The sequence below is a fragment of the Erpetoichthys calabaricus genome, chromosome 3, assembly GCF_900747795.2.
Source record: "Erpetoichthys calabaricus chromosome 3, fErpCal1.3, whole genome shotgun sequence".
Classification (NCBI taxonomy): domain Eukaryota; kingdom Metazoa; phylum Chordata; class Cladistia; order Polypteriformes; family Polypteridae; genus Erpetoichthys; species Erpetoichthys calabaricus.
Window position 1 is genome coordinate 211,902,175 of NC_041396.2, and position 144,179 is coordinate 212,046,353.

A 144,179-nucleotide genomic window follows, 5' to 3' on the forward strand; every position below is an offset into this window, starting at 1 on the left:
ACTCACTTGCTTATCAAATTCAGGATTACTGGTAAACTACTACGAAACCCAACAGCAACAAGCACAAGGTTGGAACTAGTCCTGGATGGCAACCCATCTTTGTCAGGGTATATCATGTTCAACGTTATAATGTCAAAATTAGACTACCCATCCATTGTCTTTATTCTCTTATTCAAATATTTCAATTCAGAGACAATCCTTGTTATAATAATAACAATAATAATAATATCCATCAACCCACCTATTTTGTATCATGTTATACTAGTGTGGGTCAAAATAATGTTATACATTTTTTCATAGATTCTACATTTTAACTAGAAGTCTAAGGTATTCCAAGGTTTCCTGAGGTTGTGAGCAGTATCAGGTAGTGCCTCACTTATCTGCACCTAGACTAGTCAAGTCCCTCAACCCAAACAAAGTGTCCTGATTGTCGAATCACACATTATTCAAGTGTCAGCTAATTCCCAAGAACAACCCAGGGCAGGGGACATGGAAGAAGCTAAGGTGTTAATTTAGAAAAACTCAAAAGAAGTTGCACCGCAATGTTTTCATACAATTTGGAAAACAAACTACACAGCCAGCTTCAATTTGACTCGGGAAAAGGAGAACATATGCAAAAAGAGAGATCTCATATTATGGATGGCGCAAGCCTTGAGTGAGGAGACCAGCTCAGGAAGACAGCTCATTTGCGATGTTTTCTTGGACATGGCAGACCTGATAATGTATTCAAATGCAAAAATAAATAGTAGGCTTTCTATGTGAACGTGGAAGGATGGCTAGATTGTGGTACTTCACCGTGAAAGTATCTTTCACAAAAAAAATATGATCTCACATGTGTTCAATCACATACACCATAATTTTAAAATTTTAGAACACCATCTGGATGCCATCCCTGCTCTCTCTACGAATTAAATTGATTTAATCTTTTTTTGAAATAATTAGATTTAGAAAATGGTTGAAATAAGACTGTTGGAATCTGGATTACATTCCACCCAGTAAGCATGCATTTTTTACATTTTGCATTATGCATGCCTGTTTATGTTTCAATATTTTTGTTTTGTGTTTATGCTGCATTTATTTTATTTATTCTATATCAGAAATTAATGTAATGTACAGGTATAGTGCTACACTAAATGTGTGTTCACCCTGCAATGGACTGGCAACATTGTTTAGGATTAAGCGGACTTAGAAAATGTTATAGTATGGTATGGTGCACAAGGATCTTTATTGGAATTGCACTTAATAAGAATATACTGAATTGAACTGAATTGATCGCAGGGACTAGCTGTCCATTTTCTGTTGTCTGTGAGTGTTTTTGATGGTTGTATGTAGCTTATATATTTAATTACCATTTTGTAAATACTGCACATCTTTAAGATGTACTGTACATCTCACTGTATCTGAAAATTAACATCTCCTGAAACCAACATAATCAAGCTGTCTATCTGCCTTTCCCTTAAGCCCAGACTTGAGAAATTCTGCACTGAATATTTATTTATGGAAAGATGACTGGATTAGATCTTTGAAAAAATTATTCATACATTTCCTTACTCTTGAACATCACTGTTTTTCTCAGTGTTGGTCTTCACTTAAATTAGTTCTGAAATTTGCTCTTCAACGTTACATTCTTTTGGTTGAATATAATCCAGCTCAACTTATTCTCTTAATGCACTGTTCATTAAGTGCAGGCTCAGACTGCTGGCACATACTGTATTTATGAATAAATGCAATTAGCAGAAAATTATTAAACCTTGCATTTTCATACTGTACATAAAATACATATTAAATTATTCACATAGGAAAACAAAAACGAATCCTAACAAATCACTTTCTACCTGAACTTGCTTATACTGTATCGAGTTAGTCAACTTGTCTTTGCCAGAATAAACATCATCAGAGGTGACTGTGTGCAGATCTATAAATACCTGGGAGTGCAGATGGATGATAAATTGGACTGGACTGCCAATACTGATGATCTGTACAAGAGAGGACAGAGCCGACTATACTTCCTTAGAAGGCTGGCGTCCTTCAACATCTGCAATAAGATGCTGCAGATGTTCTATCAGACAGTTGTGGCGAGCGCCCTCTTCTACGCGGTGATGTGCTGGGGAGGCAGCATTAAGAAGAGGGACACCTCACGCCTGGACAAACTGGTGAGGAAGGCAGGCTCCATTGTAGGCACGGAGCTGGACAGTTTGACATCTGTGGCAGAGCGACGGGCGCTGAGCAGGCTCCTGTCAATCATGCAGAATCCACTGCATCCACTAAACAGTATCATCTCCAGACAGAGGAGCAGCTTCAGCGACAGACTGCTGTCAATGTCCTGCTCCACTGACAGACTGAGGAGATCGTTCCTCCCTCACACCATGCGACTTTTCAGTTCCACCCGGGGAGGTAAATGTTAACATTATACAAAGTTATTGTCTGTTATACCTGCATTTTTATCACTCTTTAATTTAATATTGTTTTTATCAGTATGCTGCTGCTGGAGTATGTGAATTTCCCCTTGGGATTAATAAAGTATCTATCTATCTATTATTTGTAAGAGTGGAAATTGTAATGTTATAAGTATATGTAACACGCAAATTATTGGGGACACACATAACAAATGAGATCCTTTTGGCTTTTAAATTTTTCTCATTTGTTGTCTTTAAAATATAACTCCATCTATACTGCTCAAGCATTATCCTTCAAACTGCCTAATTAGTGAAAGACAGAGGAATGTAGATAAAACTGTAAGGGCTCGTTAATACTTCATGCTCAGAACGCGGACACGCACGTGTCATGGCTGCCATGCGTTCCCACCATTCATTTGATGCATCCTCTGAGCAGGTCCTCAGAAATTAACGTGATGCGTGCGCGAGTTGCAGTACCAGCAAAATGTCGGGGGACACAGTGTGATAAAAGTTGGAATGTGACATCAGAGTCTCTGTTTACTATCTACATGTATCCTCTATGCGGATCCTACAGGATCGATGTGCGCGCTTCGATGTTTGATGAATGGTTCGATGTGGTGAAGCAAAATGCTGTCATACAGATGCATTTGTGGTTCTTTGATATTCAAGCGTCGCATATTCCCCATCGTAATGACACAATACATTTTAAAAGCCTCACATAACATCTTCTGTGCTGTCTTCTTTTTCTGGGGCTTCCTCCTGACCTGACAGCAGTGGCAAACAGCAATAGATCACCACACAGAACACATTAAATGTATGATATTCCAACTCTCTGCATATTTAGAATCCTAATTTATACTTGATATCACTTTCATGATGAAATGCATTAAAGTATGTATGTTACATTTTACAGATAAGTCGTTAATTTCATTTAAATAATGAACACTGTTAATAATTACACACAAGGGGGTGACACGGTGGAGTAGCGGTAGCACTGCTGTCTCGCAGGGAGTCACGTCGCTGATGTTCTCTGCCTGGAGTTTACATGTTTTCCTGCTGGATTTCCAAAGTGTGCTCCGGTTTCCTTCCAAAGATATGCAGATTTTGTGACACTAAAATGACGCTAGGGTATGTGAGTGCTAGTATTCACCTTGCGATGAGCTGATGCCCCATCTAGGGTTTGTTTTTGCCTCGTGCCCAATGCTTGCTGGAATGGACACATTCCTGGACTGATGGATGTAATCATTAGATAGACAGACAGACAGACAGACAGACAGACAGACAGACAGACAGACAGATAGATAGATAGATAGATAGATAGATAGATAGATAGATAGATAGATAGATAGATAGATAGATAGATAGATAGATACTTTATTAATCCCAAGGGGAAATTCACATTAAACATCCTTTTCAGAGATACTGTGGCAAGGTGTCATCAGAATTAATGGCTGTTCCAGGCAATTCACAACACAGCGAAGCCGAACCTGTTCTCACAGCAATAATATCTCGCACTGCCACCTGGTGGATTCTTCCAGATTTATGTAAAGTACACTTGCAAGTATAAACAGTAAAATGCTTGCGTATAGCAGGAGCGTCCGCTGGAGCATGCGTCGTGTGAAGTATAAACCTAGCATAATAATTCATTTATTCAATGTTCATTATTGGTTTCCTTTTTATCCTGCAACGCTGACCCTGACTAGACCATAAGCAAATCCTCTCCATTGCCTTGTCACTCCACTAGGTTCCTGTACTGGGACATGGAAGGATAAACTCTCGTTTCTTTTTAATGATTCCGTTCTGCAGTAGCAAAAGTGTACCTTCAGAAGGATGCAGAAAGGAAAATGATGGTACTTTGCAAAAAATGGAGTGGAAGTAAACTCTGGCTCTTCTTTTGTTCTGTCACTTTAAAAGGTCCAGTAACTTGTTTTACCTATTATAGTTTTTAATTTGAGAAGTGCAGAGAATTAGCACTGTTCTTTAAATTTATAAAGAAGCTCATAATGGAAGAGTAGTTGTATACTGTACTTAACTCAAATAAGTTAGAAGTACAGAAAACATAAGGAAGCAATGTAAATGCAAATGTTTTAAATATTTGAAAAAGTGAGAGAATATGTTTTGCAGTTCAATCTACAGTTTCCCTCCTCTAATGATTCATAAAGGAATAACATTTAAGTTAAGATGTTCTGGGCACGTATGATTTGTTTTTAGCCAACAGTAGTAAATCAAAAGGTGAGTACAAAGCAGCAACTCCGATGGATCTACTGTCACCATTCATATTGTCTTTTTAAAATGATGGGATACTCTGAGCACCTACTGCATCTGTTTGACACGTTTAAAAGTCTTGAAAACATTAGAAACATAGATAAATATGAAAAAAGACATCTTTATTTATGTTGGACAACAGATTACTTCCAGTCTTTCATATGGTTCTGCTGCTGCACTAAACTTAGTTTTTTGGAATTCTTTCTTCCTTCCTTCAGTCAGTCTTTTTCTAATCTGCTTAGTTGTGAGCAGAGTTGTGCGGGTCTGCTGGAGCCTCTCCCAGATAGCACAGGGCACAAGGCAGGAACAAACTCTGGATAGGGCACCAGTCCATCACAGATTCTTCCTTCAGAGTTTTTAAAAATAAAAGTATATCAGTAGAAGGACTTTTAGATGATGCTTAAATGCCATTTCATTGACATTTTATTCTATCTTATTCCCATGCAAAAAAATTGCCTTTTTTGAAAATGAAAAAGCATACTGGAAGTAGAAAAAAAAAATACTGTGCACTGTTAATAGAAATGTTCTGGATCAAATGTGATTGAAAAAAGATAATGTGTTTTGTTCTGTAGATAAGATCACATTACTGAAATTTCTGAAAATGCCTTAAAAGCATGTATTCTTTCAGTATGCTCACAATAAATTTTGGTTCTATCCCAGGGTTGTGGCTATTTGTGGGTTTTAGCTTATTTTGGCATTTAGTTGCCTTCCATATACATTGAAATGCCCACCCTAAGGAGAAGGATCTAGCTGTAGACCTCTGGTGCTCTGCTGAACAGCCAATCAAAGTGCCTGTTTATGTCACTTGACTTGCACCGCAGCAACTCAGAGAAGAGTCTGGCTGTGGTTGGCACCACTACATGACAGTGTCGCTACCCAACAGACAGCCCTACCACATGACATGTCTACTACAAAACACACCTACTTAATAGTCGTCACTAATCATGAGTAAGGCAACCCTCCCACAATTCTAATCTTAATCTTAAGAGTTTTATGAGAATGACAAAAGAGGTACACCTTGAAATGGATGTGTTCAGAAAAACTCAATTGACTGGGCATATGGTGTAACATCACTGACGTACAATGCAAAGGCCACTAAATGTCATCAAATGTGTCTAATTTGATTGGCTTGTGAATGGAGTAGAGCTCTGGTGGTCTGCAGCTAGACTCTATTGACCTCAGGATGATATCCTAGTATCACTACTGGTTTACACCAGTTTTTTGAAAGGAATATTCTATAATGCAGGCTTAAAAAGGGAAATATTTAGCCAAAATCAAACATACAGATGCACCACTCAAAAGCTGTAATCAATGCTAAAATCTTTACTCCCTTCCATTGCAAACATTATAATATTATGAATTTTGCTATAATAATAATCAATTATTTCTCTTTTGTCCAACATCATGGTGCTTAGTCAAAACTGGCTTGTAACCTTCTAGATATTATTTTATTTCTTTTCATCATAATGCTTGGTTAAAACTACATATCTACTGTAAACTTCTAGATAGCAGCATTGCCATAAGTTTTTTTTTTTTTTAATTGAAAAGTGATATTATTACTTACTTATTTCTTGTGCCCTAACACAACTGCTTTAATCTGTGGCTTTTTAGATATGGAAGAAATTAATGCATTTGTCTATAATCTTTCATATACAACAGTAAAATAATGTAAGAGATTTTGATGATTCCTTAGAGGCAGTGGGGATATAATTGTTGGTTATAAAAGGTGTGCTTGACCTGTTTATTTTGTACTACATTTCAAATATACATGTACATAATCATAGGGCTGCACGATAACAGAAAAAATGATTATCACAATTATTTTGCTCAAAATTTTTATCACGATTAATAATGACGATTATTCCTTTGGTAAATGAAGTCTGTGACCAAAGCAGTGTAGCCTCGGCCAGTTATTCACAGATGCTGCCCTAATCATATTAGCTGCGTTGTCCGTTGTGATGCACACAAGTCTTTCCTCCACCAAGCCCCAAGCGGACATCGCTTCTTTGAGTCCCACTGCAATAAACTCCGCTGTATGGTCTTGTGGGAAAAACGAAGTTTGCAAAAGCTTGCTTTTCATCTCAAACTCGCTGTCAATAAAATGAACTGTCAAGCTCAAATACGGTTCCGCAGTTCTGCTTGACCATAAGTCGGTCGTGGCAGCAAAATATTCAAGGCTGAGCCTGAGAATTTCTCTTTCTATTTCTTTTTGGCATTTCGCATACAGCGAGGGCAGCGCAACATTGGAAAAATGGTTGCGTGAGGGAATGCTATATCTTTTATCAAGTGTTGCGATCATTTTGTTAAACCCCTCACTGCTCACGGTGGTTATTGGACACATATCCTTGGCTATATGGTACGTGATTGCCTGTTATTTCCCGGTGTCTTTGCGAGCTAGGCAGATATGGTATTGCGTTGAACAATGTCCCTGATATTGTTGTCTGTGTTGTGGATGGCTGGTAATTTTTTGTTGTTGCTGTTTGTGCCTTCAGTCGTTGAAATTCTTGATAGTGTACTTTGTGGTGGCTTTTAAGGTGGTTGATGAGGTTTGTTGTGTTACCTTGGGACGTTTGGACGGAACAGGAGCAACGTTTGCACAAGACTCGTACCTGATCAACATCACATTCCTCGAAATCGAAATAGTTCCAGACAACTGAGTATGACCCCTTTTTAGGAATTATCGATCGCACTTCTGCACCTTCCTCACGTTGCTCCGCCATCATATGTTTATTCTGACTGACTGTTATTGCTGCTATTGACTTCTACTGCTTCAGAAAGCGCTTGCAATCTAGACGCAGTAACGTCATAGTGACGCAGTCCAATCCATAAACTCAGCCCATAAAAAACAGTTTGGTCTTTATACTGTAAAATCGCGACGATATTTATTAACTGATTGTGGGTTATAAATATCGTTATCATGAGAAAAAAAAGATTAATCGTGCAGCCCTACATAATCATGAAGTAGAACAACTGGAAAAGGTACAGTTTATTAAGGCATTGACACATAACTGTGTGCCAGGCTCAGTGTACAATGGGTATTCACAATTTGTGGAGCACTTAATTTTGGGCAATGGGCCTTTAATGGGCGAGCACAGAGAAACCAAAAATACAACATCAAAAAACATAAGAAGTCACTGTAATAGCACAATCAGACAATGTTAGGATATTATCTTCAAAGATTATTGAAACTTTTAATGACAATTAAAGAAGTTTAAACCAGAACAATTTAAGTTCTTAATGTAATTAGAGGGTTAAAACAATTTGCTTAACATAAATTGTTGCTTAGCTTCTTTTAATATCCAAAAAGTAATATAAACAAAAGAAAATTTCATCTCTTTATTAATATTATGTGAAAAATAAACATAGTTACACAAAAAAGTGGCTACTCACGACCAAATTCTGACATAATAAAAGTATGAATTAGTAAATGTGTGCAGTCTGCTTCATAATAATAAATGTTAGTTAGCTCAACTAGCCACAAGTGACAACCAAGTAACTGACAAGTGTAAGTGGGAGTCAAAACCAACAGCACATGTGAGGTGTGACGAATAGGGCGAGGATGAGCCTGTCCAAGGGCACTGCAGATCCGGTCTTGTTATGGTAATTGAAACAAACTTTGTCATAATACAATTAGCTCAATGTTAAAAACTGATTCCCATTGTTTAAGACATATTCCCAATATTGATTACAATATTTGTTAAACATCAATAATAGCCATGGGTGATATTTGAATGTTGCATGCTATCAGTTATACAGTATGTACGAAACCTGAAAATGGCTTAAAAAAAAAAAAAGACTATCTTTGTGACATAAAAATTGCATCATACAACTAAAAAATATGATCTGCAAAATGACAAATCTTTGCCACTTAAAACATTTTCAAGAAATGTTTTCTGTTAAAGAGCGGAACTCAAAAAGGATGGAAATGTCCTTAATAAGAACAAAGTGCCAGTGTTAAAAACAAATAGAATTACTCTGTTGACTAAGGCAGTTTGAAAGAGGTGTTTTTCATTATTAAACAGATGTAAAAAAGTTATTATTTCACAGTTTACTTTATCCAATGTCTTTTTACATAAAGTTGTTATCAGTACTACTAGCATCCTTGAATTTTAAGTATATCATATAAAACTCTTCACGAATAATGAAAATGTACCAACTTGAGCATGGGAAAGTTGCTATATAAATAAAATGTAGTATTATTATTTTAAATAAGTTAATAAAATGCACATCATTATACAACAAAAAAAAAGATGCCTGTTCAACTGGTATGCACTTTTTTAACAGAAGGAAAAAAAATCTGGACAGAATTAAAGGCACCCTTCCCTAATACTTGATTGCATAATGTTTGGCAATGTTTACAAACTTCAAATGTTTCTTGTAGCAATCTATTGTATAAGCTTCTTTCTTCTCTAGGTTTCTTCCATTCTTGTAATTTGTTCTAGCTCCTGAACCTTTGTAGGATTCATTTTACCAACAGCAGATCTTACCTCTTCTCACAAGTACTCACTGCAGAACAGTTTAACATAGTCCATTTTTATTCCTTTCTAACCATTCTTTTGTATGTTTTGAGTCACTGTCCTGCTGGAGGACACATGATCTTCAACCTATAAACAGTTTTCTGACACTGGGTAGCATAATCTGCTCTAAAATGCAATGAATATCTTGAGATTTGATGATTCCCTTAATATGTTCAAGACCTCTAAGCACTACAGGCAGCAAAGTAGTAGCACATTATGGAACCATCTCCATATTTATCTCTGGGGAGGGTGTACTTTTCTTTATATGCTCCACTTTGTACCTTATAAATATTCACAATGCCAAAGAATTCCACTTTAGTTTAATTATTTCACAAAATGTTTTTATGGAAGGATTTTGTTTTTCTAGGTAGGTTTGGGGAAACATCATATGTGCCATTCTAGGTTTGTCTAGTTTGTCCTCTGTACCGTTCACCAAAAAAGCCATCTTGGTTCAGCTTGCAGTGTGGAGTACAGGTTAAAACTATCACCACAGATTGTTCCAGCTCAACTTTAAGCTCCTTGGATGTTTATGCCTTGAATTTATTTTGGCTAGGGGCCATTTTGTTTATTAGTCTGGTTTCTGGATTTTGCTTCATTCCTCAAGACAACAATTCTCTCTTGCCTTTAAACAATTTGTTTGCTGGCTTTTATTTGTCTGTCCTGGGACTGTTTATTCAAAATAATTCTGGCACAGGACTTTTTCTCTATTCCTAAGAAAATGTAAGAGGTCTAATCCCAGTTAATCCATATTCTATATACTACAATAATGAAAACAGTCACCAATTAGAACACTTATACGGTATCACATAAACTCACAATGGTACTTATTCATATAACTAAAGAATTCTCAGATTGTTTAGTCACACAATGAGTCAGCTGGAGAATTTGAAACTCAAATGTTAACATGTCAAGTTCTACATCATATTCTCTGTTGCATGGAATTACAAAATAAACCCCTAATGAACTATTAGGGAAGCAGCATGGTGAAGAGAATGGATTGTTTACCATGAGAAAATTCCAGATTCCAAAACAGTATGAACTTGATTTTTTTCATGTGATTAGGCCATTTCTACTGGACTCTAATTTACCACTTTCATAATTTTCAGCACTTCTTCATGTATCCTCTTAAGTGCCTGTTTGTTTAGGCTGTTAAGGTTCATCTCCTTCATTCTTTCCTTACAGCTCATACCCTGTAGTCTTGTAAATTATCTCCACTTGTAGATTTCCGGTTGTAGTGTTATATCATTTAATAATACTGAGACCTAAAGTGCATGTTACTTCAGATGCATCTTTACAATGCACCGTAAACAGTAACACTGTCCTGTCTAACTGCTCTTTGCACAATACTCCACATGCAAGGAGTATGATGAGCATTAGATTTTGCTTTTTAAATGATTATATACATATTCTGATACATACATGTTCTGAATATATTCATATTCTGATTCTGAATACAAAATACGGAAGGCAAAAACATACATATTGAAAATTCACTTCTATATATGTAAATATGCAGAGATTTATTCATTTTTGGCAATCTTTTGATCAGGTGAAGGTTGTAGATGAACAAGCTAAGACGCATAGACTAGGTATTTGTTCTCCTAGCTTGTCTCCCTAGTTTACTCTGGAGATTTGCAGGTCTTCCCAGGTCAGCTGAGAGAGGGAGAGTCTCTCTATCTGTCCCAAGTCTGTCATCTCTTCCTAGTGATCCATATTACACAACACATTTAACAGGGCATTCATACTTAATGGTCAAACTGCCTAAACTGGCTGCTCTTGCTAAAGTACGGAATTTGGACATTGTTGCCTAATGTCCCATGGACTAGCCATTTGAATCTCAGCCTAATCACTGTCCGTGCAAAGGCTGAATGTTCTCCACCTACATCCATCGCCAAAACCTGCATTTTTGTTTAATTGGTGTCTCTTAACTGCTCCCACTTGAGTAAATGTGGGTGTGTGCATGATCGTTGCCAGCTGACAGTTTTTTCTGACCAATTACTATTTTTCCTATAATCTTGATTTATTGGAAAAAAATAATATATTATTTAATTTATGTACTATACAGTACTAGGCTCTCAACCCTATAATGGTTATAAAACATTCAGAAAACATGGAGGTATAGCTGTGTGTATAAGTAGGGTATCCAATCCAGGTTAGATTCCTATCCTGCGCTTGATATTGTTTAGGGAAGTCTTATTTCCATTCAACCATGAAATAGAAAGAGTGTTCAATAAATTGAAGGACTTTGATTTCCTCCCACTTTCCAAACACATGCAGCCAGGTCAGTCTGTACCAGTGAACCAGTAATTGTCTGCTTCTGCACATATTGTGTACTGATTGATATACTGGCTGTTTTCATTCAAGCCTTGCTTCTTTTGTTGTAAGAGTGTCTCTAGCTCCACAGCATCTCAATCATAGATAGGCATATTCAGGAAAAAGTAGGGATTCCACTTGTTCCAAAATGAAACATTCAAATACAATCTATCATCTCCAAAGTTTTAATCAGTTTTTAAAATGAAACATTTTTAATAAAAAGTAAACCTGGTCTCAAATGAGACTGCTTATATGTTCTGACTAAGTGACAGGAAATTCTGTCCATAATGGCGAAGTTTTAGAATGGCTTGATCTGCCTTTTTACATGACAACATGTGATTTAGCATTTTCCTGTATAAACTTTTAACACTGAGCAGCATATAGAGAGAACAGCCTGCATTGTACAAGAACAGGTGCATGCTGAAGATCGGCTGTCAGTTTTATAGAATCGGTCGTAAATGACAAAATTATAATTACAGTGTATGGTACAAAACGCGGCTCTTGGTAGATGAATAAAATTTGTCATTCAGTAAGACGCACATATATAAAAAAAATACTTTACAAATATGTACATTTTCTGTGGTTGTGCAGAGCCTTTTTTCATGTTGCATCTGCAAAGATTTCTGCAATATTTAATTGCAGTTCAACATTGAAAATGTGTCATTCAATGCCTAGGGAGACGACAGGGGAACAGTCTTGTAATTGAGGTCCCTGATCATACAGTAGAAGTAAACACGGGTCATTTTTGAAGTCAAGTGTGGAGAAGACACACAAGGGGAGGTTCTTACATAGAATGAATTGTGTGGTGGTGACAGATTAAAAATATTTTATACACTGTTTTGATGATGTGTTTCCATTAGATTAAAAAATATCAGTATAAACTGATATTCTAATCTCCCCAGTAATCCATTTCAAGGTTATATTAATAATACTGATGAAAAATTTGATTTATATAGTGCCTTTCCTATGCACTGTATGAACCACCAATTTAATTTTCATTTCACATTTTTTAGTAAAATTAGAAATTACTGGGTTAAATGATCCCAGTTTTTTAAAAAGTAGAGGTAATAACATTCAAAAGACAGCAAAAACAGAAGCATAGTGCACTTGTAATTTTACTTTGCAAAAACCTGTAAATCAGCTGAGCAAAATGTTTCCTTGGTTTTCTGAATGTATTCATAATTAATTCATTAATTAATGAAAATAGACTGCATATGCATGTAGAGAGAGAACCTCATTACTTACTGTAAAAAAAATCTTATAAATTTGGTCATTAGACTTAAACCAACCCACAGTGTTGAAAGAAACAATCATTATTTCTGAGGTGTATCTCACAGCATTCACTCATCTACTGCACATTAATGAAACTCCCTTGAAGAAAAGGCTTGTCAATGGCTCACTAATAGCCTTGCTGCTAATAGTGTAGCACAAATCAGTGAGCACATTTTATTTCATTCTTCGACAAAAAGATACACTTTAATCTTACCTGCAGATATCTGATGTACCCTGGCGTTAGCCTTGGCAACCGAGAAAACATCTTCAATCACTTTATAAAGTAAAAAAGTGCAGGTCAAGAATTGTGCAAAATGTTTATCCCTGGAATAAAATTGAAAAGTTTTTATTAAAAAACAAAGTTTGTATTAAAAAATTGCTTCATATGAGCATGAATTCATTTCTGACCCCACAGCAAGCAATGCCAATGCAGTCCCCTCCCAACTGTCAATTTCTTTTCTGTGCTCTCTCTTCAGCAATGTCCTACAAGTTTTTAAAGCCTGGCTAAATTGTATAAGCCACTGCATGTGATCTGTCTGAGGAGATTACATTAGGAGCTGGCAGAATGCCCAAAACCATGCTGCCTAGAATAGACATTACATGGTAAGAATAAAGAGGTACAGGGCATTTTTTTTACCCCTTTTTCACGTTTAACATTTCTGAACAAAAGAATGAAAGGCTTTTCTATTATTCAATATAAATTAGGTAACATTACTATTATATAGAATTTTCTCATGGATAACTTTGACATGCTTACATGTATTAGGGTGTTGTACCATGTTAGCCATTATGAATGTAGAGAAAAGCCAAGCAAAAGGTGTCATTTTGCTTGGCTTTTCTCTACATGCTTACATGTAAATATAACCCAGTACCTTAAAAAACACAAAACCCTTTAGCATTTATATGCATATAAACATATATTTAAAAAAAGAGTTATGAATGAATAAAAAGATGTAAATACTTTGTATAGACTATTCAAAAAAGCAGGCATTTAAAACATGTAATTTTCGTAAAAGTGTGGTACTGCGCTGATGTCTCACTGTTCTGTAAGAATGGGTTTGAAACTCATCTTGGTCGTTGTCTAAGCTGATATGTTCCTCCTTTTCCCATGTGCATTTTTCTCTAGGCTCTCCAGTTTTCTTCCTAAATCCCAGTGAGCTGTGCACTTTGACTTGTACACTGAGTTGAACTCAATGTTGTGTTTTACTGTTAAAATAAATGCACAATTTTGATAACACCACATCTGTTAGCTTTATTTTCAAGTGGAGGGACAGTAGAAAGGCCCTCTCCTTTTACAATGCATTATGAACATATGTCAAGCTAAGAAGTTATTTTAAAATTAAAAGTTTGTAGGTTTTGAATTTTCAGCTATCTTAATTAAAGTAAAAAAAATTACAAATGCTATATAGTACAATAAAGCTCATGTATACAATATACCATACATTTACTTTGAATATATGTGTGTGTGTGTGTATATATATGTTACCAAATAAAATTGAGAACAATGATAAAAGAAAATAAAATAATATGTTCCCACCAACTTATTTCCTCAACTGAAACTATAATGTAAAACTCTGAACTCTGAGGTACATTAGTAAGCGACCCAAATCCGCCCACATTCCTAATATTTTACATAATTACATGAAACAAGTTTCTTTCAACTGCATGTTTAAAGAGGTTTGCCTGACTTACCACCTTCTAACAGAGCAAATATATACTCTAAAATCTGCAAAATTTGTATTACAAACAAAATTTGTTTTATTAAAATCTTGAATTTAAGTTATAAATTTATCAATTTATGAACTTAAAAAAATGTAGTAAATTTCAGCATTCCAAATGGAACAGACTTAGTAATGCTAATTAGTATACATTGTGAATATGTCAAAACAAGTATGACACTACAGTTTAATTATAAATTAAAGTTTATTATGTGGAAATGTATATTTTCAATGTGGGTATCTTTTTTGGAAGCCAGATAATGGAAATTTCCTGTAAATAAAAATACAAGAGATGAGAAAAGCCTAAAGGGTAAAAAAAAGTACAAAAAATATACAAGTTTAGCAAATCTGACCAAAAAATAAAATAAAAAAATCCTAACTAACTGAGTTAGGAGATATGCTGAGCAGCATTGTTTTTAATGCCAGTAGTGTCCATTTAGTCAGCTCTCAGTTTAGTTTTTATTTCCATTCAATTTTCGTTGCATATGGCACTATACAAATAAGTTGATTTGTTGAGTTGAAGTTACATTTTTTGTAATGTCTATTGTAGAAAATCAGATGTGATAATCTGAATTTAGGTAGGCAGGATGTCTTTCATCCAGTAATTAAAGAGGGAACAAACTGCAGTGGCCTCATCTGCAAAACAAGAAGAAAATGATGCAAGATGGGCATTATTACATCATTCTTTATAACACATACATTATATAGCCATCTTATACATTTTACAGTCTCTTGCAATCTTTGTAAAGCAATAGCCCTTAACTGAATTTTTACTCTAATAACTTTGAATTCAAGAATATTTTTATTACAGTAGGTTCCTCGTTATTTTCTATATGCTCAGCAATATTATTGTACAAAGAAAAAAGAAGATCAAGTAAACTATTAATGCTTTAACACAACCTCAAGAATATTACTTACAAACTTACTTTATTCTATATACAGTTTAACAAAGTAATAATAATGTGTTATCAACTCTTCCCACTTTCCAAAATATTTGTTGTATTTTACTTAATTACATTGTACTCAAAATTTAAAATGCAATTGTGAATTTGTGAATTTCCCCTTGGGATTAATAAAGTATCTATCTATCTATCTATCTATCTATCTATCTATCTATCTATCTATCTATCTATCTATCTATCTATCTATCTATCTATCTATCTATCTATCTATCTAAAAGTTAATAAAAACACTCAAGGCAATAAATAACTTAATGTAAATATTAATATTGATAGTTTGATCATTTTGTTACCTATTTTACTGTGTCTACACTCTTTTCAGATGTTCATTAAACTATTTAAAGAGTCAGGATTTTCAGTATGTTTCTACAAAGACAGGAGGAGAAGCAGGGCAATAATAAAATCGTATTCTAAAAAGTATGTTTCTGTTTTTGGTTATAGATCTACTGCAAGTACTAAATATTTGCATTTTTGACTGTGAATGAATTTTAAGGAAAAAATAAAGCAGAGGTTTCAGTTCCAATGAGGAATATATTCTTTTTGCATCCAGTATTGTGTTTTATAGCATAATTAGCTTAAATAATGCAGCTACTAAACGAATTTGGACATCTTTTAAGAAAATATTTTAAAAAGCCCTCAACACTACACTTTAAAGACTGACTTTAAAGCAGTTTCAGTTTAGGCAACGAAACTGACAATAAATACATTTTCAACTGCTCTCCGTTTGAAAAAATGACTCATGGAAATTTTTGCTTTGGTGGAAAATATAGCTTACAGCTAAAAATGGTGGAAATATAACAGAAGGTGAACAGGTACCAGGTGTGGCCCAGCAAAATAAAGGCAGTACCACTGGGGAGTGGTGAGGCATATGTCTATAGTAAGTGAATCAGAAGTTACATCTCTAGAGGTAGAGAAATAGGAACTGCTCAGTGGTGAATATTTAATAACCGAACAAGTGTCCCAGTCTGGTAGATGACAACAAGGACCATTCAATTATATTTGGCTCCCTGCTTGGTATTCAATGGGTAAGGTTACCTGCTGATTGCCTGGATTTTTAAAGGATCTCAAGCACTTCATGAAGCATCCATAAATAATGGAAAAATGTAATTGATTGGAGAAGTCATGCTTTATAGCAAAAGGTGGGCATTTCATGTTTATGTATGTTTATGTGAGGAAAATGTTCATATAATTTTCACAATTCCAGCAAGAATATTTTAAACACCACCTGAAGAGTAAAACACTGCATCAGCCATAACATAAAGAAGCCACTATCCAGATGCAAATGTTCAGTATGCTAAATTGAAAAAAACTCTCACACCCTCAGAGTGGCACCAAAAAGTAAATGCAACATTGATCCAGTACCTTGGGGCATACAATAAAATAAAATAATATGTTGTTGCCCAAGTGTCTGAAGAAGCCTACGCCAATTTATTTTGTTAGCCTAGATGAAGGCTAATCTGCTTACAGTGCATCCGGAAAGTATTCACAGCGCATCACTTTTTCCACGTTTCGTTATGTTACAGCCTTATTCCAAAATAGATTAAATTCATTTTTTTCCTCAGAATTCTACACACAACACCCCATAATAACAACGTGAAAAAAGTTTACTTGAGGCTTTTGCAAATTTATTAAAAATAAAAAAACTGAGGAATCACATGTACATAAGTATTCACAGCCTTTGCTCAATACTTTGTCGATGCACCTTTGACAGCAATTACAGCCTCAAGTCTTTTTGAATATGATGCCACAAGCTTGGCACACCTATCCTTGGCCAGTTTCGCCCATTCCTCTTTGCAGCAGCTCTCAAGCTCCATCAGGTTGGATGGGAAGCGTTGGTGCACAGCCATTTTAAGATCTCTCCAAAGATGTTCAATCAGATTCAAGTCTGGGCTCTGGCTGGGCCACTCAAGGACATTCACAGAGTTGTCCTGAAGCCACTCCTTTGATATCTTGGCTGTGTGCTTAGGGTCGTTGTCCTGCTGAAAGATGAACCGTCGCCCCAGTCTGAGGTGAAGAGCACTCTGGAGCAGGTTTTCATCCAGGATGTCTCTGTACATTGCAGCAGTCATCTTTCCCTTTATCCTGACTAGTCTTCCAGTTCCTGCCGCTGAAAAACATCCCCATAGCATGATGCTGCCACCACCATGCTTCACTGTAGGGATGGTATTGGCCTGGTGATGAGCAGTGCCTGGCTTCCTCCAAACATGACGCATGGCAGTCACACCAAAGAGTTCAATCTTTGTCTCATCAGACCAGAGAATTTTCTTTCTCATGGTCTGAGAGTCCTTCAGGTGCCTTTTGGCAAACTCCAGGTAGGCTGCCATGTGCCTTTTACTAAGGAGTGGCTTCCGTCTGGCCGCTCTACCATACAGGCCTGATTGGTGGATTGCTGCAGAGATGGTTGTCCTTCTGGAAGGTTCTCCTCTCTCCACAGAGGACCTCTGGAGCTCTGACAGAGTGACCATCGGGTTCTTGGTCACCTCCCTGACTAAGGGCCTTCTCTTCCGATCGCTCAGTTTAGATGGCTGGCCAGCTTTTCCACTTACGGATGATGGAGGCCACTGTGCTGATTGGGACCTTCAAAGCAGCAGAAATTTTTCTGTAACCTTCCCCAGATTTGTGCCTCGTGACAATCCCCTCTTGGAGGTCTACAGACAATTCCTTTGACTTCATGCTTGGTTTGTGCTCTGACATGAACTGTCAACTGTGGAACCTTATATAGACAGGTGTGTGCCTTTCCAAATCATGTCCAATCAATTTACCACAGGTGGACTCCAATTAAGCTGCAGAAACATCTCAAGGATGATCAGGGGAAACAGGATGCTCTTGAGCTCAATTTTGAGCTTCATGGCAAAGGCTGTGAATACTTATGTGCATGTGCTTTCTCAATTTTTTTATTTTTAATAAATTTGCAAAAACCTCAAGTAAACTTTTTCACGTTGTCATTATGGGGTGTTGTGTGTAAAATTCTGAGGAAAAAAATGAATTTAATCCATTTTGGAATAAGGCTGTAACATAACAAAATGTGGAAAAAGTGATGCGCTGTGAATACTTTCCGGATGCACTGTAAATGGGCAAATTTCTATACCTGCCTAAAACTGCAGCAGAAAAATTATATTCTTACATTTAAAATCTATAGAAAAGCATTACTTCAGTGTAATCTAACTGTAATTCCAGACTTGTGAAAAATAAATTGGACTGAAACCTAGTTGAATCAGTAGCAATTGAAAAAAATTACTTTTAAATGTGAACACTAATGTAGAGAGAAACAATAATAATTAAAGCAATTCATAATTCTTGGAAAGCAAGGGGTTTTCATCTTTCCTATCTGCACTGTGTTGCTTTTCATTCTTATTAGTGTTATTGTGTTTATTCTTCTAATAATACAGCACTTGAATCTGATTTACCTTAACATAACTGTCTTAAATCAATTATAAACCATTTGTTACAATTCAAAGACCCCAAAAAGCACTGTATTCATCAACAGTAAAAATACAAAAAATGCACTATACTAGTAATTGAACATAACTTTAGTGTTAAAAGCATCAAACTCCTACTAAGCAGGTAATATTACCAAAAGGGACATTGTATAGAAATTCATAAATCTCATAGAGTCTTCAATCATCATAATATAATACACTGCTCTTGTCATAACAGCCAGAAGAGTGACAAAATGCTACTGGAATAAACTCTGTGCAGTACAATGAACTGCCTAAATACACAAGACCTGCCATGTTTGAAAATATAGACATAATCCCAACTCTAAAAAAAGTAGACTGATCTTATTATAAGACTGATCTTATTATAAGATTGACTGCTGGCTTAAAGTAGTACTCTTACAGAGCAAACTGAATTACAATAGCTGAAGTATTTAGTCTCTATTGTGATTTGATGTGATAAAATAAGAAAAAAAAAAAAAACATCCAGCATATCAAGAGAGCAATGCAATCATTTTGAACTAAGAGAAACAGGCAGACAGGAAATGCACATACCAGGAGGCATCTTTGTATTAGTCTGAAAAGTATCCAGAGAATTCTTTAGATTTTCAATATCCTGTTGGAGGATGAAAGATTTCATTTGAAATAGCAGTGCCATATCTGAGGAGACAATGGCTCGAGTGGAAAGCTTTTCGAGAATGAGATGAAAAATTGAAGGAGAAACTATGGACTCCGGATTTTTAGTTGAACCTAGGTGAGAGTAAACATAACAATTAAAAGCAATGTCTGAAGTGAAAATAAAGCAATTGATTAATATCTGCCATTTACATTTACTAACAAATGAATATCATTCATAGTGAGTTCTTCTGTTGTTCAAAAAACAAATGCAGACATCACTTTTGGTTCAGAAAGGCTGGAAACATTAAGAATAGCACAGTACCTTTCACTGTTCTAATTATCTGCAATTGGCCTGATTTGCCTCACATATAATAAATGTCAGTGTTCGTTTTATGTATGTTTGAAGAGTAACCATTTAACTAGAGTTTCCAAACAATCATTTATAAACAGTCATTAAATACATATATTTATTCACATCCCTCACAAAAAATTTTTTATAAAGAGAACTTAAAATGGTATTTCAAAGGTGTGAAAATAGACATTCGGTTTTCCAGAAATGTAACATCAGAGACATCCTCCTTAAACAGCAGAAAGCTTGCTCTCACTGTGATAATACTGTTTATAGAATTCTTAAAATGGTTTACGAGGGTTGTTCAATAAAGCATAAAAAAAGGAATAACTCCAAGTCAACTCCAGGCAACTTCTGTACTTGCTGAACTTCCTTGTGTTTACACAGTGGATGAAGTAATAACACAGTTCTACAGCCAGACTGTATCTGGAATTCAAATGCACTAACAAAAATGAAGATCTGAAATTTTTTTTTCAAACTTTCATTAAAATTTTGTTTAAATTCTAATTTCTTCAGTTCACAATAATTGAATGTTCATTTCTATATAACTTTCAACTAAAGCGCAGAATGTTTAATTACAGGATGCTTTTCTAGTGACATTTGTGCTATGCAGTATCAATAATGTACGTTAAATTGAAAACTAAAAAGTAGGATTTCTTACAAAACCTAACACACAAATTTAGCAAACGCATAGAACAATGCAATACAACATACCCAAAGTGACATCTGAGATTTTATTTGATGACATCACTTTGACTATGTGAAAGAAAGTGCAAGCTATGAACGAACATTTTTAAACCAGCAGGTTAATAATAAAGGGAATTAAAACAAGTGATAGGAGCTGGGAAATGTACTGCATGTGCTTGTATGATTGTCAGCATCAACCATAATCTAGTATGTCTTTTCTCACAGTGCTGTCTTCACTTACTGAATCACCTATATACTCTGTATCAGCTTGTCATGAAAAGGTACTAACAGATGCCTTTGAATGAGGCCGCAAAAGTGAAAATAGCTGTTAAAATCTCTTCTAGGCAACGGGAGTATTAAATTCTTTCCTTTGGACAATATAAGACACCAGTAAATTTGCAACATCTGATAGATGAGACATTTACTACAGCCTTTCTGATTAACATTGTCTTATTGCAGCCTTGGCAAGAAAACATACAGCTAGTGGCTAGATTAGACATTTTAAAAGATGCTGGTTTATACCTCAGTCTCAACATCAGCTGCATTGGACAAACTAACGCCACATATTTGGATTATGTAGGGGGTGAGAGGGAAGAGCAGAGAGAAATGGAGGGACAGACAAAACCTAATGTTTTTCTCCTAACCTTTTGGTTCAGCAAAAATTTTATTTCACTATTTCAGGTTTTTTCTGTCATAGGATCCATCTTTTTGAAAAAGAAAAATAACGAGTTTGTCCAATCAAATTCTGCAAGAACCCGAAGCATAAGCCAGTATCTCTGGGTGCAAATTTGGGTAAAATACAACTCGATTGCAATGCACACTGTGGCACACAACAACTGTCACTTGTATCACACCATTAATAGTTAATTAACCAACCTGACAATGATTGGGTGATTAACTGAATCTGATCCTAGAACTATAAGCAAGAAAAGTTAAACACTGTCCTGTAACTATACAGTATATGACCAAATAAATTAATTTAATGGAAATAAGGCATAATAATAGACTAATTTAGCACAATGTAAAACACAGTAACAAACATTTGAAATGCAGTGGATTAAGGGACTACCCATTTTTGTGAGTTACAAAAAATAATTGAAATAAATTATTTGCTGGACACAAATCTACATTTTCAATATTCATAACAGAAATCACATTTAGCAAGTGAGGATAATACATATATCATGCTTAAGAATTCAAAAATGTGATCTCAAAATGTATTATTGTAGGTAGGGAGTGCACCGCTATAAAATTCTTCAGTGGAGGTGTATGCATAACAGTACATTGTGTTCTGGCCTTCCATTCTGGTGGTGGTAGTACCTTGTGAATGAGCACCCCTCTTTTGTCTATAAGCAATTTTAAACCCACAATTTTAGTGCTGAGTTAAAATCTGTGCATGGACACATGCCCATATAATTAAATATACCTTTGAATCAAAAGAGGTGAGGATTTTTGTATAATCAGAAGAGAATACGAGGAGATTAAAGGGCATTTTTACATCTATTTCAACTGTTCAGTGAACGCATGAACAAACTACGCTGTGGTGGATTGGAATCAAACTATAGTCTTGTACTCTTAAAATTGTAATGTGTCTCTTGAAACTGCTTTAAAATATTTTTTGATAGCTATTGCAAATATTTTTCCATAGAGGAACTCATATGATAATGCATCAATCCACCCTCAAATTCTTCAAATTGACTCAAGCTGTAATGAAAAATAGACAAGCAACTTTGACTCATGTGATTGTCAGTTGAACGTAACAATAAGAGTTTTGTCACAAAGTACATCAAGAACATTAGTTTGATTAAAAAAAATGTTTAGGATGTGCTATAACCTTTATTAGCCCCCAAAATCATTTTTGATAATTGAGTGGGGAAAGGAACATAAACAGTGGTTTACTGAATTAGAAAAAAAGGCATCTTTCTAAATCATCTTTCTCATTGTTCTGAACAATTCAACAAGTGCCTATGTAGCACACACAATAAAGAATCCAAAAATTAAGGGTTTTGGTGGATGTTATACTGTGATTTGCAGTTTTTCTGCTGTGGCTAACCTATCCCACTTCTGAGTTAATCCTGTGATAATGAATTTCTGTCCTTGTTGTAATGAAATTAATCTACATGACATAAGTGGTCAATCAATGGCTTGAGAAGCATGAAATGCATACACTACCACAATCTAAATCCCTTGAAATCAACCTAACTCAATCCATCAAATGCTAAAATACAACAGAACATCTGTAAAAGTGGCATCACTGCTACAAAAGCAGGTTTTGGTGTAATGAAAGGGAAAAAAGAAATGGCTTACAAAGAATATGTGCAGGTGATGATGTAAAAAGTTGTTAAAAGACTATTGAGAGAAAAAAGAAATTGCAAGAAGAAAACTGCCGTTATATTCATTTTGAATGCATTCTTAAAAAGAATAAACTTGGAAAAAAAAAAATAAATTCAGAGACTGTCTCTGTTTACCTGATTACATTTTTCATGCTGAAGCACAAACTGAGATAAAGATAACTAAAATAGGAATTTTTTTTTTTTGTATTAGTTAAAGTGTAGTAAAGGATAGAAATGAAGATTTGAAGTAACATATTATACTGTACTATAAGATGTATGATTAAATCAGACAACCTAAGAGGTTAAAATGGAATTCTATGCTTGTTATGGAGGTCTGATAGACTAAATAAAGTAAAATCACAAAGCGAAGTTTATGGGATAATAAATGACCTGTAATGTCAGGGACATATATACTGTATGTATATACATGTGTGTGTGCTTTTTATAAAGAGAGACCCCTTACGGAATGTCATCAGCAAACCACTACATGATAGAATTTATCATACAACAATGGGGTCATATCATAAAAGTACAGCTGGAGACACTTGCAGAACCTTTGTTAAGAAGTATGGATGTTATTCTAGCTCTGTGTTGTGGCCTTAGAATTATAACCATCATTGCAGAGGGTTTCTTTATTTTGAAAGTTACCAATAGATTAGAAAATAAAAAAATAACAAATCATACCTGCTGGGTAGCATGCTTTCTAAGGCTATTACCTCATAACCAGTGCAGGAATGGTTGAAACCTCAGTCTGATCACCTTCTATATGGAGCCTTCGTATTCTCTATGTGACTGTTTTCCCTGAATATCCAAAAGACATGAATTTGTACTTAAAATTTGGCCTAATATGACTGAATGTGGGGCAGCACAGTGGCGCAGTGGTAGCGCTGCTGCTTCGCAGTAAGGAGACCTGGGTTTTCTCCCCGGGTCCTTCCTGTGTGGAGTTTGCATGTTCTCCTCGTGTCTGCATGGGTTTCCTCCCACAGTCCAAAGACATGTAGGTTAGGTGCATTGGCGATCCTACATTGTCCCTAGTGTGTGGTTGGTGTGTGGGTGTGTGTGCCCTGCCCGGGATTTCTACCTGCCTTACGCCCTGTGTTGGCTGGGATTGGCTCCAGCAGTACCCCGTGAGCCTGTGTTAGGATAGAGTGTTGGTTGGTTAATGACTGACTGGATGTGTGTGTGAATAAGTGTGTCCTGCAGCAGACTTCTTTCTTGTTCCCTATGACCATGAAAGTGAATTAAGCAGACCAAAATTCTCCCACTAAATGGCAGAAAATATTATACTCCATTTTTTCACATGTGCATATTCATCATATGTGTTTAAACCATGTGTATTTTAGTTCTTTTATGAATTAAACCAATGTATTTAAGACTAAAGTCATAAACAATCATATATTATATTACAACTTTCACAGCATAAGGAACACAGCAAATTATTGCGCCAAATATTTTATATAAGATTCAGGGAATTTTGGAAGGCAAAAGAAATATTTGACTGTTAATTTAGCAATAAGGGTATATAAGAGAGAGCTTTTTATTTAAAAACATAATTTATTATTGATATTTTTTATAAAGTCTAACATTTTCATTAAAATTTGATAAGAGGCACTGCCAGTTAACTCACAGTCTGCAAAATACAACTCCAGTGTTGACTGAAAGAATTCCTGCAACTCTGCTATTTTCCCCTCACTCATTTTCTCATCGTCTGTTGCACTTTTTGTTTCCTTTGGTTGATAAGTAAACTCCACAGCAACAGACTTGCACAACATCCCTGCAGAATGAAGCTTTTCTTTGTGTCTCTTTTTTTTCAACTTTCGCTTTCTGTTCTTGCTGGTTTTTAAAGAACTCAAATCTGTGTCAGTAGTATTCTGAATAGTTTCACAGGCTGACAATTTTTTTATACCAGTCTTATTTCTTCTTCTCTTTCTTTTAGGTATATTTGTTTTAATGTTATCATCATCATCTAAAAAAAACAGTAAAAAGGGTCAATTAGAGTCACTGCAGGTTTTAACTAATTAGCAAAACTAGTTAGATCAAATAAACATATAAACTGTACATATCCATATGCAAAGCAATGCCTGCATTTACAGTAATGTTCTACTAAAATATGGAACTACTGGTTTAGATAATCTCTTAGGCTGGAGTTATACTTCATGCAACGCGATGCATGCTGCAGCGGACACTCCTGCTACGCAAGCGTTGAAGTGTTTATACTTGTGCGCATACTTTCCGTAAATCTGGAGGAATCCGCCAGGTGGCAGTGCTAGATATTGTCATGGTGAGAACATGTTTGGCTTCTCTGTGTTGTGAATTACCTTGAACACCCATTAAATTCCGATGACACCTTACCGCAATATCTCTGAAAAGGATGTTTATTGATTAAATCCAGGGATGTGTCCATTCCAGCAAGCATTGGGCACGAGTGAGAAACAATCCCTGGACGATGCCTCGGCTCATCGCAAGGTGAATACAAGCACACACATACACTAGCGTCATTTTAGTGGCACCAAATCCCCAAATCCGCATATCTTTGGAAGGAAACTGGAGCACACTGAGGAAACCCAGCAGGAAAACATGTAAACTCCAGGCAGGGAATATCAGCGACGTGACTGCCTGCAAGACAGCTGCGCTAACGCTCTGCCACTGTGTCACCCCATGTGTGTAATTAGTAATTATTAACAGTATTCATTATTTAAACGAAATTACCGATTTATCTGTAAAATGTAATATACATACTTTAATGCTTTTCATCATGAAAGCGATATCAAGTATAGATCTAAGGATTCTAAATGTGCAGAGAGTTGGAATATCATACATTTAATGTGCTCAGTGTGGCGATCTATTGCTAGCGATTCGCTGTTGTCAGGAGCAGAGGAAGCCCTAGAAAAAAAGATGGCACAAAAGACGGTATGTGAGAATTTTAAAACGTATCGTGTCATTACGATCAGGAATATGCGACGCTTGAATATAAAAGCACCATGAATACATCTGTATGTCGGCATTTTGCTTCACCACATCGAACCATTTATTAAATATCGAAGCGCGCACACCGATCTTGTAGGATCCGCAAAGTGGCTTTCTGTCACATGTAGATAGTAAACAGAGACTCTGACGTCACATTCCAACTTTTAGCACACTGCGCCCCCCGACTTTTGGCTGGTACTGCAACTCACGCACGCGTCACGTTAATTCCTGAGGACCTGCTCAGAGGACGCATCAAATGAACGCTCAGAACGCGTGGCGGCCATGATGCGGGCACGTACGCGTTCTGAGCGTGAAGTATAAATGAGCCCTTATACTTAAGCTGAAATTTAAAAAAAAATGTCTGTTTAAACAGAACATTTTGTGTTTATCCAGAAATTGTAAATTCAGATAGAACACAAGACACTTTACACACATAGACCTCAACAACACTGTCACTTTCAGTAATTTCCTATTCTCTAGTGTATTGTAGATGGTGTGTTTAGGAACAGTATTATTATTCAATGGCCTTGGGTCAACTTTTAATCTTTCACTTGATACTGCTTTAGACAATAACAATGTCAGTCATATTGAGTTTTGCATACTTTGTAAAGTACTTAAAACTGTCAACTGATTCTCTTTAATTTGCACTGACTGAGAGATGAAACAACAATGTCCAATAGTTGTCAATGCAAAATCACCTTTTCTGTAAAGTTTCTGAGCGCCCCTTATACTAAAGGATAGTGAAAAGTAGGTGAAGAATACATTTGAAGACAAAAGAGTTAGTTTTTTCAAGCTAAGGATTTCTTCTATCAACTGAGAAGTGCAAACAGAAAAAAGAATGCTGGAGCAGATCCCAAATCCATGGGCACCTGAACCTGACAGGACACCAGGCCCCACTTCCACAACCCGTTTCCAGCCAGAGCCAATATTTATTTTTATTTATAGAACATCAAACACAGTCCAAAATTTAATTATTCAAACTGAGTAGATAGTAAACAATACATTATTTACACAATAATAATTTGTGTTAGGATTTGCCTGCTTTACATGAAGACCTGTTAATTTGACAAAAATACAGTAGCCTACAAATGCCTTATATTCAATAATACAATACAAATACTGTACAGTAAAACTCCATGATAACAGTGCAGCAGTGAAGCAAAAAGGGAAATAATGTGATTATCATTTGGTCTTCGTATCCCTGAAGTGATCACAAAAATCACAGTCACTAGTTCACTCAAACTGAGACTGTCCACACTAAAGCCAAATGAATGGTGTACCACTGGATTTGATGCTAAGAAATGTACAGCTGTTGGGGCTCACAAACTGCACCCCAGACACCCAACACAGCAGCCAGGGTAACTGACTGTATTCTTTGAAATATTCTTTAAAGTAAACATCACGCTTTCGATTGCTCTAAAATCTAATCTTACAAAGGTTCTCTTAATTTAAACAATAATACTGCTAAAGCAGTAATTTAGAGCAAACAGCTAAAAACACCATACAAAATTTTAGTGGTCAATCAATCAACCTCGTTATTTATAATGAACAAAACCACAGAATAATTCACAACAGCATTTAACATTATGCTGATGTAAAAAATATTTGTGAACCGTTTGGAACTAGTTACCTTTCTGTATTAACTTCTTAGAAAATGTAACCTGATCTCCATTCAGCTAAGTCAAAATAATTGACAAACACAATCTGCTTAAACTAATACACAATAATTACACTTCTTCTGGTCAATACTGAACACATTATTTAAACTTTCACAGTCTTGGATGGAAAAGGAATGTGAATCTCTAGGCTATGGGTATCTCCCAAAGCTCTAATCGATGAGATAAGATTAAAGGTGTGGGTTAGAGAGGCACCATCTCTAACTGCACCAAAAAATAAGGGAGCAGTATATGTAGAATTGCAAAGTTTGAAATGACTGGATGAGTATGAAGTTAATCATCTAAGACAAATAAATGATTGGTCAACTAAATTCAAATTCTGCATAGGAGGAGATCAAAATATCATTTACAATGTGAGTTAAAACAGTTTCTGAGCAGTGACCAGGACAAAAGCTGATGTGTACTGTTTTCATGCAGTGGTATACTTGGGCAGTTGCACAAGAACAGAAGATACCAACAACTAGGTCTTTCTGGAGGCCAGAAGAAGAAAGAAGGATGCTAGCTAAGCTCCCTGTCATAAACAGTACCACCTACCATTTGTATGATACTCTTGTCAACCTGAAAATTAAATTTTGCACAACACTCATCGCACCATGGTGCCTCTGGGAGCAGTATTAGAGGCCTGTTTTACAAATTATAATTAGTTATTATACCACAGTCTCTGGCTAGACTGTGTTTTTTTGTTATTGTGTGATTAATTGAAAACCTATATGCGTGTACATATACAGTATACAGTGGTGTGAAATACTATTTGCCCCCTTCCTGATTTCTTATTCTTTTGCATGTTTGTCACACAAAATGTTTCTGATCATCAAACACATTTAACCATTAGTCAAATATAACACAAGTAAACACAAAATGCAGTTTGTAAATGGTGGTTTTTATTATTTAGGGAGAAAAAAAAAATCCAAACCTACATGGCCCTGTGTGAAAAAGTAATTGCCCCCTGAACCTAATAACTGGTTGGGCCACCTTTAGCAGCAATAACTGCAATCAAGCGTTTGCGATAACTTGCAATGAGTCTATTACAGTGCTCTGGAGGAATTTTGGCCCACTCATCTTTGCAAAATTGTTGTAATTCAGCTTTATTTGAGGGTTTTCTAGCATGAACCGCCTTTTTAAGGTCATGCCATAGCATCTCAATTGGATTCAGGTCAGGACTTTGACTAGGCCACTCCAAAGTCTTCATTTTGTTTTTCTTCAGCCATTCAGAGGTGGATTTGCTGGTGTGTTTTGGGTCATTGTCCTGTTGCAGCACCCAAGATCGCTTCAGCTTGAGTTGACGAACAGATGGCCGGACATTCTCCTTCAGGATTTTTTGGTAGACAGTAGAATTCATGGTTCCATCTATCACAGCAAGCCTTCCAGGTCCTGAAGCAGCAAAACAACCCCAGACCATCACACTACCACCACCATATTTTACTGTTGGTATGATGTTCTTTTTCTGAAATGCTGTGTTCCTTTTACGCCAGATGTAACAGGACATTTGCCTTCCAAAAAGTTCAACTTTTGACTCATCAGTCCACAAGGTATTTTCCCAAAAGTCTTGGCAATCATTGAGATGTTTCTTAGCAAAATTGAGATGAGCCCTAATGTTCTTTTTGCTTAACAGTGGTTTGCGTCTTGGAAATCTGCCATGCAGGCCGTTTTTGCCCAGTCTCTTTGTTATGGTGGAGTCGTGAACACTGACCTTAATTGAGGCAAGTGAGGCCTGCAGTTCTTTAGACGTTGTCCTGGGGTCTTTTGTGATCTCTCGGATGAGTCGTCTCTGCGCTCTTGGGGTAATTTTGGTCGGCTGGCCACTCCTGGGAAGGTTCACCACTGTTCCATGTTTTTACCATTTGTGGATAATGGCTCTCACTGTGGTTCGCTGGAGTCCCAAAGCTTTAGAAATGGCTTTATAACCTTTACCAGACTGATAGATCTCAATTACTTCTGTTCTCATTTGTTCCTGAATTTCTTTGGATCTTGGCATGATGTCTAGCTTTTGAGGTGCTTTTGGTCTACTTCTCTGTGTCAGGCAGCTCCTATTTAAGTGATTTCTTGATTGAAACAGGTGTGGCAGTAATCAGGCCTGGGGGGGGCTACGGAAATTGAACTCAGGTGTGATACACCACAGTTAGGTTATTTTTTAACAAGGGGGCAATTACTTTTTCACACAGGGCCATGTAGGTTTGGATTTTTTTTCTCCCTAAATAATAAACACCATCATTTAAAAACTGCATTTTGTGTTTACTTGTGTTATATTTGACTAATGGTTAAATGTGTTTGATGATCAGAAACATTTTGTGTGACAAACATGCAAAAGAATAAGAAATCAGGAAGGGGGCAAATAGTTTTTCACACCACTGTATGTATGTATGTATGTATGTATCTATCTATAAGGTACAAGTCAACGGTTAATTTATTTATGTTTGAATTGGTGGGAACGTGTTACATTACTTGTATTATGTGAACCAAGTTGAGAATACGTTTACTCTTAAACTTAATTTGCTTCATAAATATGCAGATGATTTATTTACATTTAATAACTTAAATTTTAAAAACAGTACTTGTAAAAGGGAGGTAAAGTTATCTATTTCATAAGCAGCAGCAATGTACAACATAATACTCTTTGTGTTTTTTTGTCAGATAAAGCTTAGCCTCAGTTACCTTCAGTGAATTACAATCTGTTGCAACATATTTTCAGTGCAATTGTCAGCGTAAATAAACCTGCCTTATGAAACAAAACAATACATGCACACGTACAGCTCAACAAACGTACTTTGTATTATATCCATACATATTATGTGATTCAAATTTATCCTAAAGTGTATTTATTTTAATCCAATTTTCTTTTATTGCTATGCAATGAAAACCACAAGTAGGAGCAGAGAAATCTACATGAAATTAGATGTATGACTGATATTGACAGACAGAAAAAGAATGCTTTGAGTGGAGAAACAAAGAAATGACGAATGGCATCATCATTAAGATGGCAGATATCCCACCCAAAAATAATAACAGCAAAATTGCCATGAATCTTCTATATTTTATAACTTAATGTAATTTACAGACATGATACTTTTTCACGTCTACATCTCCGGTGCTACTGAACCACTTTCTCTCTCTCTTTCTGATGGCATAGCAATCCAGGAGGGGAGCTCTGAGAATCTGGGGTTGAAGCTAAGAATAAACTGTTTCATTGCATACAAATAATATGCTACACTGTATTTGTGACTTCCTTATGTGGTACAAATAATGCATGAACATTGGAAGAGTTTAGAACTCTAAACAATCACATAAAAACATATAATTCTCTGCTATTGCTAGAATTTGTCAGTTTACATCTGAACTATTTTTTTTCACCATGTCACACAAATTCACATATTTAGGAAGCATACATTTATAACACTTCAAAAATCTATTAAAAAAATGAACAGCACTTTTTAACTATCTATTAGGCAGAATTAATACACAATCTTTAAAGTACAATGCATCATTAAAAGAAGGGTTTCCAATAGCACACACATGGTAACAAGACCTGTATTGGTTTGTACACAGAAAATGATATGTATATAATCAGCAGTAGTGAATAATATGTGATGGTGAAAAATATCTCTGATGAATACAACATGCCCCAGAACAATCTTTCCATTGGCAGATCAAAGATTACTTTCATCACAGGGTACCTTACTTTACCCTTTATAAATTAAAAATTTATGATTTGGTTTCGTCCGTTTATAGGAGATGGACGTCTGAAGCAGAGCTCCGCTAGCAGCGGCTTTATTTTCCCACGTATTTCATATTATTTAGAGGTATCCTGTATTTAACCCGACCAAGGAACTTCCACTACAATATATAAGCATGAGTAACAAGAAGAAAAGTCAGAAAGAACCGGAAAAGAAACTTAAAGCTGCATCGAAGTCCGGACAGACTTCCGGCCTGAGTGCAAGTGTAAGGTATGGCATCACGGAGACTGACCTGGAACAGGCAGAAGAGTGCGCAGAATTCCTGGGACCCCGCTCCATTGTATCGTCTCCAGTCGAGAGTGAAAATGGGAGCGAAGGCGCAAGTGATACAGGTCGCGAGGGATCGCCGATTTCTGAGGATCATTCGAGACTAGAAAGGGCTCTGCAGGACGTACTCTCATCTACTCATCGCGAGCCTGTAACAGGAGCTGCATTTTCACTTGCGGAGCACGAAAGCAGAAGCGAACTGTCCGAACTGAAAGAGATGATCGCTACACAGATAGCTACACAGAAAGAGATGAACACTACACTGGCCACTGCCATGGTTACGGCCATGAATGAGCTTAAGAAAGATAACACAAATGATCTTAAGAAGGTGGCCACTGAGCTCAAGAAGGATAACAAAGATAAGGAAACGCGTCTATTTAAACGTTTCGACGTGAACTTTAAAGGCATGTTGGAGAAATTAGTGGAACACATTGAAGAAACTAACTCCAAACTGAAAAGGCTTGATGATCATATTAATGACGTTTCAGATCAGCTGGAAGACGTTAAGCAGGGACTCATGGCTCGAGTGGAAACAGCGGAACAAATGGCATCTAACGCCGATGAAAAAGCCACAGCTGCGAACTCGGAATACAAAAAACTTGGAGACAGACTTGCAGCCCTGGAGGATGGGTGCAGAAGAAATAATATAAGAATTGAGGGTATACCTGAGAAACGAGAAAGCTCAAGCCCAGTGAAATTTGCAGTAGAATTACTGTCTAAAATAATTGGAGATGACTTTAAACTCGACAATGAGATAGCCACGGCTTATCGCACAAAGATACCAAGCGCCTTTAAACCTAGGTCTTTTATTGTCCGCTTCGAACGACTAAGATGTAAGCTTGATGTGATGGCACTTCTCAGACACAAGCAAGAGATTATATTCGAAAATAATCTTATTCGTATTTTTCCCGACTTCTCACCATCAACAGCTGCAAAACGCAGATCCTACAACGACATTAAAAGGATGCTACGGGAAGCCGATATCAAATACAGCCTCTTGTATCCTGCCAAACTGAAAGTGGAAGTTCAAGATCGACATTATATTTTCTTCAGCAAAGAAGAAGCTGAAAAAGAATTAAAGAAGCTGTTTCCGACACTTTTTTGAAAGTTAATTAAAATTAAAGAGCCGTATTCTATCAAGGCACGGGAAAGACCTATGATCTGATCGCTGGATCCATGTTTAAAGAGACTGGTATTATAATTATACATCTCTTATTTTCTTTTTTTTGTTTTTATCTGGACTTTATATGTTATATGTTTATGTTTTAATCAGAGTTATAGAGTTATAGACGTGAGTGTGAAAATGTGGAAGTGATTAAAGTAGGATTCGTTTTATTTATTTATTTCTTTTTTTTTAAAATTTTTTTTATTTATTTATTTTTATTTTTTATTTTACTATACCTTAAAGTAGACTGTTTAACTTCATACCCTTGGTTTAATGCTTGTTCTACTATTTATACAATTACCATTATACTATTACAGTATGAATTATCAGGTTTATCCTAGACTAGTTTTTAAAATCACTCCCAGGGTTGTTTTTTTTTTTTTTTTTTTTTTTTAATCTTAATATCTTAACTTAAAAGCGCTGAAGATTATTTCAAGCTTAAATATTGTTAATGAGAACATTTTCGGCAGATAGTATTAAGGATTTAAGTGTAAAAGATATCTCTGTTTTAATTCTGTAACGCCGCTGCAGGGTGGGGTTTGTTTTGTTTTGGACGTGCTCTGTCTCTTCGTATGTCAGAGGACTGGAACATCGCGAAGTGGGGTCTAGCCTCATGTGGGGAGGCAAAATGGGGGGGGGGGGGGGGGATAAAGGGGGGAGAGAAGGAGAGCAGGTTATATCTAATCTATTCTTATAATCCTTATAATTATAAATATCAATGCAACAACAGGCTAACATGCAACAACTCATGGGGAATCTTGAAACTAAGATTAAAACTGCCATATTACCAATTAAAACTATAAAATGACATTAAAAACTCAGAATCAATGTCTCCATGATGGGACAGTTAACTTTGTGAGCTGGAATGTTAAAGGCCTGAATCACGAATTAAAGAGAAAGAAAGTATGCTCTCACCTAACAGGCTTAAACGCTAAAATAGTATTTCTACAGGAGACCCACTTACTAACCAAGGATCAGTTCAGATTACAAAAAGACTGGACTGGCCAAATGTTCCATTCTAGCTTTATAAAGAAAACTAGAGGGGTGGGAATTCTCATACATAGAACAGTTCCATTTGTAGCATCAGAGGTAGTGTCGGACCCTGAAGGGAGATATGTGATGGTCATGGGCAACTTATATAACAGTAAAATGATTTTGATAAATGTTTATGCACCCAATGTTGATGATAAGGAATTCATGCAAAATCTATTTGCATCCATTCCCAATGTGAACACTCATAAAATTATAATGGCTGGGGACTTTAATTGTGTTTTAAATCCACTCTTAGATAGGACTCCTGTGACAGGGGGGAAGACATCTAATACTGCAAAGATAATTACACAGTTTTTAAATGATCACAACTTATCAGACCCCTGGAGGTTTCTTAACCCAAACTCAAGAACATATTCGTTCTACTCACCAGTGCATTATAGCTACTCAAGAATTGATTATTTTTTTTATAGATAATAATTTCCTGCCTACAATTAAATCATGCAAATATGACTCAATTGTTATCTCTGACCATGCCCCTCTAGTCTTGGAGCTAAAAATCAATAAGCCCCTCGTACTCACCTCGCAGATGGCGTCTTAACCCTCTTTTATTGGCAGACGAGAACTGCACAGAATTTATATCCAAACAAATCAGCTTCTTCCTAGAGACAAACACGTCTACAGAGGTTTCTGCAGGAACACTCTCGGAAACTCTAAAGGCCTTCTTAAGAGGCCAGATTATTTCATATCTTTCCCATAGAAATAAATTAGAAACCAAGAAAGTGTCAGAGCTAAGAAATGAAATTACTAGAATAGATGAAGAACAAGCCAGGCGTCCAAGTGAAGCTCTTCACAGGAAAAGGCAGGCCCTGCATACAGAACTTAATATCTTAACAACTAAAGAAACTGAACAACTTATTTATAAGTCTAGACAGCATTACTATGAACACGGAGAAAAAGCTAATAAGCTTTTAGCTCAACAAATTCATAAACAAGAAGTTCACAATGCAATACCAGTAATCACCAACAAGAATGGAGAAGAAATCATCGACCATAATAAAATAATGCACACATTTAGAGATTACTATAAGTCTTTATATTCCACTGAGCCCAAAGAAGACAACACGCAATCTAATGCATTTCTGGATAATTCACAAATACCACAAATAGATGCTTTAAGTGCTGAGGAACTAGATAAACCTCTAACGCTAACAGAATTACTAGACGCTATAAAGTCACTACAAAGCGGGAAATCATCAGGCCCTGATTGTTACCCCGTAGAGTTTTATAAGAAATTCTCCACTCAGCTAGCTCCACTCTTATTGGTAACATTTACAGAAGCTAAAGACCACCAAATACTACCTCAAACATTTCGACAAGCATTAATCACCGTCTTTCCTAAACAAAATAAGGACTTGTTACAATGTGCATCATATAGACCAATTTCACTCCTGAATAATGACGTTAAGATACTCTCAAAAATCCTAGCTAGAAGGATGGAGAAAGTGCTGTCCTCGGTAATATCACAAGATCAAACTGGATTTATTAAAGGCCGACATCTATCTTCAAATCTCCGACGCTTGTTTAATGTTATATATTCACCAGCAAAATCAAACACCCCAGAGATATTACTATCATTAGACGCAGAAAAGGCATTTGACATGATCGAATGGAATTACCTTTTCACTGCATTGGAGAAATTTGGGTTTGGCCCGAATATTTGTGCTTGGATTAAACTACTGTATACCAGTCCAGAAGCTTCAGTTTGTATTAATAAAATTTGTTCAGACTACTTTAAACTAGAACGTGGTACCAGACAAGGATGTCCCTTGTCGCCACTGTTGTTTGCAATCGCTATTGAACCACTGGCGGTTCACTGCCGAAATTCTCATCAGATAAAGGGGATTGTCAGAGAAGGACTGGAACAGAAAATTTCTTTATATGCAGATGATATGGTCTTATATATATCGGACCCAGAAAACACTGTCCCTGCTGTTTTAACAGCACTAACAGAATTTCAAAAGATATCTGGTCTTAGAATTAATCTGAATAAAAGTATACTCTTTCCAGTGAACTCACAAGCATATAATAATAAATTAGACACCCTACCTTTTACCATAGCAGATCAGTTTAAATACCTAGGGGTAAATATCACAAGTAAACATAAAGCTCTTTATCAACAAAATTTTGGCGTCTGTATGGAAAAAATTAAGCAAGACTTGCATAGATGGTCAACCCTTCATCTCACTCTAGCCGGAAGAATTAACATCGTTAAGATGAATATCCTTCCTAAACTTCTCTTTTTATTTCAAAACATTTCAATATATATCAATAAATCGTTTTTTAAACAGTTAGATTCAATAATAACCTCATTCATTTGGAACTCAAAACACCCACGTATCCGAAGAGCGACCCTACAAAGACCTCAGGCAGAAGGTGGCATGGCTTTACCTAATTTTCAGTTTTATTACTGGGCAGCAAACATACAAGCCATAAAAACCTGGACACAAATAAATGCACATACACAGGCTTGGTCTGCAATAGAAGTAAAATCCTGTAGTACTTCTTTATATTCCCTGCTCTGCTCTCCAATAAATGAAAGTTATCGCAAATATACTAATAACCCAATTGTGCTTTACTCACTCAGAATATGGAACCAAATTAGGAAGCATTTTAAGATGGAAAATCTTTTATCAGTGGCACCTCTGCAAGGGAACCACCTCTTTCAACCTTCGCAAGTATATCCAGTTTTTAATACCTGGAAAAGTTTTGGGATTAAAATGCTCAGAGATCTTTATATAGACAACATATTTACATCTTTTGAACAATTACGTTCAAAATTTAACCTCCCAGCTACACATTTCTTTTACTATCTTCAAATTAGAAATTTTGTTAAACAGAAATTGCCCGATTTCCCCCACCTTGCACCCTCCACAATGCTGGAAAAAATACTGCTCAATTCCGAGGAAACAAACACTATTTCCGCAATATATAAAATCTTTTTAGAGTCCCTACCTTTCAAAGATCCAAGAGGACATTGGGAAGAAGATCTCTTAATCAATATATCAGAAAAGGAGTGGAAGGTAGCAAAGCAGAGAATTCACTCGAGTTCTATATGCGCAAAGCATAGAATTATTCAACTAAAAATTATATATCGAGCTCATCTGTCTCGCTTAAAACTGTCCAAAATGTTTCCAGGCCAGGATCCAACCTGCGAGCGCTACAACCAAGCTCCTGCCTCACTGGGTCACATGTTCTGGGCCTGCACCAAACTAACATCATTTTGGACAAAAATTTTTAAGTGCCTCTCAGACAGCCTTAGTATCACAATCCCTCCTAACCCACTAACAGCTGTGTTTGGTGTCCTTCCAGATGGACTTGAATTGGAGAAGGACAAGCAAACGGTGATTGCATTCACTACACTCTTGGCACGCAGACTTATTTTGTTAAATTGGAAGAATCCTAATTCTCCTCTTACAAGTCAGTGGGAAACCGATGTTTTATATTATTTGAAATTGGAAAAAATCAAATTTTCAGTTAGCGGATCTGTACAAAATTTTTTCAAAACTTGGCAGGATTTAATCAATATTATTTTAGAATAAGAGAATTAACTATTATTGCATTTAACTCCCTTCTCCATCTCTTATTTATATAGATATTTACTTCTCCCCTTCTTTTGTCTAATGTTGCCTTATTAAAAAGCTTAAAGAAATTTTCCTTTAGCTAAGCTCTCCTTCTCAGGGGTGGGGTTTGATTTGTTTTCAAATTTGTTGGGTTATAAATTGATCTGTTTGTATGGAATGATTACAATGAAAATTAATAAAATAAAAATATTTAAAAAAAAAAAAATAAATAAATTAAAAATTTATGTTTAGATTATGCCAATGTTTACACTATCATCTTTTGAATCTTCCATCCATCCATCCATCTATCCTCTTCTGCTTATCCGAGGTCGGGTCGCGGGGGCAGCAGCTTGAGCAGAGATACCCAGACTTCCCTCTCCCCGGCCACTTCTTCTAGCTCTTCCGGGAGAATCCCGAGGCGTTCCCAGGCCAGCCGGGAGACATAGTCCCTCCAGCATGTCCTGGGTTTTCCCCGGGGCCTCCTCCCAGTTGGACGTGCCCGGAACACCTCACCAGGGAGGCGTCCAGGAGGCATCATGATCAGATGCCCGAGCCACCTCATCTGACTCCTCTCGATGTGGAGGAGCAGCGGCTCTACTCTGAGCCCCTGTCGGATGACTGAGCTTCTCGCCCTATCTTTAAGGGAGAGCACAGACACCCTGCGGAGGAAACTCATTTCAGCCACTTGTATTCGCGATCTCATTCTTTCGGTCACTACCCATAGCTCATGACCATAGGTGAGGGTAGGAACATAGATCGACTGGTAAACTGAGAGCTTTGCCTTACGGCTCAGCTCCTTTTACACCACGACAGACCGATGCAGAGCCCGCATCACTGCGGATGCCGCACCAATCCGCCTGTCGATCTCACGCTCCATTCTTCCCTCATGCGTGAACAAGACCCTGAGATACTTGAACTCCTCCACTTGAGGCAGGATCTCGCTCCCAACCCTGAGAGGGCACTCCACCCTTTTCCGGCTGAGGACCATGGTCTCGGATTTGGAGGTGCTAATTCCCATCCCAGCCGCTTCACACTCAGCTGCGAACCAATCCAGAGAGAGCTGAAGATCACAGCTTGATGAAGCAAACAGGACAACATCATCTGCAAAAAGCAGTGACCCAATCCTGAGTCCATCAAACCGGACCTCCTCAACACCCTGGCTGCGCCTAGAAATTCTGTCCATAAAAGTTATGAACAGAATCGGTGACAAAGGGCAGCTCTGGCGGAGTCCAACTCTCACTGGAAATGGGTTCAACTTACTGCCGGCAATGTGGACCAAGCTCTGACACTGGTTGTACAGGGACCGAACTTCCCTTATCAGGGGGTCCGGTACCCCATACTCTCGGAGCACCCCCCACAGGATTCCCCGAGGGACACAGTCGAACACCTTTTCCAAGTCCACAAAACACATGTAGACTGGTTGGACGAACTCCCATGCACCCTCCAGGACTCTGCTAAGGGTGTAGAGCTGGTCCACTGTTCCGCGACCATCACGAAAACCACACTGTTCCTCCTGAATCCGAGGTTCGACTATCCGACGGACCCTCCTCTCCAGAACCCCCGAGTAGACTTTTCCAGGGAGGCTGAGGAGTGTGATCCCTCTGTAGTTGGAACATACCCTCCGGTCCCCCTTCTTAAAGAGGGGGACCACCACCCCGGTCTGCCAATCCAGAGGCACTGTCCCTGATATCCATGCGATGTTGCAGAGACGTGTCAACCAAGACAGCCCTACAACATCCAGAGCCTTGAGGAACTCTGGGCTTATCTCATCCACCCCCAGGGCCCTGCCACCAAGGAGTTTTTTGACCACCTCGGTGACCTCAGTCCCAGAGATGGGGAAGCCCACCTCCGAGTCCCCAGGCTCTGCTTCCTCATTGGAAGGCATGTTATTGGGATTGAGGAGGTCTTCGAAGTACTCCCCCCACCGACCCACAATGTCCCGAGTCGAGGTCAGCAGCGCACCATCACCACCATATACAGTGTTGACGCTGCACTGCTTCCCCCTCCTGAGATGCCGGATGGTGGACCAGAATCTCCTCGAAGCCATCCGAAAGTCGTTCTCCATGGCCTCCCCAAACTCCTCCCATGCCCGAGTTTTTGCTTCAGCAACCACCAAAGCCGCATTCCGCTTGGCCTGCCGGTACCTATTAGCTGCCTCCAGAGTCCCACAGGACAAAAGGGACCGGTAGGACTCCTTCTTCAGCTTGACAGCATCCCTCACCACCGGTGTCCACCAATGGGTTCGGGGATTGCCGCCACGACAGGCACCGACCGCAGCTCAAGTCAGCTGCCTCAACAATAGAGGCACGGAACATGGCCCATTCGGACTCAATGTCCCCCACCTCCCTCGGGATGTGGTCAAAGTTCTGCCGGAGGTGGGAGTTGAAGCTACTTCTGACAGGGGGCTCTGCCAGACGCTCCCAGCAGACCCTCACAACATGTTTGGGCCTACCAGGCCAGACCGGCATCCTCCCCCACCATCGAAGCCAACTCACCACCAGGTGGTGATCAGTTGACAGCTCCGCCCCTCTCTTCACCCGAGTGTCCAAGACATGTGGCCGCAAGTCCGACAACACGACCACAAAGTCGATCATCGAACTGAGGCCTAGGGTGTCCTGGTGCCAAGTGCACATATGAACACCCCTATGCTTGAACATGGTGTTTGTTATGGACAATCCTTGACGAGCACAGAAGTCCAATAAAAAAACACCACTCGGGTTCAGATCGGGGGGGCCATTCCTCCCAATCACACGCTTCCAGGTCTCACTGTCATTGCCCACGTTAGCATTGAAGTCTCCCAGCAGTACGAGGGAGTCCCCAGAAGGTATGTCCTCTAGCACCCCCTCCAGGGACTCCAAAAAGGGTGGGTACTACAAACTGCTGTTCGGTGCATACGCACAAACAACAGTTAGGACCCATCCCCCCATCCGAAGGCGGAGGGAGGCTACCCTCTCGTCCACCGGGGTAAACCCCAATGTACAGGCTCCAAGTCGGGGGGCAATAAGTATGCCCACACCCACTCGGCGCCTCTCACCGGGGGCAACTCCAGAGTGGTACAGAGTCCAGCCCCTCTTGGAGATTGGTTCCAGAGTCCAAGCTATGCGTCAAGGTGAGCCCGACTATATCTAGCCGGAACCTCTCAACCTCGCGCACTAGCTCAGGCTCCTTCCCCTTCAGAGATGTGACATTCCACGTTCCAAGAGCCAGCTTCTGTAGCTGAGGAACGGACCGCCAAGGTCCCCGCCTTCGGCCACCACCCAACTCACACTGCACCCGACCTCCTTGGCCCCTCCCATAGGTGGTGAGCCCATGGGAAGGGGGACCCACGTTGCCTCTTTGGGCTGTGCCTGGCCGAGCCCCATGGGTGCAAGCCCGGCCACCAGGTGCTCGCCATCGAGCCCCACCTCCAGGCTTGGTTCCAGAGGAGGGCCCCGGTGACCCACGTCCGGGCGAGGGAAAACGCAGTCCAAATTTTTTATTCATCATAGGAGGTTATGTTGAACCGCACTTTGTCTCATCCCTCACCTAGGACCAGTTTGCCTTGGGTGGCCCTACCAGGGGCATAAAGCATATCCCCTCCTCGAACCGCCACCTTATCGTGGTGGAGGGGTTTGCGTGTCCCAATGATCTTTTGAATCTTTGAAACAAAATTGGGAGGAAGATGTTAAATAACAGGTAACAAATAAAAAATAAATTGTGAGTGGCTCTACCAGATTTCAACCTCACTTGATTATACAGGATGATTTATATGTATTGTATTATAATCCTTAGGCATTTTAATAGAATTTCATCACCTTATTGCTCTTGTTAGGGCTCCTACACATGGTACACCCTTCCTGTAAGATTGTTATATGGAAGAAGTCTTTAATACATTGTTATCTCCCTGCACAACCTTCTGTTTAACAGTGGAGTAGGGATGTACAAGACAATTTGAAATTAGAAAAAAAAAAAGAAAAAGTTCACTGCAAGAGAACCAGAGCAGAAATATTACAAAATATGGTGACCTAACATGCAGTAGATACTGCTATTCTTTTTCATTCTCTAGAGATGGTCTTATATCTGTTCTACTCTATGTTTCTTATATACTGTAATTCTTTGTGGGGAAGGATGAGAAGGAAAGGACTGAGAATATCGAAAGGCATAAAAAATAAATATTGTAAAGATTATTATTTATATAGGGCAGTACAGCACAATGGCTAGGGCTTTGGACTTCAAACCCAGAAATTGTGGTTCAAATAAAGCTACTGAAACAGTGTGACCACGAGCAAGGCACTTCACCTGCCTGTGCTCCAACTGGAAAAACAAACAAACAAAAAATCTATTTTATCTCAAATGTCATAAGTCACCTTGGATAAAGGTGTCAGTCAAATAAATAAATATAAATATTTCAAATTTTAAAACCATTATAATGTATTACTGCATAAAAAAGGACAAAAAATATTCATAATACACTACGAAGGAAGTCTGTCACTGAAGCTGCTCCTCTGTCTGGAGATGATACTGTTCAGTGGATGCAGTGGATTCTCCATGATTGACAGGAGCCTGCTCAGCACCCCTCGCTTTGCCACAGATGTCAAACTGTCCAGCTCCATGCCTACAATAGAGCCTGCCTTCCTCACCAGTTTGTCCAGGCGTGAGGCGTCCCTCTTCTTTATGCGCTCTCCCCAGCACACCACCGCGTAGAAGAGGGCACTCGCCACAACGGTTTGATAGAACATCTGCAGCATCTTATTGCAGATCTTGAAAGACGCCAGCCTTCTAAGGAAGTATAGCCGGCTCTGTCCTCTCTTGCACAGAGAATCAGTACTGGCAGTCCACTCCAGTTTATCATCCAGCTGCACTCCCAGGTATTTATAGGTCTGTACCTTCTGCACACATTCACCTCTGATAATCACGGGGTCCGTAAGGGGCCTGGGCCTCCTACAATCCACCACCAGCTCATTGGTTTTGCTGGTGTTCAGGTGTAGGTGGTTTGAGTAGCACCATTTAACAAAGTCCTTGATTAGGTTCCTATACTCCTTCTCCTGCCCACTCCTGATGCAGCCCACGATAGCAGTGTCGTCAGCGAACTTTTGCACGTGGCGGGACTCTGAGTTGTATTGGAAGTCCAATATATATACTGTAGACAGAACAGGACCGAAGAAAGCACAGTCCCCTGTGGCGCTCCTGTGCTGCTGACCACAATGTCAGACCTGTAGTACCCGATACGCACATACTGAGGTCTGTCTGTAAGATAGTTCACGATCTATGCCACCAGGTATGAATCTACTCCCATCTCTATCAGCTTGTCCCTAAGGAACAGAGGTTGCATGTTGTTGAAGGCACTAGAGAAGTCCAGAAACATAATTCTTACTGCACTACTGCTTCTGTCCAAGTGGGAGAGGGATCGGTGTAGCATGTAGATGATCGCATCCTCCGCTCCCACCTTCTCCTGGCATGCGAACTGCAGAGGGTCAAGGGCGTGGTGGACCTGTGGCTTCAGGTGGTGAAGCAGCAGCCACTCCATGGTCTTCATTGCATGTGACATCAGGGCGACAGGCCTGAAGTCATTCAGCTCACTAGGACATGATACCATGTATATGTTCAAACCATAGAAAGGTGGTTGGTGGTGAACTACAGGAGAACAATAGTTAGTAATGGTTGTCTTAATATTATAACTTTTGTATTGATGTTAAGCAGATTTGAAAATGGATGAATACACAATAGCATTCAACAGACTGAAATCACACAAATAATTAATTTTTTTCTGTGGATATTAATACATTATTTTATCAAGATACCTTTAAATATGTGCATTGTTAATGATGCAGGTGGTTATTACTGCTTGAAATGATTGATTTATACTTTATTATTCACATGTGTCTGCAAAGACCCATTTTCAGCAGCCATTACTCCAGTGTCCTAATTGTAAACTCTCCTAGCTCATTCTTAATTAATCATGTTTAAATGCTAATTGGTTATTAGAGAAATCTTGGTAATTGTGTTAGCACAGCTGAAACCTGTTATTATGTTCAATAAAGAAAGTAAATTGTCTTTCCTTCAGTTACAAGGCATTCCTAATGTCCAATTCTGAGTTAAAAAATGGCCAAAATGTAATAACTTTCTCAAGAAATATGTTAGTCTATTGTTGTTTAAGCAAAATGATGATTATTCTATGCGATGGATTGCCAAAAAACTCAAGATTTAATAGCACAGAATCCACTATTGTCTTTGAAGAAAAGGGTAAATTGGATTTAACTAAGATAGAAAAATAAGCAGAAGGCCCAAATGCACATCTGCATAAGAGGATAAGTACATCTGAGTCTTGCTTTCAGAAACAAACACTTTATAGGTCCTCAGCTGGCAGCTTCCTGACAGTACATATCGGACACCTCTGGGGGTGATGGGTACTAATGCTCAAACACATTATACATATTGGACTAAAATGAAATTGAAATGTAACTGCAAGAAATTCCTGTCACTTTTTTTTCAACTGAAAGCAATAAACTGATGTAATGCTATTCTTTCATCTTCCCACAGTGACCCTTATCAGCTTGTTCAAACACTTACATTAAATTATATTTGAATATAAGTGCAGAAAAAATGTAAAAAAAAATGACAAAATTACCTGCACATAGAAATTAAGACATTTTTCAAGTGTTTGCTCAATTTGAAGACTGTCCAGGCCATTCTCAGGTGTAATTGCAGCCCTCTTAGTATATTATATACTTTTAGTTTGCTGTCACATTTAAATTTACAATGGTTACTTATCTGACGATATGGTATATCATTATTAAATTGAAAATGCAATAAGTTCTAGTACAGATTCTTTAAGGACTACATTGATGACATTGTCCCATGCAAAACATTCTCCATTTATCCTGCTTGCAAATCAAATTTCCAAAGTTTCAGGTACTGGTAATAGTTTCTAGTTTATAAATGAAAATGATGCTGTGCCAAAGATTAAAGTATTGAAAGTCTATGTTAGTGGTTTTCAAGTTCAGCAATAGGATTTCCATAGTAGCAGGTTTTTATTACAAAAAAATTTTGCAACCAGTGCATCATTCTTACTTTCAGCTGATCTCAATGTTTAGGTATATGTATAAGTTTAATATATATGCCTATATATTAAAAACTCTTAAATATCTGTATTTTACAACAACTTTAAAAGCTTACATTCATTTTTATGTTTTCATTTTTAGTTACTCTTTCTGTAGCGATAGCTCCCTTAAATGCAACCAAATGCTGATGATTAGCAATGAGCAATGCAGACACCAGTGCAAACAAACAAAAAAAAAAAACAAAAATTGTGAATTTCCCTTTGGGATTAATAAAGTACAGTGGAACCTCAGTTCACGAACGTCTCAGTACACGTACAAATCGGTTTACGAACAAAAAGTTCGCCAAACTTTTGCCTCGGTTCACGACCACACACTCGGTATACAAACAAGCCAGTTTCCCTTTCGGTTTGTACATGTTCAGTCTCTCCCTGTGCATTTCCTGTGCAGTGAGCAAGAGAGAGAAAGTGCGACACACACACACAGGCAGCGCGAGAGAGAGACAGACCGCACACACACAGGCAGCGCGAGAGAGAGCTGGACGCATAAGGTAGGAAGGCAGTTAAAGAATACACTGGGCTTGATTTTGTTTTCACTTCTGTTTACAGCGATCGGTTCGTAGCGTGCATTGTTGCAATGTTACTTTTCTTGGTGGCTTATTAAATTACATATTTTTTCAAATGTTCATTTTTTCCCTGTGCTTAAAACTCATTAAAAAAAAGTGTTTTTAGCCAGCGGTTGGTAGCACGAACTATTGCAGTGTTAGTTTTCTCTGTTGTTCAAGGTTTTCTCAGTGTTATTCAATGTTTTTACATTTAGTTTACTATTATGCTGTGCATTCTATGGTTAAAAAATATATATTTACAGTACATACAGTTTGTATGGTCTGGAACAGATTAATTGTATTTACATACAATCCTATGTCCTATATCCTATATTGCTTCGATTACCGACCAAATCAGCTTACGACCAGAGTTTTGGAACAAATTATGGTCGTGAACCGAGGTTCCACTCTATCTATCTATCTATCTATCTATCTATCTATCTATCTATCTATCTATCTATCTATCTATCTATCTATCTATCTATCTATCTATCTATACAGAACTGGGTTTCTAAAGGGGAGCAATTACTTCTGTGCCATTTTCACTTTTCTGCTCATTAAAAAGCATTTCTTACAAATAAACAGACAATACAACACTTTAGCATTCAGTGTTGTCAGTATTCAGATACAATTAAGGGAGCAAACTCTTTCAGAAAGGGATACATTTAAAAAAATGCAATAGAAACTTAAGCATTTGAAGTTTTCACAAAAATACAAATACTTCTGAGTTTCTTATAATAACTGAATAAAAAAGGCCAGCTTCCTAAATAAACAATTAAGATAAAGAATAAAGAATATGCTAATTGTTGTCATGTGTATAGACTACAGTGGAAAAGTTTCTTGCATGTGCTAATCAACATGCATCAAGTCACCACTCTGTGGCACCGATAAATAAGAATAACAACCTCACTGAGAAACTTAATCTAAGCCAATGATTGAAAAATTGGATGGAATGAGAACATGCAGCTAATGAGTATTCACTATTCCATCTATTTAAATAATGTCATATACTTAATGTTTGTCTCCTAATGCAGTTGTATATTCAAACAAATTTAAGAAATATGTACTTTGACAAGAAGGACACCTGATATTTTGCACATTTAAAGGCAACACACAACTAAGTAGAATACATATTCCAAGGTTGAATTAATTAAAAAACTTCATTTTAGTCAATCTGCAACAACAGAGCTTTGTAACATTACAGTATGTTTGCTTTTAATGAAGAAGACATGAAAAACATGAAAATGTGGGAAGCACACTATTAGATATACAGTAATCTCTTTCAAATACAGTTGCACACACATACACAATTTAACTGCCTCTGTTAGTCTGTTATATGACTTCAGTCACTACATGCAAGAATATGCATATACAGTATATTTGGGATACAGGGATGTAAAGTGGCCGTTATATCAGGAAATAGATAAAGAATGGTAAACTCGGGTAATGTACAGCCATTTCAATATTCAGAAATGTATTTAATGGGAGGCTTGAAACTGGACCAAATCAAGAGACAGAGAGTTATACAGAGCAACTAATTTATTTTAGGAACTGTTGTAAGCTTATTATTAGCTCTAATTAGCAAATAACTTACTTTGCTGCTTTAAAAAGATACCATAAATTACCACAGACACTCAAGTACAAACATCAATAGTGTGCAACTGTGCATTAAGTAGAAAATTCTGCAATGCAAACAGGTTATCACTAGAATGTAAATATTATCCAACTACTAAGACCTGCATTGAAACAAGCAGTGAATACAAATTTATTTGAGGAAAAAAAAAGTCACAATAATCTTATGAAGCAGCTAGCTACCGTGGGCATTTGTTTATGCTAAAATGTATAAGAAGAACCAAATGCTTTATTCATTCACTGATTCATTCATTTTTCAGCTTTCTGCTCATTTATTCACATAAGGCAGGTGAATGATCATAGAGTATTTCAAATGAAACCAATTGTGACTGGTTATTTAATTATGCTGCCTGATGTAAAAAGGCATCTAAAAATAAGGAATCAAGGAAAGTGCACAGTGTGAATTCCCAAAAAGTCCTAAAATGCACGGGTAAGTACATGCCACTGAGATGACCATAAATTTTGTCTATTATTCCAGAGAACAGCTTTATTCTTAGCTCTCAGATACTGCCACTCTGTGCTTTTATGAGTGCAACTGCAGGAATACAAATACAGATAAAATACATGTAGTATTATTTCATTTATCTTTGAAATAAAATTTAATACTATGCATAAAACAGTAGCAATTTTTGCCATTGCTGAATGAAGTACGCATAAACTAGTAACAGCTCAGGATAATGTATAGTAACTTAACATAAATAACAAATGCTGGTCTCATGACAGCAACTAATGAAAACCTGAGTTCTTAAAATGCAGTACCACAGCAACACAACGATCCTAGAAATCCAATATCAAAATTGGTAAGTGTCAAATTTCATCAACAAAAAAATGTAATTTTATTGTTTTCTAAATATGAATGCAACAAAAAGAAAGAAAAAAATTTTAAAAACCTGGAATTTTGGAGCAACCTACTCTGTCATGAAAGGTATTTTCTACATTATGAAATATTTTTTTCTGGAAATGTATTCTAATCTTCAACAAAACTTAACAAAACAAACCGTGGGTATACTGATCACACAATACAGTATATAACTTTTAATTTATTTACTAAAGACAGTTATAGAAAATCCAATGTTGTGGTGTCACAAAGAGCTTCTACCTTGGATTCAACAAATTGTTTTGCTCCCAATAGCAGCAATACCTACAACCAGACACTTCATTTATATATCAACCAGAATGCTGTTAAAACTTTGAGCACACACCTCTGTCCAGGGCTTCTACAACTCAGTGACATTTCTAAGTTTGCGATCATTAACTGAATGTTTCAGTCTGCATTAAAATATACTACTGAGGATCTTGAATGGACATAGACCTAAAACTTTTTATTTTCTTCAATCATTCAAATGTATATTGGATTTGATGCACTTCTACTTCAATTCACAGACAAGTGTCCTGGTATTCTCTTGAAGATTCAACTGATACAGAACATGCTTCACATGTCTTTTAATGCTGGCAAGTCACCCAGACACAATAAAGCATCCCCTATCATAAAATGCCATGTCCATGTTTCACCACTAGAATGCAGAGTTTAATATGTGAGGTGCATGTGCAACGGACGTGAGAAATCATGGTTTCTTTAGTGCATGATTATTTATGTCTTGCCATTCCACCAGTGGTACTACATTTGTTCATCGTCCTTCTGATGAATAATGATAATTGAAGAGTCAATAGAGGTCTACAGAAAAATGACTACTGTTTATGTAGTATTTGTGACTTCATGGAAATTTAAATACTTATCTGTAGGAAATATTTTGGCAGAACGGTAAATGTAACTAAAGCTCCAAATATTCTGCACTTAGCCACTGTCTCTTAACTGTTTTGATTTCTCATCTCTTTACAAACTGATTGACATTTTAAGGAACTTTATTTTTATCATGGCAAGATGAGCACCTGACAAGGTACATTGCACTGTCAACTTCACTGAAATGGTAGGGAGAAGGTTAATTAGATGTACATATGACCAAAATATTCAAAGTGCTGAACCTCGATACCAATCTAATTGGATTTGTTTCACCTAGGGAGCACATTGTAATTTTTTGATTGCTAAAGATTATATCTTACATAGAATACTACAGTGCTATTTCCTTATGGTCTCACCTTTACTTGCTACTTAAAACAAGACAAACATCTGAAGAAATTTACTATGAAAAATATGAAATAATGCAGAAAGCTAAACGGAGAGAATTTTTTTTTCTTACCAGCAATTGCATATAAGTTTCAGGGACAAAGAGTGATCAAGTGTTTCTGCTAAGGTATATATATATATATATATATATATATATATATATATATATCTATAATAATAAAAGGCAAAGCCCTCACTGACTGACTGACTGACTCACTCATCACTAATTCTCCAACTTCCCGTGTAGGTGGAAGGCTGAAATTTGGCAGGCTCATTCCTTACAGCTTACTTACAAAAGTTAGGCAGGTTTCATTTCGAAATTCAAAGCGTAATGGTCATAACTGGAACATATTTTTTGTCCATACACTGTAATGGAGGAGGCGGAGTCACGTATCGCGTCATCACGCCTCCTACGTAATCACGTGAACTAAAAACAAGGAAGAGATTTACAGCACGAGTCACACGCGGGAACGAAGGTAAATGACGTTAATTTTTGACTGTCTTTTAATACTGTGTAAGCATACATATTAACACATGTGCAATTAAACGTGTGCATTTACGGGGTGATTTCTCAGGCTTAAAAGCTCACCTTTTATCAAACGCGGGAACAAAGGTAACTGACGTTGTTCACTGTCTTTTAATACTGTGTAACCATACATATTAACACATGTGCAATTAAACGTGTGCATTTACGGGCTGATTTCTCAGGCTTAAAAGCTCGCCTTTTACTAAAAAGGTAAATGCAAAACTATTTTCAATCAGTTTATTGAAACGCTCCCGTTAAGGATTGCAATAACATATTCACGAGATAAAAGAACGAAGTAGGGGGAAATGGAGGAAGAGCCGCGAACAGCTAAGAGCAAAAAATTAATTAAACAATTGAGAACGGAGCGAGTTAAGCATACAAGCATGTTCATAAGGGAAAGAAAGCACGGTGTAAAACGTAAGTTTAAATTAAGTTTATAGAAACGCTCCCGCTGCGGATTGCAATAACATATTCGCGAGATAAAAGTTTAATGAGAACACACGAGGTATAAACGAACCACACGCCGTGGCGCAACGTTAGGGGCAACAGTTTCAACCATTCTATGATCTGCTTCTCGCAACTGAAAGACGGCACATGGCGGATGTTAGCCGACTTGCTGACCGCAACGTTAGGGGCTTCAAGTATGGCGCTGACGCCACATCTCAGTGCCAACACTTTGCAGACTGTACTTAAAAGACACGCCCTCCTCACTGGACACTTAAAAACACCAATCAAACTAACGATGACATCAAGTATTACCCAATCAAAAGTAGGAAAGGAGGCATCTTCATAAAATGCGTGTGGGATGATTTGCATGAGACGCTGCTTTAAAAAAAAAAATGATAAAAAAAATACGGGATAAATCCCGTCCAGTATTGATTCAAAACGGGACACGCAATTTCATTCTCAAACGCGGCACGATTCCGTATTTTAAAGGACGGGTGGCAACCCTACAGTGCCAGGTAACCACCCATACAATCACATTGTGATTCAGACTAGGAATGCAATGAATGTAATTACCCCGATCTACATACAAGGCGAAAGTCTTGCAACATTCAAAGATGATGGTTTGGGATAAGTACACCATACAACATAAAAGAGCTTATGAAGCCTTGAACCGAAAAAAGCAAGATCTCAGAGATCGTAAAAAAAAAAATAGGAGGTAATGTCGTTTTACTCGCTGTAGATTTTAGTCAAACATTACCAATTATTCCACGAGGGAGACCAGCAGATCAACTCAACGCGTGTTTAAAATCCATGCTTCTCCCACACTCGGTTATATGTCGCGTGTTCTCGGGTAGGTGCACCAAAAAATGTATACATTTAAGCATGTAATGGGCAAACAAAAAATGAGGTATACCCGAAGGCACTGCAGTAGTACTTAATGTAACTTTACTTCTTAAATGTTAATGTTTTACTGTTTAATAATTTTTACGCTTCTTATATGTTGTTCAAATTCTTTTATCAAAATACCACTGACAGCGCAATGCACGATAACATGGAGTGAATACACCATACGCATCCGCCCACGGCTGCCCTGCTGTGCGCAGATAGCAGTTGATTCTACAATAAAATAAAATAAAGATAAAAAGACTAAAACAATCATCACCCATAAAGCGGATAGTAGACGTGACGTACTATATGTGTACCACATTTCAAGTGTATAGGTGAAACGGTTTGCGAGCTACAGGTCATTTAAAATCCTGGACAGACACACAAATTGCCACGGTAGCAAATTACAGAAGAAGATTTTACTGTTTAATAATTTATATTTATATGAAATGTGCGTCTTATATATTACTTCATATTCTCATATGATAATGATGTTAATGTTTATATTGATTTCTGTGTTATTAAAACTGCATGTATGTGTGTATATGTATATATATATATATATATATATATACTAGCAAAATACCCGCGCTTCGCAGCGGAAAAGTAGTGTGTTAAAGAGGTTATGAAAAAAAAAGGAAACATTTTAAAAATAACGTAACATGATTGTCAATGAAAGCCCGTTTCACTCAGTAAGTCTTATGTGTGTGTTTATGTATGTGTGTATATATATGTAGATGTGTATATGTAGATATGTATAAATATGTATATGTATATAAATGTTTATGTGTGTGTGTATATTATATATATAATATATATATATATATATATATATATATATATATATATATATATATATATATATATATATATATATATATATAATATATATATATATATATATATATATATATAAATATATATAAAAGACAGCAACAGTTATAACAATGACAACACAATTACATTGACAATCATGTTACGTTATTTTTAAAATGTTTCCTTTTTTTTTCATAACCTCTTTAACACACTACTTCTCCGCTGCGAAGCGCGGGTATTTTGCTAGTATATATATATATATTCATTACATTCGTAATCTGAGTCCTGACCTGAATTGTGTGGGTGGTTACCTACCAGGTAACGCTTGTGGTTGGTCTGCCCTCGGCAAACATCCGCCATGGTGCCCTCTTCAGTTGTGAGAAGCAGATCATGGAATGTTGCATAGATTTACTGTCAAATAATGCAAAGAGTACGAGACAAGTGTTTCGACCTCATTTGGGCTCATCAGGTGTACACACTCTACTGCTCCCCTCTCGGGGATCGAACCTTGGACACCACCCACACAATTCAAGATGTTTTCACGTACATATGGGATACTTTTATGTACATACGGGATGTTTTCATGTACGAACGAGATAAGGGCTATCCCATAATTTTTTTCACTGTGCGGTTCAGAGCTTCTGTACATTTGCCTGTTAGGGTGTTTTTATTTACTGACCAGTAAAGAACCGATAATTTTGAATTTTCAGGTAACTTCTGCAAAAAGATTAAAATAATTTTTAATACTGCTCACACATAAAAATGATAAAATGTCATCTAGTTTCTAATTTTGTTCATTACATTGAAAACAGTATGCATTACTGTACATTTGAAACATAAATTTGAACTAGAACAACAGCAGAATGTTAAAGAAATTGATCACATTAAAACCAAGTTTACTAAGATTATACCCAGTATCTGAAGTGGAAAAAAAAAAGACAGACACAGACACCCCTTGGAGGTTTTAAAGTTCGCTAATAAAGTGTAACAGTGTGAAAACTCAGTGAAACCAATACTCATAACACAAGAACTGGGAATGGCTGGAACAGAGTACTGGTGCATACAGGCCCACTTCAAACACTGATTATACCACATCCAAAACATTATACCTATCAAAAAGACGGTGGCCTTGAGGTTATTCTATGCATTACGCTAAACAATATCTCTGACCATCTGGAGCACAATCACAGTTAACATTTACTTTAACTGTGCTATCCCAAAAACTATTAACACAGGAAGCCCTAATAAAGCTGTGTACTTTCTCCAGTACTGTAATACTTTCATACAAATAAGTTCAAAGTTTCATCTATGACTCAGACCTTTTTTTAAAATGCTGATGATACTTCACAGCATATCAGCCTTCAGAAATGTTTTAATAGGAACACATCAAATTATATTTACTGCTGCTCTTATAAATTTCTCAAAACAAATGTAAGTAAAATTAAAGAAGCAGTCATAAAAAACTGAAAGTACAGGTCATAAACTTTGCTAGGCTGAAAACAATATCCAGACCTTCTCAAATTAAATAAAATTCTGATCCACTTCCTCTTCCCACATATATTCAGGAATGCAGGCTAATGATTAACTGAGACTTTCTTATTGAAGTCTGAGATCGGTAATGAAATTTCAAAAAAGCTTTTTTTTTTTCTTTCTTACATATACTGCATGACTGCAATGTTGACTGACATATTTAACAAATGGTCTGCAGATCTTTCAGTAGACTGTTTTTTCATTAGTCTAATATGTGAGCTTGGCAACATGTACAGTATGCTGAAGGATTTATTAAAATTCAAAGTTAGATTAAAGCAAAGAACAGAATCAGTGGAACAGTTAAAAAACAGTCCTTATGTTAAAAATGATCCTGCTTATTATCAACATTACTAATTCAAATTTAACAGTTTGCAAAAGAGAATAATTTAATTTAGATGCTTTCTGAACCTTCATCCAGACTAGCTAGTATCACATCAGGAATAAGTAAAGATGTTGGAGTTGAGGGGAGTCGCCAGGCAGTTTTAAGAAGGTTTGTAATTTGTACATATAAGGAAGTGAATCTTTTGAAGATTAAACTTGGAGCTTGATTGTTCAAAAGATGCAAATACATTTTAAATACAGAGAGCCCTAAATGTCACAATTCCAAGCTTCTTTACCATTCTGAATACTGCATAGGTTAAAAATGATCCAGCTTCTCTGATTCGAAAAATGTTCTATATTGGTTCCTTATCTTTAGTAAATGGTGAATTGATAACAATTAGTGATGACCTGAGCACTGCACAAAGCACACAAAAAAAGGATTTCCTTTCCACTGCAAATTAAGCAGGTGTAATTTTGTTAGACTTCTGCCAATTTTCAATATTTTATTGTATATTAAAAGCCATATAACAGAATGAAAAACTAGGTAGTGGATTCTGCTTATGATCTCTGTAGGGGTCACCTTTTAATGTGTCCCCATTTTGAGTTTCAGATTAATGATGGTGCAACTGAGCCTAACGTCTTAAAGTAGGATTTGTTCATGTATATAAAGAATGCCCTAAAAGAGATACAGTAATATAAAGTTTAAATCAACTGGAACTGTTACCAACTTGCCTGAAAGTAGACCCATGTTTATTTAACCCAAATGCATAGTGAGCAGGTTGGTAAGAAAGGTTGGAGAAATACAGAAAAAAGAAGCACCTTAGGGTCACCAACTCTCCAAATCTACCATCAGACATTGCCCTCATATCACCAGATTATTTTGAAGGCATGCCAGTAAAAAGCCTTTCTTATCATTTAACAACAAATATAGGCATCTAGAGTTTGCAAAATGTTATTGGAACTTTGACTGGAGCCGTGTTCTATGGTCAGGTGAAATGAAAATTGAGCTTTATGTCAACAAACGCTCAAGGTGGGTTTTGTGTAAATAGAAGGATGGCTAAACAGAAGAGAATTTGATTGCCACTGTCATTGTGGATCTGTTTTTCTTCCAAAGGCCCATGTTAGGGTAAAAAACATCACTGACTCTAGGAAATACAAGGAGATGTAAAATTTAAATCTAGCAGGCTTTGCTAAGAAACTAAAAACTGGGTTGTTGCTGAAACTTCCAGCAGAATAATGATCCAAAACATATGTCCAAATCAACACATAAATGGTTAAAGGAAAACAGAATCAAGCTTCTGCCATAGCCATCTCAGTCTCTGGATGTAAACCCCATTGAAAACCTGTGGGGTGAACTGAGAGTGCACAAGAGAGGACCCAGGTCCCTGGATGATCTACAGATTCTGTAAAGAGAAATGTTCTCAGATTATCTGCGCTATATTTTACAACCTTGTAAGATGTCATAGGAGAAGGCTCAGTGCTGTTTTATTGGCAATGAGAGGTTGTACGAAGTATTAAATGCAGGGGTGCCAATAATCGTGGCACACGTGGTTTTGTAAAAAAAAAAAAGATTATTTCTTGATGAGGACATATGTTTTTCTCAGAATAAATTTACCTCAGTTAAAGGTTTGGTTTGCTCTTGTGTTTTTGCAGTGTGGGATCAAGATAATTCACCAAAAGGTGATTTTTGTTTAATTATTCCTTTTGCTCATCTTCACCAGTGGTGCTGGACAGTACTGTGTATATATACAATAGAATCCAGATCATCCGTGCCCTGATTTACTGAGGTTCTGTTCTATCTGAGAGGAACCTGTAATTGTAATACACTATTTTTCTTATAATTCACTAAAACTTTGCCTTGAATACTGTACCAAACATGTAAAAAATATACTTTTAACCTCAACTGTACCAAACGAGCAGTTGAGGAGCTGGTAACTGTGGTAATGTAGGCATGACTCACTCACCCCTCCCCAACTGCACCCCTCGGTGCATTGTCAGTTAATTGCCAGTGTTGACCAACTACACATGCTCTACTGTTTCATTCACTTAGTAATGAACCCTGTAGATTTAGTTCAACTTATTTAAGTTCATTGTTTTAAATCTTAATTAAAAAATGTAATAAGAACCTGAAACAAATTAAAAATAAATCATAAAGATCCAAGTACAAGTTTTCTTACGCTATAAAGTAAAAAATCATTGATTTAATCATGAGAAATTGACAAGATATTACTATTACACTAAAGCATATACTTACACTGCTAATAAAGAAAAATATTAGTAACATCTGTAACGGAAGCACGTTTTCCTTTTTAACATATTATGAGAGATATTTTATTTCGCCTTTTTATCACTTCACTTATAAGTGATGTGTGTTTAACAATTTTAATTTTCAGCTTTTATTTATAATGCCTGTTACAATATTAATTATATTCATACATGTTTTAAAACAAAATTTCCTTTGATAATCAAAAGTTAATTTGTTGCTGCGAAATAACTAGTCACTAGACAGACTATTTCCTGTTGAGGACAATCTAGACAGAGCAGGACACCCAGCCCTCAACAAACAGTTCCAAACTTCTCTTGGGGTATTTCCAGAAACACCCAGCCCACCTAACATATTTAATTCTTCTGGAATGTTCTACATCTTTCGCTTTCGCCACCACCATCTACTCAAAGCACCATGATGTTCCAACAGTGAAGAATTAAAAGCCAGAAGTCTGCATGTCCATCATCATCAAGTCCTTCCATGAGAACCCTAGACATAAGAGGACTATTTCATTTATGTTAGGTAGAATGCCCAGAGGGGACTGGGCGGTCTCGTGGCCTGGAACCCCTGCAGATTTTATTTTTTTCTCCAGCCGTCTGGAGTTTTTTTTTGTTTTTTCTGTCCACCCTGGCCATCGGACCTTACTCTTTTTTTATGTTAACTAATATTGTCTTATTTTAATTTCTTATGTTGTTATATCTTTTTTTATTTACTGTTCTTCATTATGTAAAGCACTTTGAGCTACTTTTTTGTATGAAAATGTGCTATACAAATAAATGTTATTATTATTATTATCTGTTCCTAGCTCTTTCCCCAGTGCGCCATGCCTGGAGCAGGCCCCTTTGTAAAGTGCTCATGGATCATCCTAACTACATGCCCAAATCATCTCAGATATTTTTTTTATTATGTCAATGTAATTGTTATTATTTTTTTTTCTTAACAATGAATTGGCCTTGTGTAGGCATACACTTGAATGTACAGGTATATTATGAAGGACTAGTTTCCAATCTACCAGAATTTTTTATATTTTTCTGGGATTACTGCAAGCATGGTTTGTAATATTGGCACTGCCATAGTATGAAACACAATGAACTGTCAGAAGTTTGCATGAATCAAAAGAAAGACTTTCGTGAGAGACACCACTGTTAATCAAGAAACATAAAGAAAACAAAATCAATTAAGGAAAGAATTATGGTTGTTGACTTATGTTTCATTTTCTGAAATTGATTCTGGTATGGTAATTGTAACATGGTAAATGATTAGTAACAACATTTGTGCACCAAACATAATTAGGCAACAATTCCTCCAACTAAACCAAAAAAAAAGACCTTAAATATCTATGTTGCTCATTACAATATTTGTTCCCTGGGACCTTCAGTTCAACCCGCCCAACCCAACCCATAAACAAGATACCATGTTATCAGTTACAGTTTTTTCAGTCACTGGCAAACATACCCAAGCTCATACCGGGCCAGTTTGGAATTGCCAAATAACCCAACCTGCACATCTTTGGAAATCAAAAGGTTAGGATACAAATCTTGAGAGAAAAACTGGAGTGTCTGAAGAAATAGCTTCACAGATATGGGGAGAACATGCAGACTCCATGTGTGCATCTACCAAGTCCAGGATTGGAACCCAGGATACTGGGATGGTGAGGGAAAAACGCTACTTGCTCCACCATCATACCAGACTTTAACGTTTCTTTGATTTGCATATATAAAATAAATTGTATAGTTTGTTTCTCCTTATTAAGTATATTTTTGCACTTTTATATTTAAACAAGTCTGTCATTGGAGTTTTTAGTTTAAAATTATCTGCTGCTCTTTTATATTTAAACAAGTCTGTCATTGGAGTTAATTTAGTTTAAAATTATCTGCTTTTTTATTGTTTATTGTTTGCCTATGTTAAATGAATTTCTGTTTCCAGGCATTGCTAAACCAATTACTGTTTTGGATAAATATGTCCTGAATTATTCAGACTGAAATCATTGAAATATTGTTTCTGGAAGATTCATAAATACATATTCAAATTTTCTCATGTTGTATAGATATGATTTCACAGATGCTTACGGTTTTCTTTTTTAATTTACAACTGTATGTTTTACTTTCTCTGTGAAGAAAATGGTCTAGTCTAGCTACAGTCAAATCTTACCTTCTGTGTCTTCTTGACTGGAAGAGTCCTCAGCTGGTGCGTCATTTTCCATTATGCCCAGTTTATAGTCATTAGGTGGTAGACACACTGTGTACACTTTCCTTTTTGTTGAATCACAATTAACAGAGATTTCTAGAAAATGTAGCAAAAGTTGAAAAAATAATATAATTTGTTATTGTGTAGCTTATGAGGCACCTCCAAGAGAATGTTTTAAATTGTGACAAAAAATTTTAAAAGATAAAACTAAAATGTCAAAACCGAATTACTGCAGTCAGAGCCGTATAATAGAAAGCAATAATTTTATAAAGTGTATTTGTAAAGGACATTTCATACAACAAGGAAATCACAATTTCAGTAAATCTGCTCACTGTCACTTGTCAACAGTGAATGTGTAATGCTTAGAAATAAAATTCACATTAACACAAAAAGACAAAAACTCAAAATGCACTAGACAATCAGATAGCATAATTTATGTATTCACCTTAAATGAACAGTAATGTGGAAAAATGACCAAAAGAATATGGGCAGCCATGACTTAGCATACTGAATTGCAAAAAAATGCACACATTGAGAAGGACTCATAGTGGAGTTTGTTCTTAATACAATGCAAGATAATCTCCAAGTGTAAAATGCACGCATTTTAATCTGTTGGAAATGATCTACAATAAATTCTGCTTACTTGTATTTATCATCTGAACCTTACTCCACTGCTGTATTATTAATACAGAAAAATCTCTACGGACTTAAACACTGATACTGTTTTGGAAATATAAGCTTTCAACCTAAACACTTGCATTTGGTCACAACTAAGTTGATTGGGTTCAACTCAGATCCGTGTGGGACATATATTTATTTTGAAAAAGCTAACTGATTATTTCTGGGAAAATTACGGAGTGTTGTTTGATAATGTTGTTAAAATTCTGAAGCAGAATGTGTAGGCTGAAAAAATGGTGATGACTATGCTGTATTTTAAGGCCTTGCAAAACACTATTTGTAAACTCAAGTACTGTGCATGCATTTTTTAAAATGACAAATGCATTGCAAAAATAAATATTCTGTAACAGCAGATATTTAGTGATTTATAAAACTGTATATGCAGAAAATCAACCAGGTTATGTGACCTAAAATTAGCATACCAGGCAAGATGCAGAATGCTGGTGGCTGTTCTAAGCATCTAGGCTGAGTGGCCACAGTTATATGTTGAATAATGCAATCTGAAATGCCAAGTGTCAAAACAGGCAAATAGCAAGATCTCATTTATAAGTGTGAAAAGTTCTGTGTCTTTGACTCACTAACCCCGTGTCCCTTTTTGGCACTCACCACATGCCTCCACTCTAAAGTATTCAAACATACTTACAGACACTCTAGGAGAAACAACAGTATAATGTCAACTAAATAGAGAAAATGTTGTTTGTAGACACTGATGTGAAGAGGAAAGCATACTCTGCCAATTTAATATTTAATATTTTAGAGCATAATTAATAATCATCGCATGCTCTACAAAGTCCCAGAATTTTAAATCTAAACTCAGGTGAGAAACAACATTTAATAATTTTACTCTTTTTATTTATTTACTGTATGTAAAAGAAAATTAGTGAAGAAGCATATAAAACAAACACAGATATTACCTGCATTGCTGCTCTCAGAAGCTACTATTTCAACATCTTTTGTAGTAATATTACATTTTTCTTCATTTGTAGGTTTTTGTGGTGTAACATTCTTCAACTGGAAATGATAAAGTTTCTTCAAAACCTTTTCTTTGAACACTATAAATGAAAAAAAAACTTTTTACAGTTACAGTACATACACTGTTACAGATTCCTTGTATCTAAAACCGAAATTTCAGTTTGTTCAGAAGTAGTATTGTCACGATACCAAAATTTCAAACTTCGATACAAGAAAAGTATTGAAATTCAATGCCATTTTTGATACTAAACACAGTTTAATTTAACTCAAAAATATTTTTATTGTAAAATAAAACCTTTACAACCTTTTTTTAACTCTTGCTGGGGTAGAAAATATACACAATAAATATACAAACCCACGCTAAACAGACTTTTAAATAAAATGAACAGTATTGTACAATGATCTATTGAACAGTAAATAACATTAAACAATAAATAACTAAATTAACAGTAGTGCAATTCTTATGAAATGCAACAACTAAAAAAACAACAAATCAATAGCACACTTTAATCTTATGCATTACAAATACAAACAGTGCAAATTACAATCTCTTTGATCCTTCCAAATTCTTTGCAAGGAAGACTAGCATGTCAATGTGCTCATCTGTGAGGCATACCCTTTTCTGGGCTGCAAATTAGCCCAGACATACTAAAAGATGACTAAGATGAGTTAAGTTTTTCTCGTTTTTTTTTCCCACCACACCAGTGGATCTTCCTCTGCACTAAGTTTAGGCTTCTTCTCGTACACTGTGAACTCATTTGTGAGATGCACAGTTTCAGATGATGCAGGGTGCTGAGACTACTGACTTTGGCTCTTCTTTTCACCCTGAATGTTTGTTAACAGTCCTTTCAGGTCAATTTTGTTTTTCTTTGATGGTTGTTTGGTGCATGAAGAGGGTGTTTGCTGAATTTGGGTTTCCAATTCCAGCAAATGAACAGTTATATAACATTTGCTTGACTTCTTCGTTTAAGACAACAAAACTGTTTTTAAACCTTGGGTGAAGAAATGTTGACATGTTGAGAACAAACTGCAGAGGGTGGTCCTCATACCTCTGTCTTAGGTAATTTTTTTTAATTTTCCTTATGTTAGTCTCAAGATGCTATCATCCTGATAAGCTGTCAAATGGGAAAAAAATCTTCCCATGTTAACAGAAGAACAGAGGAAAGGGTGGTGTGTTTTTCACCACTGAGGGTATCAGTGAAAGAGCTTAATGGACTTAAAACATCTCTTACAGCCTTAAGAACTTTAATGTCAGAGTCTTTTGGTATGCTGTGCCATTTTTTCCTGTCGTCTGCTAGAAGTGAGAAGACAGATTGCTGCTGTTCTAAAAAAAAATTTCCATCATTTCATATGCTGAATCCCAGCGTGTTGCCTGCCATTCATCGTGAATAACCTCCTCTAAGGCTTCCCTTAAGCCTTCTTCTGTGTCTTCAGAGTTAAGCCCAATATAGCCCAAACACCAGCTCTGCATATCCTAGGACTGTGTAATAAACTGGAGAGTTACTGCCATGTATGTTGAGGCAGACCTGCTGGTCCACAGATCAGTTGTGGTTGAAAAGTAAGGCTGTGTAAGACTAATAATTACTTTACTTTTTATTTCCTCATAAAGTGTTGGGATTTCAGTGTATATGAAATAATTTCTTGAAGGAAGACAATATCTGCAATTTACTTGTTAAAAAAGAAACATTTCTAACAATTGCACGACTCTAAACATTTACAACACCAATCTATACAATCTTAAAAGTTTGAATGAAACTGCCCGTAACCAGCAGGTAAAAATAATTGCAGATTGTTGTTTTAACCTGGGAAACACTTAACAAACTACGTTAAAAATGCATGTAACATCTTTACTTAAAACGCAACAGCCACATACATAGTTTTTTTAATTAAAAATATAACAATTACCTCTCGAAACACTCTGTACTGTATTGTGTGCTGGTCTCTTAAATGGTTGGCTAAACTAGTAGTGTTTCCCTCCTTGGTCTGTATTGTGCGGAAGCACAACCTGCGTACAGGTTTACATGAATCGTTGGGTTTACCATGTTCATTTGGCCCAAACCACTAGGCAGACGCTGCTGCAACTGCACTCCTTTTCAATTAATTAAATGTGACGGAAAAAGCTGTGATGCCACTGAGGTAGCCATCTTTGTAACAACGTGTGTAACATACAAACGATGCAATGCGCATGATGTCAGAGGGAATTGGAAGGGGGGCATGTAAAATCGATACCATGAAAAATGAATATTAAAACCATTTTATACATGATGGTATCAATAACATTGATAATTTTCATATTTTTGACAACACTATACATGAGTATTCATTTACTTGTTGTACAAGTAGTAGTAGTACTATTGTCACATATACTACAGAGTACACGGAAATTCTTACGTGCATTTCTGATCAACATGAAACATGAGATGAAGTGTATCAAACTGCATTTTCAGGTGCTCTGTAATGTGGTGGGTTAAGTAGAACAATGGCTACAAATTTTTATTCCAACCATTTTTTTTAACTAGAAGTGCTGCTACTAATCGAGCATGTAATTTAATTAAATGCTTTGATACCACTTTACTCTAATATTACACATTTACTTTCCTTGAAAAATTAGTAAAATGATCTGTGGACCAAAGTGGGATAGGTACCATACTTGTATCATTACACTTCCATAAAATAAATCATGTGAATTAATACATACCAGTCTGAATGTGACAGAAAGTAAAATGCATATTAAACATATGAACATTAAGAAGTTTGACAAACAAAAAGAAACACTTTCAGTTGATCAAGCTTGTTTGTAAATATCTGACATTTTAAACTGACAGCTGTGGCAGGTAGTGTAATTAAATAAGAACTACAATTAAAAATGCTGAAAAACCTCAAATAAATAGCAATTCTTAAAGAAAATCTGTAGTCAAAAGTGTAACTTCTAGTCCTACTGTAAACGTTACTAATAGAGATTAGTCACATTAAATTATTGACAACATTTCAGAAGAAACAAGGATATACACAAGAAAGACCAGATATGGAGAAGGCAGTAAAATCCATCCATCCATCCATTTTCCAACCCACTGAATCCGAACACAGGGTCACAAGGGTCTGCTGGAGCCAATCCCAGCCAACACAGGGCACAAGGCAGGAACCAATCCTGGGCAGAGAATATCAAGTGTTCCACATGAAAAGTATTATTCCAAATTGAAATTCTGAGCAATAAAGCTTATGTTTTGAGATGTATCAAAGTAGTAAAAGACCCTATACAACTTCAGAGTTCTGTGACTATAAGAAAAACTATCGACTGAACAATAATATCTTCATCCCTTCCTAGATGCAGCCTCTGTGGCAAAAAGGCATGACAAATTTCACTCTTGCAGCATTTTCACATAACAACAAACCTGGAGCTAGAAAAAAAAAGCATATGGAAGATTCAAAGAGCAATGTACAAAATATGGTAAGATTTCTATAAATTTCTTTTTTCACTTCAGAGCTACCTGGGCTTTAAAAGAATACTCCATCCAAAAATAGTATTTTTTTATATGTTACTTATCCCCTGTATTTTGCAGTGTTGGCCAAGAAAAAAATACTTTAAAGCAGAATGGAAAAAAGGAAGTTTATGGCATAACTAGCCATGTGCGCCCAACTACGTTGCGTGTGTTAAAGTTGTCTGTGAAGGGCTCCCTGTTTAAACGCGGCTGTCAGTCGTGAACTGGGCCCTTCGTCGCACAGCATTATGATTTTTTATAAGGGAAATAAAATTACAAAACAAAACCCTTGGACATTGATTTGATAGGAACGGCCTACTCGGAATCACTGTCCGAATAGTAATTATGTGGTGGTGGAGGAGCATTTCTGCTTCTCTCCGTTCACAGTCCGTCTCGTTTTCATGACGCTGTTGTTTCCTCTCACGATCTCTTCTCAACCTTTCTCCAATCTCACAGGTTGCTTTGTGGCAATCCAAAGAGTAAGGAAGAACCAATGCTTCTTTCTTGAACTCCAAACGCTGACTGATGGAAAAATCACAGAAGTGTGTCTGACTTATATGTTCTATTTAATAAGGGCGCGCACAAAAAAGGCGAGCTTCAAAAGGGCGACCTCAGTTGGGCGCGGCTAATAAACGCGTTCGTAGATAATTTAGTTCAAATGGCTCTGGAATATGTGAAGAGCAACAAAGGTGCAGATCTACTCGTAGTCGAAGGCTACACATTCAGAAAGGAGAAAACTATCAATGGGAAACACATCTGGAAATGCACTGAATATAGGATTGGAAAATGTTCATCTCGCTTAGAAGTTCATGCATTAATTAATTGGATTTTTTGATATTCTTGCTTTCACCTTTTTATATGTTCAATCATTGCCTTTGGGTAATAAATTTTCTGTAATAATTTTGTTGCGTTTCCCTTTGTTCAATGTGCCCAATTGAGGTCGCCCTTTTGAAGCTCGCCTTTTTGTGCGCGCCCTTATTGAAGGATACCGTGTCAGTTGAACATGAATTCGCGGACAAACAAAGATCAAGATCCAAATGAAGATTATATATAAAGATTAGTTAATTTAAAGCACAACAATTTGTTTAGTTTGAATGTCTGTGTTTCGAGGTGTGACTAGAGTACTACAGTCTTCAGTAGTATAAGCCTGGAGGAGATTCTTAATGCAATGCCTATGTTTTAGCTGTCTCTCTACTGCCATCTAGTGTTTCTTCTTCTAATTCATTCGCGGACAAACAAAGATCAAGATCCAAATGAAGATTATATATAGAGATAGAACTCAGTTGCCAGTGCTGTACCATGGCAAATGAAGTGAAAAACATCCATTGGAAAAAAGGAAAAACATCAGGCATGATCCACATGTCTGTTATCCAGACAAGACACTTGACCGAAATTGGTAGAAGTGGGTCTCCCATATGACTTTAGATTTCCTGTATATACATGCTGATAATTTGAGAATATCTCTATAAAAATATTTTTGCAAAAAAGCATGCATTTTACATGTTTTGAGCATGACGACTGGATAACGGACATGTGGATTATGCAAAATTAGTAATGCAAGTTTCTTTTTCTCTTTATTGTACGGACCTTTTTCATATCATTTGCTGCTGTTCAACACTGTCCATCTTTGAGTTCTGTTATGACATAAACTTCTTTCTCTCCATTCTGCATGAAAACATGGGATAAGTAACATATAAAAAATATCATTTTTGGGTGGAGTATTCCTTTAAGAATAATTTTAAAAGACAACAAAGTTTTTTTTTTTTTTATAACAATAAGGATTATGCGAGCAATGTGTATGATGGCATCATATAAAAAGAAAAAAATACTTCTCAAAAAGGGAAACCTAGATCACACTTTCATAACAAGGTTTTTTTTTTTTTTTATGTCACCTTGGATTAAATGATCAGACATATATATCTTCAGTAACAATAATATTAAAAGTAAGGCTTTCCTATTAGTGTTTATAACATGTTTATAATATGTTGCTCAGAAAATCACAGATTATGCTTTCCACCTACAGCAGGGGTGCCAAACTCTGCAGCGCCACAGTAGCCGCAGGTTTTTATTCAAGCCACGGTTTTAACTAGAAACCTAGTGCTGTTAAAGGAACATACTCCTTTTGTCTTGTTTAATTTAAAGTTTAAGAATCCTTTATTGTATCTTTTTACATTAACTAGCAGGCAAATAATAATGCAATGCAAATCAAGCCAACAGTTTACCAGCTAACTCTGGCTTCTCAAGCTTAGTTATTTGAGCGACATCAATTTTGCTGCAACCAATTAACGATGTTAAAGGCATGGATTATTTAATTTTATAGGTATTTTGTGCACTTACCCAGCCACAGGATACATTTCCAAAACTGTTGATTTTCTTTTTTCTGAGAGCACATATCAGCCTGTTTTATGGCCAAGACATTCACTTTTTTTTCAAATGTTAAATTGAAACATATAATGTATGATGCACTAATAAATGTAATGGGATTAAGATAGACGGTTGTTTGATTGCTCAGTTTGCTTCTAATTATTGTTTGGATACCGAAAACTTTTAAGTTTTTTTTAACTTAAAAAACAAGTCACTTAAAATTAGTGAAAAAGAAGTAGGTTAGGCTAACAGCAGTAATTTGTTACTACTTAAGACTGCAGCCACTATGGTCTTCCATGCTCTGAGTTTGACTCTCGTGATGTACGGCAATAAATGAATATGGGTTAAACTTCTCTCTTTCACAGCAAAGTCTCTGTGTAACATCAGACTACCGGCTTTCTAAGAAAACCAAAGAAATGGCTTCATGACTTGATGTACTTTACAAGAAGCAGCTCTCTCAAAATGTCAATTATATTTGAGAATAAGAAACTTGTTTTTCAGACTGAAGACTGACCTAGTCATATATAGAGAATTGATTGTCTATGGTTAAATTGATTACTGTAAACAGAAAACAGTGTCTTAATGCCTGTTCTGGTGATTACTCTAGACCAAGGGGACCCCAGTCTCTGTCCTACAGTGCCGCAGTGACTATGGATTTTTACAGCAGTCAATCTCTAATTCAGAGTCTGGTTCCTGTTGTTTTATTGATCTGTCAATTTCATTTACTTTTCACTTGCTACTGTAGTTTCTTTAGTTTCCAGGTGGATTCAACATATCCCTGCCATGCCTGCTTTGTTTTTAGAAATTTGAACAAGAGCAGAGGTCAGGGTCAAGATTTTTTTTTTCTTTCATAAAACTTAATTGCAAATTTTGAATGACCTTGCTGAACATTCTCTTGCAGTCCAAACTAATAGCAATGTGCACTGAGCAATTAATTATCAGGCACATGTGTGTTTTCAATTGATTATCATCTTTAAATTAGAAGAGCTTTCTATAATGGAGTCACCCCCAGTTCAGGCCTGGTTCCTGCCTTATGCAGTATTCAATGTTGTCAGGTTGGTTCCAGTGCCCTGTGACACTGAACTGCACTAAGTAGATCCAACAATGGATGAATGGATTTTATTAAAAAAATACAAAATCATAACACTAGTAAAATGTACTTCATTTCTGTCCACAACTATTTTACTTATCACTGCATGCTGTTGCAAATTTTGTTTGTTGTATTTTCTCTATGAGCTTGTTCTCAAAATGTAGCAAAAACAACAGTCTGATACTTTCACCCTGCATTGTTTAAAGACTGCCAGAACATGAAATGTGGTAATTTCTGGGGTGTGATGAGGGGCTGAATGAACAGGTTGGGGCTATATACTGATGTAGCAGTGTGGTATAAATGCTGCTTCACTGGCCATGGACAACTGGTCTTATTGCACGTTCATCATTATGGCATAAATGGAACCAATTTTGTATTAAGTTTAACATACCTTGCCAAGGCAAAATTACTTATTATAAGACTATTTTAAAGTGGTTTGATACATTTCATTTCACTGGTAGTGTTAAGGACGTGTTTCTTGGACCACTGAGAAGTATAGTATATGAACTTTAGAAAATTATCAAAGTGGGGAGACATGCAGTAGCATTAGTATTCAGTCCTTGAAGACAGAGGTACAGTGAAAGTATTACGATTTTACTGCTGAGAGTCTGAGCAAGGATGCATTTAACTGAGTTGTGAAACAGCTGAAGCTGGAAAAGATGGGCAACTGGGAGGAAAAAGCTATAGAAAAAAAACAGGCAGGAGAAAAGTAATGCATGGATAAGAGATATTTTATAGAAGTGGAAGTGACAGACTTTGTACATGTAACATACTCTCTATATTTCTATTGTATAAGAAATGAAAGAATCTGAAAAGGTGTCAAAATCCCACACCAAAAAAAAAAAAGAAGTAAAGGAAAAGGAGTTTATTTTTTTATTATGAAAACATTATGCCATTAGTCTTCTTACCAGTGTCATAGACTTTATACGAAAAAGCACATATAGCTAATGGAATTTTTAACCTATATTTTAATGTGTCTTGATCAAAGAATATTTCAAATATAGAATTTTAGAGTCACAGCTATGGAGACTGTCCGTAACTTTATTGACAGTTGTTTTTTACTCTTACTTCTTAAAGCTTTTTTACTGCAGTCATTACATTTGATTGATCCAGGTTTTGCCAGTGGTTTCTTTCCCTTCAAGTTAGTCTAAAATATATGTTTATATTATGCCCTGTTTTTCATCTAAATAACTGAAGCCCTATTCACAATTTTCCCCTTATATTGCCCTTTAGGCAATTGTAGCAAATGCTATTTTGTTTTGAGGTGCTGTTCCCCAACAGATGTATCAGGCCACCTTCTCACTAAAATGAAACAAATACTGATACACAGATAGTAAAGACTGTGTGGCAGACAGCCAGGGATCTTGCCCCACCGGGACGCCTGGAACCCGGAAGGACCGGGAGAGGGGCAATACCTCCCTCTGGACGTAAGAGGGCAGCCTCCCTGGATTCCATCAGGACCACGGAGCAGGGAAGCTCAGCCCTGTGGGGGTTCGTGGTTGCCTCCAAGGGGCGCCTGGATGGATCCGGAGCCAAAGACATCAGAACTTCCGCCACACCAGGAAGTGCTGCCGAAACAGGAACCATGTAGTACCGGAGTGCTTCTGGGTGCAAGGGCAGCACTTCCGCCACACTAGGAAGTGCTGTCAGAAGACCATTAGCACACCTGGAGCACACCCAGAGTGGGATAAAAGGGGCCGCCTCACTCCATTTGAGGAACCAGAGTCGGAAGGGAGAAGACGGAGCTTGCGAGAGAGGAGTGGAGGCTACTGAAGGGAAGTAAAAAAGGGCCGAGCCTTGTGGTTTGTGCATGGTATTGTGTGTGTGCAGTATTTTCATTAAACAGTGCGTGTTTTTGGAACATCTGGAGTCCGTGTCTGTCTGTTGCTGAGCGAATCTTTCACAACTGAAATATAAAAAGTCACAATAAAATATTTAATTGTAATATCATTGTAACAATTAACCAAAGTATTGTTTCCTATTTATTGGTTTTAAAATTAAGATATTTCCAATTCCATGCTGAGTTACATGAGACATTGACTGTTTTATTACTGTAGAAATAATGAAGTCTCTGGAAGTAATTAGATTGGGGTTGATAGAGTCTAAATCCTTCTAAGGAATGACATTTACAGAAAGCATGCAATTACAGTGATCCCCCGCCTATCGCTGAAGTTACATTCCAGACCAATCAGCGATAGGTGAAAATCCATGATATAGAAAGACCATATAAATAAACATTTTTTTTTATAGTTGAAGCCTTAAAATACCCCTCCCACATGCTTTAAACATATCTAAACTTATTAAAACACACTTTGTAAACACACATGATATGTAGATGTCAGGCTAAGGATATGAGTAACATCTCTCTATTATAAAAAATTTTAACGTCACGCAAGACAAGGCAGTGAGACAGAAGAACAACTTCTGTACAGGCTTTTAAATGATCGACGCACAGAGCGGCAAGCAGAACAGGCACCTTGGCAGAAGCAGCACAAAGCCAGTAGCTGATCCGTCCACTTCTGCTTAGCGTGCGTTCAGCTCCCCCCATTCACAACGCGAGTGGGAGAGACACAAAGTGGCAGGAGAATAGAGCCCCTCTGGGGGGGTTGAGCAAAGCGATTGAGACCAGATCATCTCGGAGAGACACTTTGACGACACGCAAGACTAGACATTGCAACCTTAGGAAGCAAAACCCGTGAGACGGTGACTCTTGCACGTCACGCCCTACTTACAATTTAAAACAAGTTCACTGACATCTAACCTAGCAGTTGTTGGAATGCTTTTGGCAGACAAACTTCAGGTGCTCCCAGCTCTTAAAACAACGACAAGCAGAACATGCAGCTTGCCAGCAGATGATCCGAGCACTTCTCCTTAGCGTGCGTTGAGCCCTCAAACCCCCCCCCCCCCCCCCCCCCCCCCCTTTCAGAACGCTAGCAGCAGAGACGCGAAGTGGCAAAAGGACAGCTGCTGTACAGGCTTTTAAATGATTGACGCAAAGCGCAACAAGCACAACACACAGATGGCCAGCAGCAGCAAGACACCAGCTGAACCGATCACATCTCTTTAGCGTTCGTTCAGACCCCTCATTCACAATGCGAGCAACGTTATGTCCTGCCAGAAAAAGATGTAACCACACCTGGGGCAGGAAATAAAGGACAAACATTGTTTTTACAAAAGTTTTAAAGTAAAAATGAAAATAATGCATATGTAACAATTTCCATGAAAACAACAATTGTTTATCCGGTAAACCAAACCCGGGGGTGGGTGGGCGAAGTGAGCAGGGTGCGGAGCCCCCTAGTAATAATAATAATATTAATGAATCCACGATGTAGCAGGGGCACAATAGCTGAACCGCGATATAGCGGGGGATCACTGTACTGTATATATGAATATACAGGGTAGGATTCAAAAGTAATGAGCCTCATTTTGTTCTGACGTGAACGTACCTCGCCGCGCACCCCACTTGCCAGCGATGCCGACGGTGGGTGTTGGCTTCACAACGCAACGGAGCTCCTACCGCTCCGAGCTTTCGGAGCGGTAGGATCGGCCTTGACGGGAACCCCTGTGCGGTAGTGCGTTACACGGCAAAATGGAAAGTTTGTTAGAGGAACGGTACGCGTTGCAGACGAAGACCATGCTCATTGCCTTCTTCGGAGTGAAGGGGATCATCCACTATGAGTTTGTCCCACAAGGACAGACCGTGAATGCTGCTTACTACTTGGAAGTCCTGAAAAGGCTGAAAATAAGTGTCGCGCGCAAACGAAGGGACATCAAGGACAGCTGGAAGCTTCACCACGATAATGCGCCCAGCCACACCGCCTTCATCGTGAGCGCCTACCTGGCCCGGGTGAACGTTCTGGTGGTCCCCCAGCCACCCTACAGTCCGGACGTGTCGCCTTCTGACTTCTTCTTGTTTCCGTGCTTAAAATCAGCGCTGAAAGGAAAACACTTCGACTCGATCGAGGACATCCAAGCAAATGTCAAGGCAGCCCTTGCAGCCATCCCGGAACAGGCCTATGTGGACGCCTTCGAGTCATGGAAAAGCCGCCTACAAAAGTGTATTGATGCAGGAGGTGCCTATTTTGAAGACTATTAATTAGTTGTACCGATTTGCTCAATACTGTGTTCAAAAATGCCAGGGTCAGCTACTTCAATTTTATCTATGTTTTTATTTGGAAATGAATACTATTTTCTGTCATGGAAGATATTTGATAATATTTCCATTAAAATAGTCAGTTTAACCTCATTTTGTCCTTTCAAGGATAAAACCTTACCATCCTGTAATTGCAAAATCATACACCAGAGCATATGTGGTGTTAAAGGATACTCTCTCTTTATGTGCTGGAAAGCACGTTCAGTTAATAGTGATGCATAGCTATAGCTGACACACATTATTTTAGGTTGTTTAATAATGATGTAAGTTCACAGTTCATACATACAAGCATAAAATGATTACATAATACAAAATATATTAATCAAGGCTCTAAAACACAGTATCAAAAAAAGAAAATGACACTAAGTGCAAGGTGATGGCTCAGAGGCAGAGTTGTTAGCACCACTGCCTCACAGATCTGGCATCCTGGGTGTAAATACCATGTCTGCCTGATGTCTTGTGTGGAATCTGCATGTTTATGCCAATTCTTTGTGGGTCTTCTGTTCATATCACTTAACAACATGGATGTTAAGTTGAATAGTGATTCCAACCTGATCAAGTGTGGATGAGTATGTGTGTGTGAAAGAGCTCTGTTTTTAGACTGTTGCTCTGGTGAAAGCACTGTTCTGCCTTACATCTGATGCTACTACAACAAGCTCTAGTCCAACTTCACCCTGAAATGTACTTAGTGGTTTTTAGGATGTTATGTTACCTATTATTAAGCGCTAGTCTTTTTTAAGATACAAATTCTTTTACATCTTTTATTCTTTTTAACTAATAATTTATGGGTAGAAATATTTTAGGATGGTTTCTAATATAACACCTGTCAAACAAATGCCATCTTTGAGGCTAACAAGGAGTAAAATAATATTTTATAAGATAAGCTCATGGGCCCTTCATGTAAACATAATAAACGTAATCAAATCTATTATATGTACATAGCACAAAGTGCTTCACAGACATGCTCAACAACATAGCTATAACATAACATATTTCATATAGATAGGTCTCTGCAGTATTACCACATTAGAAAGGAACCTTTAGGAAGAAGTACACACTTGGCTCTAATAACTAGTATTTTTCCCTTTGGCAGTAACAACCTAAAGCAGGTATTTCCTTTAACTGTCTACCAGATTCTGACTTAGACTGGGAGAAAGTTTTTCTGATTCATCCATGCAGAATTTCATCTGTTGTGTGATGTCTGAGGAGTTTCTTGCATGCACTAGGGCTGTGCCTTGTACGAAAAATTCACATTGTCATTTCAAATCATTGATGATGCATGATGCCATCTGATGGGGGAGTCGGGATCTTTGTTTTTGAAGTGATGGAGAGATGTTTGCTGATCATGAATAATCAGTCGTTCTACCCATGTACCATAGAAAGCATCTACACGGGGTGGTGAGGTAATGGTGTGTGGGCATTTTAGCTTGAAACTCAATAGTTTTGTTGTTTCGCTGGTTGCACAAGTACCAGCATTTGGCAGTGTTATTACGATAATTGAAAGGTGATTCGTTCAAAGTTCATTTAAAGCTCCTATAAATCAGAGTACTTTATTGCCAAGAAACTCTGAATCATAAAATAGATTTGAATAAATGTATATCAACAGGAAACTAGAAGATCCTAATTATTTTTACTCTCTCAAACATGGTGTCCTCAATTATTTTCTTTTAACCGTCCTCTGAACAAAAAAACTTCATCATGTTTCATTGTGGCTTGGCTAAAACGCATACTGTATTTTGCCTTTTCTTCTTATTCATGAAAACAACATGGTGCAAAAAGTGTATAATGTTGAGTGTTGATTGGTATTGAGAACTTGCAATGAATGATGTGCATGCGGGAGTACAGTGGCACTGTTTTTTTTTTGAAATGTATGGCACCACTGTAATCGGTTTATTTCAGATTTATTATCTCATGTACGCAGGTCAATTACTTTGCTATTTCCCCACTAAAAGTGCCAAAAGTGGAACCAAATTACTGGCAGTACTCTGTTTAGTCAGTATCTAGTTCCACCTCCCAATTCGTTATTACTTTTATATTACAGGGCGGGGTGTGGACTCCCCTTTGGAGGTTGTAGCACATGTATATTAGTAAATGATACTGAAGCTTTGAGTGCCACTGGTAATGGCCCACTTCAGACATTGCTTGCAAGACCAAACAAGCACCATCATGCCACCACTTTCCTTGTCTGGTGCTGGAATCTCACTGCATAGGTTAAATAAACTATAACACTACAAGGATAGGTCCAGCTTCCCAGGATAAGCCGGTTAGAAAAATGAATAGTGAATGAAAACCATTGCTAACATGGCTGACAAGGTGCATTAGTCTGCAGTCAGTCACCCACATTATAAGCTGACATTCATTCATGCAAATGAGGGGTTTCAGGGGACCCTTTAAAAGGGGCAAACCTGCCAAAATTGCAAAAGAATTACAACTTGTGCAGCCATAGTGAGTGATCATTTGAAGGATAGTAGATACCTAAAACTGCAATGTAAACAGCAACAAACCATGGGCATCCAGAGTCTCTGAGCACTGCAGCAGGATGATGCTATAAATATACCTGCACTCTTCCAATTCAAACTTTGTATGTGATGTACTGATCAGGCTACCATCCCTCAGCTACAGCACAATCCTGCTAAAGTAGCTAAGCATAAGAATCTCATGTGCCTCCTACTATGATTATTAATGTCTGACAGCTTTCTTGTGAGGCATAGGAGACTTAAAAAAAATTCTGCAAACACTTGGAGCCAAGTGTTCATCAACCATCAACTCAGTCCTAGTGAGCACAGCAAATTTCAAATCCTCTCACAGCATCTTGGTGGGATTCAGATCTGGGCTTTGACTTGGCCATTCAGGAATCTTCCATTTCTTCTTTTTAAGTATGCCTTGTTGGATTTACTAGTCTATTCAGAGTCACTGTCATGTTGCAAGGTCCACTTTCGGTTGAGCTTCACTCTTCTGACAGATGGTCTCACATTTTCCTAATCACCAACTTGTACAATGAAGAATTCATAGTGGATTATATTATAGTGAGCAGCCCAGGCCCTGATGCAGCAAAGCAACCCAAAACATATCTCTTCCACCACCATGATTTACAGGCTGTTTTTGGTTTTCACCAAACATATCTTCTGGAACTGTGGCCAAATAACTCCTTATTTGTCCAGAACACATTATTCCAGATATACTGGTCTTTGGTGAACAGAACTGCACAACACAGTACTCCAGATGCAGTTTTCCTAGCACATTACAGTGTCTGCACCAAATAATTCTTGATTTTTACTTAATAATTTATACAGTATAACATTTTGTCTTTTTAATTTTTTCTGAATTTAATTGGACTTGTTACTATGTGATGTGTCACTTTGTCTCCAGACATCAGGTACATGTCAGCCAAAAAGGTTAATGTTTGACTCACATGCCAATGTTGATCACATGTTGATTTTTAACATTACAGAATATTCATATTGATAACAGCAAACGTCAGATCATAGATTTTGTTTTTACCTGGTGTCTTTACTTTAACCTGATGGGAGGACTTAAACAAATTACCGTATATATTACTGTTGCATTTAAGGCAGTGTAATTGCTTGTATTTGTGTTGATCTAATAATATCTTTACCTGCAGAAACATAACATTTTTTATTGCCTAATAAAATTCTCCTTATCTACAGTATTATAAGAACTTAAAATGCAATTTCACTTATATTTAATTTAACTTAATTAACGAGGATACTTTTTTTAGGGTACACAAAAAATCTCTGAACATTTTAACAATTACTTGGTAAAAAACACAACAAATATATGTGCTGCATGTTTCAGACTGGTACAAAAAAAGCAAAGAACGCCACAAAAAATAAGGCTGGAAATATTTTTTTTATCTTTCAATCTAGAATTACTCTTCACTAGAAGCACACTAATATTGCCCTTATATAATACTATATTATTCATTCCTTTCTCAATTGAAGAACTGCAGTCAGGATCCAAATTCAAACCTACTTTAACTGAAACCAAACTGCACCAGAATATTTTATAGCTAAGCCCCCAACATCATAACAAATGCAAGCAACCATTAGAAAGGTATATTCACTTGCCAGTACTAAATTTTCACAGATGGGTATTTCTGATTTGACATGAACAAAGAAATAATAGATCATTTATAGGCGCATAATAGTATTTGGTTTTCTGATTAAAAGCTTGGAAAAAAATATTGAGAATCAGAATTCAGAAACTATGGGTACATCCATGTTTGCACTATTCTTGGCACAAGCCATATTTTCTATTTTTGAGTTAGTCATTTAGAAGTTACCACTCACAGACTTAAATCATATAATATTTTTCGCAGTAACAACTATTCTAAAGGACAATACACATGAATTTAGTGGCATAGTAAGCATGTTTTAATGTGGTTGTGGGAAATAAAGTTATGCTTGGAAAACTGACATAACTTTCATAAAATTTTCCAGCAGCAAGCACTGCTCTGGTATTACTTTTCAATCACTTCTCAAATATGTTACAATAAAATATTTAAAAGTAAAAACAAACGATGTTTTATATTATTTGAAATTGGAAAAAATCAAATTCTCAGTTATAGGATCTGTACAAAATTTTTTCAAAACCTGGCAGGATTTAATCAATATTATTTTAGAATAAGAGAAATAACTATTACCGCATTTAATTCCCTTCTCCATCTCTTATTTACCTATACATTTATTTCTCCCTTTCTTCTATTTATTGTTGCCTTATTAAAAAGCCCTAAGCAATTCTCCTTTGGCTTAGCTCTCCTTCTCAGGGGTGGGGTTTGATTTGTCTTCAATTTTGTTTGGTTATAAATTGATCTATTTGTATGGAATGATTACAATAAAAATGAATAAATAAAATAGAAAAAAAAAAAAATTAAAAATACATGTAATATTTGTCCAGGACACAAATAACTAAAAACTGTGATGTCACATTCAGAACAAAAACTATGACATAGGTTGTTTGATACTGAATAAAATTCAGTCAGATATGCTGACATCGTGGGGAATGTTCAGCATGGAAGAGGAGGCCTTGGCCTTACAACTAGCCACCCAGCCTGGAATAAAGCCACTGCTCAAGCATGAAGAAGGATGGTGGTGGAGGAAGTACATCATCAGGAGGAGGCTGCAAGGTGGGCGAAGGCAGTCTCCCTTGGCAAACAGGGGCAGTGGACACGGTGGGACACTGTCGAAAGGAGGAAGCTTAGCTAGAATGATGTGTGGGCCATGGAGGCAAGGAGTCTGAGCTTTACCATCAGAGCCACTTATGATGTCCTGCCAACGCCAACCAATCTCCACCAGTGGATTGGTGAAGATCCAGGGTGTGCACTTTGCTCCAGGCCAGCCTCCCTCCGGCGATACACTTAGCGCCACAACCAGGTCCTAAAGAGCCGTGCAGCCACAATGGAGGAAAAACGACCTTTCATCAATGCCCTTTCACCACCAATATCTAATCACCTATGGACGATTGCCTTTGCCCAAGAAGGTGCTACACTTACCAGGAGCAACTCCACACAATCGGAAGGAGGCCAGCTGTGCTTAGCACACGACTGGAAACTGCTGGTAGATATTGGCCAACAGTTGGTGTTTCCTCCGGAGATTGCCACTACTACCTTGAGACCTAACATGGTGCTCTGTTACATTATTGAGCTCACTGTACCCTGGGAGGATTCCGTGGATGAGGCATACGAGCGGAAATATCTACGCTATGCTGAGTTAGCTGCTGAAGCGCAACATCGCGGCTGGACCATGGAAGTTCGCCCAGTGGAAGTTGACCTGGGAATTAGGGGCCAGATCCAGTGCACAGCCATCAAAGCTGCATCAGAGGCAGTGGAGAGAAGTAGCCAGTGGCTTTGGATGAAGAGGAATGCCCCATGCTGTGCCCCCAAGTAACAAACTTAGGTTGCCATACATAGGTTCATAAGATGTCAGTCATTTGACACCAAAGCGACTCTCATGACTAATTGGGAATGGGACGCAAGCTTAGGGCTGATCACCCTATAGCTAGGCGCCTCTGGTGAGGGTGTATAGTGTGAAAGGCCGAAACACCCCATGAGCCAGAGGAACACTACTGATGATGCGTACCAATATTCTACAAACTTCTCCAAGTCTACCATTCACCATTCACCGACAAGCATAACTGAACCTATTGCACAAGGATAGTAACATCTCATTCTGTGTTTCATAATTTGATTTCCATTATACACCAAAGAAATATTATGCTTTACAAAAAACATTACTTACCTGACAATTTGATTAGTGTATATTTAGAGGTATAAATGAAAAATATTTGACACCATATGAATATTGGTGTGTAAATTATTATGTATGTTAAAATCTAAACACAGGCACCAACATTTCACATTTATTGGGAGTGCACATTTCACAGATGCACATCCATAACAGCCAACATAAGTGTGATGTCCATATAATCAAGCCTACAGCATTCTTTCTCCCCTCGTTGCATCAAGTAGGACTTTGTCAGGCTGCCTCTTCGCTTGTACTGTTTTTGCTAGAATCTGTACTTTTTGCAGTTGTGCTGATGAAAATACAATTTAGCTTCATGAAAGAGTTGCCCAGGTTTTCATCCTTTTTCCCTGCTATTGTTCATCATTTTCAATGCAATAAGCTTTCATTAACTAAATGTCACAACCCAATTATGCCTAATTATGTTTTCATCACAGTGTGCAGTGTGGCAATCATGAGACACCACACAATTCAATGCAATTAAAAAGTAATTCTCAATGTATCTTGACGTGACACATCTTGATTTTTGAATTACACACATGATTTTTTTCTTAAATGTGACTATTGCTGCTTTTAATATAAAATTATAATACACCCTGGAAAAATAATACACTGAGTTACTTTCATTATTACAATACAATACAAATGGAAGTGCAACTTTGTAAATTCCATCATGGATCAGCATATTTTACAGCACTTTGTACAGTCCACAAGAAAAATAAGAAACATTTTTTTTTTTTTTATTAAACTACCTTGACTTTCAGCCTGCCGTCAATCTCTACACCTAACATAAAGATACCAACATTCTCATACATTCTGAACACTTTGGTAGACATGGGTAATCCATGAAGATGTGCTATAAAACAGGTATGAATAAGAGCCTGCTTTTCAAATTTTGCCCCATTTTTACACCTGTCACTATCATATGTTTTCTATCAGTATTACATCTGGGTATAATGTAGTCCAAATAATTATACATCTACACACTGCAATGCTCCCCCAGGGTTGGCATAATCACGGGAAAGAGCCCACACTAAGATCTTATTGACAGCCCAACCTATGCGCTATAAGATGAAGGACTTTTATCAACTGTCACATTGATTGGCTCAGTATAGACTACATCAATGCTATTTGTTTCTCTTGTGATTTCATAAACTTTATCACAAGTGAATTTTAACCTTTCTTTAACGCAATCTGATTTTGGATGAAAGGAACAGTCACTCAAGAGTTTTACTTGGGTGCTGGGCTTGATCTGACTGATCATCACTGACACAAGCTACTGTATGTGTGTATGTTTGGATTTATTTAGACATTTTACTGTGTAAATGTATACATTGTATGTTTTGTTATATTAATTTTTTTCCAAAAATTAATTTCTGTATCTAAAGTTCCTGAAGTCCATTACTGTGAGGATGCTCTGTATTATGTTTTTATTTACCACTGTGTTCCCATTGTACCATGTTTTTACCAGAAATCCTTTACACTGTGCATATTCTCCACTTCATTTATTAGCTCATATAAAAGTCAGATTATGGAGTTTTGTGCATCAATGTTGCGTCATTCAAGAAGGCGGATTGTGATGCATTTGTGAAATGGTTTTCTCCATAATTACAGAAGACTAAACAGTGCTTGGTATTAGTAAACCTATGTTGCCCTTCCCGTAAGTTGAGTTGAAAGACTTTTCAAACTACAAAGCAACAAAGCATTTTTAAAAGTCACGTATCAATAGAACATGATGGCATTTTATGCTTTAAAGACAGATATTCCGGGGGCTCTTGAGCTCCTGTGCAGCCAAAGAGATAACACCTATGAATTAGGGTTGTCAAATGATTTTTAATCTTGATTAATCACGTTTAACTAAGGTAGTTTTGCAATGTCCAGTAGCCTCCAGGAGTCTCCTATATATGTGACTGCTATACAAGTTCTTACCTGCTCAAATTGTGAACAACTGTGCCTTTCATATAAATCCTTGGCACAATTTTCCCATGTTAAGATAATATGTAAGAACTAGCTGTGTGTGGTCTTTGGGACAAAAAACAACCAGATTCCCCAGCAGTTTTACTATATTAGTGAACTTGGAGAGGTATCAGCTTACTCTTAAGAATTACCTAGTGCAGAGGATGTGGACCCACCTTGTGCTTACTGCTCTACTGGCTTCTGTAAGAAGACACTGGCGATAACCTATCTTAGACGTATCACTGGCATATGAGTCCTATTAATTTTTATCTTGAGAAAATACCTCCAGATGGACCATGTTTTTAGCGACAACTTCAAGCTTTGCCCTCTGTTGCTGAGGTGTTTCACTCACAAATTGTTGAGCTGCGGCGACTGCTTCATTTCATACAGGTCTTTCATAGCAAGTGCCAAAAAAATGTAAAAGTGCATGCATCCGCAGTCTAGTGGCTGTGGTTGACTGTGAGCAGAGCGGACTGCTCCATACATACACACACACACACAGGTCTTTTGTTTGTATATGTCTAATTGTCAGATCTCAATGAATGATACAGTCATATGAAAAAGTTTGGAAACCCCTCTTAATTCTTTGGATTTTTGTTTATCATTGGCTGAGCTTTCAAAGTAGCAACTTCCTTTTAATACACTGCCTGGCCAAAAAAAAAGTAGCCACCAAAAAAAAAAGGTCACACTCTAATATTTTGTTTGACCGCCTTTAGCTTTGATTACGGCACGCATTCACTGTGGCATTGTTTCGATAAGCTTCTGCAATGTCACAAGACTTAGTTCCATCCAGTGTTGCATTAATTTTTCACCAAGATCTTGCATTGATGATGGTAGAGTTTGACCACTGCACAAAGCCTTCTCCAGCACATCCCAAAGATTCTCAATGGGGTTAAGGTCTGGACTCTGTGGTGGCCAATCCATGTGTGAAAATGATGTCTCATGCTCCCTGAACCACTCTTTCACAATTTGAGCCCGATGAATCCTGGCATTGTCATCTTGGAATATGCCCATGCCATCAGGGATGGAATAACCTGGTCATTCAGTATATTCAGGTAGTCAGCTGACCTCATTCTTGGAGCACATACTGTTGCTGAACCTAGACCTGACCAACTGCAGGAACACTAGATCATAGCACTGCCCCCACAGGCTTGTACAGTAGGCACTAGGCATGATGGGTGCATCACTTCATCTGCCTCTCTTCTTACCCTGATGCGCCCATCACTCTGGAACAGGGTAAATCTGGACTTATCAGACCACATGACCTTCTTCCATTGCTCCAGAGTCCAATCTTTATGCTCCCTAGCAAATTGAAGCCTTTTTTTCAGTTTGCCTCATTGATTAGTGGTTTTCTTACAGCTACACAGCTGTTCAGTCCCAATCCCTTGAGTTCCCTTCGCATTGTGCATGTGGAAATGCTCTTACTTTCACTATTAAACATAGACCTGAGTTCTACTGTTGTTTTTCTTCGATTTGATTTCACCAAACGTTTAAGTGATCGCCGATCACGTTCATTCAGGATTTTTTTCCGGCCACATTTCTTCCTCGAAGACATTGGGTCCCCATTATCCTTCCAGTTTTTAATAATGCATTGGACAGTTCTTAACCCAATTTTAGTAGTTTCTGCAATCTCCTTAGATGTTTTCTCTGTTTGATGCATGCCAATGATTTCACCCTTCTCAAACAGACTAACATCTTTTCCACGACCACGACATGGTTGTTTAAGAAATGAGAAGCAACTCATTGCACCAGTTGGGGTTAAATAACTTGTTGCCAGCTGAAAGATAATCGCCCATGCAGTAATTATCCAATAGGAGGCTCGTACCTATTTGCTTAGTTAAATCCAGGTGGTGACTTTTTTTTTGGCCAGGCAGTGTATATGCCATGCCTTATGGAAATAGTAGTATTTCAGCAGTGACATTAAGTTTATTGGATTAACAGAAAATATGCAATATGCATCATAACAAAATTAGACAGGTGCATAAACTCAGGCACCCCAACAGTGATATTACATCAATACTTAGTTGAGCCACCTTTTGTAAATATAACAACCTCTAGACGCCTCCTACAGTCTTTGATGAGTGTCTGGATTCTGGATGGAGGTATTTTTGACCATTCTTCCATACAAAATCTCTTCAGTTCAGTTAAATTTGATGGCTGCCAAGCATGGACAGCCTGCTTCAAATCATCCCATAGGGGACTGTGACGGCCATTCCAGAATATTGTACTTTTCCGTCTGCATGAATACCTTTGTAGATTTCGAACTGTGTTTTGTGTCATTGTCTTGTTGGAATTTCCAACCCCTGCATAACTTCAACTTTGTGACTGATGGTTGAATATTATCCTGAAGAATTTGTTGATATTGGGTTGAATTCATCTGACCCTTGACTTTAACAAGGATCCTAGTCCCTGAACTAGCCACACAGCCCCACAGCATGATGGAACCTCCACCAAATTTGACAGCAGGTAGCAGGTATTTTTCTTGGAATGCGGTGTTCTTCTTCCGCCATGCAAAGCGCTTTTTGTTATGACCAAATAAATCAATTTTTGTCTCATCAGTCCAAAGCACTTTGTTCCCAAATGAATCTGGCTTGTCTAAACAACCATTTGCATACAACAAGCGACTCTGTTTGTGGCGTGAGTGAAGAAAGGGCTTCTTTCTCATCACCCTGCCATACAGATGTTCTTTGTGCAAATTGCGCTGAATTGTAGAACGATGTACAGATACACCATCTGCAGCAAGATGTTCTTGCAGTTCTTTGGAGGTGATTTGTGGGTTGTCTGTAACCATTCTCACAATTCTGCACATATGCTGCTCCTGTATTTTTCTTGGCCTGCCAGACTTGGGTTTAACAGCAACTGTGCCTGTGGCCTTCCATTTCCTGATTCCTTTCCTTACAGTTGAAACTGACAGTTTAAACCTCTGAGATAGCTTTTTGTAGCCTTCCCCTAAACCATGATACTGAAAAATCTTTGTTTTCATATCTTTTGAGAGTTGCTTTGAGGATTCCATGCTGTCACTCTTCAGAGGAGACTCAAAGGGTAGCACAACTTGCAATTGACCACCTTAAATACCTTTTCTCATGATTGGACACACCTGTCTATGAAGTTCAAGGCTTAATGAGCTAATCCAACCAATCTGGTGTTGCAAGTAATCAGTATTGAGCAGTTACATGCATTCAAATCAGCAAAATTACAAGGGGACCCAAACTTTTGCACAGCCAGTTTTTCACATTTGATTTAACTTCATACAACTAAATGCTGCTTCACTAAAAATCTTTGTTTGGAAAACACCCCAGTACTCAGATGTTCCTAGGAAATGAAAGACATACCACTGTTATCTTTTTTGTTGAAAGTAAATTATTATGCAGGCTGAGAGGGGTTCCCAAACTTTTTCATTTGACACTGTATCTCTCAGTCTCGTATCTTTAGTTATTTTTTGTTGTCTACAATCTGATGCAAACCATTTTGCAATAACTAGTGGCAGTTAATGCGTTAGATTTTGTTTTGTTCATGGATATAAATCAAGTTGTACATTCATGTATATAAGTCTTAATTACAGCAAACTACTGATACTGCGGCCACTAGGAGGCATAAACCTAATGAAACAAGTCCCAGATTCAAATACAAGTGTTTATTAATTCAAATACCTTAACAAAGGCTGCCACAAATTACACAACTATAAGTATTCAGTCCTCTTCTCTTTATTCCTTCTCCTTGACTACTCCAAGTGAGCTTTGTCTGGATCTCACCCAACTCTAACTTGCTTGGATGAGGTTGAGGTTGTCTTTTATCTTAGACCTGGATGTACTTCTGGTGCTAGGGCTTTGCCCATCTGGGTCAAGCTATAAACTATAATTTCCCTCATGCCCTGTGAGTGTTTATTTGGTTACCAAGGTCCAGGTCTGCTGCCATCTAGCATACTAGGGGAGACTACAGCCATCTCACATTGTCTCTCCTTGGCCTTCCAATGCACAGGCATCCTGGCCAGGTAACTGTCTCAGCTCCATGTCCACTGGGGTGCCAATACACTCTTCATAGAGTTGGAATCTTCTGCCAATTTACTGGAGAGAATACGAAATGTTCAGCTTTTCCTTTCTCCTGGCCAGGTAATGAACCCATGCTTATCCTGCATGATGTGCTAGCCCATGGGTGCTATCCTTCACAACACATACAGTAAATGATTAAATATCACAGTGTATGTTTAGGTCAATGGTTTTCAACCCTTATCTTAGTGTAGCACTTCCAGGAATTGAAATATTTTGAAGTACCACCATTTTCTTTCAGTCTTAAATTGTTAGGTATTGAACTCTTAGGCACAACTAAAAGTGGTATTTCTTAACTATCACCACTCACCCTCATTCTGCATTTAGGGATTTTAACAAGTGGTTATAGTTTTTGTTTAGTTGTACAGTATACATCTTTTATTTTTTCTTATGCACATCATATTCTTTCTTTAATTAATTTTAATTAATTACGTTTCATGCAAAAACACAGGTATGGTTTGATAAGGTATAAAAATTATCCTAAAATGTCCATATTTAACTTACAAAAATATAGTTATATACAGTATGAATCCATATCAAAAGAAGCAGAAACAAAAACTCATTGTTTTATTGGTTTATTTCTGCCTTGTGTTTGATATTGGCTACGTACACCTAAACTGCCAGCCACAATGGATACAAAATATAGCTTATCTGAGGGTTATTTTTTCCCCTTAAGTTTTCAGTAACAGCTTAATAAATGGTGTGGAAAAAGGGTAAACAGTACAACAGATAAACTGATTTGTATATCCTGTTAAATTAATATAAAGCTATGTATTTTAATATATTTATGTTTATCATGGTACAGGAGAGTGGTGACATGTTGCATGCTGGTGGGACATACAAGAAAGAATTTCTCTGTACACATCACCATATTAGTATTACTATGATAAGATTGTAAAAAAAAAATTCTGCCTGGTGACAACTGATATGGGATGAGTGAGTTGAACTGGGACCTCACTCAGGTTTAGTTTCTACCTTGTGCCAAATGCTAGTTAGTTTTATCTTTTTCAGGATTCCTGAGAGCCAGAGTCTAACTTTTTGTCTTTTGTTTTCTTTTGTCATTCTACCTGACATAACTATTTGATGAGCTACACTACATTAATTGAAAATGTGGTGCCCAACAAAAACGATATTACTATACTAGTGATGTACAATTAATCTGCAATTTTGCCTATAAATACACAAACTTTCTTTTAAAAGTCAAACATATAGGTAATCCTAAATCTCTCTATATCATGTTTTCATTCTAAGCAGCCGCTTAGAATTAAACTTTTTGTCAAATACTGTAATGTAACGCTTCTCTGTGAAATAATTCACATAAATGTAGAGGGAATTGATCTATGTTATACTGCTCTTATGTTTTAATCCCACTTTTCAACTATGCAAATAAAACATTCATTCATACCTTTCCGTATAATCTACATATATTTGCAAACTGTCCCTGTAAAAGAAAAACGACGTAATCGCTTATGGATTTTCTTTCGGCTTGAATCGCTACGTCTTTAAATAACTGTCTTTTCAAAGAAAAAAAACTTTACATATGTTGAATCATAAAATGCCACGTGAAAAAATAAAGCAATGCGCCGAAAGAAATCCATTGCTCGAGCCGATCAATGCGGCTGAGGGACAAGTAGCTTCCCCATTGAACGCAAGTGCGGGAGCATCTGCAGCACACGTGCGGTCGAGAGCGCGCAGCTGCGCACAGTTCCGGGTTTCATACGCCGAGGACGAGCTTAGCAGAACACGGTCATTCCTTACCTTACTGTGGTGATGTTGTATATAAGGAGCACGTGCATATGTTGTTCTAAAAACATAGGGGGACTAGCGATAGATATGGTACGCAGATAGAATCATTGTGAAACGCGCACGGAGAACAACCAGCAGTGAACAAATGACTTACTTTAAATATTGATTTACGTGATAACGCAAATTTGTGTCCCTTACCTTCTTCTCTGCTAGACATTTTATCGTCAGAATATCCCAAATTGAATCATCCGTCTGAAAATATGAAAATTGTCCTTTTTCCAGCAACTATGCTCTACTTTCCGTATTGTGTTTCACTCTGCGGATACAAATGATTGATTAATCAAACGGGGTACCCCCTCTGCAGCCCTTGCAACTCTCGATTCCGCATGATCCATCCTATTAGCCATTGCTAAACATGAAGTAACTGACCTTTCAAAACGACAATTGGCGAGTGAAAAAAATAAAATATCGCGTACAGTTTCGACCTTACCAATATGGCATTCGTACAACTCGCACTGCGCGGTCTCGCGTACCCGCGGTGCTCGTGCCTGTTTAGCCAACCTACTGCGCAAGCTCACTGGTGGCCAGCTGTGGAAAAGGGTTTGACAGCAGCGCATGGAAAGCGCGACGGGAATATCAAATACCGAGCCGTACTACAGCATCAGTAGCGGAGCATAGCCAATTAAACACAGCTCTGCCTCTAAACTTAAACTGCCGTACTCAACATGTAAACGGAGATCTGATTACAAGGAATTTATTAGAATGTCAGCGCTGAAGAAGGTAATATTTACCATTTATTAATTGCAAATACCTGTGGAAAAACTCATGGGGCTGGGCGTATAATTCTTGTTATAAAGGGATTTTAAGCATGGCTTTGGAAATTCGCAGTAAGTATGCGTCAAGCCAAAATATGCACCGCGTGGTTAAAGTAAGTGCTTTTAAATGGAATTAAAACCACGTTCTTTAAACCACATTTTTCTTTACTGCTCTTGATAAATAGCCGCTCGTATACTGAGGCAGGTGCTGATGCCGGGGTGATTCGCTGTTTGCAAAAATGTAAGGTTTGGTCAGTTTGTAGAACGTGTTTCTCGTTAAGATAATGTTTTCTAAGAAAGCGTCTATTTCTTCATAAATAAATAAAGCAACTCTTTTAAAGTTAATATTTGTAAAATCGCGGTAATATGCTTTGTTTTCAGGATTATTTTAAGAGAAAATGGACATCTACAGTATTTACAGTATGGGTTAAAATTTGAATCTGAATTATTTGTATTGCCGTAACTCACTTGCATTCACATTTGCCCACTTATATGCATTTTTGCATGTGAGTTGTAAAATAAATATATTGGTTTCGATTACTGGAACACGGGCAGAACCACTATCATTTACAGGAGAATCTGAGGCTGTGCATGCATGCAATATGCGAATGTACGTTATGAAAGACTACATTTGCTTTTGTTATATGAGTTACTTTAAATGTTTTATTGTTTCACATACACTTTGGTAATATTTAGTTTGCCTTATTTAAGTTGTTTCTAGGCAAATTTCTTAATTTCCTTTTTATCATTATTTGATTTCTTGTATCCAGATGGTACCTCTTGATAGCTGTTTCAAGCCAAGCTGTCATATAATTCACTCTGCTCTGTGACAAAGTTGCAGGATTGTTTTTTAAATATTATGTAATCTTTTTAAATTTAAGAAATGAATATTGCTGTACTTATTGTATCTGAAACTCTCTCTCCCTGTTGCTAATTGTTCATGTGTAAATGTTATACTGGGTAGATAGTCAGAGGTACGGTACATTGTAAACTTGTTACATAAGTATTCAGAATGCTGAACTGTACTGTAAAAGTAGTACTTGGTAGGACAAGAGCAGTTTTGTAAATTGTATCAATGTGATTGCAGTACCTCCTACTGCAGATAGTTGGTTCAGATTTCAAGTAATGCTAAAAAAGCAAATGCATTTAAATTATAAAATTAAACATACATAAATAAACAAAAATTGTGTCACTAATGTGACTGCATGTGTATAAAATTAGGAAAAGTACATAATTAGAAATGCTATAATAAAGCATATTCTTGTCTGTTTAGCAATAAAAAAAACTATTACTATATCCACTTTGATAAGGTAAAGTCTTCTATTCATAAAAAAAAAAACACAAACTTAATTAAATATATACATTTTTCTTTATCCATTTAGTTAATGAGAGGATTTTTACTATTATATCGTAGTCCATTGCAAGACATATTCATATACACCTATATTTTTGTGAATAACAGTCACAATCAAGTTAACAAGATGTCTGTGGAACATGTGATAAAACAATATGTACTGTACATTCTTAAAGGTTTTTCTGTATAAAAGGATACGTGTCTTTTTCACTTTTTAATATTCACATTTTTAATGTGTTTTGTAAAAGTCACAAACACAAGTATTATTAACAATCAGTAAACTCTGAAACTATATTTCAGTACTAAACATCCACTCATTTACTTTCTGAATCCTCTTTTTTTTCTTATACAGATTTCCAGGTAGTCAGACCCCATTTTGACAGCATTGAGTGCAAGTCAAGAAAACAATCTTGCATGAGACACCAGTTCTTTGAATGATACACTCAACCACACATCCTCAATCACGTATTTTGTGCTGATTTTGAGTTTCCAGTTAAACTAAGATGCATATGTGGTAGAAAATCCCAATGTGAAAAATATGCAGACTCCACAATATTTGTGACCAGGCTGTGATTCAAACTCAGGTTCATGGAGACATGGAGCAGCAGCTGTAACCACTAAATGATCTCAATAATAAACACTGTGCATTATTTAGCAGCCCATTTAAAAATTGTGATCTCTTCTGCTTCTGTGATGTTTTATTTTTTCTTATTTTTGTTTTTTATTTTTCAACAGTATTTGAGCTATAACTACACCAGATGAAAACTAAAAACATATTTTTTAAAAAATGGGAAAAGGCAAAATATAGACAATATATTGCATTTGTAATTTTTTCAAATTTTACAGTGTTTCTCATTGGAATTGAGGTACAATTCAAATTTATAATCAGTTTATTGATTGATATAAATTATAAATGTGCTTTAACTTAGCATATTTGCATCCACTAATCGCAAGGGAGAATTCGCAAGAAAACAAAAATCACAATACAAAGTGATATCAGTATGGTGTGTAAATAGCAAAATATTTGCATGGTGTTGAAGAGTATATTGTGTTTGGAATATACATTAACTATAGATGTATATTTAATAACTCTCTGCAAAAGGTAAACTCTGTAGAAATATAAGTAAGTCCATACATAGTCCAGGTTTGTAATGCCATGCTGGCTGAGGTGCAGTTGGTTTGATTAGGAAGGGAACAGAAAACGGTAAAATGGGCAGATGTATTAATTTTAAACACATTCTTCTGTCAAGCAAAATAGAATTTCATGCAATTTGTTTCTTTTCATGGTGAGAGAAACAAGGTGATTTTTCTCTGCCGGGTTAGAGAGAATGGTGATTGTAATCATTTTTCAGTCTAAATCTTTGGTGTGCTAGCCTCTGTATAAAGGTGTTCATGGTCATTGGTGACTAGTAACATCTGCATGCCTTTTTCTCTGAGAGGATTTTGCCAGCTGTGCAGCTAAATATTTCTTGGCAAGTGAAGCAGTGATGGCTGCAGCGTTGATGACACATGCTATAAGTATGAAAGAATTACTTTAAGACTAAAATATTATGGGATAAATTTATGGATGAATGTGTTAAAAAATAGAAACCTTGCGTCTTATTTATATATATATATATATATATATATATATATATATATATATATATATATACTGTATAATTTTTTTTTTATATATATTAAAACCTTTAGATATATATCAACACTAGCCAGGAGAATGTCTTTCCATATAAATTGATGAATATTTTCTTTTTTGTTAGTGCCTGATTCATCTTTTTCTTTTCTTTTTAATTTTATAGATTAATAGTAAATATTTTTGAAATTCATAGAGGCATTGGTTCTAAGCAAGACCAAGGAAACCGGCTACTGGCTTTTGCTATACCAAAGAGCCTCTGCATCTGGTCAATATTCAGGGAGTTTATATGGAAATGGTGCACTGTTGCAAGTACTTGGATGTCCACATCAGTGATTGGCTGGTTTTGTCTAGTATCACAGAGGAACAATATAAGAAAGGGAAGCCAGATCAGACTCCTCACTGCCCCCCCCACCCCCTTTAAGGAGACTGCATTACTTTAATGTAGGTTGTGACATCCAACAACAGCAGCAGCAAAATGTATTTCTAAAACACATTTTCATACACAGAATGTCAAAGAAATAGTTACAATTAACAAAATGCTAATTATGTAAGAATAAGTCAGTCAGTCATCTTCCAACCCGCTATATCCTAACACAGGGTCACGAGGGTCTGCTGAAGCCAATCCCAGCCATCACAGGACGCAAGGCAGGAACAAATCCCCAGGCATGGCGCCAGCCCACTGCAGGGCACACACACACACACACACACCATGCACACACTAGGGACAATTTAGGATCGCCAATGCACCTAACCTGCATGTCTTTGGACTGTGGGAGGAACCCACACAGATGCGGGGAGAACATGCAAACTCCACACAGGGAGGACCCGGGAAGCGAACCTAGGTCTAAAGAATGAGTTATAAAATATAAATGAATATTACCTTACATAGGATACATGAGACTGATGATAAGGTCTGATGTGCCAGGAGAACAGAAAAATGAAAAAAAAAAAAAAAACTGCATATAAGGTGGACAGAAAAAATCTGCAGGTGATCCAAGGCAAAAGACCAAACCCCCACTGGGCATTCATCCAAAGATAAATACCATATTCTTAAATTATTAGTCCCAGATTATTCAACAGAGTGGATCTTATGGACAGCTGGAACACCCGTCTTCACACAGGCATCACAGGTGGCTGCACAATGCCTTGATCAGGTGGTGGTGGTGGTGGTGGCACAAAACAGCCCAACAGAAAAGAAAGAACAGAAAAGTATGGATTAGTAAGGATTACAAATGCCTGAAGAATATGACAATTCTATGCATGTTTAGTTTATTAGGAGTACAACTAAAATGCAGCTAAAAACAGCCCAATTCAAACTGTGTGTTTTTAGGAGGTTTTTTTTAAATGATCCACAGTGCTAACCTTGGGTTTGTCAATTGGTAAAGTATTCCAGATTTGTGGTACATGAAGGCAAAAGGCCATCTGACCACTTCTTTTATGCTTAGCACTTGGAATAATAAGTAGACTGCTATTAGAAGATCTAGTGTTACAACATGGAATGTAGATGGATAGGCATTCCGAAATATAGGAAGAAGTAAGATTATTTAATGCTTTATATACCATTCATATAATTTTAAAGTCAATTCCAAAGAACACAAGTAACCAATATAATGATGCTAAGACTGGTAAGATATGTTCAGATTTTCTTTTTCTAGTTAAGATCTTTCTTAAGTAGTCCAATTAGGAGTGCATTACAGTAATCTAGTTGTCTAAAAGTTGACTAAAATAAGGGCTCTCTACCAGCCTCTCCCAAAGTGGGCTTTAACATGTGAAAAGTTGTTTTTCTCATGTTTCAGGCTCATAGTCCATTAAACACTTAACTGCTTTTTAGCTGTCTTTCTTATCTAGTGACTGTAAAATATGAAGGAATACCTTTGTTAGCCAGAGGCTTAAGTTGAATTCACTTGTCTTTCTACAAATTTAATATTTAAAAGAAATCTATGACATCAGCCATGTTCATGACTTGGTAACAACATGCACAATGTCAATGAGGTGAATAACAGTATGGTACTAAATCACTTGATTCAGTATTACAAGTTTGCCAAGTCTTGGAAATCTATAAGCTATTCACAAAAGTATCTTGGAAACAAAAATGTGAGGAAACGTGTGGGAAGAACCCTCTGACAAAAGAAAGATACAAGCTCCAAAGCATACCTTTGCTAAAAAACAATTAAAATGTAACATTTCTTTATTACCATTATACTTAACTAATTAAATTATGCTGGATGGCTATGGACTGTCTAGTTAAGTAAATATCTGTGAAAAATGTTTTTTTATATGAACTCTTCTGTTTTTATTCATCCTTTTAGTGTTTTTGAATATACCGGTAACTGTTTGTTGGGAGTTTTATTATTGTAAGACTGTATGGATATGTAATATATGTATTACAATGATATCTTGTCAACAGTAAATAAAGTAAAACAATTGAGAATCAAAATGTACTGACCAGTCTGCACATTACAAAAGAGAACATAAGAATCTAAAAAGGCAAAAGGAGTTCTGTTTTGTGTATGTCAGTCTATGAAGTATTAGCCTGGAGATGTTTGTGCAACTATGCTAGTTTAAATTCCATGTTTTGCTTCATAAAAAATAATAATTGCATTTCGTTTTTAGTGAAATTTGTGCAATTGAAACAAGACAAAATCAGTTTATTTTCTGTTTAGAAACATTTTTATGCATTATTTCCTCAGGCATCTGTCTGCCATTTAAAATTTAAATAAAAATCTCAAGTGGAAAAAAAATCAGACTCATTTTCTATAGAAAGGTTGTTGAACCTCCAGACCGTCCTGGCAGTATAGTCTCCACATTGTCAATTATAATTACAATCTTGGTGATCACTAAAGATGCATCAGAGACACAAAAGAAGCTTGAAGCTCCACTGCTTTTGGAAAGTGCACATCATCAACCTCAACTGCAGGAAACATGAAATAGCAAAGGGTGATGGCTGGCTAACGGCATGGCAGGAGTGGTATTTGTGGTGGTGGGAGAAAACACAGCAATGTCCACAATGGGATGTTTCAGTGTGTCTTCATGTGGAAAATAAGCAAAATGTAACTTTTCCTGAAGACACACTGTTCCTCCATGGTGATATGAATGAGAGACATAAATACATTTGATTTGACAGTTTTGAGACAGATTACTTATGGAAGAAAAGGAATGAAGGTAAACATGAAAGTGTGAATGAGGCTTTAGGGAGCAGTATCTCTTATTTTCCATCCCCTGCCAAATCTCTTTTTAGCAAGTTTCACAATTGTAAAATCACATGCAAAATGAATTTTAGTGTCAGTTTCACAAAACTGAAATGGAAAATCAAAACAAATAAAAAATGGAATGTTTTGTTCATCACCAGTAGTGGAAATAGTATCATGTTTACAGATTTCAGTGATATTCTTGCTTTTGTGTCCGACCAACATAAAACAATTCCACTCTATGGGTCAATGATAAACAGGAATGATTAAACTACATAACTCCATTTTACTTAATAGGAAACACCTTTCTGCTTGTATGATGCACTCCTTGACCGTTTCAGTTCCACCTGTTCATTCATGCTCCCTTACTCTGATGAGTTCCTCATATGTGTAATGCACCTGTGAGGCCACATCAGAGAATGCCATGTACACTACACTGTTTATGTGTGAAGGACAAACTAGATCAACAACAAAAGTCCAGGATAGGACTGCAAAACATATTCTTGAACTGAAAGGTGTGAGTTAAAAGTGAAGACTGAAAGAGATGAATCCTGGACAAAATCACAATATGAGAATGCAAAATATGATACAAATATTTCAAATTATGGAAACAAAATTAAATGTAATGCTAATAGTTGTATTAAAATGAATTCTTCAGCATGGATGTCTCGGCACAACTTTAAGCAGTTCAATGGTGAGTTATAAAAAAATCTGCAAATAGATAATTATCCCTATTTGGAACCAAATGTAATTAATTTAATAGATTTTTTTATATATATTTTATTATATAATTAATTATATATACTTTTGCTGTAAGTATAATGACAGTTTGTTTGGCGTTTTTATTTTTTTTTTCTGTCCAAATTCATCATCTTGAAAGACTAGTTTTTTTCCTTAAAATTTGTGGTAAGCTGGAAATTTTTATGACTTACGTAAATAGTTTATTACAAAAATATTTTACAGGTTTACACAGTCATATTTGAATGGTTCTTTTTCTGTGCCAAGGAAGTAGAGTTTTGAGTGTGTTGTATTTCTTTTTGTTTTCTTACAGGCTTTCAAACTGTGTTGTTTTGGAGAAATCTACTTTTGACAGCAGTAGCTTCCTGCACTCTTTGTAATAGCTGATGTGGCTGTGAAGTTCTAATTAAAATGGAAGGGGAAATTTAAGGCTGGCTTAGTGTGAATCAGCAGACCATCAAGTTGCATCTTGACCAGCAATTAAGTGCCAGAAAGGCTGTGGTACCGTGTATAGTATTCCGCAGTTTCAATTGCTCTTATTACTCTAGGGTTTAATAGATCAAGAAATGCTGTTTACAGATGGAAAAAAAATAGCATCCAAGAATATTTAAGTTGCACTCTAATTAAGGGATCGGTTTGAAATGCATATGTTTTTAAAAAGCACATCTTGATATAATGGATGGAGATAAGCAGATTTTTTTAAAATCATTTGAAATATGTCTAAACATTTAATAGAGATGGTACTGCGATACGGTGATTAACACTGCTGTCTTACAGGGGTTTCACATCCCTGCCTTGTCACAACATGTGTGCAATTTGTTTATCCACATGGATTTTCTGTAGAGGGTTTCTTTCTTTCCACTTCCTAAAATGAGTGCATTAGATTTATTGCTGACTCAAGAGATCCCTTCTTTCAGTGTGTGTGATTACATGCATGACTGTGCCTAGTAAATAAGTGTTTTCCTGTCTCTGATTAGTTATCTTTTTGTACCTGATGTTACTGGGATAAAATCCAGCTTTCCACTACTCTGTGATGGAAAAAGACACTCAAACAAATTACATGGGCTTTGTTTTAAATTTGTGTTATTCAAATAAAACTAACCTACCAAGATATTAGATAATACTGTAGTAGTTATTCTGTACTGTGACCAGGTGAACACACCAAGGAACGGCAAAAGAATAACTGGGGCACCACCTGGGCTATCCCTTTTTATCGGCACACACAAAAATAACAAAAGAACAGTGCTCTTGGCACAAAATAAGATTGGCTTTCTGCAGCCTATTGAATTCTCAAAAAGAAACTCGGTAACACTTTACATTAAGTGTCCATAATTACACGTAACTACTATGTAATTACCTGTATAAGTACAGTGTAACTACGAGTTATTACTCTGTACTTACTGTGTAATAGAAAGTAACGCTAAAGTTAATTACTCAATTGTCATTGTTATTCCACAGTTTATATAACTGCAATGTAGCAATTTATCACTGATCCAAAAAAAAGTATACTTACATAGTTCGTATCTCCAGACAGAATTCCATCTCAGGATAATGGATCCATGAGGCAAAAGCGTTAATCATTTTGCAAAGGTGTTTTCACCATTTAAAAAAGATCTTGAAATATCATCGAAAACCTACACAGTTATCACTGCAATTCTCCATTACAGGGTTTAGACTTCATATCATCTTCTGGGGGCCACCTGTTTTTATTGCATCCTAGGCTGAAGGAGGAGAACCCAGCTCTGGGTGCTGTGAGCAGGGCTAGGTATCGTCCGTGGGTGTTTTCTTGAAACTGCAGTGGGAAGAGAAGATACAGTTAGTGCTAGGGGCCCGTCTCATCCCAGAGTGGTATCACTTACCTCCTCGAAGTTAAGAAGATGGTCCCCAGTCACACATGCGTGACAATCCACCCGGTCAGCTCCTGAGGGTCAGGCAGACCTAGCCGTGAAGTCATGTGACCAGGTGAGTGTGTCAGCATTGGCATGAAAAACCCTTGTTGGTTCTGAATGATGAACTTGTAAAAAAAAAAAAAAAAAAAAAAAAAGCGAGTCTCAGTGGGTACACAGCGCTGCTGGGGTGAGTGGTTAGTGACCAAGACTATCTCCTGCCCCAACAGGTAGTACTGCAATTGGGTCATCACCCAACTGATGGCCAATACCTCCCCCTCAACTGCCATATTCCTGGTCACTGTGTTAGGAGCACTTTTATGAGTGAGATTAGTCAAAGCCACTGCCCTTTCTGAGAAGTGGGGTACAATCCTTTGATATTACCTTGCAAGATCCAGGAAGGTCTGTACTTGACTTTCCTGTTTTGTGGTCATGGCCAGTCTTGAATGGCAGCAACTTTAAAGCACATCAGCTTAACACTCCCCTCACCCACCATGTAGCCTAAATATTTATCCTCGATCAACCTGAAATAGCTCTTTTTGGGGTTGATCTGTAGGCCTGCATTGTGGATGGTATGGAAGACAGCAAAGACATGCTGTACGTGTTCCTTCCAGGTACTGAAATAGATTATTACTTCATCTGTGTAGGCAGCACTATAGACAGCATTGTGTTGTCTTAGTAGTCTGTACACCAGATGTTAGAAGGTGTCTGGGGCCCTGTGTAGCCCAATGGATAGGACGTTATTGGCAGTCCACTGGGGGTGCTCACCATGGTCTTTTCTTTTGCAGAGTCTTTCAGGTAATCTGCTGATAGCCTTTTGCCATGTCCTGGGCATGGAAAAGGCATTGAAATGGGAGATCAGGCTAAGCCGGTGAAAGTCACTGTAATTCACTGTGTCTATTTATATGACTGTTCTCTAACTCCGAGGTGAGTGACTATGTCATAGCAGGTCAGTATTGTTCAGCTAGGTTTGGCATCCAACACCCTTAGACAGAGACAATGGCATCCTCCAGCTCCTGTTTCCCGAGGGTTTCTGCAAAATTCAGCTCACTCCCAGGGATTTTCTGCATCTGCACAGTCCCTCCAGGGTTTAAGGAGGGTAATGTGATAAACGTTTCAAAGTTTATATACTGTATATACTGCTCAAAAAATTAAAGGAACACTTTGAAAACACATCAGATCTCAAATGGGAAAAAATCATGCTGGATATCAATTCTGATAAGGACTGCATAATGTGTTAGGAAGAAAAGGATACCACATCATTTGATGGAAGTGAAAATTATCAACCTACACAGGGCTGAATTCAAACACACCCCGGCAGGCTAATCCATTTTGCCGAAATTTCACTGCAGCAATTCAAAATTGTACTCTGTAGTTTGTATGGCCTCCACGTACTTGTATGCATGCCTGACATCTAATGAGAAGATGGATGGTGTCCTGGGGGATCTTCTCCCAGATCTGGACCAGGGCACCACTGAGCTCCTGGACAGTCTGAGGTGCAACCTGGTGGTATCGGATGGACTGAAACATAATGTCCCAGAGGTGTTCTATTGGATATAGGTCAGGCGAGCGTGGGGGTCAGACAATGGTATCAATTCCTTCATCCTCCAGGAACTGCCTGTATACTCTCACCACATGAGGCTGGCATTGTCATGCACCATGAGGAACCCAGGACCCACTGCACCAGCATAGGGTCTGACAATGAGTCCAAGGATTTAATCCCAATACCGAATGGCAGTCAAGGTGCCATTAACTAGCCCGTAGAGGTCTGTGCGTCCCTCCATGGATATGCCTCTCCAGACCATCACTGACCCACACCCAAACTTGTCATTCTGAACGATCTTACAGGCAGTATAACGTTCTCCACAGCTTCTCCAGACCCATTCACATCTGTCACATGTGCTTAGGGTTAACCTGCTCTCATCTGTGAAAAGCACAGGGTGCCAGTTGTGGACCTGTCAATTCTGGTATTCTATGGCAAATGCACAGGACCCACTAGAGCAGGGGCCCCAATCCCCAGCAACGGAGACTCACACAGTGAAGGGCTACAGCAAAATGGCTGCCCCCTTCACTGAGGACACTTTTCAGAACGCTATGCGGGTGGGGCTTTGCAGTGGTGCAGAGATAGGAGAGAGACCGAGGTGAGAGAGTATTACAATGAAGTGTTTTTATGGTCCCGACAGTTTCCCCATATGACACGAGTCTATAGAAATCTTGTTACTATGAAGTACATTCAGCAGATACTTTCATTACAACGAAGTGACCTTGAAATGCTTGAATGAATCATCCACAGAGCAGTTAGTTCTGTGGTCGCAGTTCAGTTGTGCACATTTGCACAACGATCCCCCAACAGAAACATTATAAAAAAATTTTCTTTCTTCGAACTTTCCTGTGGTTTTCAGTGATACCTTTTGCTTATTGCTCGTCAACATTTGAAAAACATCCATTGGAATTTAACCCATTGTCACCCTCCTATAGAAACGGCAGACATGAAAAAACGATAACAGTGTTAATTTTTGTGATGTGCAATCTGTTGGAATGACAAATGCAATGCATATATCTTTGTTATATACAAAAAAAGAAGAAAAATCTCGAGTTGCAAACGTATGTGAACTGCTGCATTTGAAAACAGTTTTTATGTGGTTCAGTGATGCTCGTTCAAAAAACATTCCTGTTAATGCGGCACTCATTCAAGAAAATGTGAGGTTTCTAAACTCTCTTGGCACCTCCGTCAATGGGACAGTACACCGAAGAGTGTCCCAAAGTGCGATCACCATGTCTGTGGAAGACTGTTTATCTGTTGCTGGTAGGTAACCACCCATACAATCAGAATGTGATTCAGACTACGAGCTATGAACATATATATATATATATATATATGGAAGAGAAGGTCTGTGATACGGTTTGCATATTTGCAGTTGGAGATCCACAAAGGGAGAAAAAACGAATCACGTATCATAAAATAGTTTTATTCCTGAGCTTTCAACCCCTATCAGGGGTCTTCATCAGAGGATAATGCTTAGACTTACAAGAATCAAAGGCAATATATAGCAACACATTCAGTATGGGGGTGGGGGGGGTGGGTGGAGGTGACTAAGTCAGTATGATCAAGGGGGGGGGGGGGTTGTATAGTTTAATTAATGTGTTTTTTGTCCTTCTTAAGTTGGCATCTGCTGGGTTTATGTCCAAGTGTCTGTTGATGGCGTTTTCATCTGATAGCCAAGACTCGGCCAACTCTCTGGCGCTTTTTGTACTGGCCTTAAATTTTACTTTTATGTTGTCCCAGTTGAATGTGTGTCCTGTTGATTTAGTATGTGCATATATCAAAGATAGTGCGTCCTTTCTTCTGACGGCGTTGCGATGTTCCTGTACACGTGTTGAGATTTTTTTTGATGTTTGTCCTATGTATACAGCTGAACAAGAATTGCATGGAATACTATAAACTGCGTTTCGTGTTTCGGCTGTCGATTTCTTGTTTTTAGCATTAAACAGGACCATGCGCAGATTGTTGGTGGGTTTATGTGCTATTCTGATGCCCCACTTGGTCAGGGTGCGTGCCGTGCCTTCTGATCGTAAATCAGAACCCCCACCCCACCTGGCATTCACTCCCGTATCACCATAATGTGTCAGAAGGCATACTGAATGTGTTGCTATATATTGCCTTTGATTCTTGTAAGTCTAAGCATTATCCTCTGATGAAGACCCCTGATAGGGGTTGAAAGCTCAGGAATAAAACTATTTTATGATACGTGATTCGTTTTTTCTCCCTTTGTGGATCTCCAACTGCAAATATATATATATATATATAAATATATATATATGCATAAACATTAGTAGGAACAATCTATATTAAATGGCAAGGGACTTTGACCTCATTCTTTTTGTTGGTCGTATTTTTCTTTCTTTCAGCCTTTCTTTTGTTGATGTTTACTTGCTGAGCTGACCGTTCTTCGTGGGCTGCCGCCGTGTATTGTGTGTCTTTAATTTTCTGTGACAGTAATACTGTCTTGTACGGCTCTATTCAATAAGGGCGCGTAGATAATTTAGTTCAAATGGCTCTGGAATATGTGAAGAGCAACAGGTGCAGATCTTCATTTACGCGCGCCTTTATTCGCTGCGCCCAATTGAGGTCGTCCTTTTGAGGCTCGCCTTTTTGTGCGCGCCTTTATTGAAGGATGCCTGTGCACGCCCTTATTGAAGGATACCGTCTTGTACGTCCGCTGGCTTGTTTGTCCGTAATATACGTCCGTACGTCCGTAATATACCTTTAATTTTCTCTGGCGGTAATACAGGCGTGCGCGTCGGTAATATGCCTTTAATCTCCTCTGACAGTACTACTGGCTTGTATGTGGCTGTAATATGCGTCACTGTATTGTGTACCTTTAATTTCCTCTCGCAATAATACTGGTTTGTATTTCCGTAAAACGCCTCTAACTTTCTCTGACAGTAATATCGCGCATAGCACCGTGCCCTGTGCATGCACACTTCACCAGAAGACACCCACACACGGACACCTGGACGCACATAGGGATTTTATATATATATATATATATAGTAATAAATGATCTTGCGCAAAAAAAAGAAAAAGGTTTGGGGACCATCCCCATATATTGTCATTCAGACAATAATAACAACACTGATTCAGATGACTTTTCAGTACATTGAATGTTTTACTGTGAACAAAATGGCGTTTCAATAGCAGAGGGAATGATGGGACAGGAAATGGTTGGCAGGAAGTGATGATGGGAGACAGGAAGCAGTGGATTGTGGGACCGGAAGTGATGTCGTCGTGACAAACCGGAAGTGACGGCGTTTTGGCCATTTTGAACCCGGAAGTGGAGCTTCTTAGTTTTCGTCAGGTTTTCTGTAGGCGAAAAGAGATTTAGGTAAGCACCACGTGATGACCCTTTGTCTCGCGATATTTCACTCACCTTTAGGCTCTTTGACTGCCTCCAACTCGCACGTGTGTGACAATATATATATATATATATATATATATATATATATATATATCCATCCATCCATTTTCCAACCCGCTGAATCTGAACACAGGGTCACGGGGGTCTGCTGGAGCCAATCCCAGCCAACACAGGGCACAAGGCAGGAAACAATCCTGGGCAGGGTGCCAACCCACCGCAGGACACACACAAACACACCCACACACCAAGCACACACTAGGGCCAATTTAGAATCGCCAATCCACCTAACCTGCATGTCTTTGGAATGTGGGAGGAAACCGGAGCGCCCGGAGGAAACCCACGCAGACACGGGGAGAACATGCAAACTCCACGCAGGGAGGACCCGGGAATCGAACCCAGGTCCCCAGATCTCCCAACTGCGAGGCAGCAGCGCTACCCACTGCGCCACCGTGCCGCCATATATATATATATATTTTTTTTTTTTCCTCATTTTTTTTTGGATGCTGAAATAAAGTCTTGCTCCCAAATGACACTGTACTATACTCCGTTGATTCTGAAAATAAATTGAATGGATGGATGGACTATGTGCTACACAAAAAATATTTACTATAGCAAAATACCCGCGCTTCGCAGCGGAGAAGTAGTGTGTTAAAGAGGTTATGTAAACATATATATACATAAACATATATACTTATATACATATCTACATATACACATATCTACATATATACATATATATATATATACATATAGACATCCACATATATATACATATATCAACATATATATACACATACATATACACACATACATACATACACACATATATATATATATATATATATAAATCTATACTAATTAATAAAAGGCAAAGCCCTCACTGACTGACTGACTGACTGACTGACTGACTGACTGACTCACTCATCACTAATTCTCCAACTTCCCGTGTAGGTGGAAGGCTGAAATTTGGCAGGCTCATTCCTTACAGCTTACTTACAAAAGTTAGTCAGGTTTCATTTCGAAATTCTACGCGTAATGGTCATAACTGGAACCTGTTTTTTGTCCATATACTCTAATGGAGGAGGCGGAGTCACGTATTGCGTCATCACGCCTCCTACGTAATCACGTGAACTAAAAACAAGGAAGAGATTTACAGCACGAGTCAAACGCGGGAACGAAGGTAAATGACGTTAATTTTTGAGTGTCTTTTAATACTGTGTAAGCATACATATTAACACATGTGCAATTAAACGTGTGCATTTACAGGGTGATTTCTCAGGCTTAAAAGCTCGCCTTTTATCAAATGCGGGAACAAAGGTAAATGACGTTGTTGAGTGTCTTTTAATACTGTGTAAGCATACATATTAACACATGTGCAATTAAACGTGTGCATTTACGGGGTGATTTCTCAGGCTTAAAAGCTCGCCTTTTATTAAAAAGGTAAATGCAAACTGTTTTCATTCTGAAGGGCACAAACCACGTTAGATTTCAGACGTTAAATGCGCAAAAATGTCGGTACACCAGATAAATAAGCGCAACATATTATCAGTTGTATTGTATGCTTACAATACATATAGAAATGTGTTAATCGTTAACTAATATTATGGGATGGTGTTTTTCGACTCGCGCCTTGATTTAAACGATTGCATTTCTTGGTGGGTTTGCGTAGCTTATTGTCAATATCTTTACATCTCTTTTTAAGACGTAATTTAAAAAGGTTTTCTTTTCTTCTTAATTAAAATTTAAAAGCAATACTTCACCGCTGCGAAGCCCCTCTAGCGCTGACGTCCGAGGTTCGATTACCGTAAGCGAGTGCAGTGAGTGTGTACGCCTGATGAGCCAAGAATAAGGGGGAAAGACGTGTCGCGTACTCTTTGCATTATTTGACAGTAAACTATTTTCAACCATTCTATGATCTGTCGTTTAAATCAAGTATCATTACATCTTCCTTTCTTAAAGAGAAGTAAGGCAGTACTTATAAGCTTACATATATATATATAGACATACATACATATATATATATATCTATATCCGAAGCCGTGCAAGCACACTCTTGAGAATGCAACGTATAGTTGTACAGGAGAAAAGCAATCTTGCCTCAAATCAATGGCAACCTTTTGTAGGTCTATGAACTTAATTTAAACTTTAGGTTTACACGGTGCTTTCTTTCCGAAGTACCTGAACTCATGAATATGTCTGTATGTGTCAGTCGGTCAAATCCACGCGCTTCGCACCAGCGAAGTACCGCTTTTAAATTTTTATTAAGAAGAAAAGAAAACCTTTTTAAATTGAGGGAAAATATACTAATAACAGTTTGTTAAGGATCTGTTTTTTTGTGAAGCTGCCTTCACTTGAGTGATCACTTCGAGCTGACTTGCTGGCCAACTTTAAGCGTTACCTGGTAGGTAACCACCCATACAATCAGATTGTGAATCAGACTACGAATGCCGTGAATGTAATTACCCCGATCTACATGTTGTCAAATAAACGAACCACACGCTGTGGCGCAATTTTAGGGGATTCGCCTCTAGCGCTGACGTCCGAGGTTTGTAAGGGAGTGAAGTGAGTGGCTGGTTACCTACCAGGTAACGCTTATGGTTGGCCAGCAAGTGAGGTAACATCAGCCACGGTGCCTTCAGTTGTGAGAAGCAGATCATAGAATGGTTGAAAATAGTTTACTGTCAAATAATGCAAAGAGTACGCCACACGTCTTTCCCCCTTATTCTTGGCTCATCAGGCGTACACACTCACTGCACTCGCTTACGGTAATCGAACCTCGGACGTCAGCGCTAGACGGGCTTCGCAGCGGTGAAGTATTGCTTTTAAATTTTAATTAAGAAGAAAACCTTTTTAAATTAAGTCTTAAAAGGACGTGTAAAGATATTGACAACAAGCTACGCAAACCCACCAAGAAATGCAATCGTTTAAATCAAGGCGCGAGTTGAAAAACACCATCCCATAATATTAGTTAACGATTAACACATTTCTATATGTATTGTAAGCACACAATACAACTGATAATATGTTGCACTTATTTATTTGGTGTACCGACATTTTTGCGCGTTTAACGTCTGAAATCTAACGTGGTTTGTGCCCTTCAGAATGAAAACAGTTTGCATTTACCCTTTTAATAAAAGGCGAGCTTTTAAGCCTGAGAAATCACCCCGTAAATGCACACGTTTAATTGCACATGTGTTAATATGTATGCTTACTCAGTATTTTTAGTTTTTTTTTCTTTCTTCAGTAATATTTAATCTCCTTAAAGAAAAATAACATATGCATTTTACTTTTTTTGTATCTCTTTAGTAATATTTTAGTGTAAAAGGATAACCAGTATTTAAACCTTTTATGTTACTTTATAAATTTATTTTACACAATGTTGAAAAATTAATAAGAAAGCTACATATTTTGGCAGCTGCTGCTTTAATTTTCAATGAAATGAAAAAAGCTCTCCAAGAGAAAATGTCAATGAAGAAGAAACAGTTTGCACTATCTAAAAAGGAGAAACCCTCATTTATAAAGGTTTGCTGCAGATGACTTAACTGAAAATAAATTAATAGTTCCTATGTGTATAATACATATTTATCTATTTTACTTATGCCTTTATTCCAGCAACTTGCAACATCTGAGGTACAATTTGTTACATTACTTTTGTTTTTTGCAGCACAGGCAGGTGAAGTATGTGACCTCAGGGTCACACAGTGGTGTCAGTACCAGGATTTGAACTGACAAGCTCCGGGTTTGCTGAAATATTACTGAAGAAAGAAAAAAAACGAAAACGGGCAAATAGGGCTATGCATACAAATGTCCATCCATCCATTATCCAACCCGCTATATCCTAAATACAGGAGCCAATCCCTGCCAACACAGGACACAAGGCAGGAAACAAACCCCGGGCAAGGTGCCAGCCCACCGCAGGGCGCACACACCCACACACACCCACACACCAGGGACAATTTAGAATTGCCAATGCACCTAACCTGCATGTCTTTGGACTGTAGGAGGAAACCGGAGTACCCGGAGGAAACCCAGACAGACACGGGGAGAACATTCAAACTCCATGCAGGGAAGCGAACCTGGGTCTCCTACCTGGCACCTTTCACTGCGCCACCATGCCGCCCGCATACAAACTTAAAAGGTTTAAATAAAACAGAAATATATACCTTTATTTTTTCTTCCTTAACTTGTGGAGGGTGTGTCCTGTAGCAAAGCCCTAAGTTTTTTCATGAAAGCCCCTTTCTGTCAATAAGCCTTAAAAACAGGTGTAAAGCTAAACTTGCTGCACCGCTATTCAATTACACTTGCCTAACGCCTCTCCTAAGGGGACATACTGTGGGATCTGGGCATCAGTCAAAACACCAATCACAGGCCCGATTACAAAGCGGAAAGCTGTGATTTGTCATCTCCCTCCCATGTAACAATCACAGCGCGTGTTACAACGCACTATGTATGTATGTGTATATGTATATATGAAGAGTATGGATGGATGGATGGATGTATATGTGTGTGTTTATGTATATGTGTATATGTATGTGTATATATATGTTGATATGTGTATATATGTATATGTTGATATGTGTATATATACAGTGGTGTGAAAAACTATTTGCCCTCTTCCTGATTTCTTATTCTTTTGCATGTTTGTCACACAAAATGTTTCTGATCATCAAACACATTTAACCATTAGTCAAATATAACACAAGTAAACACAAAATGCAGTTTTTAAATGATGGTTTTTATTATTTAGGGAGAAAAAAAATCCAAACCTACATGGCCCTGTGTGAAAAAGTAATTGCCCCCTTGTTAAAAAATAACCTAACTGTGGTGTATCACATCTGAGTTCAATTTCCGTAGCCACCCCCAGGCCTGATTACTGCCACACCTGTTTCAATCAAGAAATCACTTAAATAGGAGCTGCCTGACACAGAGAAGTAGACCAAAAGCACCTCAATAGCTAGACATCATGCCAAGATCCAAAGAAATTCAGGAACAAATGAGAACAGAAGTAATTGAGATCTATCAGTCTGGTAAAGGTTATAAAGCCATTTCTAAAGCTTTGGGACTCCAGCGAACCACAGTGAGAGCCATTATCCACAAATGGCAAAAACATGGAACAGTGGTGAACCTTCCCAGGAGTGGCCGGCCGACCAAAATTACCCCAAGAGCGCAGAGACGACTCATCCGAGAGGTCACAAAAGACCCCAGGACAACGTCTAAAGAACTGCAGGCCTAAAAAGGTGTAAAGATATTGACAATAAGCTAAGCAAACCCAGGAAGACATGGAATCGTTTAAATCAAGTATCATTACATCTTCCTTTCTTAAAGAGAAGTAAGCTTACTTACTTACTTACTTACTTATAAGCTTACATATTTATATATAGACATACATACATATATATATATATATCTATATCCGAAGCCGTGCAAGCACACTCTTGAGAATGCCACGTATAGTTGTACAGAAGAAAAGCAATCTTGCCTCAAATGAATGGCAACCTTTTGTAGGTCTATGAACTTAATTTAAACTTTAGGTTTACACGGTGCTTTCTTTCCGAAGTACCTGCACTCATGAATATGTCTGTATGTGTCAGTCGGTCAAATCCACGCGCTTCGCACCGGCGAAGTACCGCTTTTAAATTTTTATTAAGAAGAAAAGAAAACCTTTTTAAATTGAGGGAAAATATACTAATAACAGTTTGTTAAGGATCTGTTTTTTTGTGAAGCTGCCTTCACTCGAGTGATCACTTCGAGCTGACTTGTTGGCCAACTATAAGCGTTACCTGGTAGGTAACCACCCATACAATCAGATTGTGAATCAGACTACGAATGCCGTGAATGTAATTACCCCGATCTACATGTTGTCAAATAAACGAACCACACGCTGTGGCGCAATTTTAGGGGCTTCGCCTGTAGCGCTGACGTCCGAGGTTCAATTCCCGTAAGGGAGTGAAGTGAGTGGCTGGTTACCTACCAGGTAACGCTTATGGTTGGCCAGCAAGTGAGGTAACATCAGCCACGGTGCCTTCAGTTGTGAGAAGCAGATCATAGAATGGTTGAAAATAGTTTACTGTCAAATAATGCAAAGAGTACGCGACACGTCTTTCTCCCTTATTCTTGGCTCATCAGGCGTACACACTCACTGCACTCGCTTACAGTAATCGAACCTCGGACGTCAGCGCTAGAGGTGCTTCGCAGCAGTGAAGTATTGCTTTTAAATTTTAATTAAGAAGAAAAGAAAACCTTTTTAAATTAAGTCTTAAAAAGAGGTGTAAAGATATTGACAATAAGCTACGCAAACCCACCAAGAAATGCAATCGTTTAAATCAAGGCGCGAGTTGAAGAACACCATCCCATAATATTAGTTAATGATTAACACATTTCTATATGTATTGTAAGCATACAATACAACTGATAATATCTTGCGCTTATTTATCTGGTGTACCGACATTTTTGCGCGTTTAACGTCTGAAATCTAACGTGGTTTGTGCCCTTCAGAATGAAAACAGTTTGCATTTACCTTTTTAATAAAAGACGAGCTTTTAAGCCTGAGAAATCACCCCGTAAATGCACACGTTTAATTGCACATGTGTTAATATGTATGCTTACACATTATTAAAAGACACTCAAAAATTAACGTCATTTACCTTCGTTCCCGCGTTTGACTCGTGCTGTAAATCTCTTCCTTGTTTTTAGTTCACGTGATTACGTAGGAGGCATGATGACGCGATACGTAACTCCGCCTCCTCCATTAGAGTATATGGACAAAAAACAGGTTCCAGTTATGACCATTACGCGTAGAATTTCGAAATGAAACCTGCCTAACTTTTGTAAGTAAGCTGTAAGGAATGAGCCTGCCAAATTTCAGCCTTCCACCTACACGGGAAGTTGGAGAATTAGTGATGAGTCAGTCAGTCAGTCAGTCAGTCAGTGAGTCAGTGAGGGCTTTGCCTTTTATTAATATGTATAGATTTATTCTAACCAAGCCTGTTTAATATTGTATACAAAATACAGATTATAACAAATTATCATTAGTTGTAAATTTTTCAACAGCAGAAACTTGCATAGTGCTAATATGTTAAGGATCTGTCTGTTTACAAGCCTGCTTAATCCAGTTCAGTGTTGCTTATCCCAGCAGCACTGGGATCAGATCAGGGATCAGCCTTGAGTGGGGTGGCAGTCCAACACTGGGCACATTAACATGCACGTGCACATGCAGTAACATACACACACACTCCCCAGCATGCCAGTTAACCTAACATAGAAGTCTTTGAAATTTGAGAGGAAAACTGGAGTATCCGAACAAAAACTCATATAGGCACATGGAGACCATGGCAATTCCACACAAACAGTTCCTTGGTTGGATTTCAAATTCAGTATTGAGTTGCTGGCAATTATTAGTAATAACTTCCTCACCATCAACTGATGTAAGATACTATTAATAATCATATAGAAATACATTTTAAAAAATAAACAAATGTATGGTGTTACCTTTCTGTGAACATTTGATCAGACTGGTGACATATTAGTTTTTTTTATAATGACAGAATAATCATTCTGAGCATAAAAAGATTACCAAACTTGATCACTTCAACATTTATCATTGGAAAGCAATCCCTTTATTGAATTTCTTAGTTTTCTCTTTACAGCATGTACCAGAAATATTAATTTTACTATTAATCTTTAGAATTAATAATGAGGCAGATCAAATACATTTTAATTTTTCTTTGGTACAGTAGGTTACATATTTGGGCTCCTGTTGCTCTTATTAAAAAGATGATTTGATATTATTTTCAAGGTTGAGTATGGTATACAAAAATGTATCTATTGAAAACTTGTTTTTAATTTTAACTATTTGACCCCCCCCCCCCCCCCCCCCCCCAGTCACTTATTGTTATAAGTTATTACTTAGTTATTATTTATTCATGCAAAAGACACATTTTTTAAAGCAGAATGTACTTTATAATATAGCTCTGCTTGAAATGCAACTGATGTATCTGGTCATCTAACCTGCTTGTGATGTCAAATTATTCTTTGTAAGAAAACGTCTACTAATGTTAAAATGGAGCCTTTTTTACAGTATGCCAAAAATAATAAATTTTCCTTTCATTTGTATGTTGTTGTATTTAATCAGTTGGGTAGGTGAAACCGATACATCAAGTATATTGTCTCTGTAGTTGTCTCAAGGTGGGAATTTAGTCCTATTGTAAACTGAATATCTGCCATCACCAGATGCATACACATCATGTTCTCCATGATGGTACCTTACCATCATTAATCAGTATCTTTTTGGCCTGTAAGAGGAAACAGAAAATAATACAGGAAATCCTTATGAGCATTAATAGAACATGCAAACTACACATAGAACAAATGGCTGCTTAGAATCCAAGTCTGGTCATTGATGGCACAATGATAACTACTGCAATTCCTACTCTTCCTCCAGTATATTCTTTTCAGTGTCTCATTTAATTACTGTACATTGAATAGATATGAATAAGTATTAAAGATGAAACATAATATGCTATACTGCTCACAATATCTATCTTTGGATGAACCAGGGAAATTAACATTTTGATAATATATAGTCAATAATGCTTCTTTTTATGCTTAACTGATACACCACTACCCTGTTTAAGTTCCTTGCTAATACATTATTGTTTGGTGAAAGTGCTCTCCTTTGGTTGCTGTTTAAGGTGCTTTTGCATACTTTTCTATCAGTATTTATTTTAAGGTGGAAGATGTATTTAAAGTTATGCATATTGGAATCCCATGATAGTTTCAGAAATACATATATAGTAGAGTTTATTGTGGCAGTTCACCTTCATCTTAACCCTTGTGCAGTTTTTTTATAATTGACATCTGTTACTACAATACTATCTTTACTCTCATTACCTGTTTAAGAATAAATAATAATTGGTTGATGTATATCATTTTTAATACCAGTCATTTGACATATTTTTTACATATACATTTGTCGCAGAATTGCAAGCTGAAAGATTTTTTTATAATAAATGTATTTGATTAAATTATACATTATATTCATAAACTACTACATGTTTGGGGCTGGTGTCAAAGACAGAGGCGGCTTAGGTGTAAATGAGGTCTGTACTTCACATGTCATCAGTGTACTAAGCTTCTCATAGAAGAGGAGGTCTGACTTCACACAACAACAGATGGTTGCTTAGTTTGGCCACGGAACACTGTCTTATGCTTTCTTTTTTCTTTCCTAGTCTTGATCTTTCTCTGCTTTTATCTCCTTATTCTCTCTCTCTCTCTCTCTCTCTCACTCCCTCTGTCACTTATGCCCTCTAATCACATTTAGGTTCTCATCACCCTTGATTTATTTCATCTATCTTATCCTGAACATGACCTGATCATACTCTACTTAACATAAGCTGACCGTTACAGAGAAACCTTTGTTATGGCTAAAATTTCTGAAGGCATTCATTTATTGACTGCAACAGATTTTATTTTATTAACATTTAATAATCGTATAATATATAATATACGTTAAACAAATATTCAAGTCAGAGTGCACAATATCTTGGGCCACTGTTTAGCAGCTGAGTCAAACCTCAGCCTTATTACTCTTAGCACCTTTTCACCGGGTGTGCATAGGTTTTCTTTGACATACCTGTTAAAGACTGGTTGCCCTATCAAAGACTGTCTACCCTTCCAAGTTTTTGACTTCTGCCTTGCGCACACGGTTGCCTGAAATGGTCATGGCTCCTCAGAATCTGGTGTAGAAATATTTATTGCTAAATGGAGTTAAAATAAAACTGAACCGAATTGTCATTTGCAGGATTTTCTTCTTTTGGAACACTGAATTAGACTTTTCTATTATTGGAATATCAGTAAACCTATTTTCTCAAGCACTGCTTTTTGAAAAAGGATATACTGTACAGGTATAACTGTTAATTGTGCTTAACAATAGAGCTTCCAACCTTGCTAACAATAAGACAGAATATCTTTTTGCCTGTTGGCAATAAGGTGTTCTCTTCGACAATTTCATTGCCTGAACCTGTATTATCAGATCACAAAAAATGTTTTGTAAATGTAAAAGCCAGCCCTCTGCAGAAGGACTCTCCAGTTAAGGTCGTTGGGGCTGCAGAGGATTTACACTTTTTTGCTAAGTAATTTTTTTAATTAAGTGTCAATTCCTGCTGTTAATGGAAGTTGTCATTTAATTTGATTTCTAATGCAGGTCTGTCTGCCGTCTTAGAAATTACTAATAGCTTGAGTTTTACTCCATCAAAAACATTAGAAAGATGCTTTTTGCGGTTATAACTTTTAATGGACAATCAAATCAGGGCTTACACTTTTCCTTAACAAGAGTTTAGTTTCATTGCTTGCTAACAATGTTGCAAGGTAGGTAACTGTGGAACAGCTGCAATAATTTCATTCCAATTATGTTACTATTTATCTTAAATAACTTGAGCAAAACAACTGAGAAATAGTGGTTAGTAATCTAACCTGATCACAAAAATGTTTGATTTTACCCCAAAAAGACAATATTTACTTGATGGAATTTAAAGACATGAAAAAGACATCTAACTGAATTGTGATGCAACTGTAATAACTGGATTCTAATTAAAAAATTAATTTCAATAGAAAGAAATCTGCATCCACCAGAGACCTTGGACATGGGGATTGGGGATACCTGGCTCAAAATAGCTATGGGTTTTTACTGTAACTATTCTTCTATTCAGAAACTAGTCTGCATCATTTGCTCAACTATAGGTTTAATAATTTCTCATTTATTACTTTCTATATCCCGAAGGTTGGCTTATCTGCTCTGCAGTACATGTGTTTTGCTTTTTTAAGACAATCTGGACATTTTTTTCAAGTTTAGCAATTTCTGTTGAGGGAAACTTAATTGCTTTCTTTCAGTTCAATTTCTATAATTAGGATTTATTTCATAGAATGTTTAAATTATACTGGAAAGGATCCTTATTAGATGTTACTACTATGCTTGTTTCGTGCAAATTAAATACTTTGGAAAACCATGTTTGGTAAAAATCATCTGTGAAATGTTAAACAAGCAATACACTAGTGTAGAAAAAGACAACATAATACAGGTATTAATGCACCTATCCATTTTTCATTCCACTTATACAGTACAGTTCTAGTTTCAGAGAGGTAATGTCTATCCTGGCAACACAGATCACAAGCTGGGAACCAGCACTGGGCACATGCACTTGAAATGCATCAGTGCAGAGTTGCCAGTTAACATAAAGTACATGTCTTTGGGATGTTGATTGTAAAACTAAGGTGCCTACAGAAAAAAAAAAAATTCACATAGATGCAGGAAGAATGTACAAACTACATAAAGAATGTATCTAAGCTGGAATTTGAACCTGGTCTCTAGAGATGTGAGGTAGCAGCGCTAATTACAGCACCTCTGTGCCACCAATAGAAATTCATATCGTTCTAAATCTGGTTAACTCTAGATCCATATTCTGAGTCCAAATACAGTATAAAATGTAATGTAATTAAACAAACATGACATCAACAGAATAATCTGCCTCTTCTTCTTCTTCTTTTGGCTGCTCTCGTTAGGGGTTGCCACAGAGGATCATCTTCTTCCATATCTTTCTGTCCTCTGCATCTTGCTCTGTTACATCCATCACCTGCATGTCCTCTCTCACCACATCCATAAACCTTCGCTTAGGCCTTCCTGTTTTCCTCTTTCCTGGAAGCTCTATCCTTAGCAACGTTCTCCCTATATACCCAGCATCTCTCCTCTGCACATGTCCAAACCAGTGCAATCTCGCCTCTCTGACTTTGTCTCCCAACTGTCCAACTTGAGCTGACCTTCTAATGTACTCATTTCTAATCCTATCCATCCTCGTCACACCCAGTGCAAATCTTACCATCTTTAACTCTGCCACCTCCAGCTCTGTCTCCTTACTCTCTGGTCAGTGCCACCATGTCCAACCCATATAACATAGCTACAACAACAACAACAACATTTATTTATATAGCACATTTTCATACAAAAAGTAGCTCAAAGTGCTTTACATAATGAAGAAAAGAAGAATAAAAGACAAATAAGAAATTAAAATAAGACAACCTTAGTTAACATAAAAAGGAGTAAGGTCCGATGGCCAGGGTGGACAGAAAAAACAAAAAAAAACTCCAGAAGGCTGGAGAAAAAAATAAAATCTGTAGGGGTTCCAGGCCACGAGACCGCCCAGTCCCCTTTGGGCATTCTACCTAACATAAATGAAATAGTCCTCTTTGTAGTTAGGGTTCTCACGGAGTCACTTGATGCTGATGGTTATACAGACTTCTGGCTTTTAATCCATCCATCATTGTTGGAACATCATGGTGCTTTGGGTAGATGGTGGTGGCTTACCAATAGGACACCGGAAAAGGAAACAGAAGAGAGAGTAGGGGTTAGTACAAATTTTGAATGAATAGTTATTATAATGAATTGGATATACAGAGTGTCAGGATTAAATTACAGTGAAGTTATGAGAAGGCCATGTTAAAGTAATGTGTTTTCAGTAGTTTTTTAAAGTGCTCCACTGTATTAGCCTGGCGAATTCCTACTGGCAGGCTATTCCAGATTTTAGGTGCATAACAGCAGAAGGCCGCCTCACCACTTCTTTTAAGTTTTGCTCTTGGAATTCTAAGGAGACACTCAGTTGAGGATCTGAGGTTGCGATTTGGAATATAAGGTGTCAGACATTCCGATATATAAGACGGGGCGAGATTATTTAAAGCTTTATAAACCATAAGCAGAATTTTAAAGTCAATTCTGAATGACACAGGTAACCAGTGTAGTGACATCAAAACTGGAGAAATGTGTTCGGATTTTCTTTTCCTGGTAAGAATTCTAGCAGCTGCATTCTGCACTAACTGCAAACGATTGATGTCTTTTTTGGGTAGTCCTGAGAGGAGTGCATTACAGTAATCTAGCCGACTAAAGACAAATGCATGAACTAATTTCTCTGCATCTTTCGATGATATAAGAGGTCTAACTTTTGCTATGTTCCTTAGGTGAAAAAATGCTGTCCTAGTGATTTTATTAATATGCGATTTAAAATTCAGATTACAATCAACGGTTACCCCTAAGCTTTTTACCTCCGATTTGACTTTTAATCCTAATGCATCCAGTTGGTCTCACTATCATCCTGTAGACCTTCCCTTTCACTCTTGCTGATACCCGTCTGTCACAAATCACTCCTGACACTCTTCTCCACCCATTCCACCCTGCCTGCACTGTCTTTTTCACCTGTCTTCCACAATCCCCATTACACAGTACTGTTGATCCCAAGTTTTTAAACTCATCCACCTCCTACGCCAACTCTACTCCCTGCATCCTCACCATTCCACTGACCTCCCTCTCATTTATACACATGTATTCTGTCTTGTTCCTACTGACCTTCATTCCTCTCCTCTTTAGTGTATGTCTCCACCTCTCCAGGGTCTCCTCAACCTGCTCCCTACTATCGCTACAGATCACAATGTCATTAGAAAACATCATAGTCCACGGAGACTCCTGTCTAAGCTCATCTGTCAACCTGTCCATCACCATTGCAAATAAGAAAGGGCTCAGAGCCAATCCCTGATGTAATCCCACCTCCAACTTGAATGCATCCGTCACTCCCACTGCAGACCTCACCACTGTCACACTTCCCTCGTACACATCCTGTACAACTCTTACGTACTTCTCTGCCACTCCCGACTTCCTCATACAATACCACAGCTCCTCTCGAGGCACCCTGTTATATGCTTTCTCCAGGTCCACACAGACGCAATGCAACTCTTTCTGGCCTTCTCTAAACTTCTCCATCAACATCCTCAGAGCAAACATCGCATCTGTGGTGCTCTTTCTTGGCATGAAACCATACTGCTACTCACTAATCATCACCTTGCTTCTTAACCTAGCTTCCAATACTCTTTCCCATAACTTCATGCTGTGGCTCATCAATTTTAAACCCCTGTAGTTACTACAGTCCTGCACATCCCCCTTATTCTGAAATATCGGCACCAGTACACTTCTTCTCCACTCCTCAGGCATCCTCTCACTTTCCAAGATTCCATTAAACAATCTGGTTAAAAACTCCACTGCCATCTCTCCTAAACACCTCCATGCTTCCACAGGTATGTCATCTGGACCAACGGCTTTTCCGTTCTTCATCCTCTTCATAGCTGTCCTTACTTCCTCCTTGGTAATCCGTTGCACATCCTGATTCACTATCTCCACCTCATCCAACCTTTTCTCTCTCTCATTCTCTTCATTCATAAGCCTCTCAAAGTACTCTTTCCATCTGCTCAACACACTCTGTTCGCTTGTGAGTACGTTTCCATCTTTATCCTTTATTACCCTAACCTGCTGCACATCTTTCCCAGCTCGGTCCACCCTCTGTCTAGCCAATTGGTACAGGTCCTTTTCTCCCTCCTTAGTGTCCAACCTCTCATACAACTCATCATATGCCTTTTCTTTAGCCTTCACCACCTCTCTCTTCACTTTGCGCCTTATCTCCTTGCACTCTTATCTACTTTCTGCATCTCTCTGACTATCCCACTTCTTCTGTGCCATCCTCTTCCTCTGTATACTCTCCTGTATTTCCTCATTCCACCACCAGGTTTCCTTTTCCTCCTTCCTCTGTCCAAATGTCACATCAATCACCCTTCTTGCTGTCACCCTTACTACATCTGCTGTAGTTTCCCAGCTGTCTGGTAACTCTTCAGTGCCACCCAGCACCTGTCTCACCTCCTCCCTAAACTCAACCTTACAGTCTTCCTTTTTCAACATCCACCATTTGATCCTTGGCTCTGCCCTCACTATCTTCCTTTTCTTGATCTCCAGCGTCATCCTACAGACCACCATCCTATGCTGCTTAACTACACTTTCCCCTGCCACCATTTTGCAGTCTTCAAACTCCTTCAGGTCAGCTCTTCTGCATAGGATGTAATCTACCTGTGTGCATCTTCCTCCACTCTTGTACATAACCCTATGTTTGTTCCTTTTCTTAAAATATGTATTCACCACAGCCATGTCCATCCTTTTGGCAAAATCCACTATCCTCTGACCTTCTTCGTTCCTCTCCTTGACACCATACCTACCCATCACCTCCTCATCTCCACTGTTCCCTTCACCAACATGCCCATTGAAATCCGCTCCAATTACCACTTTCTGTCCCTTGGGTACACTGTTCATCACTTCATCCAACTCACTCCAAAAATCTTCTTTCTCACCCATTGCACACCCAACTTGCGGTGCATATGCACTAACAACATTCATCATCACACCTCCAATTTCCAGCTTCATAATCATTACTCTGCCTGACACTCTTTTCACCTCCATTACACTCTTGACATACTGTTCCTTCAGAATAACTCCTACCCCATTTCTCCTCCCATCCACACCATGATAGAACAATTTGAACCCACCTCCAATCCACCTGGCCTTACTCCCCTTCCATTTAGTCTCTTGCACACACAATATATCAACCTTCCTTCTCTCCATCATATCTGCTAACTCTCTCCCCTTACCAGTAATACTGCCAACATTCAAAGTTCCTACCCTCAGTTCCACTCTCTTTACTTTCCTCCTCTGCTCCTGCCTCCGGACACGTCTCCCCCCTCTTCTTCTCCTTCGGCTAACAGTAGCCCAATTTCCGCCAGCACCCTGTTGGCTAACAGTACTGGTGGCAGTCATTGTTAACCTGGGGCTCGACCGATCTGGTATGGAAATTTGTATTATTGTCCGCATATTGATTTGGCAAAATTTTATGCCCTTCCTGACATAACCCTCCCCATTTATCCAGGCTTGGGACCGGCACAAAGAAACACAATGGTTTGTGCATCCCCTGTGGCTGGGTTAACAGAATAATCTGCCTCTAATTAAAAAAAAAAAAAAAAAGATAATAATTATACATTTTATTAATAATAATTAATAATAATAATTAAATAATAATAATTAATTACATTTATATAGCGCTTTTCTCAGTACTCAAAGCGCTATCCACAGAAACAGAATAATCTGCCCTGTGGTGGGTTGGCGCCCTGCCCGGGATTTGTTTCCTGCCTTGCGCCCTGTGTTGGCTGGGATTGGCTCCAGCAGACCCCCCTGACCCTGTAGTTAGGATATAGTGGGTTGGATAATGGATGGACGGATAATCTGCCTCTAATCTGCCTCTAATTAATAAAATGTTTAATCATTATTATCTTTTTTACCCTCAGTTTGTACTGGTTGCTTTTACCAGTAACTAACCAGGTTTCTTATTTCTTATTGTCTGTTGGTCAGGACTTTAACTGGCAATACATCCAGATATTTTTGGAGAACTAGTTGATCAGTTCCATGCTCTTTGACTGAGATGTTCGCATAATCTTCTTCTGCTTCTATCATGGAGAATGATGTCCAGACGGTTGGCTCAAATGATAGGATTAGTATTCATAACTATATCATACGTAACAATAGTGTTCCCTGTCTTAACAACATTTTCAGGCTGGGGATCGTACCAATGATCAGGCACTTAGAGACAAGGCTAACAGAGCATTGATCAGTACATGTTGTTTGTTATCCAGTTGTGTCAATGAGTGTATTGTTTTGGCACTAGTACTGAGCAATCCAGCCAAAATATGACTAATGTGCTTTTCTTGTTGCTGACATATCCTGCTTTTGCTATCAACATCCATTATGAGAATATTCTTCTGATGATAGTATGTGTGCATGATTCTGAGTTGCCTTGAGGAGACTGACCCTTCAGTCCAGAGTCTCATAACAATCCAAAGGTCAGTTTCTTGTCAACATAGTTGTTTGATATCTGTCTGTAGGACTGACATCAGACTGGCTTTTGATGAGAGGTTGTTGATTTTTTAGACGATTACTGAAGCTTTCATCCTTCCCTTTATGGCCTCAAGACTAGAAGCTTTTCTCTGATGACAAGCATCTGGCTTGAGGTATCAGTGCTTGATTTCTTCACTGATTTGTTGACAAGAGAGTACTTCCTCTTCTGTTTGTACCTCATTATGAGCCTGGTAAATTTGTTGGTTTTAAGCTTGATGGTATTTGCTAAGGTCGACAATCTCCAGCTCATTGAATCCACAGCCACCACTTTTTTTGGGTATGTACAGTATTATTACTATTATTGTTAAAATATTGGTTGCAGTGAAGGTATGCAGTATAACAATCAAGAGTCCAAGACATCATAAAGGTTTGGGGCAGCCACCCATATATTGTTTTTCCCAGCTGCAAAAAGTAGCACGATGTGCATATCACAGAGTCCAAAACAGAACCGACTATAGTAGCCTAAGATGGAGGCTTTAAAGGCCTGTAGAGGAAGTGATATCAACAAAATGGCCGGAACCAGAAGTGACGTCAGCAAAGGGGCCGGCTTAGGAAGTGATGTCAGCAAAGGGGCCGGCTCCGGAAGTGATGTCTTCTGAGGCGCCGGAACCTTGCAGGATTTCCCGGGAAAGGTCTGTAGGAAACTGAGAAAGACAGTCAGCGCACTTCGCCGCCCCCTGGTTGGATGTTTTATTACACTTACTCAGACCCTTTAGCTGCCTCCTACTCGTACGTGTGTGACGAGGCCCTCCCTCAGCCCAGACCCATCGGGTCGGGCGTCCTGCACTGAGAGGTTGTGGGCACGAGAGAGAGCATCAGCGTTGGCATGGAGAGAACCCTTACGATGAATTAGCGAAAACTTGTAAGGTTGAAGGTCAAGAAACCACCTAGTGACCCGTGGATTCGACTCCTTGTGAAGGGCCATCCACTGTAAGGGAGCATGATCCGTCACCAGAGTGAACTCCCGGCCCAAGAGGTAGTACCTCAACTGCGTAATCGCCTATTTAATCACAAGGACTTCCCTTTCCACCGCTGCATACCTGGTCTCCCGATCCAACAATTTCCGGCTCAGGTACATGATGGGGTGTTCAACACCATCGACACTTTGGCTCAGCACGGCACCCAGGCCTGTGTCTGAAGCGTCTGTCTGGAGAATAAAAGGGAGAGAAAAATTAGGAGCTTTTAATATTGGTGCTGAAGTAAGAGCCTGTTTTAAGTCACCGAATGCAACGTCCGCCATGTCAGTCCATACCACATGATTAGGAGCCCTCTTCTTTGTTAGATCAGTCAAGGGCACCGCTCTGTCTGAAAACCTAGGTATGAACCGGCGGTAGTACCCGGCCAATCCGAGAAAGGCTTGGACTTACCTCTTTGTTCAAGGACAGGACCATTTTACAATGGCATCTATTTTTGAACACTGTGGTTTCACTGTACCCTGACCCACCAGGTAGTCTAAATATTTAGCCTCTTTCAATCCAAAGAAACATTTCTTGGGATTAATACGAAGCCCGGCTTCTCCTAGTGTCCGCAATACCACAGTGACCTGCTGTATGTGTTCTTTCCATGTGCTGGAATAGATGACAACGTCATCCAGATAGGCAGCACTATACACATTATGGGATTGGAGCACTTTGTCCACCAGACGCTGGAAAGTCACAGGAGCACTGTGTAACCCGAATGGAAGAACACGATGCTACCAGTGTCCGCTAGGAGTGCTAAACACTGTCTTGACCTTCACGGAGTCCGTTAAAGGAATCTGCCAGTACCCTTTTGTCATGTCAAGTGTGGTCAAAAATTCTGCCTGTCCAAGCCTCTCGAGGAGGTCATCCACGCGAGGCATGGGATAAGCGTCAAAAAGGGAGACCTGGTTAAGCCGACGGAAGTTATTGCAAAAACTCCAACTGCTGTCAGGCTTACTAACCAAGACAATTGGACTGGACCAGGGACTATAACTTTCCTCAATCACTCCTAGTTCCAGCATCCGCTTGATTTCCAGCTCCACTTCTGCTCTCTTTGCCTCAGGAAGTCTATAGGGGCGCTCTCGGACTATAACCCCCAGTTCAGTCACTATGTCATGCGCAATCAGAGAGGTCCTCCCAGGTTTTTCACTCACAACCTCAGAGATGGACTGGATAGCTGACTCCGACTCCCGTCTCTGTCTGTAAGTTAATTCCTCGCCGAAATTAAGGGTGTCTATGTGAGCAAAGAATGGGCAGGGCTGAGCAGAGGAGGGATCTGGCTCCCTCTCCTTCCATGGCTTCAGTAAGTTCACATGATAAACCCGCTCGCTTGGTCTACAATTGGGTTGTTTCACCAAATAGTCGACCAATCCTTTTCTCTCCTTAATTTCATAAGGGCCTTGCCAATGGGCGAGCAATTTAGAATGGGAGGTGGGGACCAATACCATGACACGATCCCCCGAATGGAATTCTCGGAGTGTCGTGCCACGGTCATAATAACGGGCCTGTGCTGCTTGTGCCTCTTCCGTATGACTTTTTAGAATAGGTCAGATTTTCCCGAATCTATCGCGTAATTGTGCGATATATTCCAATATATTTGTAGAGGGAAGAGCCTCTCCTTCCCAACCTTCTTTCAAAATATCCAATATACCTCTGGGTTGTCATCCGTATAACAATTCAAAAGGTGAGAACCCCATAGAGGCTTGTGGGACTTCCTGATAGGTAAAGAGAACAAGAGGGAGGAGTTGATCCCAATTCCTCCCATCCCCACTGACCACCTTGCGAAGCATCTGTTTGAGAGTTTGATTAAACCTCTCCACTAGACCGTCGGTTTGAGGATGATACACCGTGGTCTTTAAGTGTTTTTATTTTCAGTAACTTGGCCGTTTCCCTGAACGTCTCCGAGGTAAAAGGCGTTCCTTGGTCCGTTAGAACTTCTTTAGGAATGCCAACACACGCAAATACTCCTACTAGTTCCCGTGCGATTGCTTTAGATGTAGCTGAGTGCAAGGGAATAGCTTCCAGATATCGGGTCACATAATCCACAAGGACTAATATATATTTATGTCCTCGGGCTGAGGGCTCTAAGGGTCCTACAATATCGACCCCGATTCATTGAAAGGGGACATCAACTAAGGGAAGGGGAACGAGAGGAGCACGGTCCCTCCTAGGAATTTGCCGTAATTGACATTCTGGACAAGAAATACAAAAACGGCGAACCTCCTCGTTAATTCCCAGGCAATAAAATCTGAGCTTAATCCGCTCTAAAGTTTTTTCAGAGCCTAAATGGCCTCCAAGGAGGTGGGCATGAGCTAATTCATGAACCTGCTGCCTGTAGGTTCGTGGGATTAGCAACAGTTTCCGGACCTCCGCCCCATGTTCCACGACCCAATATAATAGGTCATTTTCTATTACAAAGTGAGGCCATTGTGGCATGGGCTGGTATGTGCGTTGGCCATTGACAAGGACTACTGCATTTTTTGCAAATTTTAGGGAGTCATCATTCCACTGTTCCCTTTTAAAAGAAGCCGGTTTTTGTCTAAATTGAAAGTGAATGTCGGAGAGAGGATCCGGTCTGACCTCAAGGGGAGGGGATTCCTTCCTACTCGTTGAGGTGCGGGTAGATGACGTAATTGCCTGCGACGGTCCAGGAATCTCCCCGTCCTCCTCGTGGGCTTCCATATCTCTCTCCGCCAGCTGTATACACAGCATGGAGACAGCTTGAGATGAGTTATCCCCATCTATAATGAGGCCTAAGTTTTTATCGGGAGTAGTCAATAGTTTACCGCATTTATTTTCCAACCAGTCCTGCCCCAGAATTGCTGGAAAGGGAGGATTAGGGTGGACCACCATGGGAAATTTTTTTAGCGATCCTCCCTGACTCACGAAACATAGGGTGGTATTGTACATCCGGGTTTCTCCATGAATACATTTAATACTGGTCTTCTCTTTAAGTCTTTGTCGCGGTAAAACATATTGGCAATCAACAATGGGAATGTTGCCGCTGGAATCAAACAGGGCATCGAGTTTATAACCATTAATAACTACTGGTCCCGGAAGTGACTTATTCTGTAGGACGTAATCTCTAGGAAATCCACTAGAGGACTGTTCTGCTCTCCCAGATTTTGAGACTGTTATGGGTGATTTCATGAGCTTTATAAGCTCTTTCATAGAATGAAAATCTCCCCAGTCCGGCTGGGCAAAGTTTTTAGGGAGGCTTTTTAAAAGTATAAAGCAGGCTACCTGCTGCACTATTTGGCAGGTGGTTAGTTCAAATGGCCTTAGCCAAACCGCCACCTGCTCCCAGAGGGTCATAGCCTGCCCCTGGATTGATCTCCCTGGATCAAATTCCCAGTTTTTTATTAGTTTTGCCTGCTGGACTGGAGATAACCCATATTTATCTGGGACCTCAGCCCCAATGTGCGGCTCAGCTCTCTCCTCCGAGAGAGCATAATAAGCCCTTTTTGTTTCATCCCCAGAAACAAGCCTACGCCTGTGTGTCCCTTTCACACTCTCCATTTGGTAAGTTATAAGCCCGGTGTTGTATTTGAGGAGCGGAACCTGTACTGAGTCCTTCTTGACCCCCAAATGCATACCCCCCAGAAACTTGGCCCCGGTACTTTCCTACCTAGATACTTTCATGTCCGAGTCCCGGTTTCTTCTGGGACTTCATCCTGCCGGCTACGCCACTGTAACAATCAAGAGTCCAAGACATCATAAAGGTTTGGGGCAGCCACCCGTATATTGTTTTTCCCAGCTGCAAAAGGGTTTGAAACAAGTAGCACGATGTGCATATCACAGAGTCCAAAACAGAACTGATTATAGTAGCCCAAGATGGAGGCTTTAAAGACCTGTAGAGGAAGTGATGTCAAAAAAATGGCCGGAACCAGAAGTGACGTCAGCAAAGGGGCCGGCTTCGGGAGTGATGTCAGCAAAGGGGCCGGCTTCAGGAGTGATGTCAGCAAAGGGGCCGGCTTCGGAAGTGACGTCTTCTGAGGCGCCGGAACCTTGCAGGATTTCCCGGGAAAGGTCTGTAGGAAACTGAGAAAGACAGTCAGCCCACTCCGCCGCCCCCGGTCGGATGTTTTATTACACTTACTCAGACCCTTTAGATGCCTCTTACTCACACATGTGTGACAGCAGACACTTCAATGTTCAGGGGCTAAGACATTATTGAAACCTGGAATTCAATAAAAAAAAAAATCATACACTCACAAACCATCCTTTGGCTAATTGTTTCGTTACAGTTAAAACATACTATACCGCCACTTCAATTTTGTATTTTGTGTGATTAGTTTACAAATGTAATGAAGACTAAAGGTAATGAATGGCACAGTACTTTAATTCACAGTTATTGTAATTTATACAACAGATTTGTAATTGTTACAGTAAATCATGATTTTTATTTATGAATTAAATGTATAAATATATATTTCTCAGTGCCAGCAGACATAATTAAATGTATTTTTTTTCTGTGCATTGCATGAAAATGGCTTATAGTAAACATTCCCATGGTGGCTGCATCACCAAACAATAGAAAATAAAAGAGAAGAGGAAAATGCAAGTGAACCATTAATCATATCAACATCAGCAGCTAAAGAACTGCTGGCTGCTTACATCAAAATCCTTTTACCTGATTAAAGCATACACTTAAAAAGCCTGCTTTTTTATGTCTCTGCAGTTTCCAACTTTTCATTAAAGTAGTTTGAAACCATACAGCATTATTAAAGTGCAACATTGTATTATCCAGAACATTATTCATAGATGCTAGTAGCATCTCTTCAGACCTGTATATATATATTTATGTGTACAAAGCTGACACTATTTATATTCACCATGAAGCTTGTTAGACAGAAAGGAGTCCAACATTTTGTACAAGTGAGTAAAAAGCCTGAGGTTAGCACTTTCTTTGCTTGTATTATATTGTTTCATAGTAGCTGGACTGCACTATTTATGATGACTGGTATAAACTGGATAGTGGCAATGACAATCCCAAGTACTGTACAAAAATTATTTTGCTGTCTCCCCATTTTCTACAGAATGCACCATAGCACCAGCTTTAATTCCTTCTTTGATTCAAATGAAAGCACTTAATAGAATGATTAGTAAAATAACTGGCTATATGTACACCAAAGATTGGTAGATCTTATGGTATGTACTTTTTAATAGTAACAAACTTTATTTAGGGATCATGTGGTGTGAAAAACATTCCAGATCCTACAGATGTTCTAAATAATACAAGCTAGAACTTAATCTTTGCTAGCTTGTTAAAATACACACATCTTTCTCATAGCAATGAAGGAAAGGAAGACTCATTGCTGATCTGGTATTTCGTTCAGTTTAAATGCACACACTTAGGGCTACATGAATTAAGCAGAAATGAATTATATATATTTATTACTTTCAGATAAATTTTATGTCCTGAAATAAAGTAGACATAAACAATCAAGCAATAATTCATTGTCATTCAAGTTGTACATGAATGTGCAGTTGTACTGAATGTTCTCAGAAACCTTAAATCACAGCGGGTGTTATGTGAGTGATTGAGATTAATGACACTTAAATCGGCAAGTCAGAAGGTAATTTCAGTATGTAGAAAATTATGTGGTATTTTTTTCCTCAATGCAATGAGAATGATTTGACTATGTGTTAAACCAGTGAGGTACAATTAATAATAATAGGTGAAATTGCCCGTTTATTTATTTAAATGTTGTGTTATACATCAGTGATACAGTGGCACAGTGATTAGCACTGCTGCCCTGCAGGTACAGCATTCTGGGTTCATAGTGCCCATTTGTCAAATATTTGGAGCTTACACGTTCTCCAGATATCTGTAGTTGTTTTTTTTCCTACTCTCAAAGATGCATGTCTTAAATTAATTGGTAAATCAATGTGAGTCTGCACCCTGCAGTGTACTGGAGACTGTTCTGGTGCTGCCATGATAGGCTTCCAAAACCTTGAGTTGAATGAAGTGGGTTTTAGAATTCAGTTCAATTCAATTTGGCTTATTTTTGTGTAGCACTCTTCACTGAGTGCCATGATAAGTTTTCAGGTGAAATTTAAATACAACCTTTATAAATTGATAACTGCAGTACATAGTAAGTACCCATTAACACAGGATAGATGCATGTATATTGCACAAGAAGGCCTATATTTAAGAATATGCTTCTTTTTACAAATAATTGACAGATTAATCATTATTTTTGATAGCTGCTCTTTTTGTATTAAATAGCTTCCTTTATATCAAGTATACTATAAACTATATACTATGCCTCTTGTGGTAGATCACAATATGATTATGCACATGGTTCAAAATGAATTGTCCGTCTGACACACTAGATGCCAAATGCTGGGAGACCTTAAACTGAAAATGCAGAATGTTTGCAAGTCTACCTATGAAGTGCTATTCTGATTGTGCTAATTCATATTTTATGATACTAAAAAGTAGATTATAGTTTGGTGAGTTTCTAAAGTCTGCAAATAAGATTTCACTTGACTGCTGTCTTCTTTCTTTTTACTAATAAAACGGTAAATGTCTTGACATACCTTCAAAGGGCAAAGTTCTAATAAGAAATTTCAGCCTACTACTTGCTTATATGCAATGTATCGCTCATATTACCCATCAGAGTTCATGTACTTCCAAAGTACCATACCATCTGTGTAATTTCCAGTAACATCATAAATACACAAATATCTCTCATGCAAAAATATATATAAAAAAGACAGAAATGAAAACACAAAATAGAAAATAGAAAAACAGTATGAAAAGTACATAGAAGTGCCTAACAATCATGACTTGATAGGAATTCTAACATCGACTTGATGATGAAGCAACAATAGTGCTTATAGATTCTAACTATAAGAGGTGACTGATAACAGCATGAGAGATTATCATTCTTCTTCTAAAAGGGCTACAATGGAAAAAAGTTAGTAGCTTTAAGTTTTTAAGAGCCCATCTTATTGAGAATCTCTGATAGTCTGACAACATCAGGTTTCTTTTAAAATGACTTTACAGCATCACTTTTTGACAGAGACTGAACACAATCAGTCTGTCCTTCAGATCCTCACAACCTTCTCTCTCTATCTATCTCACACTGGTTAGACCACACAGCTCTGCAATGAGTGATAGAAGTTTACCAGTTCTTCACTCTCCCTTCCAAATAGAGCATTTATGATAAAAGAAACCTGTAGATGACTTTTTCAATCGCAATAGGCTCCATAGCTTCCAGTAATAAAATGCATGTTGTAATATCAAAGTGTCTTGCATGGTACCACCAGAACAAAAAAAAATTACCCTTGGGCCATTGAACTACTAACCCATTACAATTAAAGTCCTGACCTGCACTAAAGACCCCACTACCAATAGTACTTAAACTTCTAGTCTGTTTACAGTACTCATCCATCCATCCATCCATTATCCAACCCGTTGAGTCTGAACACAGGGTCACGGGGGTCTGCTGGAGCCAATCCCAGCCAACACAGGGCACAAGGCAGGAACCAATCCCGGGCGGGGTGCCAACCCACCGCAGTACAGTACTCATTCATTATGTAATTTTTCATTACTTTAAAGTTTTGTTTTCCTGCAGGTTAGCTAGTGCAGTTGATCTAAAGGAAAAAAATCTTTGAAGTACTACTTCCCTGGATAACTAAAAGTTACTTACAAACATTTTACTTATTGCAATTTTTGTTGTTACTTGTATTCCTTGGCTGATTATTATTATTCTGACACAGTTGCATTTCAGCATCTCCTTCTTGACTCCCACTGATTATCCTTAATCATTTGGCAAATAATCACAATTCTTTCTGCATTTCACACCTCAGTTTGAACAATCATAAAATGATGAAGTAGGAAAACTCTTTATTTTCTTGTGATTTTTTTAAGGGAAGTAACTACAAAAAATGTTTGAGATGGCTGTATAGCGGATATTATTGTGATGGTTGTCAAAGCAGGAGATTAATAATACCTGTCTCCCAGAAATCTTATCCCCACCTCCCTGAAATCAATTTTTCCAACTTGGGATGTTTGTGTTTATTGATCATTATATGAAGCACTGTGTTTTCCCACTACATACTGTATTCTTTCTGTGTGTTGAATGGTTCTGCTTGAGCAATAAATGCATTTTATTGTGCTGTACACAGTTATACCCAAGCAGAATGACAATGCATATCAGCATTATTTGTAAGGCCAACTGCCAGTTTGTAACATGGCTTGAATCATCCATTTTCTAACCTTCCTGCTCTAATTTTAGAGTGACGGGTAGCTAAAGCCTGTCCAGGCAAAATTGAGAGTAAGGCAGGGGGCAATCTGTAAAATGCAAATTTGTTGCTGGCACCTTGTGTACACTCTTGGGCACCCTCACAGACAAGCAAAGAATTACTCATTCAGGGCCACTACAAGGTCTCCTGTTAACCTGTCCTGTACATCTTTCACCAGCAGTAAGGATTTGGACCTGCCACAATTCACGTATATCACTAATTGTATATTTTTATGATTTTCTAATTGACTATCATGAAGTCACTTTAGAGCCATGTAAGTGCTTCTGTGATTTCTTTCATGTCATGTATTTCTAATGTGGAGCATTGTGATACAAAATAACTAGCATAAATGAAAATGTATACAAACATGAAAAAGAAATACATGTGATAAATGGATTTTACTGTTTACTGTGCAAACTGTTTATTACCCTTTAGACCCTGATAAATACATGTATGTTAAATATTCTCCTCCATGGTGTTGTGTATGGAAAATTCTAATATGATCTCAAAAATCAGTCACTTTACCAAATTAATTGATTTATTTAGTTGTGTTTATTTATTTATATTAACAATTCACACTAAAATCAATTCCATTTTGACTTATTTTGTTTTTATTTGAGGTTTTCCTTTAGCTGTTACTTACAACAATAATAGATAATATCTTCTGTTCATCCTAATTTTCCTGTAGTTATATTAAGATATTAGATGATGTCAATGATTAATTGCAGTGGGCACATTAAATAATTTCTGAATGAAATTTACAGTGTCAATTTAGTCATTAAGTCATGAATTTTAAAGGAATCAATTTTGCTCACAACATATATTTTGTAATTTTATAAATTAAACTGAGTTAATTTAAAACATTGCAGACATTAAACAAAATCTCTCTAGTTTTTCTGTGAGGGTTCTGTTTTTCATTCATATTACTGTATAGTGAATTCCTTTTTAGAATAGTCCCCTTGTACAAATCAGATCCCAATATCTAAAGTATTATTAAAGTGGTAATATTTTTCCATAAATGTTGTATTGTATATTTGTTTTACAAATACAAGTGAAGTAGTAGTAGTGTAAGACATTAATGTAATGTGTATTGTCAATCAGTCTTTGTCATTAAAATAAAAAACAGAATCTTTCTATCAATTGATTTTCATTTGATTTTAATTGTTGCAAAGCAAGACAGACACGCATAAAGGGTTGGGGTTTTTAGCCCCGTATACTGAAACACAAAAATCAGGTCAATTGTTTCCAAAAACTCAAAAGACATAGAAGGATAGGGAGACAGACAGTTTATAGCAGGGCTATTCAATTGGCGGCCCGCGGGCCACATGCGGCCCAGAATCAACCTCCGAGTGGCCCAGCCCGTGGTTCCGCCCATAGATAATAAATTAATATATATTATTCATAAATTGTTATTTAATATCATTTAATATAAATATATACAGTGGTGTGAAAAACTATTTGCCCCCTTCCTGATTTCTTATTCTTTTGCATGTTTGTCACACAAAATGTTTCTGATCATCAAACACATTTAACCATTAGTCAAATATAACACAAGTAAACACAAAATGCAGTTTTTAAATGATGGTGTTTATTATTTAGGGAGAAAAAAAATCCAAATCTACATGGCCCTGTGTGAAAAAGTAATTGCCCCCTTGTTAAAAAATAACCTAACTGTGGTGTATCACACCTGAGTTCAATTTCCGTAGCCCCCCCCAGGCCTGATTACTGCCACACCTGTTTCAATCAAGAAATCACTTAAATAGGAGCTGCCTGACACAGAGAAGTAGACCAAAAGCACCTCAAAAGCTAGACATCATGCCAAGATCCAAAGAAATTCAGGAACAAATGAGAACAGAAGTAATTGAGATCTATCAGTCTGGTAAAGGTTATAAAGCCATTTCTAAAGCTTTGGGACTCCAGCGAACCACAGTGAGAGCCATTATCCACAAATGGTAAAAACATGGAACAGTGGTGAACCTTCCCAGGAGTGGCCAGCCGACCAAAATTACCCCAAGAGCGCAGAGACGACTCATCCGAGAGATCACAAAAGACCCCAGGACAACGTCTAAAGAACTGCAGGCCTCACTTGCCTCAATTAAGGTCAGTGTTCACGACTCCACCATAACAAAGAGACTGGGCAAAAACGGCCTGCATGGCAGATTTCCAAGACGCAAACCACTGTTAAGCAAAAAGAACATTAGGGCTCATCTCAATTTTGCTAAGAAACATCTCAATGATTGCCAAGACTTTTGGGAAAATACCTTGTGGACTGATGAGTCAAAAGTTGAACTTTTTGGAAGGCAAATGTCCTGTTACATCTGGCGTAAAAGGAACACAGCATTTCAGAAAAAGAACATCATACCAACAGTAAAATATGGTGGTGGTAGTGTGATGGTCTGGGGTTGTTTTGCTGCTTCAGGACCTGGAAGGCTTGCTGTGATAGATGGAACCATGAATTCTACTGTCTACCAAAAAATCCTGAAGGAGAATGTCCGGCCATCTGTTCGTCAACTCAAGCTGAAGCGATCTTGGGTGCTGCAACAGGACAATGACCCAAAACACACCAGCAAATCCACCTCTGAATGGCTGAAGAAAAACAAAATGAAGACTTTGGAGTGGCCTAGTCAAAGTCCTGACCTGAATCCAATTGAGATGCTATGGCATGACCTTAAAAAGGCGGTTCATGCTAGAAAACCCTCAAATAAAGCTGAATTACAACAATTTTGCAAAGATGAGTGGGCCAAAATTCCTCTGTAAAAGACTCATTGCAAGTTATCGCAAACGCTTGATTGCACTTATTGCTGCTAAGGGTGGCCCAACCAGTTATTAGGTTCAGGGGGCAATTACTTTTTCACACAGGGCCATGTAGGTTTGGATTTTTTTTTCTCCCTAAATAATAAAAACCACCATTTACAAACTGCATTTTGTGTTTACTTGTGTTATATTTGACTAATGGTTAAATGTGTTTGATGATCAGAAACATTTTGTGTGACAAACATGCAAAAGAATAAGAAATCAGGAAGGGGGCAAATAGTTTTTCACACCACTGTATATATTATATTAATATAAATATATAGTATATTAATATAAATATAAAGTATTTATTATGTCTATGGTCCCGCCAAAAGCGCGCATTCCTACATAAATTACGTAGCCTGCAACACGCAAACAATGCAGAGCGTGCCGGTAGTAGCTTAGATTACTATCAATATGTCTTTCTCAACACTGAAACGTAAAATTGCCAATGAAAACCGTAAGTTTAACCCTGCCTGGACTGACAAATACTTGTTTATTTTACCGCCACATCCAAACGCCAAACCGATGTGTTTAATTTGTAATGAGTGCGTTGGAGTATTTAAAGATTACAATGTGCGGAGGCATCATGTTGAGAAACACCACACTTTTCGCACCAATTTTCCAGAGGGATCTCAAGGGAGGGCTGCAAAAGTGCAGAGTTTGATTGCATCTTACAACCGGAGCAGTACTACCATGGTGCGGTCATTCACAGCCCAAGAGAGAGCTACTGCAGCATCCCTTCGTGTTTCCTGGATACTGGCAAAAAAGAAAAGGCCATTCACAGACTCTGAAACCGTGAAGGACTGTATGCTGGCTGTCGTGGATGAGGTGATAAATGACGATAAAATTAAAATGAGCGTGGTATCTGCTATAAAAAACGTACCCCTGTCAGATACTTCAAACATTCGTAGGGTTGAAATTCTTGCTGCAGATGTGTATGAAACGCTGTTAGGAGACCTGATGAAAGCTGATACTATGTCTATAGCAGTAGATGAGTCCACAGACAAAACTGATACTGCTCAGTTGTGCATATATGTCCGTTTTTTTGATGGCAAATGCTTCCGAGAGGAGCTGCTCGGCCTACTGCCGTTAGAAGGACACACAACTGGCGATATAGTCTTTGGGAAAATTTCCGCCTTTTTTAAAGACAGTGGTCTGGATATGAAGCGTGTGTGCATGCTTGTGACAGATGGGGCTCCGTCCATGACAGGGAAAGTGAATGGTTTGGTAGCACGTTGGTCCGCTGTTGCACCTCAGTTGATCTCCTTACACTGCATTGTGCATCAGGCGGTGTTGTGCGCAAAACTAAGCGGGGCACTCAAAACAACAATGGACAGTGTTATGGCTATAATTAATTTTATTCGCTCCACATCAAGCCTCCAACACCGCTTATTCCGCATGCTGCTGTCAGAAATGTCTGCTGAGCACCACGACCTTCTTTTGCATAATGACGTGAGGTGGCTGTCCAAAGGCAAAGCACTGGAGCGTTTCTGCGGTCTCAGAGAAGAGATCATAACTTTCCTCCGCGGCAGCAAGCAAAAAAAGGCAGAAACGCACTTGAGTCGCATACTGGACGACAACTTAATGGCTGATGCCTGCTTTCTGAGCGACATATTCAAACACCTGAACGATCTCGATTTGGGACTACAAGGCAGAGACAAAACTGTCATCGACCTTGTGGAACAGATGCGCGCATTCCAAGTTAAACTGGACCTTTTCGCAAATGATTTGAGCACAGGCCGAATGCTGCATTTTCCGACACTCCGCAAATGCATCTCATCCCCCGCACAAATCACGGATGTGATGACAGATTTCATTACGATGTTGAAAAAATAACTTTGCTGGTCGATTGGATGGACTTGATCTGCCCACAGAGTTGGCCGTTTTTGTCAGAGACCCGTTCACTGTTGCAATAGAAGGGGACTTATCCACCAGAGCTAAGAAACTGGTCCCTTCCATTGACGAGGGGAAATTCACACTTGAATTTGTTGACATGCAGTCATCTGTAACCATGGCACAGGAGCTTTCCACTAACGGGCCTGCAATGTTTTGGACTGATGTCAACACACATCAGTTCCCTAACATTAAGAAAGTAGCGATCGTCATGCTCAGTATGTTTGGATCAACATATACACGTGAGTCAAGTTTTTCACACATGAACTCCCTGACTGACCATACTCTCCACCAATGCCTTCGAATTGCATTGACAACTTACGAGCCTAAAGTCACTGCTCTCGTTCAAAACAAAAAATGTTACTTCTCCCACTAAGTCAGCAGGGTAACTGTAGCCTACAATACATCAATATAATGTGGGATGCATAACAGAGGCATGCCTAATCACACATGGTGATTTAAAATATGTTCCCTCAGTGTTGTTATAGTTGTGAATACTGTGCACTTTTTATTTTATGCACTTTGAGATGTTCCTGGGTCAAATGTGTGCAAGTTGTTTATTTTGTTTCAAAAGGAAACAATGTTATTTCTAATAGCCTACTACTGTGCACTATTTTGTTTTATGCACTTTGTGATCAGATAGGTCAGATATGTAGCCTAGGTCAGTTTTTTTTCTTTTGTAAGTGGAAAAAATAGGGGCTACCTCAGATTCTGTTAATTCAGCTCTTTTTGTATGCACCTTTTGCTCTGCAAACTGACCAAAGTTAAAAGAGAAACAACGAATAAACCTTATGTTTTTCAATAAATTTGTTTGTGTTGGTTTTAAAATTTGTCATTACGAGCTGCTTTGCCGCTAAAATGACTGGCCCAGCTAACCTTCTTGGTTTGACAATCTGGCCCAACTGAATTTGTAATTGAATAGCCCTGGTTTATAGGATCAGACCGGAAATTAGAACGTGCGATGCTGGGTAAAACACGGTGGTGGATGGGAGGCTGACATCATCAATTGGGGACCAGAGGGAAGAAAGGGACCCGGAAGTGTTGTGGCTCTTTGAGTCATCCGGGCAGTATTTCAGCGGCGGTGCCTCATTCTTTCTGACGAAATAACAAGAGAGAGGTTACTACGCTGCCGTTGTCTCCTGGCATGAGTTGTCGTGGTGCGAATCGGGTCCTTAAGCTGCTCCCCATGCGCTCATGCGTGACATGACCCCTCCTTCAGCCCAGACCCGTCAGGTCAGGTGGCCCGAACCGAGAGGTCGTGAACCCGTGAGAGAGCGTTGGCTTGCAGGTTACCTCAGCGATAAGTGATGGTGAACTTATAAGGCTGCAGGTCTAAAAACCACCTGGTAACCCGAGGATTCGAGTCCCTGTGAAGGGCCATCCGCTGGAGGACGGCATGGTCCGTCACCAGGGTGAACTCCCGGCCCAGCAGGTAGTACCGCAGGTGAGTTACTGCCCAATTGATGGCCAAGGCCCCCCGTTCCACCACGGCATACCTTGTCTCCCGGTCCAACAGTTTCCGGCTCAGGTAAATCACGGGGTGTTCGACACCATCGATGCTCTGGCTTAGCACGGCACCAAGACCTGTGTCCAAAGCATCGGTCTGGAGGAGAAAAGGAAGTGAAAAATTAGGTGTTCTCAACACAGGTGCCGTTGTGAGTGCCATTTTTAAGTCACTGAATGCCAGTTCCATCACTTCATTCCATTCCACATGCAAAAGGGCCCTTTTCTTTGTCAAGTCTGTCAAGGGGGCGGCCCTCTCAGAAAACCGAGGTACAAACTGGCGGTAGTAGCTCGCTAATCCTAAGAAGGCTTGCACCTGTTTGTTGACTATCGGACGGGGCCATTCCAGGATGTCTTTTATTTTAGAATACTGTGGCTTCACCAAACCTCCTCCTACCAGGTAGCCCAAATACTTGGCTTCGTAACACTTCCGGGGATTGATATATAGCCTGGCTTTTGCTAGCATCAGGAGGACAGCGTAAACCTGCAATACATGTTCCTCTCAGGTGCCGGAAAAGATTACTACGTCATCGAGGTAGGCGGCAAAATGGGACTGGTGGGGCCATAATACTCTGTCTACCAGACGTTGGAAAGTCACTGGTGCCCCGTGCAGCCCAAATGGGAATACCTTGTACTGCCAGTGTCCGCTAGGGGTGCTAAATGCAGTTTTCTCTTTTGTGGATGCCGTTATGGGAATTTACCAGTAGCCCTTCGTCATGTCAAGAGTAGTCAAATAACGGTCCGTCCCCAATCTCTCGAGGAGCTCATCCAATCAGGGCATGGGATAAGTGTCAAATTTGGAGACCTGATTAAGACGCCTAAAGTCGTTATAGAATCTCCATGACCTGTCTGGCTTAGACATGATAAGACTGGACCAGGGGCTATGGCTCTCCTCAATGATGTCCATGTCCAACATCCGTTGAACCTCTAGCTCCACCTCAGCACATTTCACCTCCGGGAGGCAATAGGGCCGTTCCCTGACAACCATCCCCGAGTCCGTCATGATGTCGTGCTGAATCAGTGCAGCCCAGCCTGGGGCTTCACTGACCATTTCAGGGACGGACAGGATCATAGTTTCAAGCTCCCACGCTGGTGGAATGTCAGATTTTGGCCGCGGTTAAGCGTGGGTTTTTCTGAGAAAAGGGAGAGGGTGGGGCCGGAAAGAGGGCGCTCTTCTCTGTCCTTCCACGGCTTCAATAAGTTGACATGATAGACCCTCTCGCTCAGCCAACGGTTTGGTTGACTTACCAAATAGTCGACAAGCCCTTTTCTCTCTTTAACCTCATATGGCCCTTGCCAATGGGCCAACAATTTTGAGTGGGAAGTATGCACAAGCACATTACACGGTCTCCCTGCTGGAATTTGCACAGGGGGAGTTTCGGTTGTAATGCACCTGCGCTGCTTGACCTCTGAACATTTGTTCTTTAAGCAGAGGCCGAATTTTATCCAATCTATCGCATAACTGCGCGATATATTCTAAGAGGTTAGTGGAGGGAAGTGCCTCCCCTTCCCAACCTTCTTTTAGTACATCTAATACGCCCTGGGGTTGGCGCCCATATAGAAGCTCAAAAGGGGAAAAACCAGTGGAGGCTTGAGGCACCTCCCGGTAGGCGAAAAGTACTAGGGGTAAAAGTTGGTCCCAGTTCCTACCATCCGCACTGACTACCTTGTGGAGCATCTGTTTGAGTGTTTGGTTAAATCTTTCTACCAGTCCTTGAGATGCTTAATCCGGAGCAACTTGGCAACCTCCCTGAACATATCCGATGTAAAGGGCATACCTTGGTCCATGAGGACTTCTTTAGGTATGCCCACTCGGGGGGAAAAAAGCCCTACTAATTCCCATGCAATATTCTTTGTATTAGCAGCTCGCAGGGGAACCGGGTATCGAGTTGCATAATCAACCATGACCAAAATGTACTTATGGCCTCGTACCGAAGGTTCTAGGGGTCCTATCAGATCGACACTGATCCTTTCAAAGAGAACATCTATAAGGGGAATCGGGATTAGAGGAGCGCGGTCCCTCCGGGGTATTTGGCGTAGTTGACAGACTGGGCAAGAGTGACAGTAATGCCAGACGTCCTCATTGATCCCGGGCCAATAGAACCGGAGTTTTACTCTCTCCTGTGTTTTCTCTGCCCTGAGATGGGCACCTAACAGGTGGGCATGAGCTACTTCGCAAACCTCCTGCCGGTAGGTCCGCGGAACTAACAACAACTTCCGCACCTAACCTTCATGTTCTGCAACTCGATACAACAGATCATTATCCAAAACAAAGTAGGGTCCTGGTGGTGTGGAATCTATTGACGATATGTCGTCTGCAGACACGATGGCATTCCGGGCAAACTTCAGGGAATCATCGTTCCACTCTTCTCTTTTAAATGACACCGGTGTAGATCAAAACTGAAAGTCCACGCTGGCGAGCGGGTCAGGTGTCTGGTCCATGGGAGCACTCACCTGCCCCGGAACCTCACCTGGTTGCACTTCCGGGTTGAGGTCCGTCACCAAAGAGAGCTCCCCTGGGCCTTCTACATCATCATTAGTTGCCGAGGAACACGGCATGGGATCAGCTGGGAGGGCCCCTTGACCCTCCATAGTCAGACCCAACATAGGTGTAGGAGTGGTGACAGCTCTACCGCGTTTACTTTCCGACCAGTCCTGCCCCAAAATAACTGGAAAGGGGGGCTCAGGCAGTACAACGGTGAGCAGTTGTTTAGGACTCCCTTCCCAGGTTATAATGCACTTTGTGGACCTGTAAGATCTGGTCTCCCCGTGTGCACAAGTTACGCTCATTTGTTGAGCGACCCACTGTCACAGTAGAACATAACGGCGAGCAACAATAGTAATGTTACTCCCGGAGTCAAACAACCCCACCACCAGAGGGTTGGACAGAGCACAGTACCTCTCTCTCTTTGCCCAGCTGCAGTCTATCGGCTCTGTGTTGAAGGGACAGGTGGGTAGCATGTGCCCCACCTCGCCACACCTCAAACAGCGCGGCGGGGCGGGCACCCGATCTCTGGGTTTAGCCGGAGCCTCCGCGACGCGACGGGTGGGCTCGGGGGTGGCGACATGTCTCTGTCAGATCTCGCGAAACGGCTTCTAAAACCCCCCAAGCTGGGCTACCACTAGTTGTCGCTCCAGGACCTCCAGAAGACCGTTCATGTCCTTGAACAGGTGTCTCCGGACCTGCTGGGCGAGGTAGTTCGGCGTAGCGTGGACCACCTGGCGAGCCTGGTTAATATCTGGCCCGTAGCCAGCGCCCAAGCTTCCACTGCCGCCATACCCTCGCCTGCTATAGCATTTGTATATCTCGGCCCTCAGGAGGTCGTATTGGGTGACTTCCTTCTTGGGAAGATCACAATTTGTTCCAAAAAAAACTCCATCATTTTACTTTTGCACAAAGTGATACTCGAAAGCAGTTAATTTCTAGTCCAAGGCATTTGTGGGCATTTACACGGTAGCTAGTGCTGCTGTTTCATGAAGCCATCATCCTGAGTTTGAATCTTCTGCCCAGTCATTGCCCATGAGGAGTGTGTAAGAGTAAACCTGCTTCTGCATAGGTTTTCTTCCCACACTCCCAAAGGCACACAGATTAGGTTAAATGATGATACCAAACTGGCCCTCTATGAGTTTGACTGTGTTTGAGAGTGATATGCTATGTAATGCACACTCTTACTAAAATTTAAAACAATAATAATAATAATACAATAAATAATGCAATAATACACCCTAAAGCACTATCATCTCAAAAATGCTGAACATTTATTCTGTTTTAATGCTTCTATCTGAACTCTGTGTAGTCACCTTAAATTATTAATTTAAAAGGAAATTAGTGTGTTTTATATGAGACAATTCACATACTGTGAATTCTAATGTTATAATTTGTTTTTCAGTTTCCCTATGCTGTATTGTCCTGGCTCTCCCTCAGCACCTTCTTCATGCTCTTTCCCTCCAGCTATATTTCTTTTTTATATTTGCTTTAAAATTTTAATGATTTGAACACCTTCTGATGCTGCCATCAAATATAACTTAGCTTTCTTGTTTAAATTGCTTCCTGGCATTTCTTTGCACTTCATCCTTGTGTCATGCTGTACCAGGTTCACTACGCTGATTGCCTCTCAGCTAGTCTTGTTTGCCAGTCTACCCATAACACACCTTTTGTTGAGTGGATGTTCTCCCACAGTGAGTCATTACCTTCGTTTATCACATATTTCTATTTTTAAACTTTATGAGTTTTGGACATAATCTTTGTTTCAAAGAGGTTCAATTTTGTCTTCCTATCTTATTATTTGCCATGTGGATAATGTTTTTTTTTCAAATGTTTAATATTTTGGTTATGACCTTCTCCTTATCCTTTTGGTTTCTTAGTGATCATTGGGTGCTAACACTTAAGTTGAATTCACATTTATCTGTATCATTATCAGCATCATCTTGTACTGGCTATCCTACTGTGGCATTTTATTGCCAACTGTTGATATAAGGTGTCACATGGAAGACAGCAGTAGATAAGTCCAGTGGCATCTTCAACCTAAACCAATGTAACACCTATTAAATGTACTTTTTATTAGACAGTTATTTTTTGCAAGTAATATTCTACTTATGCTATTTATTTGCTCTCTGTGACTGTGTCATAGTCATAAATGCAACCATTCAAGTATTCAAAAATTTTCATTAGTATCACAAAACAATTCTATTTTTCTTTATTAATTTGTTAGCCATCACATAAGTAAAGCGTTCAATATTAACATGGCTGGCCATTCTTTTAAATGTATTGCTGCAAGTAAATGTAGGCAATGCTTGGCAAATGTTTATTTCTCTTAGGATAGTCTAATATTATCTATGAGAATCCATCCAATTCAATTATTTTTTAATTTACAAGTTGTTGTAAATTAGAGTTTTCTTGTATTGACAACACACAAGTCCTTTTTAAAGTATTTATACTGTATATAAAATCGAACAGTATTCCAGTCCATCACATGGCATACTCACTCATACTGTGCTAATTAATTTAACATGAACAGAAGCAAATTTCATCTGTATGGGTTCAAAATCTGAATATATACAGTAAAATTAAAATATACGTTTGAATACAAAAAGTCATATATACCACCAGAGAGTCATTTCCGAATATATAAGGCACAGTTAAAATAATCTTAGTGGAGTGAATTCTGTATATAAAAGCCAGGTTTAAATATATAAGGTTAATGGTGGAATACAGTATATGTGTGAAATACCTCATGGTAGTTGAGGGGCGTTCCAACTGGAATGCACCTTTGTAGTTCAGGTAAATAATTTACTATAGAAAACATATTTGTCTTAGGAACAAGTGATATGATAACAGATTAAATGATCAGTGCAATTACTATTCACTTTTCCTTTTTAGATAAATTCAAATGCAAAACTTATGTTAAAGTTATGGATGTTTTACACAATCTTTAGAAAGTCCATCTCTTACATGTTACTGTTATATGTGCATGCAGCTAACCTAGGAAATTTAAAAAGGTCATATTCATTTGTATGACTAACCCTGAGAATCTACCGAGACTGATGATTTCATTTTCCTATTTTGCCAGTCACTGGAACCAACAAAACAGCAATTATGAATTGTGAACAAGACTGAGCTAGCTTCAGCCAGCACTACAGCATTTGCAATTAGCATGATGCAATCAAGTACTAATGTGAAGTGGAGTTTGTGAAGAAAATTATTTTTTATGTATTTTTTCTGTATATAAACATATGTATAAAAATGGTTTTATATCTATATACTAGGGCTCTGAATCAATTAAAAAATTAACTATTTAATCATGGTTAATTGCATCTATCATTAAAGCATGTAATTCTAAAATTAATATATTAAATCTATCTATTAATATCTAATTATTAATTATATCTGGGACAATCTGCAAATTGGCTGAAGGAGTTCCCAGGGATAGCAAGACCAGGTCAGCACAGTTCAGCATGGTGCTAACCTGACACTGAATTTTGAACAACTGTTTTGAAATCTAAGCTCCTTCAGTACACTTCTTGATTTTGAAGAACATCTTCTTGTATACAAAGCTACTGTAGATGCTCCTTCCTTTTGATATAGGGAAAGAGATACTACCTGTACTCAAAATGAAGACCACTAGTTAGTGTACTTTCAAGCCAATCATTTTGTTACAGAACATAATATAACATCTACATCCTTAGTCCATAGAAATATTTCTACTTTTGTATCTTACCCTAGTGCTCACATCTTGTGCTAATATCTGTTTTTCTTCACTCTAATAATACTGTATGTCAGTCTCCTCTTATTACCTCTTCCACCTAACCAGTCCATTTCTCATTCCACCTCAGAGCAGTTTTAACGGTTATAGTTGAGCAACAATCATTATGGTACAGTCATATATGCTGAAAAAAACGGGTCTGGACCACTCTGTTATGTCTAACTTTAGGCCTATTTCCAAGCTACCTTTTTTGTCCAAACTCTTGGAAAAAGTCATCTATACCCAACTGAAGTCCTTTCTGGACGAACATGCAATTCTGGAAGTGTTCCAGTCTGGGTATAAAACTCACCACAGTGCTGAGTCCTCTCTGTTAAGGGTTTTTAATGATATTCTTTTGACAGTGGACTCTGGTGACTGTGTACTACTTATGCTTTTGGATTTAACAGCTGCATTTGACACGATAGACCATGAGATCCTCATCTCTAGGCTGGAGCAGTGGGTGGGCATCACAGGTTTAGCTCTCCAATGGTTTAGGTCCTATCTTTCAGATAGAAGTTTTTGTGTCAGCATTGATGATTTTACTTCCACTTCTGTTGCCCTCCCCTGGGGGGTACCACAGGGCTCCATCCTGGGACCTCTTCTGTTTTCCTTGTACCTGCTGCCACTCGGCGCTATTTTTCGGAAACACAGTATTTCCTTTCATCTTTATGCAGATGACTGTCAGGGGTATTTCCCTCTGAAGCGCCAAGGTCCATGTTCTGTCCAGCTTCTGCTTGATTGCTTTATTGACATAAGGAGTTGGATGGCATTAATTTTTCTAAATTTTAATGAGAACAAAACAGAAATCATGCTATTTAGGCCCAATAGCACCAGCGGGACCCCCTGCATCGACCTTTCCACTGTGGCTCAATTTGAGAAATCCATGATCACAAATTTAGGTGTAAAAATGGATTCCACTTTAAAACTGGATAGCCATGTGAATGCAGTGGTAAAATCTTGCTTTTTCCAGTTGAGGCGGCTGTCAAAAATCAAGCCTGTGTTGTCTAAGCGCAACCTTGAAACAGTGATACATCCTTTTTAACATCTCGTCTAGATTACTGCAGTCCGCTTCTTTTTGTAATTAGCCAGGCCTCCATGGCTCGCCTACAGCTGGTGCAAAATGCTGCTGCTTGATTTTTAACTGGCACAAGAAAGCATGAGCATGTTACCCCGATTTTGGCTTCCCTCCACTGGCTTCCAATTCGGTTTCGAATCCATTTTAAGATTCTTGTATTTGTTTTTAAATCTTTTAATGGGTGTGCCCATCTTTATTTGTCAGAACTGCTGCACCTTTACGTTCCGTCTCGTTCTCTCAGGTCAGCAGACCAGATGCTTTTACGCGTTCCCAAGGCACGATGCAAACTCCGAGGTGATCGAGCTTTTTCAGTTGCAGCCCCAGAACTCTGGAACGATTTGCTGTTGCACGTTAGGCAGGCTCCTTCGCTAGCTGCCTTTAAATCCTATTTAAAAACACATTTTTACTTTCTGGCTTTTAACCCTGTATAATATGTTGGCTATTTGTATACTTTTTATACTTTCTATTAAGAATCTCTTCAGTTCTTATGTGTTTATGTGTTGTTTTTCTATGTACAGCACTATGGTCAGCCTTGAGGTTGTTTTTAAAGTGCTTTATAAATAAATTAAATAAATAAATAAATATAAAGCATGTTCATGAACTATTCTAAGATAGTTATGCACCATATGGATATGTTTGAACTGACTCTACAATGAAATAGCACAATATTATATAGATAGGCAAGAGTACCACCGTTACCCTGATTTGGACTAATTAGGTTTGAAAATGTTACATTATTTAGGCCATTTTCACTAATATGCTATTCAGTTGCTGCATTAATTTTCAAGTTTACACGTTTCTCCAGCCTCATGCGCCATTATCCTTGGCTATAATGTTTCATCATGTACTGTAATCATTTTTAAAATCTCACTTAATCCTTCCCTTTAATTTTTGGTCTTATTTTGCTTGAGTCTTCCACCAGACTTGTTTTCACAGTATAATGTCTCAGTTTCCTCAAGCAATCTGTCTTGTAAATTTAGATCCATTTTTGCACTATGCCAATGGCTTTTCTTTTCTTGTACTATCAAAAATTCTCTACATCCATGAACAACATAAGGCCAATTGACTGCTTTGCATAGACGTACCAGACAAGTTGCAGCGTGGGACTCAGTTTAAGTAAAAGATGTAACAAAATGAGTTCAATCAAAAGGATTGCAAAAGGGTAAAAGTTTACATGTACCCTCTTCCATGTTAAAGAAAATATGCTCCATTTATCTGAAATTAAGGAGTTAAACTAGAATGCATAGTTAACTATCAATATAAAGGAAATATCAGGGTAAAGGAGGGATTCACATTATATTAGAAGAAATTGCTTTTACACAGGCATACTTAATGAGATAATTAAGTAATTAGCATCTAATTACTGTATGCAAATGTATAAAAATGCTGGGCAGACAGACATAGTTGATGCATATATTGTCGACCATGGCTTGAAGTGGGGATTTCACTGACATAAAAAGGGAGTGATTGTTGGAGCATGTTTGGCATGAAACTTAAGTGATGAAGACTGCTGACCTTGCTAATGTTTTTACAAGGAACCTTGGCGGTGGCAAGAAAAAGTCTTCATCTAGGAGGAGGTCTGGCATATGCACAGACTTTTTGATTCTAATGTCAGTAGAATGATTTAAGATGCTTAAAGAAATATACAAACAATTCTGAAATTACAAATTCACTGCACACAGTTGTAATTCCTACAAATTGGATGCTAGCAAATGCTTTCTGATTATATTATAGAAAAGGTGATCAAGCCACTCCAAGAAATTATAGGCTAGAAACCGTAACATCCATCACCAGTAAATTAACTGAATAAATTTTAGTATTAGGACAAAGACATGGCAAGTACAGGTGCATTCCACATGTCTATGAGGAAGCAACAAAAGCATGTGATCAGAATAGTATATTTGATATTATTTATCTTGAATTTTAGACTAGGTTCCACACAGCAGGCTTGTGATCGAACTAAGGTAAGTGAGAGATCAAGGCCCAGTGTATAGATGGGTGTAAAACTGATTTAAACACAGGAAGCAAAAACTTGTGGTGCAGTGTCCTTCTTCTGCAGCAATATTAAAAGTAATATCTTTCAGTGATCAGTTCAAGGGCTGCTGCTCTTTTAACAATATAAGCAATAGAGTGGTTAAATTTGAAAGACTGTGTCAAAGAAAGTGTAATGCCTTTTAATCTAGAATCAGCCAAATCATTACAGAAGGATTTGGACAGAATTCAGACTTGGGCAAATTTGTGGCAAATGAAATGTAACATAAGTTAAACGTGTCACACAAAGGAAGTAAAAGTATTAGATCTGAATACACATTGGGATGTTTGAAATTTGTAAGGGTATCCTTATGATAATGCTCTAGGTGTCATAGTGGACTCATCACTATCTATATCCAGACAGTGTGCAGAGGAGCTTAAAAAGACTTATACAATGTCAGGTTATGTAGCCTGCTATTTGAAGTATAAATCCAAAAAAGCTATGATTAGTTGAAGTTAAATCATACGCTTGTGAAGCATAATATGGAATACTGTGTGCAGTTTCAGTATCCATATGCTTAGGGTTTGTAAACTGGCCTTTGAGCAGGGTTATGTGTATTTGTCACGGTATCCCATTCTGAGCTGATTTCTTCCTTGCTTCAGTTTCTTCACACTGACACAAAAGAGAGTGAATGTACATATACACAATATACAAGGGCTTTTAATTTTCATGGAGCTGTGATTTATTTTATTAGCCATACATAAATATTAGGGCTTTAACTAAATTTGGAGGTGATTACATGCTGTGATAAAAAAAATCTGTATAAAACACACAATATATTCAGGATTCTCAAGGTGTTTTCCACAAAAATAACAGAATGGAGAGTTGATATGTATCACAGCAGAACTGGACACAAGGCAAGAGCCAGCAGTGTAAGGAGTAATGGTCTGTGTTCACATCCAAACTTCTCACTTCTACTGAGAAAATGAAGAGTTGCCAGTTAACCTGCATGTCTTTGGCATACGGGAGTAAAATAACACCTAATAGGGAAAAAAAACATGCCGACTCTTCACAAGCCATGCCCATGGCTGGGATTCAATCTTTGCACTCCAGAGTTCGATAAACAAGAGTCATAAACAAGAAAGGAGATAAGATGCTCCCTTGATTATTATTATTATAACAGTGAAAGGATCACTGCATTGTAAAACCAAAAAATAGTTTAAAAAACGGCACCACAGGGGGATAATACTGAGAATTGCAGCTAAGGAGTTCTGCTATAGGAACCTGTAGTCCTGTTGTTATTTTGAAGGAGGCATTAAAAAAAAAAAGTGACTATTAGATTTCTTTCCTCAACCTGGTAGTGGGTCAAGTCACTGACCTGTGTGTTCCATCAGTTCTAACTTAATATCCACTTTCTTAAATAGCTCTGGGGTGCAGTGGGTTTTGGGTGGGTGCCAGTGTATGGGTGGGATTCTTCAAAATCTATACATGAAATTTTTTTTGCTTTTTTTTTGTTGCCTTACTATTTGTTTTTTGAAATCAGTAAAAAGTGATTACAAAAAAGTGTGGTGATGCAGAGGTTATTAACTGATATATCACATCTCATGAAATCCAATTTTTTTTAACGTTAAAGGTCTTATACTGTACTTTGTTATCAACATACTTTGCTTTCAGTTGTTGTGCATTATTTAACAAAACAAGAATCCTGCTATCTCTGCAAATGAGTTGGCCAGGTATGTTTAGTTGATATTTCATCCATCTTGGCCAGCTCAACACTAAGTATTGATGAATGTATAGAGACAGAGATGGACAGAGACCATACAAGTCCCATATATGACCCCAAATCCAATGTTATCAGACAGCGTTATTTATCAACCTCCAGCATGAGTTCTGGATTTCATTTAAGCTGCATTCCACATCTGAAGATTGCTAAGGTCTACTTTAATCAGATCTTTTACAAACACACTGCTGACATCGCACTTTTGTTGGCTTGATGGTGATGAGCCATCATGGAACTTTCATGCATCTTGTTTGGGAAGATCACCAGCGAGTAATACAACTCTAAGTGCAGGTCCTGGTATCTCCTTGGTAAGATTCAATTAGACTTAATAGGAAACATTATGAGATTCAGACTAATGGATCGCTCTTTGCTTGACCTCTAACCTTACTCAAATTAGCTAATGGTTACCATACCACATAGTCCACAATATCAGCTTATTGAGGCACATGAGCCTTAATACTAAGGTGAAAATCCCGAGAGATGAGGCTAACATATAAATAAGTTCATATTAAAATATGTATTACTTGAATAGATTACAATGTTAGTTTAAAATTCTCTTGCTATGTTGCAATTCAAGCCAGATCAAACAGGGTGAAGTTAGGCTAGGCTAAACAAAGCTGAAATCTGTGTCTGCAGGTGTTAAATACTTAAAATTAAGGTGCTGTTGCTAAAATGATGCATGTTAACACTGCAGTCTCGTCAATGGTATTACACACCACTAAGCAGCACACCCCTAGGTGGAATATAACAAATAGCTCTTAACAACACATCTCTCTTTACAATGCATCTTGGATCAGCTTATGCTTTCTATCTCCTGGATCTACAGCTATATGACACTATGATGAGTCAACTATGGTTTTCTTAGCATCTAGTGTTATGTTTAACTACAGTACTAAGCTTCTTTTGTTGTACTTTAAAATTATGTTCTGTAACTTTTGTTAATTGTTTTCTTTCTTAATTATCACTTAGTTGCACTTTACTTATTCATTTTTAAGTCACACTGGATAAAGACACCTTCAAAATAAATAATAATGATCAATATAATGCAACATTTACTGCATCATCTATGGGATCTTAGCAGTGACTTTATGTGTTCTAGCTTTTGACAGCACTTAGTGAAGCATAGCAGTGAGTAACAAACATGGATTAATGCCTGTGTGTAATTCCTCTAACCAATCACAACTAAACACCATTGTTTCTTCTGAGCAAAGTTCTCAAAGCTCCAATGTGCTCATTTGAATGAGATATATAGTGTGTACACTGCTCTGTGTCCCTGTAATTATATCCAAAAATTGCCTTCAAACCTGAATACTTCTGTAAGGTGGAAGTACAGGACCATCTCCCATCCTCCAGCTGGAAGGGTGAATGCAGCCGAGATGCATTGGCATATTGCGGATCAAATCATATTTGAAAAGGAAAAGGCTGCTTTTTCTCACTGGATAGAAACCTGTCCTTTTAACATATTACAACAGAAGCTATGTAATCAAAAATGCAAATGAGCAATTTAAGAAAGTGGCAAGTGAATGAGAAAAAACCTTCAATGAGCATAGTGACATTCAGAGCAACACTGATGCTGATCACAGATGTTTGAAACTTAAAATATTGAATATTTACACTTAAATAGGGTGGCTTGTTACACAGTGGTTGGTGCCACTTGTTCACAGATCCTGGCATCCAGGTGTTAAATTTCAGGCCCAGTTGTTGCGTCTGTGTAGTTTGCACATTCAACATGTCTCTGTGTGGTTATGCTTGTTAAGTTATCTGGTGATTCCACACTGACCCACTGTGTGTAGGGTGTGTACATGGGTTGGCCTCACAATGCACCACACCCTGTCCAAGGCTGATTACTACTTTGCACCCAGTGCTGCTAGGGTAGGCTTCAACTGCCTCCTCGAATCTGAATTTGTTTTAATTGAGTTTGAGAATGTTATTTTTTAATTTAAATTTGAATGCACATTAAAAT

The 144,179-nt window shown here is 38.2% G+C and overlaps 1 protein-coding gene across 2 annotated transcripts; it reads right to left on the minus strand.

The window, feature by feature from the left end:
• Positions 1-14,667: 14,667 nt before the first annotated feature.
• LOC114648622 (glutamate-rich protein 1) lies at positions 14,668-84,941 on the minus strand. Of its 2 annotated transcripts, none has more exons than XM_028797762.2 (7): positions 84,833-84,941; positions 84,602-84,719; positions 59,252-59,389; positions 57,624-57,755; positions 24,492-24,830; positions 19,433-19,627; positions 14,668-15,117 (listed from the first exon to the last, which is right to left on the minus strand). In XM_028797762.2, exons 2-7 carry the CDS (start codon positions 84,618-84,620, stop codon positions 15,056-15,058), a joined length of 885 nt encoding a protein of 294 aa, XP_028653595.1. In that variant the 5' UTR covers positions 84,621-84,719; positions 84,833-84,941; the 3' UTR covers positions 14,668-15,055. The 2 variants fall into 2 exon arrangements, with proteins under 2 accessions (XP_028653595.1, XP_028653596.1); XM_028797763.2 differs by having other exon boundaries at positions 84,894-84,913.
• Between the last annotated feature and the right edge of the window lie 59,238 nt (positions 84,942-144,179).

Bases quoted from the DNA above. Each gene is read 5' to 3' on its own strand.
- LOC114648622 (XM_028797762.2), bottom strand. The intron at 24,831-57,623 runs GTAAGATTTGAC...TGTTTTTTTTAG, and splicing joins CAGTCAAGAAGACACAGAAG to ATGATGATGATAACATTAAA. The intron at 15,118-19,432 runs GTATGTGCATTT...CTTGTTTTGCAG, and splicing joins TAATACAAAGATGCCTCCTG to ATGAGGCCACTGCAGTTTGT.